We start from the raw sequence: 120,256 nt of genomic DNA, 5'->3' as shown, positions 1-120,256 counted from the left end.
TAAGACGACATCTGGGAGATTATGAGGAAACGATCAGAAGATAGGAGTTACATAGTTCAGAATACATAATAACCGTTGAATTTTTTACATTTTGAAAGTCAACTTTCATTGACAAGCTATAAAATAATTATTGATGACTAGAGCTGGAAACACAGATGGCTTCCACAGCATGTGAACAATATCATACAAAAATGGGATTGATAACAACTAGAAATTGGCAGATGTTTAAGTAAGTGATGTCAGGTGTCGTCACGGGACGTTTCCAAGTGTCCCTAGAACTTTCCAAAGTGGCATATGTCTGTAAATTAGATCATTAAAGTGCCATTACATATTTGTAATCCCTAAATGTCATTTGTTCAGTATAAAAACACAATTTCTAACATATCAGCCTCACTAACACATTGTGGTGGTGTTATGGAGGTATCCAGGGTACATTCAAGTGTCTTTTCAACCTCTCCAAAGTGTTCGAATGTGGTAATTGCACTGTTTTTGCACACTGGATGTAGCTAAAAGTTTTGTTCACCATTAAAAAAATAATACAACAGCAACCTCTCTGAAACATTGTGGTGTCAGGGGACATACAGGGGATATCCAAGTGTTCTTTCAACCTCTCCAAAGTGCCTGAACGTTTAGCCTCGGCATGTCCAATGTATTGGTCCCACATACAAATTAACTGTTTACAAAAACAATATAAAAGCAACAGACATACAATACATTAAAACATTTATAGAAATGTTTCAAACACAAACTTAGTTACACACGTGCCCTACACTAAAAGTGTGCAAAATTAGAAATAAGCTGAACAATTTGCAAATGGCATTCGTGTTCATATTACATCCCAGGTGTAGATGATTAGATTTCACTTTCACCATAGCTTGTATGTGTCATGATAGTCTTTGAAGCAGTCTCTCTGCTAGGAAACAAAAAGCGATCTGGCATTTCGGACAGAAGATCTGGCATTTCACAATTTTTGGGCCCCTGTGTTTTGTGCAATGCTTGCAGTTCTTTCTTTTGTCATGTGTGTTGGATAGTGGCACTCACCCACTCACCTTGAGTGGGGGGTCTTGTGATGGTTGTGAGGTTGCTTTGGGCCCCCAATTCAGCCATTTCCAAAACCAGCTGCTCTCGTAAGGCCAACTGTGAGAGGGGTTTGACTTTTTTGCTTTGGCTATCTGCTTATGCAGAATGAAAGCATTTACTGTATAAATGTCCACAAAGTGGTAAAAAAAGGTCTTATACCACATCCTGGTCTAGTGGAGGACCTGGTGGTAGCCTATCAGAGCAACATAGGTTGACACCCTCCATGCTGGAATTGTAGTCATTCACAGAAACAGGGACATTCTTCCTCAAACCATGCCCCGTTATTGAATGCCTTATGCTGTGTGGGGAGCTTGGTTACTTCCCTAGTGTCCTTCCATTTCACAAAAAGCAGCGTGTTAGTCCTGATCCAACGTGCGGTCCCCTTCTCCACTCTCTTTGCCATGTCGTTTACCTTGGTCTTGGGGAAACCTATTCTGTTAGGACGAATTGTCATGTTTTGTCTTATATTGTCTTGTCATTTTGCTTTTCCTTCTGTTCGTTTTCCCCCTGCTGGTCTTTTTAGGTTCGTTCCCCTTTTTCTCTCTCCCTCTCTCTCTCTCTTCTCTCTATCGTTCCGTTCCTGCTCCCAGCTGTTCCTATTCCCCTAATCAATCATTTAGTCTTCCCACACCTGTTCCCTATCTTTTCCCCTGATTAGAGTCCCTATTTCTCCCCTTGTTTTCCGTTTCTGTCCTGTCGGATCCTTGTATATTGTTCACCGTGCTGTGTCTTTGTATCGCCCTGTCGTGTCGTGTTTCCCTCAGATGCTGCGTGGTGAGCAGGTGTCTGAGTCTGCTACGGTCAAGTGCCTTCCCGAGGCAACCTGCAGTTTATGATCGAGTCTCCAGTCTGTTCTCGTCATTACGAGTGGAATTGTTCTTTATGCTTTATTTACCGCTCCGATTTGTCTAGGAGTATTGAAGATTTACTTTACTGGATTAAAGACTCTGTTTTCGCCAAGTCGCTTTTGGGTCCTCATTCACCTGCATAACAGAAGGATCCGACCAGAGAATGGACCCAGCGACTACAGACGCTCGTAACACTGCCGTCGAGATCCAAGGAGCCATGCTCGGCAGACACGAGCAGGAATTGTCTGCTGCTCGTCATGCCGTGGAGAACCTGGCCGCTCAGGTTTCCGACCTCTCTGGACAGTTCCAGAGTCTTCGTCTCGTGCCACCTGTTACTTCCTGGTCTGCCGAGCCTCCGGAACCTAGGGTTAATAACCCACCTTGCTACTCCGGGCAGCCCACGGAGTGCCGCTCCTTTCTCACCCAGTGTGATATTGTGTTCTCTCTCCAACCCAACACATACTCTAGAGAGAGAGCTCGGGTTGCTTACGTCATTTCACTCCTTACTGGCCGGGCTCGAGAGTGGGGCACAGCTATCTGGGAGGCAAGGGCTGATTGTTCTAACAATTACCAGAACTTTAAAGAGGAGATGATTCGGGTTTTTGACCGTTCAGTTTTTGGTAGGGAGGCTTCTAGGGCCCTGGCTTCCCTATGCCAAGGTGATCGATCCATAACGGATTACTCTATAGAGTTTCGCACTCTTGCTGCCTCTAGTGACTGGAACGAGCCGGCGCTGCTCGCTCGTTTTCTGGAGGGACTCCACGCAGTGGTTAAAGATGAGATTCTCTCCCGGGAGGTTCCTTCCAGTGTGGACTCTTTGATTGCTCTCGCCATCCGCATAGAACGACGGGTAGATCTTCGTCACCAAGCTCGTGGAAGAGAGCTCGCGTCAACGGTGTTTCCCTGCTCCGCATCGCAACCATCTCCCTCCTCCGGCTCAGAGACTGAGCCCATGCAGCTGGGAGGTATTCGCATCTCGACTAAGGAGAGGGAACGGAGGATCACCAACCGCCTGTGCCTCTATTGCGGACTTGCTGGACATTTTGTCAATTCATGTCCAGTAAAAGCCAGAGCTCATCAGTAAGCGGAGGGCTACTGGTGAGCGCTACTACTCAGGTCTCTCCATCTAGATCCTGTACTACTATGTCGGTCCATCTACGCTGGACCGGTTCGGGTGCTACATGCAGTGCCTTGATAGACTCTGGGGCTGAGGGTTGTTTCATGGACGAAGCATGGGCTCGGAAACATGACATTCCTTTCAGATAGTTAGACAAGCCTACGCCCATGTTCGCCTTAGATGGTAGTCATCTTCCCAGTATCAGATTTGAGACACTACCTTTAACCCTCACAGTATCTGGTAACCACAGTGAGACTATTTCTTTTTTGATTTTTCGTTCACCTTTTACACCTGTTGTTTTGGGTCATCCCTGGCTAGTATGTCATAATCCTTCTATTAATTGGTCTAGTAATTCTATCCTATCCTGGAACGTTTCTTGTCATGTGAAGTGTTTAATGTCTGCCATCCCTCCCGTTTCTTCTGTCCCCACTTCTCAGGAGGAACCTGGCGATTTGACAGGAGTGCCGGAGGAATATCATGATCTGCGCACGGTCTTCAGTCGGTCCCGAGCCAACTCCCTTCCTCCTCACCGGTCGTATGATTGTAGTATTGATCTCCTTCCGGGGACCACTCCTCCTCGGGGTAGACTATACTCTCTGTCGGCTCCCGAACGTAAGGCTCTCGAGGATTATTTGTCTGTGTCTCTTGACGCCGGTACCATAGTGCCTTCTTCCTCTCCGGCCGGGGTGGGGTTTTTTTTTGTTAAGAAAAAGGACGGTACTCTGCGCCCCTGCGTGGATTATCGAGGGCTGAATGACATAACGGTTAAGAATCGTTATCCGCTTCCCCTTATGTCATCAGCCTTCGAGATTCTGCAGGGAGCCAGGTGCTTTACTAAGTTGGACCTTCGTAACGCTTACCATCTCGTGCGCATCAGAGAGGGGGACGAGTGGAAAACGGCGTTTAACACTCCGTTAGGGCATTTTGAGTACCGGGTTCTGCCGTTTGGTCTCGCCAATGCGCCAGCTGTTTTTCAGGCATTAGTTAATGATGTTCTGAGAGACATGCTGAACATCTTTGTTTTTGTCTACCTTGACGATATCCTGATTTTTTCACCGTCACTCGAGATTCATGTTCAGCACGTTCGACGTGTTCTCCAGCGCCTTTTAGAGAATTGTCTCTACATGAAGGCTGAGAAGTGCTCTTTTCATGTCTCCTCCGTTACTTTTCTCGGTTCCGTTATTTCCGCTGAAGGCATTCAGATGGATTCCGCTAAGGTCCAAGCTGTCAGTGAGTGGCCCGTTCCAAGGTCACGTGTCGAGTTGCAGCGCTTTCTAGGTTTCGCTAATTTCTATCGGGCGTTTCATTCGTAATTTCGGTCAAGTTGCTGCCCCTCTCACAGCTCTTACTTCTGTCAAGACGTGTTTTAAGTGGTCCGGTTCCGCCCAGGGAGCTTTTGATCTTCTAAAAGAACGTTTTACTTCCGCTCCTATCCTCGTTACTCCTGACGTCACTAGACAATTCATTGTCGAGGTTGACGCTTCAGAGGTAGGCGTGGGAGCCATTCTATCCCAGCGCTTCCAGTCTGACGATAAGGTTCATCCTTGCGCTTATTTTTCTCATCGCCTGTCGCCATCTGAACGCAACTATGATGTGGGTAACCGCGAACTGCTCGCCATCCGCTTAGCCCTAGGCGAATGGCGACAGTGGTTGGAGGGGCGACCGTTCCTTTTGTCGTTTGGACAGACCATAAGAACCTTGAGTACATCCGTTCTGCCAAACGACTTAATGCTCGTCAAGCTCGTTGGGCGTTGTTTTTCGCTCGTTTCGAGTCTGTGATTTCTTACCGTCCGGGTAGCAAGAACACCAAGCCTGATGCCTTATCCCGTCTTTTTAGTTCTTCTGTGGCTTCTACTGATCCCGAGGGGATTCTTCCTTATGGGCGTGTTGTCGGGTTGACAGTCTGGGGAATTGAAAGACAGGTTAAGCAAGCACTCACGCACACTGCGTCGCCGCGCGCTTGTCCTAGTAACCTTCTTTTCGTTCCTGTTTCCACTCGTCTGGCTGTTCTTCAGTGGGCTCACTCTGCCAAGTTAGCTGGTCATCCCGGTGTTCGAGGCACTCTTGCTTCTATTCGCCAGCGCTTTTGGTGGCCGACTCAGGAGCGTGACACGCGCCGTTTCGTGGCTGCTTGTTCGGACTGCGCGCAGACTAAGTCAGGTAACTCTCCTCCTGCCGGTCGTCTCAGACCGCTCCCCATTCCTTCTCGACCATGGTCTCACATCGCCCTAGACTTCATTACCGGTCTGCCTTTGTCTGCGGGGAAGACTGTGATTCTTACGGTTGTCGATAGGTTCTCTAAGGCGGCACATTTCATTCCCCTCGCTAAACTTCCTTCCGCTAAGGAGACGGCACAAATCATCATCGAGAATGTGTTCAGAATTCATGGCCTCCCGTTAGACGCCGTTTCAGACAGAGGCCCGCAATTCACGTCACAGTTTTGGAGGGAGTTCTGTCGTTTGATTGGTGCGTCCGTCAGTCTCTCTTCCGGGTTTCATCCCCAGTCTAACGGTCAAGCAGAGAGGGCCAATCAGACGATTGGTCGCATACTACGCAGCCTTTCTTTCAGAAACCCTGCGTCTTGGGCAGAACAGCTCCCCTGGGCAGAATACGCTCACAACTCGCTTCCTTCGTCTGCTACCGGGTTATCTCCGTTTCAGAGTAGTCTGGGTTACCAGCCTCCTCTGTTCTCATCCCAGCTTGCCGAGTCCAGCGTTCCCTCCGCTCAAGCGTTTGTCCAACGTTGTGAGCGCACCTGGAGGAGGGTGAGGTCTGCACTTTGCCGTTACAGGGCACAGACTGTGAGAGCCGCCAATAAACGTAGGATTAAGAGTCCAAGGTATTGTTGCGGCCAGAGAGTGTGGCTTTCCACTCGCAACCTTCCTCTTACGACAGCTTCTCGTAAGTTGACTCCGCGGTTCATTGGTCCGTTCCGTGTCTCCCAGGTCGTCAATCCTGTCGCTGTGCGACTGCTTCTTCCGCGACATCTTCGTCGCGTCCATCCTGTCTTCCATGTCTCCTGTGTCAAGCCCTTTCTTCGCACCCCGTTCGTCTTCCCTCCCCCCTCCCGTCCTTGTCGAGAGCGCACCTATTTACAAGGTACGTAGGATCATGGACATGCATTCTCGGGGACGGGGTCACCAATACTTAGTGGATTGGGAGGGTTACGGTCCTGAGGAGAGGAGTTGGGTTCCGTCTCGGGACGTGCTGGACCGTTCACTGATTGATGATTTCCTCCGTTGCCGCCAGGATTCCTCCTCGAGTGCGCCAGGAGGAGCTCGGTGAGTGGGGGGGTACTGTCATGTTTTGTCTTATATTGTCTTGTCATTTTGCTTTTCCTTCTGTTCGTTTTCCCCCTGCTGGTCTTTTTAGGTTCGTTCCCCTTTTTCTCTCTCCCTCTCTCTCTCTCCTCTCTCTATCGTTCCGTTGCTGCTCCCAGCTGTTCCTATTCCCCTAATCAATCATTTAGTCTTCCCACACCTGTTCCCTATCTTTTCCCCTGATTAGAGTCCCTATTTCTCCCCTTGTTTTCCGTTTCTGTCCTGTCGGATCCTTGTATATTGTTCACCGTGCTGTGTCTTTGTATCGCCCTGTCGTGTCGTGTTTCCCTCAGATGCTGCGTGGTGAGCAGGTGTCTGAGTCTGCTACGGTCAAGTGCCTTCCCGAGGCAACCTGCAGTTTATGATCGAGTCTCCAGTCTGTTCTCGTCATTACGAGTGGAATTGTTCTTTATGCTTTATTTACCGCTCCGATTTGTCTAGGAGTATTGAAGATTTACTTTACTGGATTAAAGACTCTTTTTTCGCCAAGTCGCTTTTGGGTCCTCATTCACCTGCATAACACGAATGATACCACAAGCCCTCATTTTTTTTTCCAAGTCTATGAAAAGCATGGGACGAGTATAAAAATGGTCCCCAAAGAGCTTGTACCCACTGCCAAGTAAGGTGAAGTCCATCAGCTGCATGACAGAGTCATAACTAAGGCCCTTCCCAGTGGGTGTGATCCCCTTGCCTTCATAGATGAAAAGTTCCACGTGTAGGCATAGGCTGAATCGGCTAGCACAAAGAGCTTGTTGCCCCATTTGGTCTGCTTATTTTTCATATATTGCTTCAAGACAATTCAAGCCTTTGAAGCAACCATGCGCTCATCTATAGATTCATTTTGAGCAGGCTGGAAGTACGTTTTGCATGCCCACCATGACTCTTGCAATACAATCATACCCTGCAGTGCCCTTCTTCGGGTCATTCTCCTGATCATTTTGTGGATCACTCATGTGAAGAGTACAGTTGATGGCCAAGAATCAGTTTTCACTAATGATGGAGGTGGGGAACTGGCACCAATAATGGGGACTTGCTCCAGTGGTCAACTAGTCTTGATACCTTTACCAGTCCAATGTAAATCACCAAGGAAATGTAGCTGAACATGACAACCATGGTGACAGGTTTCTAGGACATCTTCCTTCCCCCCTGCTGCAACTGTGGGCCTTCCGGTCTTTAGGGTTTAAACCTAAATTGTTCTGGCTCCTCATCATCCTCAAGGATGGGGGGGGGGTTGAAGAGGAGTGGGGTCTTTGTCGAGTGGTGGTTGTAGAACCATCAGACGGGTGATTGACATTGCAGTGGGAGTGAAGACCTTGACTGGTGGCAGCACTTGCTGGGGAGGGGTCTCTCCCTAACGTCGTCATCCAAATCCTCACAGAATTACAGCTAACTAAATATACAAAATGACATTATGGTAAAGTAAAAACACCAAGCATAAACTTCACCTGTACAGTGACTCACATAGAAGGTGAAGGACACACAATGCAAACAGTAACACTTTGGAGACAAAGGCAGAGGTGAGAACCACAAATAAACAATGGCCATGAGAGAGTAGTGGCCTCTACAAAGTTACAATAATGGAACTTAGAACAGGAAACAGTGAACTAATATGAAACAGCCAATAACTACTTTGGAATTATATAACATTAAAATGACTTGTTACATAGGCTTATGTAAACTAAATCCAAAGCACAGAAAGCAGACAACTTATAAAAAACTAAATACATATAGTAAATTAGATATATAATGTCATGAAAATAAGTGTGGATCGCCACTTTTATTAGAAAGCAATCTTCGTCGGCCGAGTCGAAATCCTTATTGTCCAAATCGCTCCCCTGATCCGAGTCTGACTCTAGGTTTTTATTCAAAACTTCTATGTCGGTATTCTTATTCATAGCTGCCTTCTTTTAAGGTTCCGGTTCAATATTCTTAGTTTTTAACTTCTCCCATTTAAGAAGCCATCTTTCATGCTAAAGCAATTCAATTAAAGAGATTAAATCTGTTTACAATGTAAACAATGTATGTCAATGTAGCGTGCTCAGTGCGTCTCGTCTCTGAGCCAGGTATCAATAGTTCGCATTAGGAATACAGGTTCTAAGCTTTGCTTTGTCCCACCCAGGTCAACTATATATCCCTGGAAAGCTTATCTCATTGGCTACAAGACTGTCAATGTGCCATAGTAGCCAATCCCCTGTGTAATGGATACCTACAGCGCGTAAGCAGACAACATCATTTTTGATGCGCATTAAGTCATACATAATCAGATAACACTGGCAATAGCCTAGATTTGTTCCTACCAACCTAAGGATTAAGTTGATACCCCCCGTGTAGCTATAGCTGAAACACAGAGCAAATCGAAGCTTACCTTGCAAGATGTTTGCTGTTTGGTGAAAATGTTGTGTAAAATAAACATTTTGATTCTCGGGGCTGGTGATCAATAACGGTAGGTCACAGGCAGACAAATAAGATATCCTCATGATATGGGTAGTCCCGGCTTTCAGTGTTTATCAACGTATTTTGTGTTTATTTAGTTTGTTCTTCACAACGCTAACCTGAATGTAGTTAGCAACCATCTTGAAACTAGGTCATTGGTTTGGCCTGCCTTTATACAGTTGCATGCCCATATATGGTAGTAAGTCACCATATATGGGCATGCAGATAGGGGTTACCGTTCTCATACCAGACTGAGTTGAATAAAACAAATACAATCAAATAAGGTATTTTATATTTAAGAGGTTAAAACCTTCCTCCTAGAATACACCATAAAGCAAGACTTGGCCACAGACATCCTAAACCCGCTTATCAGAGACCAATCTTCCACAACTCCCACAGCTTCTTGCATCTTCCTCATTGCATACTTCCCTTCCCACCTCTCTCCCATTTATCCCCATCATGACATTCAAGGCCACACCCACTCCCTGTTCCACCTCCTTAAATATGTAATATATATTAAATATGTAATATATAATCAGGGAGAACATAATCAGACGAACCACACTTCCCTGAGGAGTAATGTTGTCCATTTCAAACCCCCATTGACAATCCTTCCCTCCACATGGTATAGTAAGCTTTCTCAATGTAGAAGAAAAATACCATACTCATTACCTCTGTTATTTTCAGGGCCTTGGCGAGATCTCTGTACTAACTGTCACCAGGGCATCCATGGCAGACCTCCCTCTACTGAACCCACTCTGTGCTACGCTCATCAAACCCCTGACTTCCAAGAGATACATCATCCTACTCACTATAATCTTTTCCATCAATTTACACATGTTCGATGTCAGCGCTATAGGCCTATAGCTGCCCACCCTAGCGGGATCTTTACCTGGTTTTACAAACGGCAACACAACCGCACGTTTCCACCCAGAAGGTATCAATTCAATTCAAGGGGTTTATTGGCATGGGAAACATATGTTATATTGCTAAAAAAAATGTTAAATAAACAATCAAAAGTTAACAGTAAATATTACATTCACATTAGTTCCAAAATAATAAAGACATTTCAAATGTCATATTATGTCTATATACAGTGTTGTAACGATGTGCAAATAGTTTAAGTACAAAAGGGAAAATAAATCAACATAAATTTGGTTTGTATTTACAACGGTGTTTGTTCTTCACTGGTTGCCCCTTTCTTTTGGCTTTAAGTCACAAATCTTGCTGCTGTGATTGCACACTGTGGTATTTCACCCAATAGATATGGGAGTTTATCAAAATTGGATCTGTAATCCAGGATCTTCTTTGTGGATCTGTAATCTGAGGGAAATATGTGTTTCTATTATGGTCAAACATTTGGCAGGAGGTTAGGAAGTGCAGCTCAGTTTACACCTCATTTTGAGGGCAGTGTGCACATAGCCTGTCTTCTCTTGAGAGCCAGGTCTGCCTACAGCGACCTTTCTCAATAGCAAGGATATGCTCACTGAGTCTGTACATAGTCAAAGATTTCCTTAATTTTGGGTCAGTGACGGTGGTCAGGTATTCTGCCACTGTGTACACTCTGTTTAGGGCCAAATAGCATTACAGTTTGCTCCATTTTTTTGTTAATTCTTTCCAATGTGTCAGGTAATTCTCTTTTTGTTTTCTCATGATGTGGTTAAGTCTAATTGTGTTGCTGTCCTGGGGCTGTGTGTGTATCATCACCCTAGTCCTCCACTGTCCGGTGCATGCTTAAACATCACATAACACACTATCTTCTCCGGGAGCAGTACGCCCGCAGGTTACAACGCCCTTGTCATCTCAAACATATAGAACGACCACTGAGTTATTGAACGTGGCAATAGATATGTGAGGAAGAAAAACTAGTATGGCGAAGCTGCTGGAAGTTGCAACATTGAGTGCGTTCGAGCAGATCACTTTGTCAAAGTCGCCTTTCAGAGGGTATTGCATTATGGGGGATAAAAAAAGTGTGACTTTGGCCTACATGTACTACATGTATATCGACTGCTGCCGATAGTGAAAGTGTCTGCCGACGGACTGATGTACAAAGAACCTTGCATCATAATAACTACTCATTATTATTATTTGCAGGGGTGAAAGTAGAATTCAACTCTTCCCAGTACAGGTCCTCCTATATCTGCATGTACTTAACGTGTGCCCCAACATTATTTATGGGTGTAACGCTCGAAGAGTGATGGGTGTGGAGTCAGGCACAGAGAGCAGAGGATTCAGGAAAAACACTTTAATGTCCAACAGAAAAACATACAATGGGTGACGCCAAACACAGGCGTAAATACACATACCCAACTATAAACTGGTACCTCACCGGACAGCGGAAAAACCCAACAATCATCAATAACACCTCTTGACACCTCTTGACATAAACGATAACAAGCCCGCACAAACACAGACGGGCTAACCGAACTAACCCCAACCCCAAAACCCCAACAAGGAACAGGTGAAACCATTTAGAGAAAAAAGGGAAAAAAGGGATCGGTGGGAAGGGGAGCGCAGGGCGATCCAGATGGAGGCGATGGAAATCCCTCAGCATAGATGGATCCAATATGTCCCCCACCGGGATCCAGCACCTCTCCTCCGGCCCGTACCCCTCCCAGTCCACGAGGTACTGCATGCCCCTCACCCGGCATGTCGAGTCCAGAATGGCCCGTGTCGTGTACGCCGGGGACCCCTCGATGTCCAGAGGGGGCGGAGGGACCTCCGGAACCTCACCTTCCTGCAGGGGACCAGCTACTACCGGCCTGAGAAGAGACACATGAAACGAGGGGTTAATACGATAATACGAGGGAAGTAATAATCGATAACACACCTCGTTTATTCTCCTCAGAACTTTGAATGGCCCCACACACTGCGGACCCAGCTTTCCGGCAGGGCAGGCGGAGGGGCAGGTTTCGGGTCGAGAACCAGACCCTGTCCCTCGGTGCGAACACGGGGGCCTCACTGCGGTGACGGTCAGCGCTCCTCTTCTGCCGTCCACTCGCCTGACGCTATGATTACTGGACGGCCCTCCAGGTCTCCTTAGAGCGCTGCACCCACTCCTCCACCGCAGGAGCCTCGGTCTGGCTCTGATTCCATGGTGCCAGGACCGGCTGGTACCCCAAAACGCACTGAAACGGTGAAATGTTGGTAGAGGAGTGGCGTAGTGAGTTCTGGGCCATTTCAGCCCAGGGGACGTATCTCGCCCATTCCCCCAGCCGGTCCTGACAATACGACCTCAGAAACCTACCCACATTCTGGTTCACTCTCTCCACCTGCCCATTACGCTCCGGGTGATACCCCGAAGTCAGGCTGACCGAGACCCCCAGACGTTTCATAAACGCCTTCCACACTCGGGATGTAAACTGGGGACCCCGATCAGAAACGATGTCCTCGGGCACCCCGTAGTGCCAGTAGACATGGGTGAACAGAGCCTCCGCAGTCTGTAGGGCCGTAGGGAGATCGGGCAACGGGATAAGACGGCAGGACTTAGATAACCGATCCACAACAACCAGGATCATCGTGTTTCCCTGAGACGGGGGAAGATCAGTGAGAAAGTCCACCGATAGATGGGACCACAGCCATTGTGGAACGGGGAGGGGTTGTAACTTCCCTTGTGGCAAGTGCCTAGGAGCCTTGCTCTGGGTGCACACCGAACAGGAGGAGACATAGAATCGCACGTCCTTAACTAAGGTGGGCCACTAGTACTTCCTCCTAAGTCCCCGCCCTGTCCTCGAAATCCCCGGGTGAACCGATGAGGGTAGACTATGAGCCCACCGAATCAATTGATCACGAACAGCGAGCGGCATGTACCTACAACCCTCCGGTTACTGTGGAGGTGCAGGTTCCTCCCTTAGTGCCCGCTCGATGTCCGCGTCCACCTCCCATCTAAGAATCTAAATCTGGTGAAATACATGGCCCACCTTGCCTGACGAGAATTCAGTCTCCTAGCTGCTCAGATATTCTCCAGGTTACGGTGGTCAGTCCAGATGAGGAAAGGGTGCTTAGCCCCCTTGAGCTAGTGTCTCCACACCTTCAGGGCCTTAACCACAGCCAACAACTCCCTGTCCCCCACATCATAGTTGTGCACCGCCGGCCCGAGCTTCTTCAGAAAAAAAAGCACAGGGGCGGAGCTTCGATGGCGTACCCGAGTGCTGTGAGAGCACGGCTCCAACCCCAGCCTTGGATGCGTCCAACTCCACTATGAAAGCCAAAGAGGGGTCCGGATGCACCAACACTGGCGCGTCGGTGAACAGCGCCTTCAAATGACGGAAAACTCCATCCTCCTCTGCCGACCACTGCAAACGCACAGGCCCCCCTTTCAGCAGTGAGGTAATGGGAGCCGCAACCTGACCAAAACCCCAGATAAACCTCCTGTAGTAATTGGCAAACCCTAAGAACCGCTGCACCTCCTTTACCGTGGTCGGAGTCAGCCAATTACACACGGCCTTGACGCGGTCACACTCCATCACAACCCCCGAGGTGGAAATGCGATAACCCAGGAAAGAAACGGCTCGTTTGGAAAACTCACATTTCTCCGCCTTCACGTACAGGTCATGCTCCAGCAGTCGCCCAAGAACCTTGCGCACCAGAGACACATGCGTGGTGCGTGTGGCGGAGTAGATCAAGATATCTTCAATATACACCACCAAACCCTGTCCGTGCAGGTCCCTGAGAATCTCATTGACGAAGGATTGAAAGATGGCTGGAGCATTCTTTAACCTGTACGGCATGACGAGGTACTCATAATGGCCAGATGTGGTACTAAACGCGGTTTTCCACTCATCTCCCTCCCGAATACGCACCAGATTATACGTGCTCCTGAGGTCCAGTCTTGTGAAGAACTGCGCCCCGTGACATGATTCCACCGCCGTAGTGATGAGAGGTAGTGGGTAACTAAAACCCACCGTGATGGAATTGAGACCTCGATAATCAATGCACAGAAGCAAACCACCCTCTTTTTTCTTCATAAAAAAGAAACTCGAGGAGACGGGTGACATGGAGGGCCGAATGTACCCCTGTCCCAGAGATTCCGTGACATATGTCTCCATAGCCAACGTCTCCTCCTGGGACAAAGGATACACGTGACGCCTGGGCAGTGCAGCATTTACCTGAGGTTTATCACGCAATCCCCCTGTCGATGGGATGGTAATTGGGTCGCCTTCTTTTTACTGAAGGCGATAGCCAAATCTGCATACTCAGTGGGAATGCGCACGGTGGAAACCTGGTCTGGACTCTCCACCGTCATCGCACCGATGGAAACTCCTACACACCTGCCTGAACACTCATCAGACCACCCCTGGAGAGCTCCCTGTCTCCACGAAATCCTAGGATTGTGAATAGCCAGCCAGGGGATCCCCAACACCACTGGAAACGCAGGTGAATCGATAAGGAACAGACTAATCCGCTCCTTATGACCCCCCCCCCCCCGCCGTAATCATCTCCAGAGGAACCGTGGCCTCCCTGACCAGCCCTGACCCTAATGGTCGACTATCTAAGGAGTGCACGGGGAAGGGGGGGTCTTCCTGTACTAAAGGAATCCTCAACCTCTGGGCGAGTCCGCGATCTATAAAGTTCCCAGCTACGCCTGAATTGACTAGCGCCTTATGCTGGAGAGAAGGAGAAAACTTAAGGGATCAAATTAATAAAAAACAACTGGAAGCATGTGACCAACTAGAAGCTCTGGGTGAGTGTGGTGCTGACTCACCTGGGGTGATCGAGAAGTGTTCTGCCTGCCCTCTCGACTCCCAGATGGACTCCTCCAGCACCGACTGGAAGTGTGCCCTCTCCGGCCACAGCTGGTACAGGAGGAGCCTCCTCCTCCGGTCTCCCTAGATGCAGCCCCATAGGTATGGGAGCGGGAGGGCAGACAGGACCCTTTCAGAACGTCCGCGAGCAGCCAGCAGATTGTCTAGCCGGATTGACAGGAATATGAGCTCGTCCCGGGGGAGCGTAGTGTCCCGACAAGCCAGCTCCCTGCGGACGTCCTCTCTCAGGCTACATCTGTAATGGTCTATCAGGGCCCTGTCGTTCCACCCCTCTCCAGCGGCCAAGGTCCGGAACTCCAGAGCGAAGTCCTGCACGCTCCTCGTCCCCTGCCTGAGATGGAACAATCTCTCACCCGCCGCTCGGCCTTCCGGAGGGGGATCGAACACGGACCGAAAACGGCGGGTGAACTCCAGGTAGTGACCCCTCGCCGAGTCGGGCCCGTTCCAGACGGCATTGGCCCACTCCAGGACTCTACCCGTCAAGCAAGAGACGAGGACACTCATGCTCTCCTCGCCCGAGGGAGCCGTGGCACCCCGCCGCTACATCGTACTCCCTCGGAGGTGCAATACGCAGGGCGCTGGTACCGGATACCGCTGGAGGAGATGGTGCAGGTGGGAGGGTTGGAGGGGAAGTAGGGAGACCACTCCTCTCCCAGCGGTCCATCCTCTCCATCATCAAATCCATCACTGATTCGATGCGATGGAGGATGGACGTGTGATGAAGGACACGCTCCTCCATCGTAGGGAGAGGGGTGGTCGCTGCTCCTGCTGACTCCGTACTTTTGTTGGTGCGGGCTTCTGTAACGCTGGAAGAGTGATGGGTGTGAAGTAAGGTGCAGAGAGCAGAGGATTTGGGAAAAAAGCTTTAATGTCCAACAGAAAAATGTACAATGAGTGACGCCGAACACAGCGTAAATACACATACCCAAGTACAAACTGGTACCTCACCGGACAGCGGAAAAACCCAACAATCATCAATAACACCTCTTGACATAAACGGTAACAAGCCCACACAAACACAGGCGGGCTAACCGAACTTAAATAACCCCAACCCAAAAACCCCAACAAGGAACAGGTGAAACCAATTAGACAAAACCAAACGAAAAGGGAAAAAGGGATCGGTGGCAGCTAGTAGACCAGCAACGATGACCACCGAGCGCCACCCGAACGGGAAGGGGAGCCAACTTCGGTGATATTCGTGACAATGGGCCTAATCATAGAATTACAAATAGAATCCCTATGAATTCAATAGGATCTCTGTAGGCCTAGTCAAGTAACTGTATTCAATCAATCAAATGTATTTATAAAGCCCTTTTTACATTAGCAGATTACCTTTTATTGTTGCATGAACACAAATAGTTTTGTTTTCATCAGCTTGTCAAACAATCACTTCAGAGGTCTCCTTTAATAGCGTACCCCGTACATTCATCCACTCGCAACATATTTCCAGCTTCCAAACCTTGGTGAATGGAAAGTGACATCTGTTACACAAGACACCAAAAAGTGTAATGACATTTGGCGATTGTCATTAGGGCAGAATTTATGTGTCCACTGCAGTTTGTGTGTGTCTCTGTGTAGGCCACTCATCTCTGCCACTCATCTCTGCCTTCTCAAAATGTCAGTGTTGAACCACATTGCATTTTTGAGTGTAGGCTGTACCACCCGTTTCCAAGTCCATTCGCTAATTTTTCATGCTTCTGACATGCGGTAATGATAGAAAGTGGTGTAATAGTTTAAAGTTTTCTTGACATTTTGTTTGAATTATTGTGAGAGGCTCATGTTTTACTGGACCGTACCGCCTTACTTTGACCTCTGATTATTTGTAGTCAGTCAGTCACAATTTACTCATGATACATTACAGTTTTGATCCTCTTGAACACAGCCAATGACTGCATAAACTTGACGTAAATCATGTGATCAAGGGTCATGAAGTTTTGACTGCAGTTGACTGCAAGTTTCTGCAGTTGCTCTTCACCAGCTTAATCCTGCATCCATTGCCTGCATTGTGGGAGCAGTATTGTCAACCAATCATTAAGGTGTTTTTGTTTGACCCACGCGAATGTGACCAAAGACATGACTGAAACAGCAACCAACTTTGCCATGATTCATGCATACAATGGATGAATAAAAATGTATGTGATATTTTAGGCTCTTTCTCTCACTCTCTCAATTGACTGTATAATGTACACAGATACAGATTAATAAATCATAGGCCCTGGGTCCGGAGAATAATGGCCTTTTAACTGCCAAAAGAAAAGGAAACACTTGAGTAAATGAGGGATATAAATCATATGTTATGGGGTGGGTGCATTTTCCTGCCATGGTTTAGGTCATTCAGTATATTTACCTTTGTGACATATATAATGTGAAACATGAACTGCTGTATGCTTTGTCAAAATATATGTGATGTTTTTTTTTCTTTTCATTTTCACAAACACGTTCAGGGCAAGTGAGCTGATGATACTTGAAAATAGCTACATGTCCAGTTGAAGTTGGAAGTTTACATACACTTAGTTTGGAGTCATTAAAACTCGTTTTTCAACCACTACACAAATTTATTGTAAACAAACTATAGTTTTGGCAAGTCGGTTAGGACATCTACTGTGGTCCTTCTGTAGCTCAGTTGGTAGAGCATGGCGCTTGTAACGCCAGGGTAGTGGGTTTGATCCCCGGGACCACCCATTCGTAGAATGTATGCACACATGACTGTAAGTCGCTTTGGATAAAAGCGTCTGCTAAATGGCATATATTATTATTATTATTATTATTATTATATTAGGTCCACTTGTAAAATCTTGGCCAAGGCGCATTGAAGCTGTTCTGGCAGCTCGTGGTGGCCAAACACCATTTTAAGACACTAAATTGGTGTTTCCTTTATTGTGACAGTTACCTGTATGCGCTTGTGATCCAATTTAATCCACAGTAATGTAGAAACAATGGATCCTCTGTGACTAAATATTACTCTCTGGTGTATTTTGAGGCTGTTCTGAGGGCAAAGGGGGGGGGGCTGCAACTAAATATTAGGAAGGTATTCCTAATATTTGGTATACTCAGTGTATATACCCTTGCAAATATCCAGCAAACACTCTGCACCAAAACTCTAAAGGACAGACAGGCTATCCTCAGTCTGTTGCAACATTATTGTGGAAAGGATCATAAATAAGCGCTTGGTATTCAACGGTTTTGTCAAGAAGAGCTTTTGTCAAAATTTTCATAGTAGGAGAACTTTAGCAGCAGGTTAGGAGAATTAACGTAGCAGGTTAGAATAATTAGGTTTAGGTTAGAAAAAGGTTTTGGTTGGCTAAAATGCAAAAACACATTTGATGTCAATTTGACAAAAGCTGTATTCCATCTAGGCATTATTATAGGGTAAGCATTAGAATAAGCCGCCTCAATATTTGCAGCCATGGGTGATAATATCTTTCTAGAAGCTGGACCGTCATCCGTATTGTGGAATAATTCTACTGTTAAGGTAAGATTTGAATGGAGAAAGCTGATCCGAGAGCAGCCTTGCCTTTCTTTCGATCCTATCAGTATTTACACATGCCTCAACGATGCACTTAGCTCTGCGTGGTGTTTTGGGAAATGTTACATCTTTCGGCCATTGTAGAAAAGATGCATTGTTAAAACACTCATAAACTTAAGTTCCATCGCTATCGGAAACTGAGCCCATGCCAATTTATTTTGTATTAGCCAAATTCTTATACACAAATGTGGATTTTTCAAGACTACCCACTTATTATTGATTTTTGAAAGAGAGCTTCATATTTTTATGCAGTCATTAAGATTTGTTAAAAATAAACATGCCCTGAAACTCATTGCTGCCTTTGAAACGTACAACCTATTATACCATTGTCACGAACCTTGCCGTGGTGCCTCTTCCCGTTCGGGCGGTGCTCGGCGGTCGTGTTGCCGACACCTGTTTTGTATTAGGGTTTGTTTGTAGGGTATTTAAGGGCACTAGGCCCGCTGGGTATTTGTGCGGGCTTGTTTGTGTTACTCTGGGTTTTGATGGTGTGAGTTATTCATGTATTTATTCTCCGGACTATTTTGTCCTGTTAGGACTGGCAACTTATACGCCCTGTGTGTTGGCGTGATTGTTTTTGTTGCGCTGGGGAATAAATGTGAAAGAAAGACTGAACCCTGCACTCTGCGCCTGATTCCACCCACCACTCCTAGTTGATCGTAACAACCATGGCATTGTTGAATACTCATTTCTGACTGGCTTGAAGGGCATTCTAGAGCTGTGCATTATTTCACTATAATGCATGGTTTATTGGCACAGTAGAATTCAATGGCTATTGAATTCTATGATGAATTCAAAAGAACACAAAAAAAAACGTTGATTTTAAAGAAAAATATAGCTAACAGTAGCTGGTACGGTGGAGGATTTTGATATATCTTTTGATTTATTTTGCGAGGATGATGATCATCCTTTAACCAAGAGACATTAAACTGTCAGTGACCAGGAAGTTGATTATTATTATTAGATAGAGGATTGAAGACATGACAACAACACAACAAACAATACAACATGGGCAATCGGTGCCCTAAAATACTGGCTGCAGAAGAATCAACAAAACGTCACTTTGCCTGCCGAAGCAGAACAGCAATCAGATTCCCTGTGCATTTTGGCAAATGTCCAGTCACTCGAGAATAGATGGATGAGCTTGTTGAAAAGCTGCTATATTATATGCCTTGCAGAGGATGTGGCTGGATGACTGTCTACAGTATGTAGACAGTCGGTAGCAGCGGTACAATCGGACGAAAGCGGCCCCGGGCAAGTCCAAGGGGGGAGGAGTGTGCAACTTCATGAACAACAACTGGTGCGCTGCTTCCAATGTGATGGAAATCTCTAGCTTTTGCTCACCTGATATAGAACACCTCATGGAAAGCTGCGCATCCTTTTATCTACCAAGAGTTATCATCTGTAATTATCACGGCTGTCTACATCCCTCCACAAACCAACACCACTTTAGCACTCAACAAACTGAATGGGGCCATAAACATACAAAGGCAGCGTTTTACCAACACAACGTTCTACCAGCACATCTCCTACGCCGCTATGGGCGCTAAAACTCTAGAACACTTTAATTCTACCCACAGAAACACATTCAAGGCCCTCCCTCATCCTCCCTTTGGCAAATCTGACCACGGATCTATTCTCCCCCCCACTCGTCGTATGTGGCAGGGCTTGCAGACGATAACGAATGACAAATGGAAACCCAGCTGTGAGATGCCAAGTGAATCAGAACTCCCAAACGAGCTAAATGCCTTATATGCTCGCTTCGTGGAATACAAAGGGTCTTACAGCTGAAGTCAGAAGTTTACATACACCTGAGCCAAATACATTTAATCCTAGTAAAAATTCCCTGTCTTAGGTCAGTTAGGATCACCACTTTATTTTAAGAATGTGAAATGTCAGAATAAGTAGAGAGAATGATTTATTATTTCAGCTTTTATTTATTTTATCACATTCCCAGTGGGTCAGAAGTTTACATACACTCAATTAGTATTGGGTAGCATTGCCTTTAAATTGTTTAACTTGGGTCAAACGTTTTGTGTTGTCTTCCACAATAAGTTGGGTGAATTTTGGCCCATTCCTCCTGACAGAGCTGGTGTAACTGAGTCAGGTATGTAGGCCTCCTTGCTCGCACAAACTTTTTCAATTCTTCCCACAAATTTTCTATAGGATAGAGGTCAGGGCTTTGTGATGGCCACTCCAATACCTTGACTTTTTGTCCTTAAGCCATTTTGCCATAACTTTGGAAGTATGCTTGGGGTCATTGTCCATTTGGAAGACCCATTTGCGACCAAGCTTTAACTTCATGACTGATTTTTCGAGATGTTGCTTCAATATATCCACATAATTTTCCATCCTCATGACGCCATCTACTTTGTGATGTGCACCAGTCCCTCCTGCAGCAAAGCACCCACTTAGCACTTTGCTGCCACCCCCCTGCTTAACGGTTGGGATGAGTTCTTTGGCTTGCAAGCCTCCCCCTTTATCTTCCAAACATAACGATGGTCATTATGGCCAAACAGTTCTATTTTTTCTTCATCAGACCAGAGGACATTTATCCAAAAAGTAACATATTTGTCCCCATGTGCAGTTGCAAACCGTAGTCTGGCTTTTTTTATGGCAGTTTTGGAGCAATGGCTTCTTCCTTGCTGAGCGGCCTTTCAGGTTATGTCAATATAAGACTCATTTTTACTGTGGATATAGATACGTTGTACCTGTTTCCTCCAGAATCTTCAGAAGGTCCTTTGCTGTTGTTCTGGGATTGATTTGCACTTTTCGCACTAAAGTACATTCATCTCTAGGCGACAGAATGCGTCTCCTTCCTGAGCGGTATGATCAGCTGCGTGGTCCCATGGTGTTTAAACTTGCGTACTATTGTTTGTACAGATGAACATGGCGTTTGGAAATTGCTACCAAGGATGAACCAGACTTGTGGAGGTCTACAATTTTTGAGGGCTGATTTCTTTTGATTTTCCCATGATGTCAAGCAAAGAGACACCGAGTTGGCCTTGAAATACATCCACAAGTACGGCTCCAAATGACTCAAATGATGTCAATTAGCCTATCAGAAGCTTCTAAAGCCACGACATCATTTTCTGGAATTTTCCAAGTGGTTTAAAGGCACAGTCAACTTAGTGTATGTAAACTTCTGACACACTGGAATTGTGATACAGTGAATTATAAGTGAAATAATCTGTATGTCAACAATTGTTGGAAAGTAGATGTCCTAACTGACTTGCCAAAACTATAGTTTGTTAAAACTTCTCTGGGATATGTGGGATGGTAGCGCCCCACCTCGCCAACAGCCAGTGAAATTGCAGGGTGCCAAATTCAAAACAACAGAAATCTCATAATTAAAATTCCTCAAACATACAAGTATTATACAACATTTTAAAGATAAACTTCTTGTTAATCCAGCCACCGTGTCTGAGTTCAAAAAGGCTTTACGGCAAAAGCCCACCTTGCGATTTCCGGTGAAAGTGCAGAGAGCCACATCAAATTACAGAAATACTCATCATAAATATACAAGTGTTAAACACACAATTAAAGATAAACTTCTCCTTAATGCAACTGCTGTGTCTGATTTCAAAAAAGTTTTATTGTGAAAGCACACCATGCAATTATGTTAGGTCAGCGCCAAGCCACAGAAAAACACATGGCCATTTTTCAACCAAGGAGAGGTGTCACAAAACTCAGAAATAGCGTTATACATTATTCCTTATCCTTTGATGTTCTTCATCGGAATGCACTCCCAGGAATTCCAGTTCCACAATAAATGTTTGTTTTGTTTGATAAAGTCCATAATTTATGTCCAAATACCTCCTTTTTGTTCGCGCGCTTAGTTCACAAATCCAAATTCACAAGACGCGGGCACTTAGTCCAGCCGAAAATTCAAAAAAGTTACATTACAGTTCGTAGAAACATGTCAAACGATGTAATAATCAATCTTTAGGATGTTTTTAATCATAAATCTTCAATAATATTCCAACCGGACAATTCCTTTGTCTTTAGAAATGAAAAGGAACGGAGCTCGCTCTCACAGCCGCACGCGTGACTTAGCTCATGGCATTCTGCCAGACCCCTGATTCAAACAGCTCTTATTCGTTCCTCCTTCATAGTAGAAGCCTGAAACAAAGTTCTAAAGAATGTTGACATCTAGTGGAAGCCTTAGCAAGTGAAATATGACCCCATACACACTGTATATTGCATAGGCAATCACTTGAAAAACTTCAAACCTCAGATTTCCCACTACCTGGTTGGATTTTCTCTCAGGTTTTCGCCTGCCATATGAGTTCTGTTACACTCACAGACATCATTCAAACAGTTTTAGAAACTTCAGAGTGTTTTCTATCCAATTCTACTAATTATATACCTGAATAGCAGGCAGTTTACTCTGGGCACCTTATTCATCCAAGATACTCAATACTGCCCCCCAGTCCCAAAGAAGTTTAACAAGAAATGTGTGGAGTGGTTGAAAAATGAGTTTTAATGACTCCAGCCTAAGTGTATGTAAACTTCTGACTTCAACTCTGCATCCTGTTTGCAACAAGGCACTAAAGTAATGCTGCAAAAAATCTGGCAAAGCAATTAACTTTTTGTCCTGAATACAAATCCAATACAACATATGAAATCAAATAAAATAAAATGTATTTATATAGCCCTACTTACATCAGCTGATATATCAAAGTGCTGTACAGAAACCCAGCCTAAAACCACAAACAGCAAGCAATTCAGGTGTAGAAGCACAGTGGCTAGGAAAAACTCCCTAGAAAGGCCAAAACCTAGGAAGAAACCTAGAGAGGATCCAGGCTATGAGGGGTGGCCAGTCCTCTTCTGGCTGTGCCGGGTGGAGATTATAACAGAACATGGCCAAGATGTTCAAATGTTCATAAATGACCAGCATGGTCAAATAATAGTAATCACAGTGAACAGGTCAGGGTTCCATAGCCGCAGGCAGAACAGTTGAAACTGGAGCAGCAGCAGGGCCAGGTGGACTGGGGACAACAAGGAGTCATCATGTCAGGTAGTCCTGAGGCATGGTCCTAGGGCTCAGGTCCTCTGAGAGAGAGAGAGAGAGAGAGAGAGAGAGAGAGAGAGAGAGAGAGAGAGAGAGAGAGAGAGAGAGAGAGAGAGAGAGAAGAGAAAGAAAGAAAGAAAGAAAGAAAGAAAGAAAGAAAGAAAGAAAGAAAGAAAGAAAGAAAGAAAGAAAGAAAGAAAGAAAGAAAGAAAGAAAGAATGAAAGAAAGAAAGAAAGAAAGAAAGAGATAAATAAAGAGAGAATTAGAGAGAGCATACTTAAATTCACACAGGACACTGGATCAGACAGGAGAAATACTCCAAAAATATAACAGACTGACCCTAGCCCCCCACACATAAAACTACTGCAGCTTAAATACTGGAGACTGAGACAGGAGAGGTCAGGAGACACTGTGGCCCCATCCTACGAAACCCCTTGACAGGGCCAAACAGGCAGGATGTAACACCACCCACTTTGAAAAAAGCACAGCCCCCACACCACTAGAGGGATCATTTCAACCACCAACTTACCATCCTGAGACAAGGCCGAGTATAGCCCACAAAGATCTCCGCCACGGCATAACCCAAGGGGGAGGGGGGGGGGCGCCAACCCAGACAGGAAGATCACGTCAGGGACTCAACCCACTCAAGTGACGTACCCCTCCTAGGGACGGCACGGAAGAGCACCAGTAAGCCAGTGACTCAGCCCCTGTAATAGGGTTAGGGGCAGAGAATCCCAGTGGCGGGAGGGGAACCGGCCAGGCAGAGACAGCAAGGGCGGTTCATTGTTCCAGAGCCTTTCCGTTCACCTTCACACTCCTGGACCAGACTACACTCAATCATATGACCTACTGAATAGATGAGTCTTCAGTAAAGAATTAAAGGTTGAGACCAAGTCTGCGTCTCTCACATGGGTAGGCAGACCATTCCATAACAACGGAGCTCTATAGGAGAAATTCCTGCCTCCAGCTGTTTGCTTAGAAATTCTAGGTACAATTAGGAGGCCTGCGTCTTGTAACCATAGCGTACATGTTGGTATGTACGGCAGGACCAAATCAGAAAGATAGGTAGGAGCGACCCATGTAATGCTTTGTGGGTTAGTAGTAAAACCTTGAAATCACCCCTTGCCTTAACAGGAAGCCAGTGTAGAGAGGCTAGCACTGGAGTAATATGATCATATTTTTGGCTTCTAGTCAAGATTCTAGCAGCCGTGTTTAGCACTAACTGAAGGTTATTTTGTGTTTTATCTGGGTACCCGGAAAGTAGAGCATTTCAGTAGTCTAACCTAGAAGTGACAAAAGCATGGATTAATTTTTCTGCATCATTTTTGGACAGAAAGTTTCTGATTTTTGCAATGTTACGTAGATGGAAAAAAGCTGTCCTTGAAACAGTCTTGATATGTTCGTCAAAAGAGAGATCAGGGTCCAGAGTAACGGCGAGAGTTTTATTTATCCTTCACAGTTTTATTTGAGACGACTGTACAACATCAAGATTAATTGTCAGATTCAACAGAAGATCTCTTTGTTTCTTGGGACCTAGAACAAGCATCTCTGTTTTGTTTAAAAGTAGAATGTTTGCAGCCATCCACTTCCTTATGTCTGAAACACAGGCTTCTAGCGAGGGCAATTTGGGGGCTTCACCATGTTTCATTGAAGTGTACAACTGTGTGTCATCCGAATAGCAGTGAAAGTTAACATTATGTTTTCGAATGACTTCCCCAAAAGGTAAAATATATATAGTGAAAACAATAGTTGTCCTAAAACGGAACCTTGGGGAACACCGAAATGTACAGTTGACAAACCATGCACAGAGACAAACTGATATCTTTCTGACAGATAAGATCTAAACCAGATCTAAAGCTCTAAACATTACTGTGTGCCACTCTCCTTTTTTCAAGCATGGTGGTGGCTGCATCATGTTATGGGCATGCTTGTATTTGTTATGGAATGGGGAGTTTTTCAGGATAGAAAGGGAAAGGAATGGAGCTAAGCACAGGCTAGACGAAAACCTGGTTCAGTTGGCTTTCCACAAGACACTGGGAGATGAATTCACTATGAATTCACTATTGAATTATTAGATGAATTAATCTAACTGCACTGTCCGATTTACACTAGCCATTACAGCGAGAGTATGCCATGCAATTGTTTGACGACGGTGCCCCACATCAAATATTTTTCCACCGGCACAGGTTTCATAAATTCACAAATAGCGATTAAATATTATCTTACTTTTTAAAAATCTACCTCTGATTTGTCATCCACAAGGTCCCTGCTATAACATGAAGTTTCATTCTGTTTGATAAAATCCTTCTTTATATCCCAAACAATTTCATTATTTCCTTATACTTCCCATTGTAAGAGCATGGGATTTCTCAAACAAAAATTCTGGTTGGTTTTTCTTTGGATTTTCTCCGACCATATCTGTTGTGTTATAGTCTCCTCCATTATTTTAACATTTCTACAAACTTCAAAACGTTGTATTTCAAGTGGTACCAATTCTATGCATGTCTTGGCTTCAGGGCCTGAGCAACAGGCAGTTTACTTTGGGCACGTCCGTCAGGCGGGAATTGAGAAAAACGACCCTAGCCTTCTGAAGTTAAACAATTTAAAAGCAATGCTACCAAATACTAATTGAGTGTATGTATGTAAACTTCTGACCCACTGGGAATGTGACAAAAGAAATAAAAGCTGAAATAAATCATTCTCTCTACTATTATTCTGATATTTCATATTCTTAAAATAAAGTGGTGAGCCTAACTGACCTAAGAAAGGGAGTTTGTACTAGGATTAAATGTCAGGAATTGTGAAAAACTGAGTTTAAATGTATTTGGCTAAGGTGTATGGAAACTTCAGACTTCAACTGTATGTTTTGGAATATTTTTTATTGTGTACAGGCTTCCTTCTTTTCACTTAGTCAATGAGGTTAGTTTTGTGGAGAAACGACAATGTTGTTGATCAATCCTCAGTTTTCTCCTATCACAGACATTTACTCTGTGACTGTTTTAGTCACCACTGGCCTCATTTTTTATTTTATTTTAATTATTTTGTTTACCTTTATTTAACTAGGCAAGTCAGTTAAGAACAAATTCTTATTTTCAATGACGGCCTAGGAACAGGGGCAGAACGACAGATGTGTACCTTGTCAGCTCGGGGATTTGAACTGGTGAAATCCCTGAGCAGATTCACAGTTAGGAAGGAGACCTTTATCTTTGGTGACTGGGTGTATTAGGTGTATTTATACACCTTTCAAATTGTAATTAATAACTTCACCATGCTCAAATGGATATTCAATGTCTGCTTTTTAAATGTTTACCCATCCAGCAAAAGGTGCCCTTCTTTGCGAGGCATTGGTCTTTGTGATTGAATCTGTGCTTGAAATTCACTGCTCGACTAAGGGACCTTACAGATAATTATATGCGTGGGGAGATGAGGTAGTCCTTTAAAAATCATGTTTGAGTCAATGCAACTAATTTTGGGAATTTTTACTTACCATAACAAAGGGGTTGAACATTTATTGTCTCACTGAGTGAGGCAGTGGTCTAAGGCACTGCATCTCAGCACTAGAGGTGTCACTGCAGTCCCTGGTTCAAATTCAACCTGCATCATACCTGGCTGTGTTTGGGAGTCCCAATTGGCACAGTGTTGGCCAGGGAAGGCTCTCATTGTAAATAAGAATTGGTTCTTAAACTTGCCTAGTTTATGCAGTATTGTGTGTAGGCCAGTGACAACAAAACTCAATTTAATCTATTTTAAATTTACGCTGTAGCACAACAAAATGTGGAAAAAGTCAAGGGGTGTGAATTCTTTCTGAAGGCACTATATGTTTTGTTTTTATGAGGTCTGTGTTGCACCACCTGCTGCTGGCTTTTTACCCCAACCCTTCCATTGCCTCCAACCAATGTTGCAGTCAAGAAAAAAATGTACTTTCATTCCCAGCCAAAGGGGGATGGAATACTCAGCAGGGTCTCTGCTCTACTAACTAAATATTTTGTTTTTGACGGGAACTGTATCATTTTTACTCTGCCCCCTGCTCCAATGCAATAGAGAGCAATAGTTATGTCATTCATTGTTATATGAGAAAATCTCATCAGCTAACATCACTTTTTGTGAGATTTGAAGAATTTATGTAATTTTAAAAAACACATAAAGGCTTTATTTTTCATAAAGTTCACGTTAACAAACTGTATAAGATCTCCTCAACCTAAATTAACCTTAGAGTTTATACTCAGCATTTATTCCAAAACTCTATTATTTTTCCATTCATTTTCCTAATAGGAATGGCTGAATAAACCAGAGGTAACAAATTTCAGTTTTGTAGGACTACAAAGCTGGGTCCTTGCTATCAGAGCTCCTTGGAACCTGACCCCATTGAAGTTGAAATGTAAAATGGTTACATAAGGGTTAAGGTTCGGGTATGGGTTAAGTCTTGGGTTAGCGTTTAGGGTAGGAACGTCCCAAGCCCAAGGATATGTGATAGCACTAACCCCCCCCAAAAAAAACGTACTACTTGTCTCAAGCTAAAGTGTAAAGGTCAAGTTTATATTTCTATGGCCCCTGTTTTCTATGCCTCTGATATAAAAACATAAAGAAGATTAAGTAGCAGATGTGTTTATTAAAAAAAAGATTTGTATGTTAAATGCAGAGGGCTTGTCACCTCTGAGTTGTCATGGAGATAATTTCCGCTCGCAATTTGCCGCCCAGTAGGGCATTCTGGGATTACGGGGTCCCCCAAACTGTCATGGCGTCCTAGGAAGATGGCGACTGCCATACAACAGGCTTTCCTGGAGTATCTAATAATTTAAATTCAAGGCATTGGAGATATAGCTAGGTAAGAAAACGGTGTAAATGTGTGTTATACAACAACTATTGGTTGTCTATAGATATATATATTTTTTCAGATGAATCAAGACAAATAATCTATAGACGGCTAGCAATCTGGCTAACGTTTGTCGAGTGAGGCCGGGTGCTGATTACGGCGTGTCTTTGTTAGCTAACCTGAATTGGCTAGCCAGATTGCATTTAAATTTTCACACAATTATAAAAAGTAGTTAAGCTAAAGCTAGCTAACTTGTTGTTGGACCCTCGTTGATAACTAGAATGTATTAGCGAGCTACGTTAGCTATATGAAGTTAACTTGATCGCACTAGCGAGCTGACGTTACTTAACTACTTTGGTTGCTATGTAGTTAGCTAAGCTAAATCGTAGCCAGTGATCTGCCTGGTTAACTATCAAGTGTTATTGCCAGTTGAGATGGGCGATTACAAAACGGTTGCCTGGCTCTGTAAGTGGGCCATTGGTTATGTAATGCTCTGCAGAGAGTGTGTTTTTATTTTTGTTCTGTACCTATACTTAATGTAACCCTGTGGACACTCAACAGTTTTTTTTAACGGTAACGTTAGTATTTCATGTAATTAATCTGTATTGTCTTGACATTCGGGAAACAAACTGTTGAGTGCCCTGGAGTAACTGCTTTGTTTTTCCCAATAGTGACAGAGGGCCAAGGGAACGGTGGACTGACTGCCAGGGGCCAGCGATTTTTTAGGCCATCAATCACCCCACAGAGCTGATAAAATGGAGTGTGCAGTTGACACACAGCCAGGTTTGTGATCATGATTTGCAGAAATATCCCTGTAATGTGAGGGATAGTTATTCTCATGTAGATGGTTATACCTAATTTTGGAAAATTCATGGACTGAGAAATTTTCAGCTAACCTTTACTTGGCGATACTTAATTAATGATCATTTGGAAGGTACCAGTGAATTATAAAATGATGTTTGTGGTCGCTGGTGGAACTCTGAAAAACAAGGAAATATTCAGAAACATATTAACTAAGAAGATATCCTCTTTCTGTGGAGTCAATATTTTTCAGAGTATTCTTGACAATTAGCATACTTCCAAATTGAGAATTAAGGAAGTATGCACAAGTAAAGGTTTGTTGGAGGTTTCTTTACCATCCTTTCAATAGACCATCGGCTCAAACATAAACTAGCTATGTTGCTGGGAAGTTCATGCTGGATTGGCTAGATCATGATATGCCAATGACACACACACCAGAGATTGCCATGCCTCTGCCTGGCCACTCTTTCATTAGGAATTGCTTTCACATGTTGTCCATGTGAACTCCCCATATTCCGAATCTAGCATAACAAAGAAATGTGATTGTTTAATTTGTGACTAAAGAATATGGTTGGCTAATCTTTAAATGAGGAATGTAATTTATTAATCCTTGCAGGCGGGGACGAGGCTGCAGAGCAAGAACACGCTCTGGAGGAAACATCTGCAAAGGAAGGAAGTGAGACGCCGCAGAAGAAGAACAAGAAGCACAAAAAACACAAGAGCAAGAAGAAGAAGAAGAAACGTGGCAAGGGAGAGAGAGAGACGAGCTCAGAGTCGGCCCCAGAGTCCGACGTAGAAAAGCCGCCAATCAGAACCAGAGCAGGGTGAGGCTCCTCCCATTAGAACCAGAACTTGGTTTGACTCATCCAATGAGAACCATAACTTTGCTAGATTCTGCCCATAACAACCAGACCAGGGCTGCGTTCAGTTTGCGTGAACATTTGCTACTTTTCGGAAAGGCTTGTACTGAACGACACATTTCCCCAAAACTTTGTATGTTCTTGAACAGACTCTGATACGTTTGCTCCATTTGGAGGGTGTGCCGGGGTGTGGCTTGGCGCAATGATTTATGTGTTTAAAGGGAAAGGTGAATTTTGAAGCTACAACCCAGCCCATCCCTGTTTTTTAACGGACTTCAGTACAGCATCGTTTCTGTTCAATTAAACGTTCTATTACGTTTTTATGTACTGAATGCAGCCAAGTGTGTTGCCTGGTCACCTCTAGATGGTTTCCACACTGGAATATAGGAGGTAAAGCAGCAGAAATGTAAATCCAACAGGCTCTTGTTTGTTTGGCTCTAAACCATTGGGACAATTGTGATTATAGTATTCATTATATTTGCGGCTATAATCAATATATTTTCTGTTTTTAGCTTGAGGAGTGCTGGCCCAGTGGCCTCCGATGCAGGAGTAGACACGAAAGAGGAGGCAACAAAGGACTTGATCACAGGTAAGGAGTTTGGGCCAGGTGTCAGAAACAAACCGATGCAAAGTGATTTAAAAAACAAAACTGATTTTTGTTTACCTGTCCACACAGCTATACCTGAGGTAGAAGGTGACGCTAAAGCCAGAAAACACAAAAGACATGCTGGGAAAAAGAAGAGAAAAAGGAGGAGAAAAGGGGAAGAAAAGCAGGAGAAGAACTCTTCTTCACACTCCCTATCAGAGAGCGAATCTATGTCAGGAACAGATTCTGAGTCTGAGGGGAAGCCAGCTGGCATGGTAGTGCAGGCTGTTCCCATGCAGTCTAAGGCCAGGCAAGAGGAGCGAGTTCCCTCCCTATGCATCACTTTGGCCCAAAAAGAGGAATCTCTGAAAGTGATGTGTCAACCCTCAGATAATGAGTCCGCGGATGCAGGAGGAAAGACAGAAGAGAAGGTTTCCCCTGCTAACAGGGAGAACCAAACCATCTCTGTCACAAAGCCGGAAGATCCACGGAGCGGCGGGAGCTTCAGCCACACCCAGGAGCTTCCTGACATCATCCCCAAGCAGGATGGCCAGAAGGAGGAAACCAACCCAGAGCAGAGGTCAAAGGTGAAGAACCAGGCTCCCTCCAGGTCAAGGTCAGGGTCGCTGACAGAAACTAAGATGGCTAGATCGAGTCTTAGTCGTTCGCCAAGCCCTAAGCGGTCCAGATCAAGTCGCAGTCGTTCACGAAGCCCTGCGGGATTGTCTAGTCAGCCAGTGTCTGGCAGGGGCAGGTCTCGATCTGGCTCAAAAAGCATGACTCCCAAGAGGAAGCAGTCCAAGTCCCCCAAAAGGACAAGACGCAAGTCCCCATCTCTGTCCCCCAGGACAGGACTCAAGTCCCCGTCTCTGTCCCCCAGGACAGGACTCAAGTCCCCGTCTCTGTCCCCCAGGACAGGACGCAAGTCCCCGTCTCTGTCCCCCAGGACAGGACGCAAGTCCCCGTCTCTGTCCCCCAGGACAGGACGCAAGTCCCCGTCTCTGTCCCCCAGGACAGGACGCAAGTCCCCGTCTCTGTCCCCCAGGAGAGGACGCAAGTCCCCGTCTCTGTCCCCCAGGAGAGGACGCAAGTCCCCGTCTCTGTCCCCCAGGAGAGGACGCAAGTCCCCGTCTCTGTCCCCCAGGAGAGGACGCAAGTCCCCGTCTCTGTCCCCCAGGAGAGGACGCAAGTCCCCGTCTCTGTCCCCCAGGAGAGGACGCAAGTCCCCGTCTCTGTCCCCCAGGAGAGGACGCAAGTCCCCGTCTCTGTCCCCCAGGAGAGGACGCAAGTCCCCGTCTCTGTCCCCCAGGAGAGGACGCATGTCCCCGTCTCTGTCCCCCAAGAGAGGACGCATGTCTCCCAAGAGGGGACGCAAGTCCCCTTCTCTGTCCCCTAAGAGACGACGTATGTCTCCTCTGTCCCCCAGGAGAGGACGCAAGTCCTCTCCTCTGTCACCCTGGAGAGGACGCAAGTCTCCTTCTCTGTCCCCTAGACGAGGGCGCAAGTTGTCTCCTCTGTCCCCTAGACGGGGGCGCAAGATGTCTCCTCTGTCCCCTAGACGAGGGCGCAAGTTGTCTCCTCTGTCCCCTAGACGAGGGCGCAAGTTGTCTCCTCTGTCCCCTAGACGAGGGCGCAAGTTGTCTCCTCTGTCCCCTAGACGAGGGCGCAAGTTGTCTCCTCTATCCCCTAGACGAGGGCGCAAGTTGTCTCCTCTGTCCCCTAGACGAGGGCGCAAGATGTCTCCTCTGTCCCCTAGACGAGGGCGCAAGATGTCTCCTCTGTCCCCTAGAGAGGGCGCAAGATGTCCCCTTCTCTGTCCCCTAGGAGAGGGCGCAAGTTGTCCCCTTCTCTGTCCCCTAGGAGAGGGCGCAAGTTGTCCTCTTCTCTGTCCCCTAGAAGAGGACGCAAGTCTCTGTCTAAATCCCCTAGGAGAGGACGCAAACTGTCTCCATCTCCCAGACGAGGGCGGCGGTCTGAGTCCAGGTCACATGGCTGTGTCAGAAGGTCGAGGACCAGAACACCCCCCCCTCGTCGAGGTAGACGTCCATGGTCCCGCTCGCCTGTGAGGCAGACTCGCCGTTCACGCTCCAGATCTAGACGGCTCCATCGCTCCCGGTCAATGAGGAGAGGACGGCATTCCCAGAGCAGCTCCCCGTCTCGCAGAAAGAGGTCCCCCCCAAGGACACGACGGTCCCGGTCTCCGGTCAGGAGAGGTAGGCGGACTCGTTCCCGCTCCGTTGTGATCCTGAAGAGGAACAGGAAAGGTTCAAGGTCCAAATCCCCACGGGGCAAGGACAATAAGTCCCGCTCCCGGAGCCGCAGGATATCCAGGTCACCAGTTAAGAAAATATGTTCTCGATCACCGAAGCGGAGCAGGACAAAGTCCAGATCCCCAGGACGCAGTAAACCATCAACATCACGATCACTATCGCCGCATAACCAGTCCAAGTCTCATACTCCTAAATCCAAATCCCAGAAAATAAACAAGCGTTCAATGTCAAAATCACCCACCAGCGACAAATCCAAGTCTGTCTCAAGCGACAGGCAATCTGAGAGTGTATCCCCAGAACGCTCAAGATCCAGGTCTACTGCCAAGGGCCTAAAGTCTCCAAAAATGGCTGACAAGCATACTGCAGACACGACTGTGAATAATGAAGCGTCTACTAAGCCTGTTGGGGAAGCTGTAGCTGCAGCAGAGCCCTGGAAGCCCCTCGCTTTGGCTGCTGCCTCCAGATCTACCACACAGGGCAAGCCAATGGCTGGGCATGCTGAAGAGAGCACCTCTGAGATTCCATCTGAAGACCATGACTCTGCAGAAGAGCCAAAGGTGGCAAGAAGCCCAACAAGCTCATCTGAAGAAGAACCGGATGAGCATGCAACGTCCAGGTCTGTTTCACCAGAGACTGTTCCTGCTGATCGCCGCTCCAGGTCCTCACCTTCTAAATCTCCCATTAAGAAGACATTTTCAAAACAACGGCAGTCCTCAACTTCAGCGTCTCCTAGTAGGAAGTCCCGATCACCTGCTGGTAGGAAGATGTCCACCTCTCCCTCATGGAGGTGCTCCCGGTCCAAGTCCATCTCTCCCTCTCAGTCCAAGTCTGCCTCCAGAAGGAGACGTTCCAAGTCCCCAGCCAGGAAAAGGAAGTCTGTCTCCCCGCCTACCAGACGGAAGAAGAGGTCTAAGTCCAGAAGTCCGGCCCGGCGCAGGAGATCACGGTCTAAGTCACCGGTACGGCGCAGGAAGTCACGTTCCAAGTCCAGAGTCAGGACCAAGCGCTCTAAGTCCCGCTCCCCAGCCAGAAGGAAGAGGTCCAAGTCTGCAGACAGGAGCAAACGCTCCAAGTCTCGTTCTCCAGGCCGGAGGAGAAGGTCCCGCTCCGGGTCGCGGCGGCGTCGGCCCGTCATGCGGAATCGCTCGTTTGACCGACGCGACCGATGGAAACGGGAACCAAGCCACTCGCCAATCCTCATCCTCCGCAAACGCCGTTCCACATCTCGAGGCCGCCGCAGTGCCAGCAAGACCCCTCCTCGTCTCACTGAGCTGGGTAAGACTACACCTATATATAATCAGGGTTGGGCAGATTAATTGAAACTTGTAATCGGTTAGTGATTAGTTGCATGAAAAATAAAGTAATCGGTAAGGTAATCCTTTGTTACTATTTTGAGTAATCAATCGATTTACATTGATTACTTTTGGTTTACTTTAACTTCTAACACTTAGGTCCCTATAAAATAGTTTTAATTTTTTTTGTCCGATTTTGTTTCAGGATTTTCCAAAATTCAGTATTCTTCCTTTTGTTTTTCTCGGGTTTGTTTTGTAAAAAAAAAAAAGAATTATCGAAATTGTATGTTCTAAGTTCACAACAATGCTTAAACCACATCAGGAGACTAGATTTTTATTTATTTATTAATATATTAAAAAATTGTGGGTGTAGAAGCACTTTTATGCAAGTGCGCCAGCCAGAGACCATTGTTTGGTTAGCAGTGTTTCTGTAGAGCTCATGTGATTGTCGAGTTGCGCTAATTAAATGGTAACTCTGTTTATGCAAATAATCATATCATTCTGCCAGGTAGGTATTGTCTACTTTGTTGTTAACATTTAATTGAGAAGGTTTTTGGGAACGGCTTTTAATTTACCAGTAGACTCTCATTAGCATTATCGCTAACGGCTACACAGTGTAGACTACACATGCGAGCACAACACACACAGACAGTCATTCCTGTGCCGTTTCAGACTGTTTCAGGGTAATCATTTGTTGTTGGGCAAATTAATTAATTTTCTAATTAAGTTCAATACATATTTTATATTGTTGAATTCCATTTTAATGTCTGGATACCGTCCGCGTTTACCGCCATGCAGCTTAAATAGGGCCCCAAACACCCAGACATATTTTAAAACGTTACATTTTTATAAAATCTAATCTAGCATTTTTTTCATTTAGTAACATTATTATTTCCAAATTGGAACTAGTGTGGGAGCATGGCTTAAAAAACCTGTAATTCACATGTTCTATTTTATGTGCAAGAGCATAGTCACAGTACTCCGTGTAAAACGTTTGTTTCAATCGTCTTATAAAGTATTGCCTAAATCAGTGCTGGTCATGGATGTGTGGTTTGACAACTAGGAAATTATTATTTTATATCAAAATAGGATTCCAGATTCTATATTATTATTATTTTGTGTCTTAACATTTTAACATTTAAGTCATTTAGCAGACGCTCTTATCCAGAGCGACTTACAAATTGGTGCATTCACCTTATGACATCCAGTGGAACAACCACTTTACAATAGTGCATCTAAATATTTAAGGGGGGGGGGGGTGAGAAGGATTACTTTATCCTATCCTAGGTATTCCTTAAAGAGGTGGGGTTTCAGGTGTCTCCGGAAGGTGGTGATTGACTCCGCTGTCCTGGCGTCGTGAGGGAGTTTGTTCCACCATTGGGGAGCCAGAGCAGCGAACAGTTTTGACTGAGCTGAGCGGGAACTGTACTTCCTCAGTGGTAGGGAGGCGAGCAGGCCAGAGGTGGATGAACGCAGTGCCCTTATTTGGGTGTAGGGCCTGATCAGAGCCTGGAGGTACTGAGGTGCCGTTCCCCTCACAGCTCCGTAGGCAAGCACCATGGTCTTGTAGCGGATGCCTAAATCTAAATCTATGTCTAAATCTTTTGGGGCAGTAATATCACATGCCTGGTTATTCTTTTAAAGTGTTTTCCTCACCATCTTAAATAAGCATGCCCTGTTCAAAAAATGCAGAACTAAGAACAGATATAGCCCTTGGTTCACCTCAGACTTGACTGCCCTTGACCAGCACAAAAACATCCTGTGGCGTTCTGCATTAGCATTGAATAGCCCCTGCGATATGAAACTTTTCATCCGGTAGCACTAATTCCAAAAATGTTTGACACTGTAAAGTCCATGGAGAGTAAGAGCACCTCCTCCCAACTGTCCACTGCACTGAGGCTAAGAAACACTGTCACCACTGATAAATCTACGATAATCGATCATTTCAATAAGCATTTTTCTACAGATGGCCATGCTTTCCACCTGGCTACCTCCACCCCGGCCAACAGCTTTGCACCCCCTGCAGCAATTTGCCCAAGCCCCCCTTGCTTCTCCTTAACCCAAATCCAGACAGCTGATGTTCTGAAAGAGCTGCAAAATCTGGATCCCTAAAAATGAGCTTGGCGAGACAATTGGCGAGACAACCTGGACCCTCTCTTTCTAAAATGATCTGCCAAAATTTGTTTCAACCCCTATTATTAGTATGTTCACCCTCTTTCGTATCGTCTGAGATCCCCAAAGATTGGAAAGGTGCCGCGGTCATCCCCCTCTTCAAAGGGGGAGACTCTAGACCCAAACTGTTATAGACCTACATCCATCCTGCCTTGCCTTTCTAAAACAGATCACCGACCATTTTGAATCCCACCGTACCTTCTCCGCTATGCAATCTGGTTCCGAGCTGGTCATGGGTGTACCTCAGCCACGCTCAAGGTCCAAATATATATCATAACCACCATCGATGAAATACCGTCTGTGCTGGCGTCTTCATCGACCTGGCCAAGGCTTTCGACTCCGTCAATCACTACATTCTTATCGGCAGAGTCAATATCCCTGGTTTCTCAAATGACCGCCTTGCCTGTTTCACCAACTACCTCTCAGACCGTTCAGTGTGCCAAATCGGAGGGCCTGTTCCGACCTCTGCCAGTCTCTATGGGGGTGCTACAGGGTTCTATTCTCAGGTTGATTTTTTTTCTCTGTATATATCAATGTCGCTCTTGCTGCTGGTGATCCACCTCTACGCAGACGACAACATTCTGTATACATCTGGCTCTTCAATGCCACACAGCACTCCTTCCGTGGCCTCCAACTGCATTTAAATGCTAGTAAAACTAAATGCATGCTCTTCAACCGACTGCGTCCCGCACCTGCCCGTCTAGCGTCACTAATCTGGACTGTTCCGACTTAGAGTATGTGGACATCTACAAATACCTAGGTTAGACTGTGAACTTTCCTTCCAGAAAAAAATTAGGTTGAGAATTGGCTCCTTCACTCATGCTGCCAAACATACCTTTGTAAAATGGACTATCCTAGCGACGTCATTTACAAAATAGCCTCCAACACTCTACTCAGCAAATTGGGTGGAGTCTCACAGTGCCATCCGTTTTGCCACCAAAGCCCAATATACTACCCACCACTGCGACCCGTATGCTCTCTTTGGCTGGCCCTCGCTACATATTTGTTGCCAAACCCACTGGCTCCAGGTCATCTATAAGTCTTTGCTAGGTAAAACCCTGCCTTATCTCAGCTCACTGGTCACCATAGCAACACCCACCTGTAGCATGTGCTCCAGCAGGTATATTTCACTGGTCATCCTCAAAGCCAACACTGTACCTGTACACAACCCATCTGTAAATAGCCCACCCAACTACCTCATTCCCATATTATTATTTATCTTGCTCTTTTGCACCCCAGTATCTCTACTTGCACATCATCATCTGCACATCTGTCACGCCAGTGTTAATGCTAAATTGTAACTATTTTGCCTGTATGGCCTATTTATTGCCTTACCATCGTAATCTTCTACATTTGCACACACTGTATACAGATTTTTCTATTGTGTTATTGACTACTTTTGTTTATGTGTAACTCTGTTGTTTTTGTCGCACTGCTTTGCTTTATCTTGGCCAGGTCGCAGTTGTATATGAGAACTTGTTCTCAACTGGCCTACCTGGTTAAATAAAGGTGAAATAAAATAATATGCAGTCCCTTAAGAAATATACACTTCTTGACTGTTTCCACATTTTGTTGTTACAGCCTAAATTTAAAATGGATTCAATTTAGATTTTTAGTCACTGCCCTACACACAAATACCACCTAATGTCAAAGTGGAATTATGTTTTTAGAATTTTTTTACTTAAACAAATAATACAAGCTGAAATGTCTTGAGTCAATAAGTATTGAACCTAAATACGTTCAGAAGGAAAAATGTTGTTCTCTAGTTGCGTGGACTCCTTCTGTGTGCAATAGGGTGTAACATGATTTTTGATTGACTACCTCGTATTTTTATCACACTCATACAATTATCTGTAAGGTCGTTGAGCAGTAAATTTCAAACAAAGATTCAACCACAAAGACCACGGAGGTTTTCCAATGCTTTACAAAGATGTTCATATGGGTTAAATGGACTTTTTACAACCCAGGTGTGCAAAACTCTTAGACTTGCCCGGAAAGACTCACAGCTTTAATCTATGCCAAAGGTGATTCTAAAATGTGTTGACACAGGGGGTTGAATACTTACCTAATAAAGAAATATTAGTGTTTTATTTTTCATACATTTATTTTTATTTTTTAATTATTTTTTTATACAAATGTTCAAATTTTCTGTGTATTTTGTGTAGATTGTTGACAAAAATTGACAATGAAATCAATTTTAATCGTACTTTGTAACACAACAAAATGTGGAGAAAGTTGAGTTGTATATTCTTTCTGAAGGCACTATATAACAGTACATTTTATGTATAGGTTTATGCACCCACCTTCTATGTGCTAGAGCAAAAACCAAAACGTGCCCCCAGGGGGGGGGGGCTCCAGGACCGGGTTTGGGAAACGGGTCCAGATGAGTGTGATTGACCAGTGGGCCAGTTGTAAATGTTTTGGAAGCCTTATCTATTAATTCAATCACAAAAGAAGCTGTCCACCCTTGATGGTCGATCAGTAGAAACTCTGAGGGCATGTGAGAAGTCTTGATGGTGGCTGTTCTAGAAACCTTTACAACAGATTAGGTAGTCTGAAATTCCGCTGTTGACAGATGTCTGTTCCCTCCTCTCTCTTTCCTCTCCCCTTTCTCTATTCCCAGACAAAGACCAGCTCCTGGAGATAGCGAAGGCCAATGCAGCAGCCATGTGTGCTAAAGCAGGTGTGCCCATCCCAGAGAGTCTGAGACCCAAGGCCATCCTCCAGCTGCCCCTGCCCAACCCAGCCCCAACCCCCCTGAATCTGCCTCTCCCCCTGCCGTTGCCTCTCAACATGCCCGGCATGGGCATGCCCAATATGCCCAATATGCCCAACATGAACATGCACATGTCCAACATGCACATGCCCAACATGCACATGCCCAACATGCACATGTCCAACATGCCCAACATGCACATGCCCAACATGAACATGCCCAACATGAACATGCCCAACATGAACATGCCCAACATGAACATGCCCAACATGAACATGCCCAACATGAACATGCCCAACATGAATATGAATATGCCCAATATGAATATGCCTAATATGGGCAATATGTCCAATATGGCCATGAGTGCTGCCATGGCCAGTATGACAGCTGCCACCATGACTGCAGCCCTCACCAACATGGCCCAGATGTCAAACATGCCCCAGATGGCCCCCCTCCCCACTATCACCAACAAGCCCCAGATGGCCCCCCTCCCCACCATCACCAACAAGCCCCCTCCTAGCCAGGTTCCCCAAACAACCCTTCCCCCCCTCAACCTGGACCACATAGAGGAAGTGAAGAGGAAGGTGACTCAGCAGGCCAACATATACAGCATCAAGGAGCTCACTGAGGTAAGACTTATAAGAGGCTTCACTTGCAATGTATGTTTTAACAAAGATCTACTTAATGCATTGTCTATGTAGACTCCCCATATGGATTACAGCAAGCATTCAACTTTAGTTCAAACTCCTAGTCTTTGGTTTATGTAGTTGGGTATTTGAGGTTAGAAACAGAAGACTAGACTGTTTTTTGGGGTTCTATTGTACTATGGACTGTTCACATCACAATGATTTTGTTTTTGTTTTAAAATCAATCTGTGTCTATGTGTTTAGAAATGTAAGATGATAGCGGCGAGTAAAGAGGAGATGGCCATAGCGAAGCCACACGTGTCTGATGATGAAGATGAGGACAGGAAGCCACGCGGCAAGAGCTTCCTCAGTGTAAGAACTCCCATCCTTCATCCTAACATTCATCCAACATTCACACATATTAGATGCATAATGAGCAGAGTGATGACATTTTAACTTAGACTTTTCTCTTTATTCCGCAGTAACTTTTATTTTGGGCGGATCACATGAGGCGAAAGGCTCCCCATGGAAACATCACCGGGCGGACAGAAATGCGGGTTGTTGTGGTTACAGAGAAGGAACAGTGTCAGATACTGCCAGCCCCTTTTCCCTGGACAATCATTCCCTCCCCCAGCCCCTCCCATCATGCTCTAGTTGTCTGGGTTTCCACATGCTTCCAAAGCCACGGTTGGATTCCAAAGCTACAAAGTAAAAATTGGCTACAAAAATTAGCCTTTTGGTCTTCATTTAGGATTAGGCATTAAGTTAGGAGTATGTTTCAAATCAAATTTGAAGAAGAAATTGTACAAATGCGTGGGGTTTAGCCATAATTATGACTTCGTGGCTATGGAAGCTAGTGACGACCCATTGGACAGATTGGAGTGTACAGTGTGCTTACTCCTAGCTTCTACACATTGGTCAGACAGCTGTCTGAACAATGACTGAAGATAAATGAAAGAAGGAACACACTTTCAAATTTTGTCGACTCTTTCTAATGTTAAACTTTTTGTGTTTAGTTTTTGTGTTCAGTGATTAAATTACCAGCTCACGGTTCCTTTAGTGACATTTTAACCTGTGAGTGAACTGCTAGGACTGCCCTCAGCGCGCGCACCCACAGACGTCAGTAATATGATGGTCAGCTGTTTTTGTAGTGATGGGCAGACTGACCAGGTGTCTCCATTGAGAAGACAAACTGATCAGGGCTTTGGAGGATCCACTCAATGTTTTGTCACTTCTAGTATTTCTCTATGGTGTTTTTCTGTTAAATACCTGATGTAATCTTTAGCTATTTTAATGACTTAAAATACATTTTAGGATTTCCTTGGTCAGTAGGGTATTATTTGGCTGGCTTTGTACATAATGTATTGATGATTATTAAAGGAAACCAGAAAATTACCTTTCTTGTGTTCTTTATGTAGGAGCTATTAAGGTCAGAAGTACTGATGTATATTATTTCATTCTAATCGGAGATTGGTTCAGACCTGGGACACCAGGTGAGACTTCTCTCTGACCTCTTACAGATATATGACTAACTGAGCCATGTGACTAAGTTTTTAAGCCCCCTCCCATTCATTCTACATGGACAGAACCCTATTGACCTCAGCCAGAGTTCTACTGGGTCCTGAGGCACTGGAGCTCCTGCCTGGCACTTTGCTGGGTCCTAAAGATCCCACTGTTGATTATTACTTACACTTATTTGGGCTTTTCAGACTGCACGTTCAGAGCTGTGCCTGCTATGATCATGTTGTTTGGACCATGGTGGCCCAAAGGCTCATCGAAGCTCTTTAGCATTGGAAATCAATGATGGGAGATCGATGGTGGAATGTTTTTGACAGCCGGACCATAGTGCTAGGAAAAGGGGTCATGCAATCGTTAGTCTGTCTGGTGAATTCTGGTGGAGAGATCAGAGCTGAACTGGTTTCAATTGAAAATCTGGAGGGGAGAAAATGCCAGACTTTTCTGAGGAAGGGCTGGACCACTACCTACTGAATCAAGTGAGGCTCATATGCTGCTACGTAGTGTGTGGGTGTTGTGGTTATCCTGTGTGTCGATTGTCGTGTATGTGTGTAATTGTGGTTGTGTGTGTGAGGTGGACCTGCGGCACCGTACAGTCAGCAGGCGTGTTGAGGAGGTTCTGACGGTGCTCAGAGATCTGACCACTGAGGTCAGCAAGAAAGACGGACGCTTCCAGTCCATCGCCCACGCTGGAGTCAACAACGAGAACATCAAGGTAACACAACGACTTTAATGTCTTACATAGATGGACATTCAGTATATCTGTCAATCTACAGAATTTTGGGATCTCAGTGTGTGTGTGTGTGTGTACAGGACCAGCCTGCCATGTTGTCTAAATGGGCAGCCCTCCTGAGAGGCAGATGTTCCTTCAACCCAGCCATCCAGGTAAGGCCCATTGTGCTCTGTGTATTAATATTCTGTGTGTGTCTGTGAGGGATCTAATGATTGTGTGTGTGTAGGTCCTGACTTCCAGCCTAGTTTTGGTCAGTGTTCCGGTGAGGGGGTTGATTGGATATCATCAGCATGTGGCTCGTCAGTGGAGGTACTATTCTCTGACTGGCTCCATTCTCCCCACTCCTGTCCGCGAGCCAGAGAAACTCCACCAATGGCTGGAGCTGGAGAGCTTCACAAGCCCCGCCCAGGACTGGCAGGTGGGATATCATAGAGCAGTGAAAATAGTTAGCCAGTTAAATGTCCTAAATATTCTTAAATAACACTATTTGGTGTGTATGTCTTTTACAGCAGTGGTCATTAGTCGATCTTCAAACATTTCTGTCGCCAACAACAAACTTGCACTCCTATTTATATACACAACTATTTATTGTGCAATTGGCAGTAGGTGCACTTGATTCAGAAGCCCTGCGTACTGGGTAGGCAAAGTGTTCCCATTTTGAACCATTTAATTTGTCAAGCTCCGCCTACCTGAATGACCAGGAGAGCTGTGGCTAAATCAAGTACTCCTACTGCGCCGGCCAATCGAATAGCTCAAATCACAGTGCTGACCGCTTCCCCCTACCCCACAGCAAAGTTTGATACTGGCCTATGTGAGATTTGGTAACTTTTAAAAACCATGACCAGAGAGACTGTCGAAGAATACATCAAAGAGCTGCTGTTTGAGTGAGTTAATGTTTTAAGTTTTTATTCAGCACGGTCAACATTGTTTTTATTCAACACTTACAAAACATAAAATCTGCTTCCCTCGACTTCCACTCACACTGCAGCTGCAATGAATGAGTAGCCAAGTGTATCGATAGGCCTGCATTTTTATTATTAGCAGCTCATGTCTATTTTAATATTGAGGATAGATTTTTTTTTCTGGTCATATAAACAACATTAATTTGTACATAAGCAGTGCGACTCGAGTTTCCCCATCAGGTGAAAGACTGTGTTCCAGGCCTCCCGGGTGGCGCAGTGGTTAAGGGTGCTGTACTGCAGCGCCAGCTCCCAGGCTCTGTCGTAACCGGCCGCGACCGGGAGGTCTGTGGGGCGACGCACAATTGGCCTAGCGTCGTCCGGGTTAGGGAGGGCTTGTTCGGTAGGGATGTTCTTGTCTCATCGCACACCAGCGACTCCTGTGGCGGGCCGGGCGCAGTGAGCGCTAACCAAGGTTGCCAGGTACACGGTGTTTCCTCCAGCACATTGGTGCAGCTGGCTTCCAGGTTGGATGTGCGCTGTGTTAAGAAGCAGTACGGCTGGCTGGGTTGTGTATCGGAGGACGCATGACTTTCAACCTTCGTCTCTCCCGAGCCCATATGGGAGTTGTAGCGATCAGACAAGATAGTAGCTACTACAACAATTGGATACCACGAAATTGGGGAGAAAAAGGGGTAAAAATCCACAACAAAAAAAAGAAAGACTGTGTTCCCCTCTCTCTGATCAGTCTCACTGGAGGAAAAGAGAGAGCAGGGACCTTATGAGGCAGACCCTGCTCTCTCCCTCCCTCTGCTGAGACTGACCATCAGACGCAGGTATCATCAGTCCAATCAAATAAAGAAGCTAATTATTAACATTTATGCTCAGTAGTTCCTCGAAAGTTCTACACCAATTGATATATTTTGTTATCAAAGGTTGCATTTTGAAACATAATATGGTCTGAGAAGAAAACAATTGTCAGGCCAAGCATATAGCCAACATGCTGTTGCTGTATTAGGCCTACTGCACAAACTTCATTCTTACAAAACTGTTTTTATAAGGGTAATGTTGTATAGGCTTGTTTAAAGTCATGTTTTTGACTGCGAACGTGATCTTCACTCCAAAGGTTGGTGACCACTGTTTTACAGGATGCCAAAGTGTGTGTTGAGGGAGACATTGTACCGGCCAAGGTGGTCAGTCTCTTCAGAGAACAACTAGAGACCGCCATACTGAGCTGCAGCTTCAGTGGTGAGTGTGTGGCAGGGCAGGACAGGCTGTGGATTTGACTGATCAGATTTCCCACACACTGGAAAAACTTTCTGTCACATTGAATACCTCTACAAGCAACCTACACACACTGGCCACAGTGTTGATAGGTGTTGGGCCAGAGTAAAATCTATAAACTGACCGGGCCAAAGGCTTCCCTCGTAGCAAAGGTGCAAACACGCACACATTCCAACCTGATCGTGTGTGTGTGTGTGTGTGTGTGTGTGTGTGTGTGTGTGTGTGTGTGTGTGTGTGTGTGTGTGTGTGTGTGTGTGTGTGTGTGTGTGTGTGAGCGAATGCAGGTAAGGTCAGCATCTTGGAGTCTGTGGGTTCGGTAGTGCGTGTTGCCATAGAGACGGTGGAGGGTGTGATGGAGGCAGAACTTGTTCCCACTGTGGAGCTGATCAACTATTGGCCGAAGAAGGCCCGCTGGCCCCGCCTTCTGCAGCGCTGGCCAACCACAGAGAGAGCTCGCTGCATCAAGGTCTCAGCTGGGGAAACATGCTTTCTAACCCTTATAACCTTCTACACCCTAACTAACTTTCTCTCTATCTCTCCCTCTCTCCAGTCGTTTGGGTTTAACCTCATGGCAACGTCTAATTACCACTGGCTGTTGTCGTTCTCACGGGCGGAGCAGGCATTGCTAGTGGCCGTTGATGAGGACGGTGGTTGCCGTAGGAAGTGTTACCGCGTTGTCAGACAGCTGAAGGAGGACACCTGGTGTCCCGGCACCAAGCCTGTCATCACAGCCTTCCACCTGCAGGTACCCAATCACAACGCAATGTCCCTGCCCAATGACTGCCCCCTTATCATACATCCTCAGTTAACCAATCAACTCTCACCCTTTCAGATGTTCAAGGTTATATTATATATTTCTGGTGTACATAGTCATCTCTCTCTGCGTTTATCCTTCTCACTCTCTGCAGACTCTGTTGTTCTGGTGCTGTGAGAAGTTTCCATGTGGGCGTGACTGGCGCTGTGTAAAGGAGTGTGTGCTGCGTGTAGCCAGGAAGCTGTTGAAGTGTGTGAGCCAGCGCTACCTGAGACACTATTTTGTCCGCTCCTACAACCTGCTGAAATATAGTAACACCACAGAGTTAGACCACACAGCCCAGAAGATCAATGACTTTATAGCCAACCCCAGCCTCTATGTCCACTAAACACTGATTATTAACACCAATTCTAGCATGATGTTTTTATTGCTACTATTCTTGTCTATCCTAATGTTGCAAACATAAAATGAATACAAGGTTGTGTTCAGTTGGGCACAGTCTACCAAAACATTTGTAGCAGTAGTTTTTTACTTAGTCAAATTCCTGTACATGCAAATATCTTTGGTGAATAAAGATGATTCTGATTCACAGCATAGTAAAACATTTTACATCAGGTAATGAACATCCTTATTGAACAAGTCAAATGTTTTTTTTTAAATTCTGTACCTAAATAATGTAGTTTTCTTATATTGCATGCATTGTTGCTTCTGTTGAAATGGTGTTTTCCAAAAAAAAAACAGTTAGAACTGCCTCTACGTTTATGATCCAGCAGAGGGCAGCATAGCTCCACTACCTGTTTGTGTGTCCTGCAGATGAGACGAGGGTTACTAAAAAGACCACAGGAGTTAGTCCTCACATTGCTTCACAGGTAGGGTTGCAAATGGAGGGTTTATTACTGTAAACTTTTTACATTTACCAGTAAACTACCTGAATTTTGGTCACTTAATGTTTTTTTTTTTTGGGGGGGGGGGGGGGGGGGGGGGGGTTTATCACGTGGCATCTAGTGGCCTTTTGGTTACTTCAGATTATCACAGGTGTCTATTGCTGGCCCCCTGTGTGGCCTTATCACATGTAAAATATATATATATGTTTTTAAGAACTTTTGGACAATATGGGCACAGATAAAAAATGAATACTATATGAATAGTTTTAAATACATTTGCCATAGATTAACTGAATTAACAAAATTACTAAATTCTGGTCATTTACCGGTAGCATTGCAGTCCTACTCCCAGAAGACACCTGATGCAGGCTTTATATTGGAAGACATACAGTATCTGACTGAATGGCAAGGGCGGCATGGTCCTCCTAGGCACCCGTTTTATGGATTTTATTAACTTGCCCTCATGCACTGAACTATATTGGGCTGATGTATACATACCCAGTTTGTTTTGTTTTCCTGAGAGGATGGATACAACATCTGAAGGAAAATAAATGTCTGTAGCCACCAGTTGATGTGATGAATGACTGCTGAGTAGGGGTCTTCATTGGTCCAATAACTGAATAACCGGGACTCGAGCGGGTCCTGTTTGATTGTCATCGGTTTTCGGGTCTATGTAACTACAGCTGATAGACCTGAATGGACCCGGCCACGGCTCTGAATAGCCTACAGCATATTTATTTTACGCTCATAAGGAATTTATTGACCTTTACAAAGCTTAGCCAACATATTTTGTATTTTATTAGGATCCCCATTAGCTATTGTAAAAGCAGCAGCTACTCTTCTTGGGGTCCACATGAAACATTACATAGTACAGAACATTAATAGACATGAACGGCTCAGTTTAAAAGGCACACTTAGCCTACATATCAATAGATACACACAAACTAACTAGGTCAAATACAGGGGAGGCGTTGTGTCGTTGCTTTATCTGTTTTTTGAAACCTGTGGAAACAAATGCTGTTCATTTGAGCAATATGAGATGGAACAGTGTTCCATGCAATACTAGCCCTATATAATACTGTACGCTTTCTTGAAGTTGTTCTGGATTTGGGGACTGTGGAAAGACCCCTGATGGCATGTCTGGTGGGGTAAGTGTGTGTGTGTGAGAGCTGTGTGTGTGTGAGAGCTGTGTGTGTAAGTTGACTATGCGAACAATTTGGAGTTTTCAACACAATATTTCATAAACAGAAGTGATGCAGTCAGTCTCTCCAACTCTTAGCAGAGAGAGATCGGCATGCATAATATTTATATCAGCCCTCTGATGACAAAGAGTAAGACATGCTGCTCTGTTCTGGGCCAGCTGCAGCTTAACTAGGTCTTTCCTTACAGCACTGGACCACACGACTGGACAATAATCAACATAAGACAAAACTAGTGCCTGCAGGACTTGATTTTTGTAGTGTGGTGTCAATAAAGCAAAGCATCTCTTTATTACGGACAGACCTCTCCCCATCTTCACCACGACAGTTTACAATCTAAGGTAACGCCAAGTAATTTAGTCTCAACTTGTTTAACAGCGACACCATTCATTACCAGACTCAGCTGAGGTATTTGTATTTATGGATCCCCATTAGCTTCCTGGGGCATGACAAAATTAAGGCAGTTATACGATTTTAAAAACATTACAATACATTCATTACAGAATTCTCAACACACTGTGTGCTCTCAGGCCCATACTCTACTACCACAAAATCCGTGTGTACAGTTGAAGTTTACATACACCTTAACCAAATACATTCCTGACATTTAATCCTAGTAAAGATTCCCTGTTTTAGGTCAGTTAGGATCACCACTTTATTTTAAGAAGGTGAAATGTCAGAATAATAGTAGAGATAATGATTTATTTCAGCTTTTATTTATTTTATCACATTCCCAGTGGATCAGAAGTTTACATACACTCAATTATTATTTGGTAACACCCACAATAAGTTGGGTGAATTTTGGCCCATTCCTCCTGACAGAGCTGGTGTAACAGAGTCAGGTTTGTAGGCCTCCTTGTTCGCACACACTTTTTCAGTTCTGCCCTCAAAATGTTCTATAGGATTGGGCTTTGATGGCCACTCCAATACCTTGACTTTGTTGTCCTTAAGCCAATTTGCCACAAATTTGGAAGTGTGCTTGGGGTCATTGTCCATTTGGAAGACCCATTTGTGACCAAGCTTTAACTTCCTGACTGATGTCTTGAGATGTTGCTTCAATATATCCACATAATGTTTCTCTGATGCCATCTATTTTGTGAAGTGCACCAGTCCCTTCTGCAGTAAAGCACCCCCACAACATGATGCTGCCATCCCCGTGCTTCACGGTTGGGATGGTGTTCTTCAGCTTGCAAGCTGCCCCATTTTTCCTCCAAACATTACAATGGTCACTATGGCCAAACAGTTCTATTTGAGTTTTTATCAGATCAGAGGACATTTCTCCAAAAAGTACGATCTTTGTCCCCATGTGCAGTTGCAAACCGTACTCTGGCTTTTTTATGGTGATTTTGAAGCAGTGGCTTCTTCCTTGCTGAGCGGCCTTTCAGGTTATGTCGATATAAGACTTGTTTTACTGTGGATATGGATACTTTTGTACCAGTTTCCTCCAGCATCTTCACAAGGTCCTTTTCAGTTGTTCTGGGGTGGATTTGCACTTTTCGCACCAAAGTACGTTCATCTCTAGGAGACAGAATGCGTCTCCTTCCTGAGCGGTATGATGGCTGCATGGTCCCATGGTGTTTATTCTTGCATACTATTGTTTTTACAGATGGACATGGTACCTTCAAGCATTTGGAAAGGATGAACCAGACTTGTGGAGGTCTACAATTGTTTTTCTGAGGACTTGGCTTATTTCTTTTGATTTTCCCATGATGTCAAGCAAAGAGGCACTGAGTTTGAATGTAAGGCCTTGAAATACATCCACAGGTACACCTCCAATTGACCCAAATGATGTCAATTAGCCTATCAGAAGCTTCTAAAGCCATCAAATCATTTTCTGGAATTTTCCAAGCTGTTTAAAGGCACAGTCAACTTAGTGTATGTAAACTTCTGACTCACTGGAATTGTGATACAGTGAATTCTCAGTGAAATAATCTGTAAACAATTGTTGGAAAAATGACTTGTGTCATGCACAAAGTAGGTGTCCTAACTGACTTGACAAAACTATAGTTGTTCACAAGAGATTTGTAGAGTGGTTGAAAAACAAGTTTTAATGACTCCAACCTCTGTGTATGTAAACTTCCGACTTCAACTGTACATGGGTATGTTATCATGTGTGTGTATGCATGTGTCTGGGCCTATGTTCGTGTTGCTTCACAGTCCCCACTGTTCCATAAGGTCTATTTTTAGTAGTCATGGCTCTATGTAGTACTGTACGCCTCCCATAGTCTATTCTGGATTTGGGGACTGTGAAGAGACCTCTGGTGGCATGTCTTGTGGGGTATGCATGGGTATTTGAGCTGTGTGCTAGTCGTTTAAACAGACAGCTTGGTGCATTCAACATACCTCCCACAAATACAAGAAGTGATGAAGTCAATTTCTCCTCTACTTTGAGCCAGCAGAGATTGACATGCATATCATTGTTAGATTGTTGCATATTATTGTTTCCTCTCTGTGTACATCCAAGGGCCAGCCATGCAGTCCTGTTCTGAGCCAATTGCAATTTTCCTAAGTCCCTCTTTGTGGCATCTGACCACATGACTGCACAGTAGTCCAAGTGCAACAAAACTAGAGCCTGTAGGACCTGCCTTATTGATAGTGTTGTTAAAACCTGTTGTGACGAGCAATCCCGTATCTGGGATCCTATTTATAGCCTCAAGCTCATTACCATAACGCAATGTTAACTATTAATGAAAATCGCAAATGAAATGAAATAAATATATTAGCTCTCAAGCTTAGCCTTTTGTTAACAACACTGTCATCTCAGATTTTCAAATTATGCTTTTGAACCATAGCTAAACAAGCATTGGTGTAAGAGTATTGATAGCTAGCATAGAATTAAGCCTAGCATTCAGCATGCAACATTTTCACAAAAACAAGAAAAGCATTCAAATAAAATAATTTACCTTTGAAGAACTTCAGATGTTTTCAATGAGGAGACTCTCAGTTCGATAGCAAATGTTCAGTTTTTCCCAAAATATTATTTGTGTAGGACAAATTGCTCCGTTTTGTTCATCACGTTTGGGTAAGAAAAAAACAGAAAATTAAGTCATTACAACGCAAACTTTTTTCCAAATTAACTCCATAATATCGACAGAAACATGGCAAACGTTGTTTAGAATCAATCCTCAAGGTGTTTTTCACATATCTATCGATGATAAATCATTCGTGGCAGTTGACTTTCTCCTCTGAAGAAAATGGAACGTGCATGGAGCTGGAGATTATGCAATAATTTCGATGGAGGACACCTGGTAAATGTAGTCTCTTATGGTCAATCTTCCAATTATATGCCTACAAATACATCACAATGCTGCAGACACCTTTGGGAAACGACAGAAAGTGCAGGCTCATTCCTGGCACATTCACAGCCATATAAGGAGACATTGGAACACAGGGCATTCAAAATCTGGACCATTTCATCTTGGTTTCGCCTGTAGCATTAGTTCTGAGGCACTCACAGATGATATCTTTGCAGTTTTTTTTCTTTCCAAAGCTGTCAATTACATGCATAGTCGAGTATCTTTTCGTGACAAAATATCCTGTTTAAAACGGGAACGTTTTTCATCCAAAAATTAAAAGAGCGCCCCCTATCTCGAAGAAGTTAAGAATGTAGAGCAGCGCTTTATTATGGACAGACTTCTCCCCATTTTAGCTACTGTTGTATCAATATGTTTTGACAATGACAGTTTACAATCCAGGGTTACTCCAAGCAGTTTAGTCACCTCAACTTGCTCAATTTCCATATTATTTATTACAATATTTAGTTGAGGTTTAGGGTGTAATGAATAATTTGTCCCAAATACAATGCTTTTAGTTTTTGAAATATTTAGGACTAACTTATTCCTTGCCACCCATTCTGAATCTAACTGAAGCTCTTTGTTAAGCGTTGCAGTCATTTCAGTTGCTGTAGTAGCTGACATGTATAGTGTTGAGTCATCCACATACATAGACACACCGGCTTTATTCAAAGTCAGTGGCGTGCCGTTAGTAAAGATTGAAAAAAGTAAAGGACCTAGACAGCTGCCCTGGGGAATACCTGATTCTACCTGGATTATGTTGGAACGGCTTCCATTAACCTGTTACTCCTACTGCCTACTTTTTCGAACATTCTGTTAAAAATCGCGCAACATTTCAGCGCCCTGCTGCTCATGCCAGGAATATAGTATATGCATATGATTATTATGTGTGGATAGAAAACACTCAGACGTTTATAAAACTGGTTAAATCACGGCTGTGACTATAACAGAACGTGCGTTTCATCGAAAAGCGCAGGAAAATCTGATCACTGAAAATGGGAATATATATCCATCCGCCACTTCAACCCATTGATAAAGGCGAACCACAATAAATGGGGCTGAGGTTGCAATACCTACAGCTTCCACACGATGTCAACAGTCTTGTCATTTGCCTAGGCTTTGTTACTTGGTCAAACGAAGAAGAGACAAGCCATTTCTTCAGGTCTCCGACCGGATATTTTGGTTGAGATTTATCCGGACATTTATTTCCAGACGGACAGCTAAAGAATATACATCGCCTCGTGATCAATTTGGTCGCTTATTAACATGTACTAATACCTAAAGTTGCATTACAAAAGTATTTCGAAGTGTTTTGTGAAAGTTTATCATCAACTTTTTTAATTAAAAAAAATGACGTTACGTTATAAGACGCTATTTTTTTTGTTTATCACACAGTCTTCATAGATCGATATCTAGGCTATATATGGACCGATTTAATCGAAAAAAAGACCCAATGGTGATTATGGGACATCTAGGAGTGCCAACAAATAAGATGGTCAAAGGTAATGAATGTTTTATATTTTATTTGTGCGGTTTGTGTAGCGACGACTATGCTAATTTTTTTTTTTACGTCCCCTGCGGGTCTTTTGGGGTGTTACATGCTATCAGATAATAGCTTCTCATGCTTTCGCTGAAAAGCATTTTAAAAATCTGACTTGTTGCCTGGATTCACAACGAGTGTAATTCAATACCCTGCATGTGTATTTTAATGAACGTTTGAGTTTTAACTAGTACTATTAGCATTTAGCATAGCGCATTTGCATTTCCAGATGTCTAGATGGGACGCCTGCGCGTCAGGTAGGAGCAAGAGGTTAAAGAACACCCTCTGTGTTCTGTTAGACAGGTAACTCTTTATCCACAATATAGCAGGGGGTGTAACAAAACAGCCGCCACAATCTTTTTATCATACATTTCTCTCAGCCAATCATCAGTCATTTGAGTAAGTTCTGTGCATGTTGCATGTCCTTCACTATAAGCATGCTGAAATGTTAACTTGTTTATTGTAAAATAGCATTGTATCTGATCAAACCCAATTTTTTCCAAAACTTTACTAAGGGTTGGTAACAAGCTGATTGGTCGGCTATTTGAGCCAGTAAAGAGGGCTTTACTATTCTTAAGTAGCGGAATGACTTTTGCTTCCCTCCAGGCCTGAGGTCTCACACATTCTAGTAGGCTTAAATTGAAGATATGGCAGAAGTGGCGCTATTATCCTCAGTAATTTTCCATCCAAGTTGTCAGACAACAATCATTTTTTCACCTCTTCCACACTCACTTTACGCAATTCAAAATTACTATTCTTGTCTTTCATAATTTGGTCAGATATACTTGGATGTGTAGTGTCAGTGTTTGTTGCTGGCACGACATGCCTAAGTTTGCTAATCTTGCCAATGAAAAAATCATTAAAGTACTTGGCAATATCAGTCGGTTTTGTTATGAATGAGCCATCTGATTCAATGAATGATGTAGCTGAGTTTGCCTTTTTCCCCAGAATTTCATTGAAGCTGAATGCTTTAAAAAAAATGTACCCCTTTTTCTCCCCAATTTCGTGGTGTCCAATTGTTGTAGTAGCTACTATCTTGTCTCATCGCTACAACTCCCGTACGGGCTCGGGAGAGACGAAGGTTGAAAGTCATGCGTCCTCCGATACACAACCCAACCAGCCGTACTGCTTCTTAACACAGCGCGCATCCAACCCGGAAGCCAGCCGCACCAATGTGTCGGAGGGTACACCGTGCACCTGGCAACCTTGGTTAGCACGCACTGCGCCCGGCCCGCCACAGGAGTTGCTGGTGCGCGATGAGACAAGGACATCCCTACCGACCAAGCCCTCACTAACCCGGACGACGCTAGGCCAATTGTGCGTTGCCCCACGGACCTCCAGGTCGCGGCCGGTTACGACAGAGCCTGGGCGCGAACCCAGGGATGACACCCGAGAGGCATCCAATGCTTTTTACTAGGAATATTTATGTCATATCTGTGTTTCATAGTGTAGTTTCTTCATGTTTTTCTTCAGTTTAATCACATGATTTCTCAATTTGCTGTACGTTTGCCAGTCGGTTGTGCAGCCAGACTTATTTTCCATTCCTTTTGCCTCATACCTCTCAACCATACAATTTTTCAATTCCTCATCAGTCCACAGGGATTGAATAGTTTTTAAAGTAATTTTCTTAAAGGGTGCATGCTTATTAGTAACTGGGATAAGCAATTTCATAAATGTGTCAAGTTCAACATCTGTTCGCTCCTCATTACACACCAACACATTTTATTTACATCAACAACATAGGAATCACTACAAAACTTATTGTATGACCCCTTATACATTATAAAGCATTACACACATGTTATCCAGATACTGACTGTTAGCACTTGGTGGTCTATAGCAGCTTCCCACAAGAATAGGCTTTAGATGATGCAGATGAACCTGTAGCCATATTACTTCAATTGTATTTAACATTTTTACAGGAATGTGGTTCTGAATATAAACAGCAACACCTCCACCATATTTTCTGTAAATGTTAAAACATTGTATTGCTACCACTGTATCATCAAAGGTATTATCTAAGTGAGTTTCAGACATATTCAGAATATGAATGTCATCTGTTACAAGCTATTTATTAATTTCATGAACCTTGTTTCTTAAGCTACATATGTTAACGTGGACTATATTTTGAGCACTTTTCATGGATGCTTGCTTGTTTTCATTGCTTCACTGGGAAGCTTAGCAGAAGTAGATATTCTCATGTTATTTATGTTAGTGCAGGGTGAGCTGCACACAGGGAACTTCCTACTAGGACACATCGCCTCAGTGCTAACAGCATAAATCTGGTTCATAGACACATAATTGCTGCATAGAATAGATGTAGGATCAGCAGAGGCATTTAGGGCAGTTAGAGGGATATCAATTAGGTGACTTACATTGTGTCTACCACTGCCCCTGGTATAATGTACATTTGCTAAAGCATTATGATGACTCAGCGACACAATGGTAGGGATTAACTGAGCTGGGGTCATTGATATGTCAGGTCTAGAACTTAGGGAATGATTTGTACCAAATACAGTGCTTTTAGTTTTAGAGATGTTCAGAACCAGTTTCTTACTGGCCACCCATTCCAAAATAGACTGCAACTTGATTAGCTGTGGTTTCTGGTGCGAATATGGTTGAATCATCACCATACATGGACACACATGCTTTGTTCAATGCCAGTGGCAGGTCATTGGTAAAAATAGAAAAGAGTAGAGGGCTTAGAAAGCTGCCCTGCGTTACACCATACTTACATTTGACATTACAGAAGCTTCCATTAAAGAAATCCCTTTGAGTTCTATGAGATAGATAGCTCTGAATCCACAATATGGCAGAGGTTGAAAAGCCATAACACATACGTTTTTTCAACAACACGTCAATAATATCAAAGGCTGCAGTGACATCTAACAGTACAGCTCCCACAATCTTATTATCAATTTCTTTTAACCAATCATCAGTTATTTGTGTCAATGCAGTACATGTTGAGTGCCCTTCTCTATAAGCACGCTGAAAGTCTGTTAATTTGTTTACAGAGAAATAGCATTGTATTTGGTCAAACACAATTTTTTCCAACTGTTTGCTAAGAGCTGGCAGCAAGCTAATATGTCTGCTGTTAGAAACAGTAAAGGCCTCTTTTACCACTCTTGGGTAGCGGAATTACTTTAGCTTCCCTCCAGGCCTGAGGACAAAGACGTTCCTCTAGGCTCAGATTAAAGATATGACAGATAGGAGTAGCTATAGTCAGCTACCATCCTCAGTAGCTTTCTATCTAGGTTATCAATGCCAGGGGGTTTGTCATTATTGATCGATAACAAAAATAATCCACCTCTTTCACACTAACTAATTTGTTTTTTGTATGCATGAATATGATGTCTCACTGTTCATTGTTGGCATTTCCTGCCTTATTTTGCCCACTTTGCAAATTAAGTAATCATTAAAATAATTGGCAACATCAAATGGTTTTGTGATGAATAAGCCATCCGATTAGATGAAATATGGAGTTGAATTTGTCTTTCTGCCCATAATTTCATTTAAAGTACTCCAAAGTCTTTATATCAGTGATCTTGGCTTTATAATACAGTTTCTACTCATTTTTGTTGAGTTTAGACACATCATTTCTACATTTGCAGTAAGTCAGCCAGTCAGATGCGTAGCCAGACTTAGTCACTCCTTTTGTCCCATCTCTTTCAACCATACAGTTTTTCAACTCATCAATCCATGGAGCCTTAACAGTTCTAACAGTCCGTTTCTTAACAGGTGCATGTTTATCAATAATTGGAAGAAGCAATTTCATAAATGAATCAAGTGCAGCATCTGGATGCTCCTTATTAATCACATCAGACCAACAAATATTTTTAACATCATGAAGAAGGAGTGGACCAAAGTGCAGCGTGGTACGTGTTCATGGTATTTATTTAAACTGAACACTGAAACAAAAGAACAAAGTGGAACAAAACGAAACAGTTCTGTCTGGTGCAGACACAAAACAACTACCCCAAAAAACAGGTGGGATAAAGCTGCTTAAGTATGATTCTCAATCAGAGACAACGATAGACAGCTGCCTCTGATTGAGAACCACACCCGGCCAAACACAGAGAAATAGAAAACATAGAACTAAAGAAACTAGAATGCCCACCCTAGTCACACCCTGGCCTAACCAAACCAGAGAATAAAACCCTCTCTATGGCCAGGGCGTGACAGTACGGATACAGCTTTAGAACAAAGTTCTACAGTATTAGTAAAAATTTGAGCGATACATGTGGACGATCTTGTTCCTGTAGTGTTTGTAAACACCCTGGTAAACTTATTAATAACCTGAACCAGATTACAGGCTCTGGTTACAGTGAGAAGCTTCCTTTTGAAGCAGACAGCTTGATGAAAACCAGTCAATATTCAGGTCCCCAAGAAAGTCTCTGTTTACATCACATACACTATCAAGCATTTCACACATATTATTTAAATACTGACTGTCAGCACTTGGTGGCCTATAGCAACACCCCAAAAGAAAAGGCTTTAGATGTGCCAAGTTAACCTACAACCACAACACTTCAATAACACTTGACATAAGATCTTCTGGATATGGCTCTGAATATATACAGCAACACGTCCCTCATAAGTATTTCTATCTTTTCTATGAATCTTATATCCTTGTATTGCTACTGCTGTATCATCAAATGAATTATCGGAGTCTCAGAAATGGCTAATATATGAATGTTATTTAATGTTTGCTCATTTTTGATTTCATGAACGTTATATCGAACGCTAGATATATTAATATGGGGTATTTTCAGCCCTTTCCTGTGTAGCTTATCAGAGATAGACATAATATGGAAAAGATCAAACAAGCAAGATACAAAAAATATATTCAGCAGTCCATTAATCAATTGGTGTGTGTGTGTTGTGGGGTTGAAGCTACGAACCCATAGACTTGGCTCTCTCATCCCTTCCAGGCTTCTGCTATAGTGGATGTAAGCAATGTATCTGCGCGCTGTCACACCCTGACCATAGTTTGCTTTGTATGTTTCTATGTTTTGGTTGGTCAGGGTGTGAGCTGAGTGGGCATTCTATGTTACATGTCTAGTTTGTCTAGTTCTATGTTTGGCCTGATATGGTTCTCAATCAGAGGCAGGTGTTCGTCATTGTCTCTGATTGGGAACCATATTTAGGTAGCCTGTTTGGTGTTGGGTTTTGTGGGTGATTGTCCTTGTTACGGTCTCTGTGTTACTTTGCACCAGTATGAGGCTGTTTCGGTTTTCGTGTTACGTTTATTGTTTTTGATTCGTGTTTACTTTGTTTCATTAAACATGGACCTCAATAGCCAAGCCACATTTTGGTCTGACTCTCCTTCACATACAGAAAACCGTTACACGCGCTCTGGCAGCTTTCATGGCTGGGATGAGTTATTTTGTCTTCTAGCTTACAGCTTCAGGATAGTCCTCGTTGATAAAGATATTGTAACAATGTGCGCTGAAGCAAGTCGAGAAGCAAGTTCAGGGAGTGAGTGTTTTAATAAAATAAATGGAACATAATACCAAACAAGAAACACGAACATCACACAGACATGAAACAGAAACAATGACGCCTGGGGGAGGAACCAAAGGGAGTGACATATATAGGGAAGGTAATCAGGGAAGTGATGGAGTCCAGGTGAATCTGACAAAGCCCAGGTGCGTGTAACGATGGTGACAGGTGTGCACGATAATGAGCAGCCTGCTGACCTAGAGGCCGGAGAGGGAGCACACGTGACAGATATACGTTCCTCTCAAGTTCTTTGCTCTTTCCACAACAGCTACCTTGTCCTTGAACCTCAGGAACTTGGACCTGTCACCTGGGCCGGTGGTGGGTTTTACAGTCCTGTGGGCGTGTTCCATCTCAATCTTCCTGTGGTCCATCTTCAATTTCTCAGAGATCATTTCCCTCACTTTATCATTAGAATCTGTCCTGGTCTCATGTGGAGATTCTGCAATTCCGTCCATGTTGTTCCACCTTGATTGTCCCTCGAGTCTGATTTAATCGTCATTGTTATCATGGATTCACACACAGAACTGATGTCCTCTCTCAATGACTTACAGATTGCTGTCATCTTGTCATTCTCCTGTTTCAACTTGAGCTGCCCCTGGGAAAACTGCAAACTGTTCATCAGGTCAAGGACCTCTCTGGTCAGGTTGCCCATTCTTTTATTAGTTGAATCCACCAGTATTTGGACAAAACACTTGTAGCTATTTTCTTGTTGTTGTAGCAACTGCTTGTGTAACAATTTTTGTTTGTTTAAAAGATCCTTCACCTGTGATAGAGAGACACTGTCACGTTGTATAAATGATTGGAGACAGGCGCAGGAATACGTAATAGGGGGTTTTAACCTGTCTGGGAACAGGGTTCCGCTAACAGCCAATGAAATTGCAGGGTGCCAAATACAAATCAACAGAAATCTCATAAATCAAATTTCTCAAACATACAAGTATTAGCCACCATTTTAAATATAAAATTCTCGTTAATCCAGCCACAGTGTCAGATTTACAGTGAAAGCTCCACAAACGTTATGTTAGGTCACCACCAAGTCACGGAAAACCCCAGCCATTTTTCCAGCCAAAGAGAGGAGTCACAAAAAGCACAAATAGAGATAAAATTAATCACTAACCTTTGATGATCTTCATCAGATGACACTCATAGGAATTCATGTATGTTTTTGTTAATAAAGTATGTATTTATTTCCAAAAATCTCATTTTACATTGGCGTGTTATGTTCAGTAGTTCCAAAACATGCAGTGCTTTTGCAGAGAGCCACATCAATTTAACTGTTATGCATGGAACTTTAGATAAACCTCTCCTTAATGCAACCGCTGTGTCAGATTACAAAACAACTCTAAGGAAAAAGCATACCATGCAATAATCTGAGTACGGAGCTCAGAGCCCAAATCAGCCAAAATAAATATCCGCCATGTTGCGCAGTCAACATTAGTCAGAAATAGCATTATAAATATTCACTTACCTTTGATGATCTTCATCAGAATGCACTCCCAGGAATCCCAGTTCCACAATGAATGTTTGATTTGTTCGAGAAAGTTCATAATTTATGTCCATATACCTCCTTTTGTTAGGGCGTTTGGTAAACAAATCGAAACGTGCGTGCAACTTCCAGCGGAAAGGTCGGAAGAAAATTCCAAAAAGTTATATTACTCGTCGTAGAAACATATCAAACGATGTATAGAATCAATCTTTAGGATGTTTTTATCATAAATGTTCAATAATGTTCCAACCGGAGAATTCCATCTATAGAAAAGCTACCTCTTATGTGAATGCTCGTGACTGCTGGCATACCTCTGACTCATTCCCCTCTCATTCAGCCCCCCTTCATAGTAGAAGCATAAAACAAAGTTCTAAAGACGGTTGACATCTAGTGGAAGCCTTAGGAAGTGCAATCCCACTGTATCTTCAATAGGGGATGAGTTGAAAAACCTCAGATTTCCCACATCCTGTTTGGATTTCTTCTCAGGGTTTTGCCTGCCATATGAGTTACGTTATATTCACAGACATCATTCAAACAGTTTTAGAAACTTCAGAGTGTTTTCTATCCAATACTTCTAATAATATTCATTAGCATCTGGGACTGAGTAGGAGGCAGTTTACTCTGGGCACGCTTTTCATCCAAAAGTGAAAATGCTGCCCCCTAGCCCAAACAGGTTTTATTAGTCCTCCCAAAAATACAACATGTCATGAAAAGGCACGGGACAATGCCCCCCACAAAAAACACATATATAAAAACACAGGGATGTAACCAAAACAAAAGAGAGAGGGATGAAAAAACACAGGATGAAACACGTAATAACAATACACGGGACAAGACCTGTAATAACAAGTGCACAACACCAGCAGCGGGACGACATCGGGCCTTGAGGACGACCACAAGGACGTGGTACGGGTCGGTCAGGGCCAGTTGCAGCTGCCAAAGTTGTGTCGTCGTCAGATGGACCAGTTGCAGCTGCCGAAGTTGCGGCGGCGTCGGACGGACCAATTGCAGCTGCCGAAGTTGCGGCGGACGTGCCAGTTGCAGCGGCGTCGGACGTGCCAGTTGCAGCTGCCGAAGTTGTGTCGGACGGGCCAGTTTCAGAGAGCCTATATAGCCATAGACCTCTGGACATGATGCACGGAATGAGCAGCAGTACCGGAGGAATCCGTGACAGACACCACTGTCCTCAATGGTACTCCCGCTGGCTTTGGTCTTTGTTATGGTAGCTAGCAACGTAGGTTACACTGTTACTACTCGCAATTCCAGACAGGGCAGGTCACAATGAAGATTGAAAACAACAAACAGCAGGGATCTAGGACCTATTTGTTAACCAGAAGAGCAACTAGGCTGACACACATTGTTTTGTCACTCAGGTCCAATCGGTCTGGATGTTGTCGTGTCTGGGTCTGATTGTTCTTGGGTCCGTTCGGGTCTGGGTCCCCCTTTTTCTTAAATGATCAGGTCCATTCTGGTCTGGTTCTGTTTGTCCTCGTGTCCAGGTCCAACTTTTTGGACCCGAAAATACCTTCATGGGCCATTTCACATATCCACTTTGGGGTGGCAAAGGGAGAATCGTCTTTGTTACGTGGCATCATTGGTACAGTTAGGGTTAAACTGAGCTGACATTGAGGGCTAAGGATTTGAGGTAATTGGGTGAGTCATGTGTCACAGTCCAGCTGGAATGGCCCCAGCAAAGAACACAGACATAGGTGGAGACAGAACACACTAATGTGATGTTATCTTGTGACTCAGTCATTTGATTGTTTTTTAAGGTTGTTTGTCATGAAGCTGTTTGTGTGATTTAAAAAACAACATTCATACAGTATGTATTTCACCATGGTGGTGCTATCGAGAAAATGTGTGGTTTTGGCGAAGGCTGCTTTATCCTTTTTGTATCAAATAGAAGAAAGGTATTATGAAGTTATCACATCCCATTTATGTTCCATCTTGCCTGAGACACAGTTCTCCCAACTTGGATCCAGAAGCTAAGATGAGCTGTGCTGTGATTACTGATAGCCTGACACGTGTGTGTGTGTGTGTGTGTGTGTGTGTGTGTGTGTGTGTGTGTGTGTGTGTGTGTGTGTGTGTGTGTGTGTGTGTGTGTGTGTGTGTGTGTGTGTGTGTGTGTGTGTGTGTGTGTGTGTGTGTGTGTGTGTTAGTGTGTGTGTTAGTGTGTCCAAGCTGATGAGGGTGCAGGAATCTATTGGCTGCAGGCTCAATTCAACACTTTCCATTAGCATCTTTTGAGAGGGAGAGACAGAGAAAGAAAGACAGAGAGGGGAAGGGAGAGGGAGATGTGAACATCGTGTTTTTGTTATTAATTAACAATAACCACGTCTAGTACCGTATTCAGTTGCGGGGTTCGGACAATAAATACATAGGCTATTCCCCGGAGCTCACGGCGGAATATACCCCAGGCACGTCGCTGGCGCACGAGGCTCTGCAGTCCAGTGACACACGGTCCCGGGATTTCTCTCACCGCTCCTGTTCTCTCTCTCCTTCTTGTCTTTTCTTCGCGGTGAAGGATGAAATGCTCTGCCAGCTGACATTTTTTTTTTACCGCAGCAGCCACATGAACAGACCAATGGAGCTATGACGTGTGTATCGGTGAGTCTCATTTATCACCCTGTTCTTCTGTGTGTGTGTGTTTGGTGTCCTGTAGGGAGTAACACTCATTACTATTCATCGGATGTTGCGCTTCACAGTGAAAATGTTGTGACTAAAACCCGCTATAAAATGTATTTCACTATAGGCTGTACATAGATAATATAGCTGGATAGCAGATGGATAAGGTTTCTTTTTTTAAAGATATGTCCGGAGTCAAAGCGTCATGATCTAAGCTGCACAACCTGTGTCATGGCCACTGTAGCACCTGGAGGGTGTCACTGCAGCGAATGGAGAGGAATGGGCTCTGATTAAAATATACAGCCATATGCAGCTGATACAGGCCCAGACATAGGACGTTGCAGCTGCAGTAGGCCTATCAGTCACAGCTAAGAGATACATTTAGATGTTATTTGTTGGACACAAATATTTACCCCCCCCCCCAAAAAAAAAAAATCAGTTCAAATGGCATGTTTTGTCATGAATGGAAAAACCAATACAATATCACTACAATAAGAAAAATGACTTGTCCTACACATTTTAATGCGAATGGGGGGGGGGGGGTTAGAAACCAATAATTTAGAAAAACCAATAATTACAATCAGGAAATAGCTAAGGAGTAACATTGGCATATTTTGTATCTGTTTTTCCCACCTTAATTTATGACAGGTTGTTGTCACATACTATGCTGCCAGCTCTATGATTGTTGTCATGTTGATTTTGAATATAGGCAGAAAAGATTATTCCTCTGAAACAATAACGTAATTACACCATGCTATTGCCATGTTATTACCAGTTTATTCTATGCTGTAGCCTGTAGTCCAATGTAAAATGCTACCAAGATTACTCTCGTTTACTTTGTAGTTGGGGCATGAGAGGAGAGCATGTCTCTCAGTTTCTATCATTCTGCACCCTGAAAGGTTGTACAGCTTGTTCTCTCTGGCCAGTGATGTTTTTTAAATTATGTCTTCATATCTATACTTTAAAGTCTGCCTTTATTTGCACTATGGGCTTTGTCAAAACGTGCATGCATTTTTTTTCAACGCAGTAGAAGAGGGAATTTGCCCAGTTCAGCCCACATGCTAAGTAAGAGGAGTCTCAATGTACAGTTGAAGTCGGAAGTTTACATACACTTAGGTTGGAGTCATTAAAACTAATTTTTCAACCACTCCACAAATGTCTTGTTAACAAAGTTTTGGCAAGTTGGTTAGGACATCTACTTTGTGCATGACACAAGTCATTTTTCCAACAATTGTTTACAGAAAAATTATTTCACTTATAATTCACTGTATCACAATTCCAGTGGGTCATTAGTTTACATACACTAAGTTGACTGTGCCTTTAAACAGCTTGGGAAATTCCAGAAAATGATGTCATGGCTTTAGAAGGCTAAAGCCATATAGGCTAATTGACATAATTCGAGTCAATTGGAGGTGTACCTGTGGATGTATTTCAAGGCCAACCTTCAAACTCAGTGCCTCTTTGCTTGACAACATGGGAAAATCAAAAGAAATAAGCCAAGACCGCAGGAAAAGAATTGTAGACCTCCACAAGTCTGGTTCATCCTTGGGAGAATTTTCCAAATGCCTGAAGGTACCATGTTCATCTGTACAAACAATAATATGCAAGAATAAACACCATGGGACCACGCAGCTGTCATACCGCTCAGGAAGGAGATGTGTGCTGTCTCCTAGAGATGAATGTACTTTGGTGAGAAATGTGCAAATCAATCCCAGAACAACAGCAAAGGAACTTGTGAAGACGCTGGACGAAACGGTACAAAGGTATCTATATCCACAGTAAAAGTCTTATATCGACATAACCTGAAAGGCCGCTAGGCAAGGAAGAAGCCACTGATTCAAAACCTCCATAAAAAAGCCCGACTACAGTTTGCAGCTGCGCATGCAGAGGGAACACCCCCCTATCCACATCGATGGAACAGTATTGGAGAGGGTAGTAAGTTTTAAGTTCCTCGGCATACACATCACAGACAAACTGAATTGGTCCACTCACACAGACAGCATCGTGAAGAAGGCGCAGCAGCGCCTCTTCAACCTCAGGAGGCTGAAGAAATTCGGCTTGTCACCAAAAGCACTCACAAACTTCTACAGATGCACAATCGAGAGCATCCTGGCAGGCTGTATCACCGCCTGGTACGCCAACTACTCCGCCCTCAACCGTAAGGCTCTCCAGAGGGTAGTGAGGTCTGCATAACGCATCACCGGGGGCAAACTACCTGCCCTCCAGGACACCTACACCACCCGATGTTACAGGAAGGTCATAAAGATCATCAAGGACAACAACCACCCGAGCCACTGCCTGTTCACCCCGCTATCATCTAGAAGGCGAGGTCAGTACAGGTGCATCAAAGCTGGGACCGAGAGACTGAAAAACAGCTTCTATCTCAAGGCCATCAGACTGTTAAACAGCCACCACTAACATTGAGTGGCTGCTGCCAACACACTGACACTGACTCAACTCCAGCCACTTTAATAATGGGAATTGATGGGAAATGATGTGAAATATATCACTAGCCACTTTAAACACTGCTACCTAATATAATGTTACATACCCTACATTATTCATCTCATATGCATACGTATATACTGTACTCTATATCATCTACTGCATCTTTATGTAATACATGTATCACTAGCCACTTTAACTATGCCACTTTGTTTACATACTCATCTCATATGTATATACTGTACTCGATACCATCTACTGTATCTTGCCTATGCTGCTCTGTACCATCACTCATTCATATATCTTTATGTACATATTCTTTATCCCCTTACACTGTGTATAAGACAGTAGACAGTAGTTTTGGAATTGTTAGTTAGATTACTTGTTGGTTATTACTGTATTGTCGGAACTAGAAGCACAAGCATTTCGCTACACTCACATTAACATCTGCTGACAAATACAATTTGATTTGATTTGATGAGGACAAAGATCATACTTTTTGGAGAAATGTCCTCTGGTCTGATGAAACGAAAATAGAACTGTTTGGCCATAGTGACCATAGTGACCATCTTTATGTTTGGAGGAAAAAAGGGGAGGCTTGTAAACCGAAGAACACCATCCCAACCCTGAAGCACGGGGGATGGCAGCATCATGTTGTGGGGGTGCTTTGCTGCTGAAGGGACTGGTGCACTTCACAAAATAGATGGCATCGTGAGGATGGAAAATTCTGTGGCTATATCGAAGCAACATCTCAAGACCTCAGTTAGGGAGTTAAAGATTGGTCGCAAATGGGTCTTCCAAATGGACAATGACCCCAAGCATACTTCCAAAGTTATGGCAAAATGGCTTAAGAACAACAAAGTCAAGGTATTGGAGTGGCCATCACAAAGCCTTAACCTCTATCCTATAGAAAATCTGTGGGCGGAAATGAGCAAGGAGGCCTACAAACCTGACTCAGTTACACCAGCTCTGTCAGGAGGAATGGGCCAAAATTCACCCAACTTATTGTGGGAAGCTTGTGGAAGGCAACCCAAACGTTTGACCCAAGTTAAACAATTTAAAGGCAATGCTACCAAATAGTAATTGAGTGTATGTAAACTTCTGACCCACTGGTAATGTGAATAAATAAATAAAAGCTGAAATAAATCATTCTCTCTACTATTATTTTGACATTTCACATTCTTAAAATAAAGTGGTGATCCTAACTGACCTAAGACACAGAATTTTTACTTGGATTAAATGTCAGGAATTGTGAAAAACGGAGTATAATGTATTTTGCTAAGGTGTATGTAAACTTCAGACTTCAACTGTATATATTCAGTGGGGCAAAAAAGTATTTGGTCAGCCACCAATTGTGCAAGTTCTCCCACTTAAAGAGATGAGAGAGGCCTGTAATATTCATCATAGCTACACTTCAACTATGACAGACAAATTGAGAGAAAAAAATCCAGAAAATTACATTGTAGGATTTTTAATGAATTTATTTGCAAATGATGGTGGAAAATAAGCATTTGGTCAATAACAAAAGTTTATCTCAATACTTTGTTATATATACCCTTTGTTGGCAATGACAGAGGTCAAACGTTTTCTGTAAGTCTTCACAAAGTTTTCACACACTGTTGCTGGTATTTTGGCCCATTCCTCCATGCAGATCTCCTCTAGAGCAGTGATGTTTTGGGGCTGTTGCTGGGCAACACGGACTTTCAACTCCCTCCAAAGATTTTCTATGGGGTTGAGATCTGGAGACTGGCTAGGCCACTCCAGGACCTTGAAATGCTTCTTACGAAGCCACTTCTTCGTTGCCCGGGCGGTGTGTTTGGGATCATTGTCATGCTGAAAGACCCAGCCACGTTTCATCTTCAATGCCCTTGCTGATGGAACAAGGTTTTCACTCAAAATCTCACAGTACATGGCCCCATTCATTCTTTCCTTTACACGGATCAGTCGTCCTGGTCCCTTTGCAGAAAAACAGCCCCAAAGCATGATTTTTCCACCCCCATGCTTCACAGTAGGTATGGTGTACTTTGGATGCAACTCACCATTCTTTGTCCTCTAAACACGACGAGTTGAGTTTTTACCAAAAAGTTATATTTTGGTTTCATCTGACCATATGACATTCTTCCAATCTTCTTTTGGATCATCCAAATGCTCTCTAGCAAACTTCAGACGGGCCTGGACATGTACTGGCTTAAGCAGGGAGACACGTCTGGTACTGCATGATTTGAGTCCCTGGCAGCGGATTGTGTTACTGATGGTAGGCTTTGTTACTTTGGTCCCAGCTCTCTGCAGGTCATTCCCTAGGTCCCCCCGTGTGGTTCTGGGATTTTTGCTCACCGTTCTTGTGATCATTTTGACCCCACGGGGTGAGATCTTGCGTGGAGACCCAGATCGAGGGAGATTATCAGTGGCCTTGTATATCTTCCATTTCCTAATAATTGCTCCCACAGTTGATTTCTTCAAACCAAGCTGCTTACCTATTGCAGATTCAATCTTTCCAGCCTGGTGCAGGTCTACAATTTTGTTTCTGGTGTCCTTTGACAGCTCTTTGGTCTGGGCCATAGTGGAGTTTGGAGTGTGACTGTTTGAGGTTGTGGACAGGTGTCTTTTATACTGATAACAAGTTCAAACAGGTGCCATAAATACAGGTAACGAGTGGAGGACAGAGGAGCCTCTTAAAGAAGAAGTTACAGGTCTGTGAGAGCCAGAAATCTTGCTTGTTTGTAGGTGACTAAATACTTGTTTTCCACCATAATTTGCAAATAAATTCATAAAAATCCTACAATGTGATTTTCTGGATTTCTTTTCTCATTTTGTCTGTCATAGTTGAAGTGTACCTATGATGAAAATTACAGGCCTCTCTCGTTTTTTTAAAATGGGAGAACTTGCACAATTGGTGGCTGACTAAATACTTTTTTTGCCCCACTGTAATTCAAGGTTTGTCTTTCCATCTTTGTCTGTCTCTATCTCTCTCCCTCCAGGCAGAGCAGTGTGACTGTGCGGAGAGAACTGGGAGGTGAGTGGCAGACCCAGGGAGGAGAAAGACATATTCTGAGACCATCGCTGTTTGAGTGTGTGCTAGACTCACAGTCGGAGTCCTGATCTAAACCAAACACCAACGCTCCCACCGTCCTTCCCACATGTCTCCCCCGACTCCCCCCATCCCTCTCCTCTTTCTCCCCTCCTCTCTACTGTGTGTCCTCTCCATGCTCCTGTCCCTGTCCAAACTGAGGGGCATCCTCCTCCCTCTCCTCTCCCTTATCCTGTCCCTCCCCCCTGCTGCTAGCCAGTCAGTCATCACCACGTCCCAGGGCAGACTGAGGGGTCAGTTGACCCCCATGCCCTCTGACCTGCTGGGCCCTGTGGTCCAGTACTTGGGGGTCCCCTATGCCCGCCCCCCACCGGGGAGAGACGCTTCCAGCCCCCCGAGCCCCCCCTGTCCTGGCCGGGGGTGAGAAACGCCACCCAGTTCTCCCCCGTCTGCCCCCAGCCTGTAGAGGAACACAGCCTGTTGACAGAGATGTTACCTGTCTGGTACTCTGCCAACCTGGACATAGCCAGCACATACCTGGCACAGCAGAGTGAAGACTGCCTCTACCTCAATATATACGTCCCTACTGAGGAAGGTATGTAGTATGTACAAACACACACACACCAATGCACTGCATCTACCTCAACTCATATTATGCATGCACCCACATGTTTCTTTGCTATCTGCAAGAGCTGTTTAGCGCTCTGGAAATATCGCTTGTGTGTGTGTTTCCAGACATCCATGATGAGGGCGGTCTGCGGCCGGTGATGGTGTATGTCCACGGAGGTTCCTACTCAGAGGGGAGCGGCAGCATGATGGACGGCAGTGTCCTGGCTAGCTATGGAAATGTCATCGTCATCACAATCAACTACAGACTGGGAGTACTGGGTTAGTCACTTTCATCATCATCATCATTGTTGTCATCATCACCATCATCACGTCGTTGTCATCATCATCATCATCAACATCGTTAAATTCTGCCTAATCACCTTTCTGTTACTCTCTCACTGGTTGAAATGTCACATTTCTGTGTTAACACTGGAAATCTAGCAGCCTGTACACAGCCAGATTCATCTCGTGTGTGTGTGTGTGTGTGTGTGTGTGTGTGTGTGTGTGTGTGTGTGTGTGTGTGTGTGTGTGTGTGTGTGTGTGTGTGTGTGTGTGTGTGTGTGTGTGTGTGTGTGTGTGTGTGTGTGTGTGTGTGTGTACGCCTGGTTAGAGGGGAGACATCAGCTCTGTGTTTATGGCTCACAGTAGGTGGAGTTCAATTAAACTTATGAGAGAAGGATGAGAGAGGAGAAGTAGGGGTGAGAGAGTAGAGGAGAGAGAGAAGAGAGGCAGGGTGAGAGGCAAGAAGGTGAAGGGAATGGGAGAGAGGGTGAGGGAATGGGGAGAGAGGAGTGGAGAGGAAAGTATAAACTGAAAGAGGTAGTGAGGGAGTGGAGGAGGAGGAAAAGAGGGGCGGAGGAAAAGAGGGGAGGGGTGGGGTGGGGTGGGGAAGAGGTGGAGGAGGAGGAAAAGAGGGGCAGAAGAGGAAAAGAGGGGGAGGGGAGGAGGAGGAAAAAAGGGGCGGAGGAAAAGAGGGGAGAGGGGGAAGGAAAAGAGGGGGAGGAGGAAAAATAGGGGGAGGAGGAGGAAAAGAGGGGAGGGGAGGAGGCGGAAAAGAGGGGGAGGGGAGGAGGAGGAAAAGAGGGGGGAGGAGGAAAAGAGGGGGGGCAGAGGGGGGAAGGAAAAGAGGGGGAGGAGGAGGAGGAAGGAAAGGGGGAGGAGGAGGAGGAAAAGAGGGGAGGGGAGGAGGAGGAAAAGAGGGGAGGGAGGAGGAGGAAAAGAGGGGGAGGGGGAGGAGGAGGAAAAGAGGGGCAGAGGAAAAGAGGGGGAGGGAGGAGGAGGAAAAAGGGGGAGGGGAAGATGAGGAAATGAGGGTAGGGGAGGTGGAGGGAAAGAGGGGGAGGAGGAGGAAAAGAGGGGAGGGGAGGAGGAGGAAAAGAGGGAGTGGAGGAGGAGGAGGAAAGAGGGGAGTGAAAAAAGAGGGAGTGGAGGAGGAAAAAGAGGAGGAGTGGAGGAGGAGGAAAAGAGAGGGGATGGAGGAGGAGGAAAAGAGGGGAGGGAGTGGAGGAAAGAGGGGGAGGAAAGGAAAAGATGGGGAGGAGGAGGAAAAGGGGGATGGAGGAGGAGGAAAAGAGAGGGAGTGGAGGAGGAGGAAAAAGATGGGGGAGGGGAGGGGGAGAGAGGAAAAGAAAAGGGGGGAGTGGAGGAGGAGGGGAAAGGAGAGGGGGAGTGGAGGAGGAGGAAAAGAGAGGAGTGGAGGAGGAGGAAAGAGGGGGGGAGGAGGGGAGGAGGAAAAAGATGGGAGTGGAGGAGGAGGAAAAGGGGATGAGAGGAGGAGGAAAAGAGGGGAGTGGAGTAGGAGGAAAGAGGGGGGAGGGGAGGAGGAGGAAAAGATGGGAGTGGAGGAGGAGGAAAAGGGGATGAGAGGAGGAGGAAAAGAGGGGAGATGGGAGTAGGAGGAAAGAGGGGAGGAGGGGAGGAGGAGGAAAAGATGGGAGTGGAGGAGGAGGAAAAGGGGATGAGAGGAGGAGGAAAAGAGGGGAGTGGAGTAGGAGGAAAGAGGGGAGTGGAGGAGGAGGAAAAGAGGGGAGTGGAGGAGGAGGAAAAGAGAGGAGTGGAGGAGGAGGAAAGAGGGGGAGGGGAGGAGGAGGAAAAGATGGGAGTGGAGGAGGAGGAAAAGGGGATGAGAGGAGGAGGAAAAGAGGGGAGTGGAGTAGGAGGAAAGAGGGGGAGTGGAGGAGGAGGAAAAGATGGGAGTGGAGGAGGAGGAAAAGGGGGAGGGGAGGAGGAGGAAAGTGGAGGAGGGGAAAAGATGGGAGTGGGAGGAAGTAGGAGGAGGAGAGGGAGGGGAGGAGGAGGAAAAGATGGGAGTGGAGGAGGAGGAAAAGGGGGAGGGGAGGAGGAGGAAAAGGGGAGGGGAGGAGGAGGAAGAAAGGGGAAGAGGAAGGTGGGGAGAGGAGGGTTGAAGTGATCTGACATGATCATTTAAGGTCACATGTATCTTGTGGCACAGCCCTCAGTGACACCCACACGCTCCAGCTCATCATGTATATGTCTGTTAGTGACACACTCATGTCCCTAGTGTGGTGTGTGAATTAGTGACACACTCATTTTGCGTCTGTGCATGTGTTCAGTGACACGCAGATGTTCTGGTGTCCCAGGTCTACCCCAGGTCTGACTGAGGGTGGTGAGCCACGGTCACATGACATCATTAGTCACTGAGTCCTCAGGGTTTGGCTACACTGCAAAACATGTCTGTCAATCTCACCAAGTTTTTTCTTGTGTTAAGACAATTAATATTGTCTACAGCAAGGCTTCACAACTGCAGCCACATACTGGGTCAGCGTTAGGCTTAGGTTGTAACAGCATACTGTAATACTTGTTATTATTGATTTATTAAAATCATTAATGAGAGATTTATAAGTATCTGCCTTAGTAGCCAATCCCTAGTGAGCCGACTACATGTAGTCCCCGTAAGGAATAAAACCTAGTGTTTCCGTTTAGTTCCTAGCCCATATTTACATCCTGCTGTTCATATCATTGATGAAAAGTATTTTTAAACATGATATTCCTGTTTGATGTGTTATTTTTAAATATAATTTTACTTTTGATATTTACTAGACTTTCCTTTTATATTTTTGTGTATTTCTATGTGTTATTTCTTCAGGTTTCCTCAGTACGGGTGACCAGGCAGCTAAAGGCAACTATGGTCTGTTGGACCAGATCCAGGCTCTGCGCTGGGTGAAGGAGAACATTGCTGCATTCAGCGGAGACCCAGACAGAGTCACTGTGTTTGGCTCTGGGGCTGGAGCCTCCTGTGTCAGCCTGCTAACTCTGTCCCACTACTCTGAGGGTAAGTAACCTCTTACCCCTGAACCCAACCTCTGAACCCTTACCCTTGACCTCTTAACTTCTGTCAGCCTGGTCACACTTCTTCAAAGAGTCATCTCCAATTCTTGACCTATAACCTCTGAACTCTAACCTCTGTCAGCATGCTGTGTATCAGATCTGTTCCAGAAGGCAATCATCCAGAGTGGGACAGCCCTGTCCAGCTGGGCGGTCAACTACCAGCCAGGGAAGTATGCAAAGCTGCTGGGGGACAAGGTGGGCTGCAGCCTGGAGGACTCATCAGAGCTGATCGTCTGTCTGCAGGGGAAGACCTACCAGGAGCTGCTGGAACAGAACATCACCCCAGCTAAATACCACACCGCCTTCGGACCTGTCATCGACGGTGATGTCATCCCTGATGACCCCCAGATACTCATGGAGCAGGTGAGAAAATATAAAACACTATGGTTTATATACACTGTGTATACCAAACATTAAGAACACCTTCCTAATACTGAGTTGCATCTTGATACACACTTGATACATATCTTGATACACACTTGATACACACACACAAACCGGTGCGCCTGGCACCTACTACCATACCTTGTTCAAAGGCATCTTTTGTCTTGCCCATTCCCCCTTTGAATGGCACTCATACACATCTACACTGATTGAGGTGGATTTAAGTGATATCAATAAGGGATCATAGCTGTCACCTGGATTCACCTGGTCAGTCTATGTCTTGTAAAGAGAAGTTGTTTTTAATGTTTTGTATATTACTCAGTGTAGATTATATATGTATTACAAGTTATATGGTTTATTTGTTTTGGCAAGATTTCATTTTGGGTTCTGAGATGAGGGTTAAGGGTGCATTATATATATATATATTATATATATATATACACAGTGGGGAGAACAAGTATTTGATACACTGCTGATTCTGCAGGTTTTCCTACTTACAAAGCATGTAGAGGTCTGTCATTTTTATCATAGGTACACTTAATATATGCCATTTAGCAGACGCTTTTATCCAAAGCGACTTACAGTCATGTGTGCATACATTCTACATTCTACGTATGGGTGGTCCCGGGGATCGAACCCACTACCCTGGCGTTACAAGCGCCATGCTCTACCAACTGAGCTACAGAAGGACCACGAGAGACGGAATCTAAAACAAAAATCCAGAAAATCACATTGTATGATTTTTAAGTAATTAATATGCATTTTGATTAAAGGACATAACTCTACCATTCCAATTTACAATATCATTTAAGAACAAAATACCCTTTTCAAATATCTTTCCCATAAATACAGGTATTTTATCAACCAGCACATTTGAGTTCAGCCATAATATTTGTTATATCTTTTCAGGGGGATGAAATTGAAATTGTAGCCAGCTCTGCAATGATTGTTTGAAAAAGAGAGATACTTTGAAAAAAGTATTATTTTCAATTAATCGAAAATGAGACATGGCAATCTGCACAAAGGCAAAATGGATGAGCTTTTCTTAGTAATCTACTTGAGAACCATTTAGGGTTCAAATAAAACTTTTGAATGAATAAACTTTTGAGTGAAGCTTTTAGAGAGATGTTTAGTGCTTTTGTCACGATTGTTGTTGTATGAATCGGACCAAAATGCAGCGTGGTATGGTTCCATCATCTTTTATTAGAAGTGAAACACACAGAAAACAGTTAAGCGCAAAAACGAAACGTGAAGCTAATGTAGTGCTCACAGGCAACTATACATAGACCAGATCCCACAAAGCACAATGGGGAAATGGCTGCCTAAATATGATCCCCAATCTGAGACAAAGCTAAACAGCTGCCTCTGATTGGGAACCATACCATGCCAACATAGATATATAATAACCTAGATAACCCACCCTAACCCTGACCTAACCAACATAGAGAATAAAAGCTCTCTATGGTCAGGGTGTGACAGCTTTTATATTTTATAATCTCAACCCACCCAATTCATATTCATTATATAGATAGGCACGTTATATTTGATCTGGTTTAGCATTCCAGATAAAGCAAAATAGTTTTCGCGCATATGATTTGAAAAACGAATCCTCAGGAGTAGGCCGCGCCATAAGTAAGTGATTAAACTGAGATATGACTATGGAGTTAATCAGGGCAATTTTTCCATAAATAGACAGGTATATATACAGGAGCTTGTCTATTTTCTTTACAAGTTTTCTATTGAAATTCATTGTGGAGAGCTTATTTATATATTTTGTGATATGAATACCGAGTATGTCTACTTCACCATCAGGCCATTGTATAGGTAAACTGCAGGGTAATGTAAAAGTTATATTTTTTAAGGATCCAATACGTAATATTGCACACTTGTCATAATTAGGTTTTAGTCCAGAGAGTACAGAAAAGTTATCTTCAATGAGACATTGTAGGGATCTAGCTTGCGGACTTAATATAAAACTTGAGTCATCAGCATACATGAACACCTTTGTTTTTAAGCCTTGGATTTCGAATACTCTAATGTTGTTATTGGATCTGCTTTTAATAGCTGGCATTTCGATGGCCACAACGAATAGATATGGTGACAGCGGACACCCTTGTTTAACTCCTCTTGGCAATTCAAAACTCTCTGAGAAGTAGCCGTTATAAATCAAATCCAGTCCTGCTTTATCAAATGCCTTTTCAAAATCCACTATAAATACCATTCCTGGCTTCTTATATGTTTCAAGATGTTCTATTATTTCTAGTAGTTGTTGTATATTATCGTCAATGTATCGTCCATGTAAAAAACCTGTCTGATCAGGATGAACAATACCTGTTAAAACCGTTTTTAATTCTGAGTGCTATGCATTTTGCTAGTATTTTTGCATTACAACATTGAAGTGTTAGGGGCCTCCAGTTTTTTAGATAGACTGGAAAAGACCCATATCCGCCATCTGGGTCTTGTTTTAATAATAGAGAAATGAGACCTTCCTGCTGAGTACCTGACAGACTACCATTTCTATAGGAGTAGTTAAAACAATCTAACAATGGAGCTTTTAGTATATCAAAAAATACTTGATTATACCTCTACCGGTATGCCATCAAGCCCTGAGGTTTTTCCAGACTGAAAGGATTTAATAGCCTCAAAAAGTTATTTCTCTGTAATTTGGTCTTCTCACTGATCTTTCTGTACATTTGTTAATTTTCAATTTTTTATGTTATTTGGGAAGAATCCCTTACCATAATCTTCATTCAGTGGGAGAGGATGAGACGGAAAAGAGAACATCTGCCTAAAATAATTATCTTCCTCTTTTAAAATATCATTCGGAGAATCATAGATGACTCTGTCTTCAGTAACGAGTTTCTGCAAATGATTTTTTGTTAGCGTCCCTGTATTGGAGATTCAGGAAGAATTTTGTCCATATTCCATCCAAGTTTGCTTTATTTTTGTAATAGATTACATTAGATCGTTCTTGAATAAGTTCTTTTAGTTTTTCCTCTAACTTATTTTGTATCTCTGTATCGTTTTTATTGCTATCTACCTGTACTATTGGTTCATGGATTTCCCTTGTTAGTCTTGGGTCTTTAGCCAGAAACTGCTTTTTATTATTGATGAATATTGAATTGAATGACCCCTGAAGGTACATTTAAAGGTATCCCAAACAATAAGGGGATTTGCTGAACCTATATTATAGGTTCAGTTATAAATTATTTTGTCTTAGTTAAAAATAAGTTGTTCTCCAGTAAACTTTGATTAAATTTCCAATATCCCCATCCACGTTGAAAATCTATAAGAGTTATGTGAATGCCAATTAGATGATGATCCGATTGCATTCTGTCTCCTATTAAAACTATTTTAACCTTTGATGCAAGAGAGAAAGAGACAAGAAAGTAGTCCAGACGACTAGCTTGATTAAGTCTCCTCCATGTATATCTCACTAGGTCTGGGTTTTTTAGTCTCCAAATATCCACTATTTCTAATGTGTCCATAATATTTGTGATTTCCTTAAAGGCCCTGTGATGGTAGTTTGTAGAGTGATTACCTTTACGGTCCATTGAGGTACTTAACACTGTGTTATAGTGTCCTACCATAATGATTAGATCATTTGTTGCCTGTAAGTTCAATAAATTGGTATAAATGTTTTCGAAGAAGTGTGGATCATCCTGGTTTGGATCATATAGATTAATGAGCCAAATCTCTTTTTCATCCACTTGCGAATCATGACTATTTGAACATTCAATTTTTGTTAATTAATATCATCACACCTTTTGAGTTCCTTTGTCCATGACAGAAAATTATTTCACCACCCCATTCCTTTTTCCATGCAACTTCATCTCAGGATGTAGAGTGAGTTTCCTGTAAACAGTACAGTATATGTTATATTCCTTTTCTTTTAGTCATGTAAAGACTGATCTTCTTTTTTTATAATCTGCTAAACCGTTACAATTATAACTGGCTATACTTATTTCTCCCCTTACCATAACTAGATACTATTCTCAGTCTAAATTGACCATAATTAGTGCTTGTAAAGTTACTGCCATCAGAGGTATTATGAAGGTCAAAACTAGAGCTTTCAAATGTCTGATATTTAGAATTCAAGAAATAGGTTCTAGCAATATTTGTTTGATTCCCTTGCCTGTTTGCCTGTGAGCCAATGCCACAGATGTTAGAACATTGTGACAATATATTATGTGTGTAGCAAATCTGAATCTGATGTGTATGATATTGGATGTGATATAGGGAGAGTGTGTACGATGTCTGTATAAGTGTAAGACTATAATGTGTGATTTCCAAATAAATAATAACTAATAATAGCCAATTTGCATGGTTGAGTGTCTATGTGTGTAACATGTAGTGCGTAGAGCCTTAATATTCATGATGATAATTGTAATCCATATCGTATCACCATCATAGTTGCATCATAATTATCTTTAACATAATTGAAAAACACATCCTAGCATTTCCATAGCAATTGACGTTTCACATGATCATGAAAGAGACCTTGCATTACTCTAGAGACGGCTTCACTACAGTACAAATGTGTTCCGTACAATATATTATTATTCCCCAATGCCCCTATTCTGATATCTTCCCCTTGCTTGTTGTAAACAAATAAACTTGTAGACAAATACATAAAAAAGATAGACAAACAATAAACATATTAATGGGGCGGCAGGGTAGCCTAGTGCTTAGAGCGTTGGACTAGTAACCGAAAGGTTGCAAGTTCAAATCCCCGAGCTCACAAGGTTCAAATCCCCGAGCTGAAAAGGTACAAATCTGTCATTCTGAACAGGCAGTTAACCCACTGTTCCTAGGCTGTCATTGAAAATAAGAATTTGTTCTTAACTGACTTGCCTAGTTAAAAAAAAATAGAGGAGAGAAAGGGAGAGCGAGATCAGGTGAGTGTGTGTATGTATAAGTCCCTATGTGTAAGCAATCAGGTAATTGAGTATGTGTGTGTTCATATCCACTTCATAATGTTCTGGTATTTTTACAGTTTCCATTCCTTCTTTTTTTCGTAACCTGAAGTCCCTGTAGAATTTAGTACAGCCACGGTGTTATGGAGCTGTCTGGGAATAGCTGTACATCTATAAAGAGTTTGTTCACAATGATAAGGCATGCCTACCATCCTCCCTTTGTTGTCTTTGTACCGGATACAGTCTCTTATGAAGTTCATTTATCTCCCTTGGAAATTGGTAATTGAGACCGAATTTGGTCCCTTTAAGGTCCCTTCCCCTGCTTTTGAGCAGCTCCTTTTGTAGGTAGTGTTCAAATGATCGGTTGGGGACCCCTGGTCTTGTCGCTCTGAGCTCCAAATCTGTGTACTCGGTGGAAAGCCACCTTGTTTACAGTCTCTGTAGGAAGTTTCAAGTCGGATTGCATGAATGTTCTGATCGCGCCAGGATTATTGGATGCGTCCTCAGGAATCCCAGAAAAAAAGATTTTCATGCATGCCATGACTTTGTATGTATTCTCCAAGATGGCGTAGCAGTAAGTCGTCCTGTCGTGTTGTGTCCCCTGTATATATCGTATATATCGTTTCTTTTTCGTTTTTTACATATTTTCCTTCGCATATCTCTTTAAAAACTTTTTGCTAAACCTAAGCTTCCAAATACTCTCCTGCAACCCGCCTCACCCAACGTAGCTATTTTTCCTAAAGTATTTATATTTACTTCGGAACCGGAACACCTCAACTGAAGCTAGCCAGCTAACCACCAGCTATGCTAGCGGTCTTCAGCTAACCGGTCATCAGCTAACCTTCAGCCCTGAAAGCTCTCGCCAGTTCAAACAACGCGACTCTAACCAGAGCATAACGGACCTATTTATTCTTCATCCCCGGATTCCCACCGCAAACGGAACATTTTTCAGCTGGATCTTCACAACTAGCTATCTAGCTATCTACGAACTGTTAGCTTGCTAGCACAGGCCTGCTAACCGTCTGAATTTCCGCGTCCCAAACACCCATATTTACTTCCTATCTCTTTTTGATTTTTAATTTGTTTATACCTTCCGGAAACCTGCCTCACCCAATGTGATACGGAATCGCTATTATTATTATTTTTTTTAGAACACACTCAAGAACCTCCAAAAGCTAACCAGCTAACTAGCTACAAGCTATTTAGTCATTGTTAGTTTTTAAAAACCTGGATAACACTCGCCAGTCCAGCTTCCCTGCCCCATCCACCGCTGCCCCCTGGACACTGATCTCTTGGCCACATAGCTGATGCACGCTGGACTGTCCATTAATCACGGTACTCCATTCTACTTGTTTGTTTTATCTGTTGGCTCCGTTGCCTAGTCAACGCCATTTTACCTGCTGTTGTCGTGTTAGCTGATTAGCTGTTGTTATCTCACCTACTGTTAGCTAGCTTTCCCAATTCAACACCTGTGATTACTGTATGCCACGCTGTATGTCTCTTTCAAATGTCAATATGCCTTGTATACTGTTGTTCAGGTTAGTTATCATTGTTTTAGTTCACAATGGAGCCCCTAGTTCCACTCTACATACCCCTGATAACTCCTTTGCCACACCTCCCACACATGCAGTGACCTCACCCATTACAACCAGCATGTCCAGAGATACAACCTCTCTCATCATCACCCAGGGCCTGGGCTTACCTCCGCTGTACCCGCACCCCACCATACCCCTGTCTGTGCATTATGCCCTGAATATATTCTACCATGCCCAGAAACCTGCTCCTCTTATTCTCTGTCCCCAACGCTCTAGGCGACCAGTTTTGATAGCCTTTAGCCGCACTCTCATACTACTCCTTCTCTGTTCCGCGGGTGATGTGGAGGTAAACCCAGGCCCTGCATGTCCCCAGGCACCCTCATTTGTTGACTTCTGTGATCGAAAAAGCCTTGGTTTCATGCATGTCAACATCAGAAGCCTCCTCCCTAAGTTTGTTTTACTCACTGCTTTAGCACACTCTGCTAACCCTGATGTCCTTGCTGTGTCTGAATCCTGGCTCAGGAAGGCCACCAAAAATTCAGAGATTTCCATACCCAACTATAACATCTTCCGTCAAGATAGAACTGCCAAAGTGGGAGGAGTTGCAGTCTTCTGCAGAGATAGCCTGCAAAGTAATATCATACTTTCCAGGTCCATACCCAAACAGTTCGAACTACTAATTTTGAAAATTACTCTCTCCAGAAATAAGTCTCTCACTGTTGCCGCCTGCTACCGACCCCCCTCAGCTCCCAGCTGTGCCCTGGACACCATTTGTGAATTGATCGCCCCCCATCTAGCTTCAGAGTTTGTTCTGTTAGGTGACCTAAACTGGGATATGATTAACACCCCGGCAGTCCTACAATCTAAGCTAGATGCCCTCAATCTCACACAAATCATCAAGGAACCCACCAGGTACAACCCTAACTCTGTAAACAAGGGCACCCTCATAGACGTCATCCTGACCAACTGGCCCTCCAAATACACCTCCGCTGTCTTCAACCAGGATCTCAGCGATCACTGCCTCATTGCCTGTATCCGCTACGGAGCCGCAGTCAAACGACCACCCCTCATCACTGTCAAACGCTCCCTAAAACACTTCTGTGAGCAGGCCTTCCTAATCGACCTGGCCCGGGTATCCTGGAAGGACATTGACCTCATCCCGTCAGTTGAGGATGCCTGGTCATTCTTTAAAAGTAACTTCCTCTCCATTTTAGATAAGCATGCTCTGTTCAAAAAATGCAGAACCAAGAACAGATACAGCCCTTGGTTCACTCCAGACCTGACTGCCCTCGACCAGCACAAAAACATCCTGTGGCGGACTGCAATAGCATCAAATAGTCCCCGTAATATGCAACTGTTCAGGGAAGTCAGGAACCAATACACGCAGTCAGTCAGGAAAGCTAAGGCCAGCTTCTTCAGGCAGAAGTTTGCATCCTGTAGCTCCAACTCCAAAAAGTTCTGGGACACTGTGATGTCCATGGAGAACAAGAGCACCTCCTCCCAGCTGCCCACTGCACTGAGGCTAGGTAACACCACCGATAAATCCATGATTATCGAAAACTTCAATAAGCATTTCTCAACGGCTGGCCATGCCTTCCGCCTGGCTACTCCAACCTCGGCCAACAGCTCCGCCCCCCCGCAGCTCCTCGCCCAAGCCTCTCCAGGTTCTCCTTTACTCAAATCCAGATAGCAGATGTTCTGAAAGAGCTCCAAAACCTGGACCCGTACAAATCAGCGGGGCTTGACAATCTGGACCCTCTATTTCTGAAACTATCCGCCGCCATTGTCGCAACCCCTATTACCAGCCTGTTCAACCTCTCTTTCATATCGTCCGAGATCCCCAAGGATTGGAAAGCTGCCGCAGTCATCCCCCTCTTCAAAGGGGGAGACATCCTGGACCCAAACTGTTACAGACCTATATCCATCCTGCCCTGCCTATCTAAGGTCTTCGAAAGCCAAGTCAACAAACAGGTCACTGACCATCTCGAATCCTACCGTACCTTCTCCGCTGTGCAATCTGGTTTCCGAGCCGGTCACGAGTGCACCTCAGCCACACTCAAGGTACTAAACGATATCATAACCGCCATCGATAAAAGACAGTACTGTGAAGCCATCTTCATCGACCTTGCCAAGGCCTTCGACTCTGTCAATCACCATATTCTTATCGGCAGACTCAGTAGCCTCGGTTTTTCGGATGACTGCCTTGCCTGGTTCACCAATTACTTTGCAGACAGAGTTCAGTGTGTCAAATCGGAGGGCATGCTGTCCGGTCCTCTGGCAGTCTCTATGGGGGTGCCACAGGGTTCAATTCTCGGGCCGACTCTTTTCTCTCTATATATCAATGATGTTGCTCTTGCTGCGGGCGATTCCATGATCCACCTCTACGCAGACGACACCATTCTATATACTTTCGGCCCGTCATTGGACACTGTGCTATCTAACCTCCAAACGAGCTTCAATGCCATATAACACTCCTTCTGTGGCCTTCAACTGCTCTTAAACGCTAGTAAAACCAAATGCATGCCTTTCAACCGATCGCTGCCTGCACCCGCATGCCCGACTAGCATCACCACCCTGGATGGTTCCGACCTTGAATATGTGGACATCTATAAGTACCTAGGTGTCTGGCTAGACTGCAAACTCTCCTTCCAGACTCATATCAAACATCTCCAATCGAAAATCAAATCAAGAGTCGGCTTTCTATTCCGCAACAAAGCCTCCTTCACTCACGCCGCCAAGTTTACCCTAGTAAAACTGTCTATCCTACCGATCCTCGACTTCGGCGATGTCATCTACAAAATGGCTTCCAACACTCTACTCAGCAAACTGGATGCAGTCTATCACAGTGCCATCCGTTTTGTCACTAAAGCACCTTATACCACCCACCACTGCGACTTGTATGCTCTAGTCGGCTGGCCCTCGCTACATATTCGTCGCCAGACCCACTGGCTCCAGGTCATCTACAAGTCCATGCTAGGTAAAGCTCCGCCTTATCTCAGTTCACTGGTCACGATGGCAACACCCATCTGTAGCACGCGCTCCAGCAGGTGTATCTCACTGATCATCCCTAAAGCCAACACCTCATTCGAATTGCAAAATTCGCTGAAGTTGGAGATTTTTATCTCCCTCACCAACTTCAAGCATCTGCTATCTGAGCAGCTAACCGATCGCTGCAGCTGTACATAGTCTATTGGTAAATAGCCCACCCATTTTCACCTACCTCATCCCCATACTGTTTTTATTTATTCACTTTTCTGCTCTTTTGCACACCAATATCTCTACCTGTACATGACCATCTGATCATTTATCACTCTAGTGTTAATCTGCAAAATTGTAATTATTCGCCTACCTCATGCCTTTTGCACACATTGTATATAGACTCCCCCCTTTTTTTTCTACTGTGCTATTGACTTGTTAATTGTTTACTCCATGTGTAACTCTGTGTTGTCTGTTCACACTGCTATGCTTTATCTTGGCCAGGTCACAGTTGCAAATGAGAACTTGTTCTCAACTAGCCTACCTGGTTAAATAAAGGTGAAAAAAAATACCAGTGACTCCTTCTTCACCCTGTTTTCCCTGAGTAGACAATCCATGTCGGAATCCTGTATTTTTACCTTGGCTGTGAGTGTCTTGTTTTCTCTCTTTGGAGCGTGAGAATTTCACTCTGTCTGAACTCCTAACTCCCCCTCAGCCCTGCTACCTCCTCACACAACATTTCCAGTGTTGCATGGATTCCAGCCCTGCTACCTCCTCACAAAACTTCTCCAGTGTTGCATGGATTCCAGCCCTGCTACCTCCTCACACAACATTTCCAGTGTTGCATGGATTCCAGCCCTGCTACCTCCTCACACAACTTTTCCAGTGTTGCATTCCAGCCCTGCTATTCACACAACAGTGTTGCATGGATTCCAGCCCTGCTACCTCCTCACACAACTTTTCCAGTGTTGCATGTATTCCAGCCCTGCTACCTGCTTACACAACCTTTCCAGTGTTGCATGGATTCCAGCTCTGCTACCTGCCACACAACTTTTCCAGTGTTGCATGGATTCCAGCCCTGCTACCTCCTCACACAACTTTTCCAGTGTTGCATGGTTTCCAGCCCTGCTACCTGCTCACACAACTTTTCCAGTGTTGCATGGATTCCAGCCAGAGCACTAGCCTCTACCTCAATGGTAAATCGTCCGTGTCTGTAGATTAATCTGTTTTTCCTTTTTGTCTGGTTAAAGTTATTTTGTGAGGTGGTCTTCCATGATGGAGTATGTTGTTCCTCCATAGCGTAAAGCTGTTGGTACCTGTCGACTTCCCTCAGGATCTGCTTGGTATCCAGATTGGCTCTTTACTGCAACCAGTTGTTTTACGAAAAGATAACAATGAGTCTTTCCCACGACAACGACAGGTGTCTGTAGTACAGCCATCTAGCACTCGCGGAATCCACACAAAAAAATGAACACAAACTTGCAGTCCCAGCCGTAAAGGTTAACCGTGTCGTGGAATCCTTAGCAACAAAACTTTAGTTTGGATTAAAATCGATTTAATGAAAATGTTTTAATATAAACAACAAACCAAGTGTAGACAGTACAATGTTCTGTTGCGCATAATATTGCATAATATTGTTATTGACAACCCTGTTCTTCACACACAGGGGGAGTTCCTCAACTATGACATCATGCTGGGTGTGAACCAGGGGGAGGGGCTTAAGTTTGTTGACGGGATGGTCAATGGGGAGGATGGCGTCTCCGGCGACGATTTTGACTTTGCAGTGTCAGACTTCGTGGACAGTCTCTACGGCTACCCGGAGGGGAAGGTAGGCTGCAGGAAAATGTCTATCCACATCCAGTGCTTCTATGCAGTTCCTGGAGGGCAAAGAATATGTTCAGCAAAAAGTAAAAATAGACTCTACCTACTGCAATCCATCTATGCTCCCATGTGCTTTATTGACAAGGTATTTTTTATCCTTGCGGTAGGACACGTTGAGAGAGAGCATCAAGTTCATGTACACAGACTGGGCCGACCGGGAGAACCCTGAAACCCGGCGGAAGACGCTAGTCGCTCTGTTCACTGATCACCAGTGGGTGGCGCCGGCGGTGGCCACAGCAGACCTCCACGCCCAGTATGGATCGCCAACATACTTCTACTCCTTCTACCACCACTGTCAGAGTGACGCGTCGCCCTCCTGGGCTGACTCCGCCCATGGAGATGAGGTGCCGTATGTGTTTGGTCTGCCGCTGATCGGACCCACGGACCTCTTCAACTGTAACTTCTCTAAAAACGACGTGATGCTCAGCGCCGTGGTCATGACATACTGGACCAACTTCGCCAAGACAGGGTGAGATAAATGTCTTGTATAACTCTTTCTCTAAGAAACATCTCTTACTTTCCTCTAATGAATGGTAAAGTAACTATGATTAACCTTTAAGATAACTTTTCCTGACTGTGTTTTTCTTCTCGTCTCAGAGATCCTAACCAGCCAGTGCCCCAGGACACCAAGTTCATCCACACCAAACCCAACCGCTTTGAGGAGGTGGCCTGGGCCAAGTATACCCCCAAGGAACAGCTTTACCTGCACATCGGCCTGAAGCCACGCGTCAGAGACCACTACAGGTAGATACAATTATCACAGACCACTACAGGTAGATCAAATTATCATAGACCACTAATAATAATAATAATAATATATGCCATTTAGCAGACGCTTTTATCCAAAGCGACTTACAGTCATGTGTGCATACATTCTACGTACAGCTAGATCAGATCATCACAGATCACCACAGACCATTACAGACCACTACATGTAGATCAGATCATCACAGACCATTACAGACAACTACATGTAGATCAGATCATCACAGACCACTACAGGTATATCAGATCATCACAGACCATTACAGACCACTACAGATAGATCAGATAATCACAAACCACTACAGGTAGATGTTTCCCTGCCTGCTTTTCTTGATGCTGCCATAACTTGTTGAATAATGTATAATGAACCACTTTGCACTATTAGCACTTCATGCTAGCAGCACTTGCCACTTTCCCCTTCTATCTGTTTAATGTATAATAACTATAATTTATAATGTATGATGTTATCTTATGTTATTGGGTATATTTTGTCAGATTCCTTGTGAAATGTAGTTTTTCTTTTTACCGATGATGATTCTGCTGCAAAACAAAATACTTTTCTCTACCTCCAGAGCCACCAAGACAGCGTTCTGGCTGCAGCTGGTTCCCCACCTCCACAACATCAACGAGTTGCTGCAATACGTGTCCTCAGCAACCCACAGTCCTCCCCAGGACACAACTCCTCACTCCTACACCAAGCGGCTGTCTAAAGGCCTGGGCTTGGGAAGCACGCGCCACCCCAACCCCCCGTCCACACCCCAGGCTCCGGCACTGCAGGGGGAGGAGCTGCAGGTCCCCCACCCTGTCATGGAGGACTACTCCACTGAGCTGAGCGTTACCATCGCAGTGGGAGCCTCACTCCTCTTCCTCAACATCCTGGCCTTCGCTGCTCTGCTCTACAAGAAAGACAAGCGCAAGATGGAACATCGCAGGCCGCCACGCCCACCTCCACGCCATGATATCATCAATGCTGACATCACACACCAGCTGCAGGGGGAGGGGCTTCTGAAGCAGCTGGAGGCTGAGGCTCTGCATCAACACAACACCCTGGAGATACACGACACACACAACATACACCACACGCTGGAGGCTCTTGACACGCTGGACACACAGGACATCTACAACACTCTGGACACCCTGCGACTGACCTGTCCACCAGACTACACCCTGACCCTGAGACGCTCCCCTGATGATGTGCCCCTGATGACTCCCAGGTCTCTGCCTATGACCCCTGGCTCTCACCCCGCCACCCCCATGACCCCCATGACCCCCATGACACCTGGATCTGTTGTGGGGATGCAGCCCATGCAGGGCTTTAGTCCTTACAGTAACACACACTTGCCCCATACGCACACGCACACACACCCCAACACACACACACACTCCACCACACGCGTATAACCACAGACAGAGATGGAGCAGGACAGTTTCTCCAGTCCAACTAAGACGACGATCCAGTCTGCCGTGTTGCATGTGTAGAACACTGAGGGAGTGGAAGTGATGAACTCTGAGAGAGGGAGTAATGTGCATCAGTAAATGGAACATTATAAATGGGAACATCCAAAATGGCTGCCAATATGGTCCATACATCATGGAAACATTGCTTGTCTATAAGCTGCATCAAAAATGGTCTGGGTTGCCGTGTGACTTGCTCTGGAGTGGTGCTTCTGGGTTGTGCAGCTCAGATCAGACTACTGACTGAACCACTCTGGGAAAAACCAGTGAAATTTGAATGTAGAATTTTTCAATTGCAATGAAATCCTTCAGAGGCTCAACGTTCCCTGCAGCTCTGTGCTCAGCCTGGCCATAGATGTGGTCTGAAGGATAGGAAAAGACAGACAGTGTGAACAACAGACAGACGGGGAAAGATTCAGACTCTATTCCTGGCCTTTAGGTCAAAGGCCTCTGAAGGGTTCAACAATAACAACTTCAACAGTCCAAAGGTCACATCTACCAACCAGCAGTCTGTTCAAATATGTAAATAACTTGTAAACATGATGGAGAAAAGATTGTAAGATTTAAAGGTTTTACTGTTTTATCACATCAAAATATGTTATTTAAGGCTTTAATTTGAGTTGATTATAAATGTATAGGTCCTCAGAACAAGATGTCATTTTACGCTTACTTCTGACATCTTAACCCTGACCCTAATCCTAACCCTGATTATATCTATGCCCACCCTCTTCTCTGATCCGAGACTTGTACTTGGACATGGAACTGGGTCTGTCCTTGGCCCTCTCTCTGTCATGGTCCCTTACCTTTGTCCTTATGCTAAAGGCGTCAGCATGCTTTAGTTCGAATGAGGGTGCTCGCATAATCCCTTAAAATACCTTTGTTTGAAAAATAAAAAATAAGCGGCAATAGTACTGTTTGTCCATTTTGAGATGCCGTAGCCACTTCCCCAAAATAGTCAAGAAATCTTTCATTAATTTTGACGTTTTTTGTCAAGGAGATCTAATTCACGCAATTTGACACCTAACTAAGATGTATGGTGCAGTATTTCTCAAGTGAAAAAATCTGCATCAGAACGAGTCGTTTCGAGTTGAATGACAACAGGCACTTCATTGAACAATTCCGACGAGGGGACGTAGACTTCGGCTTGCCTCGCGAAAAACATTTAGTGTGCCTGAACAGTTGAAAAAACCCTTACCAAAGTTCAAAACAAACAAAAACATTGCAAAGTGTTGTTATAATATATGTACAAACTGTTCTGAACTGTTCTGGAAGCATGCGGACGCCTTAACCCCTGACCTGTAACCACGGACCCTGACTTCTAACCCTGATCCACATTCTAACCTCGACCCTCATCCTAACCTCAACCTGTCTATGAACCCTTATTTCAGTCCCATACCCTAGACCCCTTACCCGAAACGCTGACTTCTAACCCAGAAACTTAACTGATCAGTTGACCTGAAACCGGAATTCAATCATGCTGAAGTCTAAAACTTTACGATTGAATTCCATCCCGACACATATTCTGCATTTGTGAGCTTTTTGAACCACAAACGTAACCTAAGTAATATCATATACTGTATTGTATTTAAAGAAAGCTGAAACAGTGGATCTGAAACGAGGAATCTTATTTGAAATGCTAGATAGGCTAGATTAGAAGATGTCTTTTTATATAATTATTTTCAGTTTCTGCGTAAACGGATGGAAGGAGTCTTTGCTGTATGAGAACTTTCTGCTGCATTTTGTTAAATAAAATATACCTGTATCTGACCATTTATATGCTTCTCATATACAGTGCCTTCAGAAAGAATTCACACCCCTTGACTGTTTCAATTTTTTTGGTGTTACAGCCTGAATTTAAAATAGATTAAATTGAGATGTTGTGTCACTGGCCTACACATAATACCCCATAATGTCAAAGTGGAATTATGTTTTTAGAAATGTTTACAAAATAATTAAAAATGAAAAGCTGAAATGTCTTGAGTCAATAACTATTCAACCTCTTTGTTATGGCAAGCCTAAATAAGTTCAAGATTGAAATTGTGCTTTACAAGTCACATAATAAGTTGCATGGACTCACTCTGTGTGCAATAATAGTGCTTAACATGATCTTTGAATGACTACCTCATCTCTGTACCCCACACATACAGGGGCTTCTGAAGCAGCTGGAGGCTGAGGCCCTGCATCAACACAACACCCTGGAGATACACGACACACACAAAATACACCACACGCTGGAGGCTCTTGACATGCTGGACACACAGGACATCCACAACACTCTGGACACCCTGCGACTGACCTGTCCAAAAGACTACACCCTGACCCTGAGACGCTCCCCTGATGATGTGCCCCTGATGACTCCCAGGTCTCTGCCCATGACCCCTGGCTCTCACCCTGCCACCCCCATGAACCCATGACACCTGGATCTGTTGTGGGCGTGCATCCCAACTAAGACGACGATCCAGTCTGCCGTGTTGCATGTGTAGAACACTGAGGGAGTGGAAGTGATGAACTCTGAGAGAGGGAGTAATGTGCATCAGTAAATGGAACATTTTAAATGGGAACATCCAGAATGGCTGCCAATATGGTCCATACATCATGGAAACATTGCTTGTCTATAAGCTGCATCAAAAATGGTCTGGGTTGCCGTGTGACTTGCTCTGGAGTGGTGCTTCTGGGTTGTGCAGATCAGATCAGACTACTGACTGAACCACTCTGGGAAAAACTTGAAGAACCAGTGAAGTTTGAATGTAGACATTTTCAATTGCAATGAAATCCTCCAGAGAATCAATGTTCCCTGCAGCTCTGTGCGCAGCCTGGCCATAGATGTGGTCTGCAGGATAGGAAAAGACAGACAGTGTGAAGAGTGTGAACAACTTCAACAGTCCAAAGGTCACATCTACCAACCAGCAGTCTGTTAAAATATGTAAATAACTTGTAAACATGATGGAGAAAAGATTGTAAGATTGAAAGGTTTTACTGTTTTATCGCATCAAAATATGTTATTTAAGGCTTTAATTTGAGTTGATTATAAATGTATAGGTCCTCAGAACAAGATGTCATTTTACGCTTACTTCTGACATCTTAACCCTGACCCTAATCCTAACCCTGATTATATCTATGCCCACCCTCTTCTCTGATCCGAGACTTGTACTTGGACATGGAACTGGGTCTGTCCTTGGCCCTCTCTCTGTCATGGTCCCTTACCTTTGTCCTTATGCTAAAGGCGTCAGCATGCTTTAGTTCAAATGAGGGTGCTCGCACAATCCCTTAAAATACCTTTGCTTGAAAAATAAATTGAGATGCCGTAGCCACTTCCCCAAAATAGTCCATTTTGAATGACTACCTCATCTCTGTACCCCACACATACAAAATCTGTGGATTTCAAACACAGATTCAACCACAAAGACCAGGGAGGTTTTCCAATGCCTCGCAAAGAAGGGCACCTATTGGTAAATGTGTAAAAATGTCAAAAGCAGACATCGACTTTGAGCATGGTGAAGTTATTCATTACACTTTGGATGGTGAATCAATACACCCAGTCACTACACAGATGCAGGCGCCCTTCTTAACTCAGTCACCACAAGGCCAATGGTGACTTTAAACATTGTAGTTACTCCACAATACTAACATAAATGACAGAGTGAAAAGAAGGAAGCCTGTACATCATACAAATATTCCAAAACATGCATATTGTTTCCAAAAAGGCACGAAAGTAAAATGTAACTTTATGTCCTGAATACAAGGCATTATGTTTGTGGCAAATCCAACACATCACTGAGTACCACTCTTCATATTTTCAAGCATGGTAGTGACGGCATAATATTGTGTGCTTATATTCGGCAAGGACGAGGGAGTTTTTTGGATTTTAAAAATCAGAATAGAATTAAGCACAGGAAAATCTGTTGCTCAAGGTGATTCTAACATGTATTCAAATCAAAATCAAATCAAATGTATTTATATAGCCCTTCGTACATCAGCTGATATCTCAAAGTGCTGTACAGAAACCCAGCCTAAAACCCCAAACAGCAAGCAATGCAGGTGTAGAAGCACATGTATTGACTCAGGGGTGTGAATACTTATTAAAACAGGATATTTCTGAATTTAATATTCAATAAATTTGCAAACATGTCAAAAAAACATGTTTTCACTTTGTCATTCTTATGTGTAGGTGAGACTTGAAAAAAAATCAATTTTGAATTCCGATCTGTTTCACCTGTCCTTGTGCTTGTCTCCATCCCCTCCTCCCCTCCCATCTTCCCCACTTATCCTCTGGGTATTTATACCTGTGTTTTCTGTCTGTCTGGGCCAGTTTGTCTTGTTTGTTCAAGTCAACCAGCGTTTTGTGTTTTTCAGCTCAGCCCTTGCCTGTCTTGACCCTGTATCCACCCGCCTGACCACTCTGCCTGTCCCTGACCCTGCCTGCCTGCAGTCCTGTGCCTTTGCTCCACCTCTGGATTACCGACCTCTGCCAGACCTGACTCTGAGCTTGCCTGTCGTCCTGTACCTTGGCCTCTACTCTGGATTATCGACCCCTTCCTGCCTTGACCTGTTGTTTGCCTGTCCCTGTTGTTACAATAAACATTGTTACCTCACACAGTCTGCACTTGGGTCTTACCTTGATTCCTGATAGTACGAACTGGCCATGATTGACCCAGCAGACTTGGACCAGCTCCGCAATATCATCTGCTCCCAAGGAGCCACCATTGGTAGCCACGAGGAGTTGCTTTGCAATCTGATGGAAGGGTTCCAGGACATGGCCGAACGTCACGACGTAGCCTTGGACGCATTGTGGGAACAATTCCGTTGGTTGCTTAAGACACAGCCTACCACGATGGTAACATTCCAACCCCTCAGTTACCCAGCTGGTAGCGGCGCCATCACCCCGGTTTCCCGGGAAACCCGCTTACCTCCCCCGGAGCGCTACGATGGAGATTCCAGAACCTGACGGGCCTTTCTCTCCCAGTGCTAACTCGTTTTTGAGCTGGAGCCTTTTTCGTTCCCCTCGGACTGCTTGAAGATAGTGTACATTATTATGCTGATGTCCGGGAGGGCACTCGCCTGAGCCACGGTGGTGTGGGAGCAACAGTCTGCCTCAGTCTGGAGGTATTCGTGGCGGAGATGAGAAGTTTTCGAGGCTCCGGTGTCCGGGAGAGAGGCTGCCTGGAAGTTACTCCCGCTTCGGCAGGAGGCCCTCAGTGCGGCAGACTATGTGGTGGAGTTCCGCACGCTAGCAGCAGAGGGTACCTGGAATCCGGAAACGCTGTTCAACATGTTCCTGTACAGATTATCGGAGGAGGTAAAGGATGAGCTGGCAGCCCGAGAACTAACGACGGATCTCGACTCACTCATCGCTTTAACCATCCGGATCGGTGGTCGGCTATTGGAACATAGGAGGGAGAAGAGGACCGATTGCGGTCCCAATCGCTCACTCAGGGATCCCACCTTGCATCTGATGAACCCAGGCGTCTATGTCCCCGCGAGAATCCAAGCTTACCCGAGTCCCTCCAAGAGCCTCCGGAGACTGCTGATTCACCTCATCCCGAGCCGATGCAGCTAGGCTATCTCCATTCAACCGTGTACGCAGACATGAGACCCAGAGTTGCCTGTATTGCTGTACTGCCAGTCATTTTGTATCTACCTGTCCATTCAAGAAACCTAGCTCATTCGTTGGAGTAGTACACTGGTGGGTCTTAAAGATAATTGTTATTCTCCCCTTACTCGCCCCTCTCTCCATGCCACCTTGCTGTGGGGCGACCAGTCCAAGTCTCTCCAGGTACTGATTGACTCGTGGGCCGATGTGAGTCTCATGGATGTTACCCTTGCGTCCGACCTGGGCATTCCTACTCAACCCCTCTCCATCCCCATTGGTGTTAGAGCGCTATAGGCCAGGTCACCCACCAGACCACCCCCGTCGACCTACGAGTGTCAGAGAAACACAGCAAGACAATCCAATTCCTGCTGGTTGAGTCTCTGCAGGTTCCTGTGGTATTGAGGTTGTCATGGCTCCAGCGATACAATCCCTCCATTGACTGGGCTACTTGTGCCATCGTGGGCTGGAACCCATCCTGCCACACTCACTGCCTGAAGTCAGCTCTGCCTGCCCAGGGACGTCTTCCTGGGGGCTTGGAAATTGCCCCGGACCTGTCCGCCAGCTCCGCAGAGTACCATGACCACCGGGAGTAGTTCAGTAAGGCCCTGGCCACTTCGCTTCAACACCACCGACCAGTATTCAAGAAGGTCAAGCCTGAGGTGCTGGCACGCCGCTATAGTGCCGCGGCTACACCCACGGAAGTCGAGTCCTTCACTCCCCGCTCCAAGATCATTAGCCCCTCTACTGTTCGTCCTCTTTTGCCAAAACCTTCCGTATTCCTCCAACTTTTTCTGTGTCTAGAGTCAAAACCATGTCTGACTGCCCATTGTCTTCTGTTTCTAGGCCCACCCCCCCTTATCATCGATGGCCAGCCAGCGTACACGGTGAGACACCTCCTGGGGGTTCGACCACGGGGCAGGGGTTTCCAGTACCTGGTTGACTGGGAGGGTTATGGCCCAGAGGAGAGGTGCTGGGTGTCCCCTAAAGACATCCTGGACCTGGCCCTCATTGCCGGCACCCCAGTCAACCAGGTATTTGCCCAGGCGTCCTTTTAAGGGAGGAGTGTGATTTCTGTCTGTCTGGGCCAGTTCTTCTTGTTTGTTCAAGTCAACCAGTGTTTTGTGTCTCAGCTCCTGTTTTTACAGTCTCTCTTTTCTCGCCCTCCTGGTTTTGACCTTTGCCCGTCCTGACCCTGTACCTGCCCGCCTGACCACTCTGCCTATCCCTGAGCCTACCTGCCGTTCTGTACCTTTGGTCCACCTCTGGATTTACCGACCACTGCCTGACCTGACCCCGAGCCTGCCTGTCATCCTGTACCTTGGCCTCTACACTGGATTATCTACCCCTGCCTGCCTTGACCTGTCATTTGCCTGCCCCTGTTACAATAAACATTGTTACTTCACACATTCTGTACTTGGGTCTTACCTTGATTACTTATAGTTCACTTTAGATCCTCATGGGGAGTTGAGAAGAAAATCATCAGTGCTCTTTCTGGTGGAAATTAAATTGTCGTTCTGGAGAGGAATTTTGAGGGAAAATGTGAAGCTGGAGATTAAGTGATTAAGCATTCGCTCTACATCCAACGAACAATAGCTCACAAGGGCTGAATTACAATGACTCTCTTCTCTTCCTCATTCATCACTAGCCACCCCACCCCCCTTTTTGCATCGCTATTTTCGGATTGTGCCCTCCTTTGAATGGGAGCATGATGCTGTAACCTTGCAGAATAATACCTTATTTTCCTTCTGACACACTAAAGGGGAGTTTTTCTATTTACAGAGATGAAATAATAGGAGGCTTTTCACAATGCACATTTTCCTGCTTAGGCCAGATCTAAAAGCTAAGCTGCCCTGGTCTGGAGCAGGGTCACTGTCTGTTTGGTGTTAGCCCCAGAAATCTCCCCAAATTTCCAGTGTGAAATGTAAAAATATTTAGTAGGCATCAACATTTATTTAGTTTCTCGTGGACGTAACTGGTACCGTAGAATCTGTTAATTATGGAATGGAATGCGTGGGATAACAAGCAGCAGTAATTCTTGTGTATGGGTTTTTCTTCACTGGTTATTTGGACAAATCATAATTTCGCAGGTGTTAGCATCTTTTGAATTTCTGAAGGGGAGGGGATATTCACCCGTAAGTTGCAAAGAGAGATGGTGAAGCTCCTCATTCTGGTTCCGGTCCTTGTTCTAGCATTTCTTGATCCCCTCTCTTAACATGTATAGAGCCACAACTTAATTGAGGAGCTGACCAATTACGTGAGACTTTAGTTCTGGGTTAACCCGAGATTAACATTTATTCTCCAATTACACTGCATCACCATTACTACATTTGGATATTTTCTCTAACTAATTTGTTTGTTCTGGTGCCTAGAAAGGCTGGAGTTATCACAAAATACTCAAAAACCCAATATAGAGTTCTTGAAACTTCACGATTTATACTTCTTTCTTTCTCTCTATCCATCTCTTCCTTCTCTCACATCCTGGCAACAGTAACTACACTAAGGGACCTGAACAGAATGCCTTTTCCCATGGAGCCCTTCTCTGCCCTAGATAGATACTGTTGCCCATGCCACGCACGCACACACACACACACACACACACACACACACACACACACACACACACACGCACGCACGCACGCACACACACACGCACACACGCACACACGCACACACACACACACACACACACACACACACACACACACACACACACACACACACACACACACACACACACACACACACACACACACACACACACACACACACACACACACACACACACACACACACACACACACACAACTATATATACATACAGGTCGGGTGAAGGTGCTGAATGTTTTCTGAGAACCGAAGTGAAACTCGTAAATACGTTATTATATCTGAGATTACATTTTCATTATGTATGAAACAGTAATAGAGTAATTCCATGTTAAATCCTTTAAGGAGCCTTATTCCCTTATTCTGAGTTTGTGTTTAATTGTTGCCTGAGGCTTAGTGACCAAGCTGTGCTTTGATGCTGGAGTTTGTTTATCTTTAAAACTGCATCTCTGTTCTATTTCTGTTCTGCTGCCGCAGCTGATACAAGAACTAAACAGATTTTTTAAAGATGAAATGAAACTGCAGCCAAAGCTCTTGGTGCTGTGCATCCGGCTTATAGGGCCTTTATTGAGATACTCAATAGTCCATCAGGTCTACAGACAATTTTATTAATATAGCCATTAGTCCTTCAAAGCTAACTCAGTAGTTATGACATTTATGAACCATTAGGCCATCAGAAATAATCTTTCTGCAGGGATAATGTAGTTTATTAGTCCATTAGAGACAAATCCACCAAATAGAAATACACAAAGACAGAAAACGTAGGTCTGAAATAAAATCCTTATACAGCGACTGCCTTTAAAAAGCAACCAATCCCTTTGAAAACGGCCTATGTGGCATTGACATGAGTTAGAAAACACTTATTCCAGTGGCAAAATTGACTACAAAGTGTAAATAGGATAATTTTGGTCATAAAGTCAGTCTCGCCTAAAACTGAGTTTGGAGCTTCTGTGAGTCACGACAAATAAATAAAGGCTGGGTTTTGATTCGAAGATGTTCATTTGCCCACTAATATGGGGTGAACAGCTGCAAGATTGCCTTTTTTAGTTGAGAAATACTACACCAATGATAGATAGATGTAGAACTGCACAGCTAAAATGTCCAAATTAATTACAGATTGCTTGAGTTATCTTAGAGTCATTCTGGGGATTTTGAGGAAGTGAAATAGGCTTCCTCGTGCGTCTACAGTGTCTCATGGGGGACAAACATCATTAACCAAACATGGAATAGGTCAAGAAACACTCCTCCAAGACTGAAATCTCATTTTTCAAATAAGCAACAGAAAAACACACGTGACAATTGGCGTGTTCAGTGGCTCTTTAACTGTACTGTACATAACAATCCCCAACTCTCATACATTGAGAAAAAGCTCCATAGTCCAAATATGTAGGGCTAAAGTATACTCTATTGTATTAACAATGTATGAGGGGACACTATGATCTAACTGCTATATGTTTGGACTTCGGAGTCAAAATGAATGAATAAACCATTCAAGTGGTTGTCCAACTATCTGTGTGCTTCTAATATCAACAAATGCCACTAGGTGTCCATCTTGCTTCATAATCCCAAGAGGATAATAATAAAGCAGGTGAAATGTAGCCTGATGACTCACACTAAATTATTCTGTTGCTCTGTCTGAGACTGCCATCATTGGTCGTTTGTGGTGACCAGGGGCATTGTACAAAACAAAGTCATCAGCGATTGGATCGGCTCGAACCAATCAGAGTATTAAAGCCAATGATGAATTTTAAAACTACCGCATTACCCAACTTTGTTCTGGCTCTTGACCAACCCATCGTTTTGTGGACCAATCAGACGGCCCTGAATGTGTTCGTATTTGGTGAAGGGTCAGGAAGGTACTCAGATCCAGACTCATTGCAGAGAAGAAACTAATGTTTGCGGGTGTGGCGTAGCATTTGACCGGAGCAAGGAGTCTGGGTAGCCAGGCAAAGTGAAATGTTGAATAAACGGACAATTGCACAAGAGTACAATATAAAAAATCTGTGAAAATATATTTTTTTAAATTATTCTACCCTAAATCTTTCCAGCTGAGCCTAAATGTTTGATAACTATTCAGTAACAGGTCACACTTTATACAAATGAGCCCAAAAGGGTTTATATATAAAAAAGTACAGTAGGATTTACTGCTTCACAGATCATGTGTGTCTATGTTCAGTTCACAGGGCCCTGTGTGGGTGTGACTGATGTGTGTGTGTGTGTTCTGGCTGGTGTACATGTGTACCATTCACATTGCCTGTCCTCTGGTGGATGAGTGTGTGTGTGTGTGTGTGTGTGTGTGTGTGTGTGTGTGTGTGTGTGTGTGTGTGTGTGTGTGTGTGTGTGTGTGTGTGTGTGTGTGTGTGTGTGTGTGTGTGTGTGTGTGTGTGTGTGTGTGTGTGTGTGTGTGTGTGTGTGTGTGTGTGTCATTCAGGCCTGAAGGAAGTTTGGCTTTAAAAGCTTTTACTGTTCTCAAGGCAAACACACACTGTCCAAGTGAAGAAACACACACTTCCCATCTGAATAAAGAGAGTGGACCTCTACAGCAGTGGGGAAACTGTCAGTGAGGAAGATAGAGTAACTGGGTTTACAGAGATCAGAGGTGATGACCTCTAGACAGACAGAGTAACTCCACCCACTGAGGTCAGCCTCTATAACTTCCACCTCTTTGATGTCTCAGCTACGTGTGTCCGGGTGTGTGGGTGTTTGTGTGTGTTTGTGTGTGTCAGTCAGTCAAGTCAGTCAGTCAGTCCTCTTCTCCTAGGGCCTCTTGGTTTAGTGGGCTGCTCACCCACTCTGGAGGGGCTGTGGCATTAGGGGTAGTTTTAGTGTTAGGGGTCCTGGAAAGTGGTCAGCTCTAATGTGGGGCATCATTCAGATGGTGTGTGTTGCAACTTTACTAAACAGCTGTAAACAGAGTAACTGTAAGTGATTATAGACTCTGAGGTGGTTTCACTCACTAAATCACCACGCACAGTCTTGTGTGTACAGTAATCTTCTAGGGTCAGGACTCAGGAGAGGAGAGAATCACTCTCCTTGCTCCAAAGACATACGACAGCTGTAGCAGTAGAGAGAGTCGGTGTGTGACATGTGCTGACAGGTCCTGCAAAGCCTCTGGTTGTTTTTATCTTTTTACCCTCAGTGACCAGCAGCCCTGCTTTCTCCTGCACACACCCTCCTCTTTCTCATGCATACACCCTTTTCTTTCTCCTGCAGAAACCCTCCTCTTTCTCCTGCAGAAACCCTCCTCTTTCTCCTGCACACACCCTCCTCTTTCTCCTGCAGACACCCTCCTCTTTCTCCTGCAGAAACCCTCCTCTTTCTCCTGCAGACACCCTCCTCTTTCTCCTGCAGACACCCTCCTCTTTCTCCTGCAGGCACCCTACTTGTTCTACTGCTGACACCCGCCTCTTACTCCTGCAGACACCCAGCTCTTTCTCCTGCAGACACTCCCCTCTTTCTCTTGCAGACACCCTCCTCTTTCTCCTGCAGACACTCTCCTCTTTTTCCTGCAGAAACCCTTCGCTTTCTCCTGCAGACACCCTCATATTTCTCCTGCAGACACCCTTCTCTTTCTCCTGCAGACACCATCCTCTTTCCCCTGCAGAAACCCTCCTCTTTCCCCTGCAGACACCCTTCTCTTTCTCCTGCAGAAACCCTCCTCTTTCTCCTGCAGAAACCCTCCTCTTTCTCCTGCAGAAACCCTCCTCCTTCTCCTGCAGACACCCTCCTCTTTCTCCTGCAGACACCCTACTTGTTCTATTGCTGAGACGCGCCTCTTACTCCTGCAGAAACCCTTTTCTTTCTCCTGCAGAAACCCTCCTCTTTCTCCTGCAGAAACCCTCCTCTTTCTCCTGCAGACACTCTCCTCTTTCTCCTGCAGACAACCTCTTTTTTCTCCTGCAGACACTCCCCTCTTTCTCCTGCAAACACCCTCATATTTCTCTTCCAGAAACCCTACTCTTTCTCCTGCAGACACCCTTCTCTTTCTCCTGCAGAAACCCTCCTCTTTCACCTGCAGAAACCCTCCTCTTTCTCCTGCAGACACCCTCCTCCTTCTCCTGCAGACACCCTCCTCTTTCTCCTGCAGACACCCTCCTCCTTCTCCTGCAGACACCCTCCTCTTTCTCCTGCAGAAACCCTCCTCTTTCTCCTGCAGACACCCTCCTCTTTCTCCTGCAGAAACCCTCCTCTGTCTCCTGCACACACCCTCCTCTTTCTCCTGCAGAAACCCTCCTCTTTCTCCTGCAGACAACCTCCTCTTTCTCCTGCAGACACCCTCATATTTATCCTGCAGACACCCTTCTCTTTCTCCTGCAGAAACCCTCCTCTTTCTCCTGCAGACACCCTCCTCTTTCTCCTGCAGACACTCCCCTCTTTCTCCTGAAGAAACCCTCCTCTTTCTCCTGCAGAAACCCTGTGCTTTTCCCTCAGACACCATCGTCTTTCCCCTGCAGAAACCCTCCTCTTTCTCCTGCAGACACTCTCCTCTTCCTCCTGCAGACACCCTCCTCTTTCTACTGCGGACACTCCCCTCTTACTCCTGCAGACGCCCTTCTCTTTCCCCTGCAGAAACCCTCCTCTTTCTCCTGCAGACACCCTCCTCTTTCTCCTGCAGACACTCTCCTCTTTCTCCTGCAGAAACCCTCCTCTTTCTCCTGCAGACAACCTCTTCTTTCTCCTGCAAACACTCCCCTCTTTCTCCTGCAGACACCCTCATATTTCTCATCCAGAAGCCCTCCTCTTTCTCCTGCAGACACCCTTCTCTTTCTCCTGCAGAAACCCTCCTCTTTCTCCTGCAGACACCCTCCTCCTCCTGCAGACACCCTCCTCTTTCTCCTGCAGACACCCTACTTGTTCTACTGCTGACACCCGCCTCTTAACTCCTACAGAAACCCTTTTCTTTCTCCTGCAGAAACCCTCCTCTTTCTCCTGCAGAAACCCTCCTCTTTCTCCTGCAGAAACCCTCCTCTTTCTCCTGCACACACCCTCCTCTTTCTCCTGCAGACAACCACCTCTTTCTCCTGCAGACACTCCCCTCTTTCTCCTGCAGACACCCTCATATTTATCCTGCAGACACCCTTTTCTTTCTCCTGCAGAAGCCCTCCTCTTTCTCCTGAAGAAACCCTCCTCTTTCTCCTGCAGAAACCCTGTGCTTTTCCCTCAGACACCATCCTCTTTCCCCTGCAGAAACCCTCCTCTTTCTCCTGCAGAAACCCTCCTCTTTCTCATGCAGACACCCTCCTCTTTCTCCTGCAGACACCATTCTCTTTCTCCTGAAGAAACCCTCCTCTTTCGTCTGCAGAATCCCTGTGCTTTTTCCTGCAGAAACCCTCTTCTTTCTCCTGCAGACACCCTCCTCTTTCTCCTGCAGACACTCCCCTCTTTCTCCTGCAGACACTCCCCTCTTTCTCCTGCAAACACCCTCATATTTCTCTTCCAGAAACCCTACTCTTTCTCCTGCAGACACCCTTCTCTTTCTCCTGCAGAAACCCTCCTCTTTCACCTGCAGAAACCCTCCTCTTTCTCCTGCAGACACCCTCCTCCTTCTCCTGCAGACACCCTCCTCTTTCTCCTGCAGACACCCTCCTCCTTCTCCTGCAGACACCCTCCTCTTTCTCCTGCAGAAACCCTCCTCTTTCTCCTGCAGACACCCTCCTCTTTCTCCTGCAGAAACCCTCCTCTGTCTCCTGCAGACACCCTCCTCTTTCTCCTGCAGAAACCCTCCTCTTTCTCCTGCAGACAACCTCCTCTTTCTCCTGCAGACACCCTCATATTTATCCTGCAGACACCCTTCTCTTTCTCCTGCAGAAACCCTCCTCTTTCTCCTGCAGACACCCTCCTCTTTCTCCTGCAGACACTCCCCTCTTTTCTCTGAAGAAACCCTCCTCTTTCTCCTGCAGAAACCCTGTGCTTTTCCCTCAGACACCATCGTCTTTCCCCTGCAGAAACCCTCCTCTTTCTCCTGCAGACACTCTCCTCTTCCTCCTGCAGACACCCTCCTCTTTCTACTGCGGACACTCCCCTCTTACTCCTGCAGACGCCCTTCTCTTTCCCCTGCAGAAACCCTCCTCTTTCTCCTGCAGACACCCTCCTCTTTCTCCTGCAGACACTCTCCTCTTTCTCCTGCAGAAACCCTCCTCTTTCTCCTGCAGACAACCTCTTCTTTCTCCTGCAAACACTCCCTCTTTCTCCTGCAGACACCCTCATATTTCTCATCCAGAAGCCCTCCTCTTTCTCCTGCAGACACCCTTCTCTTTCTCCTGCAGAAACCCTCCTCTTTCTCCTGCAGACACCCTCCTCCTCCTGCAGACACCCTCCTCTTTCTCCTGCAGACACCCTACTTGTTCTACTGCTGACACCCGCCTCTTAACTCCTACAGAAACCCTTTTCTTTCTCCTGCAGAAACCCTCCTCTTTCTCCTGCAGAAACCCTCCTCTTTCTCCTGCAGAAACCCTCCTCTTTCTCCTGCACACACCCTCCTCTTTCTCCTGCAGACAACCACCTCTTTCTCCTGCAGACACTCCCCTCTTTCTCCTGCAGACACCCTCATATTTATCCTGCAGACACCCTTTTCTTTCTCCTGCAGAAGCCCTCCTCTTTCTCCTGAAGAAACCCTCCTCTTTCTCCTGCAGAAACCCTGTGCTTTTCCCTCAGACACCATCCTCTTTCCCCTGCAGAAACCCTCCTCTTTCTCCTGCAGAAACCCTCCTCTTTCTCATGCAGACACCCTCCTCTTTCTCCTGCAGACACCATTCTCTTTCTCCTGAAGAAACCCTCCTCTTTCGTCTGCAGAATCCCTGTGCTTTTTCCTGCAGAAACCCTCTTCTTTCTCCTGCAGACACCCTCCTCTTTCTCCTGCAGACACTCCCCTCTTTCTCCTGCAGACACCCTCCTCTTTCTCCTGCAGACACTCCTCTTTTTCCTGCAGAAACCCTTCGCTTTCTCCTGCAGACACCCTCATATTTCTTCTGCAGACACCCTTCTCTTTCTCCTGCAGACACCATCCTCTTTCCCCTGCAGACACTCTCCTCTTTCTCCTGCAGAAACCCTCCTCTTTCTCCTGCAGAAACCCTCCTCTTTCTCCTGCAGACAACCTCTTTTTTCTCCTGCAGACACTCCCCTCTTTCTCCTGCAAACACCCTCATATTTCTCCTCCAGAAACCCTACTCTTTCTCCTGCAGACACCCTTCTCTTTCTCCTGCAGAAACCCTCCTCTTTCTCCTGCAGAAACCCTCCTCTTTCTCCTGCAGACACCCTCCTCCTTCTCCTGGAGACACCCTCCTCTTTCTCCTGCAGACACCCTACTTGTTCTATTGCTGAGACGCGCCTCTTACTCCTGCAGAAACCCTTTTCTTTCTCCTGCAGAAACCCTCCTCTTTCTCCTGCAGAAACCCTCCTCTTTCTCCTGCAGACACTCTCCTCTTTCTCCTGCAGACAACCTCTTTTTTCTCCTGCAGACACTCCCCTCTTTCTCCTGCAAACACCCTCATATTTCTCTTCCAGAAACCCTACTCTTTCTCCTGCAGACACCCTTCTCTTTCTCCTGCAGAAACCCTCCTCTTTCACCTGCAGAAACCCTCCTCTTTCTCCTGCAGACACCCTCCTCCTTCTCCTGCAGACACCCTCCTCTTTCTCCTGCAGACACCCTCCTCCTTCTACTGCAGACACCCTCCTCCTTCTCCTGCAGACACCCTCCTCTTTCTCCTGCAGAAACCCTCTTCTTTCTCCTGCAGACACCCTCCTCCTTCTCCTGCAGACACCCTCCTCTTTCTCCTGCAGACACCCTCCTCCTTCTCCTGCAGACACCCTCCTCTTTCTCCTGCAGAAACCCTCTTCTTTCTCCTGCAGACACCCTCCTCTTTCTCCTGCAGAAACCCTCCTCTTTCTCCTGCACACACCCTCCTCTTTCTCCTGCAGAAACCCTCTTCTTTCTCCTGCAGACACCCTCCTCCTTCTCCTGCAGACACCCTCCTCCTTCTCCTGCAGACACCCTCCTCTTTCTCCTGCAGACACCCTCCTCCTTCTCCTGCAGACACCCTCCTCTTTCTCCTGCAGAAACCCTCTTCTTTCTCCTGCAGACACCCTCCTCTTTCTCCTGCAGAAACCCTCCTCTTTCTCCTGCACACACCCTCCTCTTTCTCCTGCAGAAACCCTCCTCTTTCTCCTGCAGACAACCTCCTCTTTCTCCTGCAGACACCCTCATATTTATCCTGCAGACACCCTTCTCTTTCTCCTGCAGAAACCCTCCTCTTTCTCCTGCAGACACCCTCCTCTTTCTCCTGCAGACACTCCCCTCTTTCTCCTGAAGAAACCCTCCTCTTTCTCCTGCAGAAACCCTGTGCTTTTCCCTCAGACACCATCCTCTTTCCCCTGCAGAAACCCTCCTCTTTCTCCTGCAGACACTCTCCTCTTCCTCCTGCAGACACCCTCCTCTTTCTACTGCGGACACTCCCCTCTTACTCCTGCAGACGCCCTTCTCTTTCCCCTGCAGAAACCCTCCTCTTTCTCCTGCAGACACCCTCCTCTTTCTCCTGCAGACACTCTCCTCTTTCTCCTGCAGAAACCCTCCTCTTTCTCCTGCAGACAACCTCTTCTTTCTCCTGCAAACACTCCCCTCTTTCTCCTGCAGACACCCTCATATTTCTCCTCCAGAAACCCTCCTCTTTCTCCTGCAGACACCCTTCTCTTTCTCCTGCAGAAACCCTCCTCTTTCTCCTGCAGACACCCTCCTCTTTCTCCTGCAGACACCCTCCTCTTTCTCCTGCAGACACCCTACTTGTTCTACTGCTGACACCCGCCTCTTACTCCTGCAGAAACCCTTTTCTTTCTCCTGCAGAAACCCTCCTCTTTCTCCTGCAGAAACCCTCCTCTTTCTCCTGCAGAAACCCTCCTCTTTCTCCTGCACACACCCTCCTCTTTCTCCTGCAGACAACCTCCTATTTCTCCTGCAGACACTCCCCTCTTTCTCCTGCAGACACCCTCATATTTATCCTGCAGACACCCTTTTCTTTCTCCTGCAGAAGCCCTCCTCTTTCTCCTGAAGAAACCCTCCTCTTTCTCCTGCAGAAACCCTGTGCTTTTCCCTCAGACACCATCCTCTTTCCCCTGCAGAAACCCTCCTCTTTCTCCTGCAGACACTCTCCTCTTCCTCCTGCAGACACCCTCCTCTTTCTACTGCGGACACTCCCCTCTTACTCCTGCAGACACCCTTCTCTTTCTCCTGCAGAAACCCTCCTCTTTCTCATGCAGACACCCTCCTCTTTCTCCTGCAGACACCATTCTCTTTCTCCTGAAGAAACCCTCCTCTTTCTTCTGCAGAATCCCTGTGCTTTTTCCTGCAGAAACCCTCCTCTTTCTCCTGCAGACACCCTCCTCTTTCTCCTGCAGACACTCCCCTCTTTCTCCTGCAGACACCCTCCTCTTTCTCCTGCAGACACTCCTCTTTTTCCTGCAGAAACCCTTCGCTTTCTCCTGCAGACACCCTCATATTTCTCCTGCAGACACCATCCTCTTTCCCCTGCAAACACCATCCTCTTTCCCCTGCAGACACTCTCCTCTTTCTCCTGCAGACAACCTCTTTTTTTCTCCGGCAGACACTCCCCTCTTTCTCCTGCAAACACCCTCATATTTCTCCTCCAGAAACCCTTCTCTTTCTCCTGCAGACACCCTTCTCTTTCTCCTGCAGACACCCTCCTCTTTCTCCTGCAGACACCCTCCTCCGTCTCCTGCAGACACCCTCCTCTTTCTCCTGCAGACACCCTACTTGTTCTACTGGTGACACCCTACTTGTTCTACTGCTAAGACCCGCCTCTTACTCCTGCAGAAACCCTTTTCTTTCTCCTGCAGAAACCCTCCTCTTTCTCCAGCAGAAACCCTCCTCTTTCTCCTGCACACACCCTCCTCTTTCTCCTGCAGACAACCTCCTCTTTCTCCTGCAGACACCCTCATATTTATCCTGCAGACACTCCCCTCTTTCTCCTACAGACACTCTCCGCTTTCTCCTGGAGACACGCTCCTCTTTCTCCTGGAGACACCCTCCTCTTTCTCCTGCAGACACCCTCCTCTTTCTCCTGCAGACACTCCCCTCTTTCTCCTGCAGACACTCCCCTCTTTCTCCTGCAGACCTCCTCCTCTTTCTCCTGCAGAAACCCTCCTCTTTCTCCTGCACACACCCTCCTCTTTCTCCTGCAGACACCCTCCTCTTTCTCCTGCAGACACCCTCCTCTTTCCCTCTGCAGACACTCCCCTCTTTCTCCTGCAGACACCCTCCTCTTTCTCCTGGAGACACCATCCTCTTTCCCCTGCAGAAACCCTCCTCTTTCTCCTGCAGACACCATTCTCTTTCTCCTGAAGAAACCCTCCTCTTTCTTCTGCAGAATCCCTGTGCTTTTTCCTGCAGAAACCCTCCTCTTTCTCCTGCAGACACCCTCCTCTTTCTCCTGCAGACACTCCCCTCTTTCTCCTGCAGACACCCTCCTCTTTCTCCTGCAGACACTCCTCTTTTTCCTGCAGAAACCCTTCGCTTTCTCCTGCAGACACCCTCATATTTCTCCTGCAGACACCATCCTCTTTCCCCTGCAAACACCATCCTCTTTCCCCTGCAGACACTCTCCTCTTTCTCCTGCAGACAACCTCTTTTTTTCTCCGGCAGACACTCCCCTCTTTCTCCTGCAAACACCCTCATATTTCTCCTCCAGAAACCCTCCTCTTCCTCCTGCAGACACCCTTCTCTTTCTCCTGCAGACACCCTCCTCTTTCTCCTGCAGACACCCTCCTCCGTCTCCTGCAGACACCCTCCTCTTTCTCCTGCAGACACCCTACTTGTTCTACTGGTGACACCCTACTTGTTCTACTGCTAAGACCCGCCTCTTACTCCTGCAGAAACCCTTTTCTTTCTCCTGCAGAAACCCTCCTCTTTCTCCAGCAGAAACCCTCCTCTTTCTCCTGCACACACCCTCCTCTTTCTCCTGCAGACAACCTCCTCTTTCTCCTGCAGACACCCTCATATTTATCCTGCAGACACTCCCCTCTTTCTCCTACAGACACTCTCCGCTTTCTCCTGGAGACACGCTCCTCTTTCTCCTGGAGACACCCTCCTCTTTCTCCTGCAGACACCCTCCTCTTTCTCCTGCAGACACCCTCCTCTTTCTCCTGCAGACACTCCCCTCTTTCTCCTGCAGACCTCCTCCTCTTTCTCCTGCAGAAACCCTCCTCTTTCTCCTGCACACACCCTCCTCTTTCTCCTGCAGACACCCTCCTCTTTCTCCTGCAGACACCCTCCTCTTTCCCTCTGCAGACACTCCCCTCTTTCTCCTGCAGACACCCTCCTCTTTCTCCTGGAGACACCATCCTCTTTCCCCTGCAGAAACCCTCCTCTTTCTCCTGCAGACACCATTCTCTTTCTCCTGAAGAAACCCTCCTCTTTCTCCTGCAGAAACCCTGTGCTTTTTCCTGCAGACACCCTCCTCTTTCTCCTGCAGACACCCTTCTCTTTCTCCTGCAGACACCCTTCTCTTTCTCCTGAAGAAACCCTCTACTTTCTCCTATAGAACCACCCCACTTTCTCCTGCAGACACCCTCATATTTCTCCTGTAGACACCCTCCTCTTTCTCCTGTAGACACCCTCCTCTTTCTCCTGCAGAAACCCTCCTCTTTCTCCTGCAGACACCCTCCTCTTTCTCCTGCAGAAACCCTTTTCTTTCTCCTGCAGAAACCCTCCTCTTCCTCCTGCAGAAACCATTCTCTTTCTCCTGAAGAAACCCTCCTCTTTCTCCTGCAGACACTCCCCTCTTACTCCTGCAGACACCCTTCTCTTTCTCCTGAAGAAACCCTCTACTTTCTCCTATAGAACCATCCCACTTTCTCCTGCAGACACCCTCATATTTCTCCTGTAGACACCCTCCTCTTTCTCCTGTAGACACCCTCCTCTTTCCCCTGCAGAAACCCTCCTCTTTCTCCTGCAGACACCCTCCTCTTTCTCCTGTAGACACTCTCCTCTTTTTCCGGCAGAGACCCTTCACTTTCTCCTGCAGACACCCTCATATTTCTCCTGTAGACACCCTCCTCTTTCTCCTGTAGACACCCTCCTCTTTCTCCTGCAGAAACCCTCCTCTTTCTCCTGCAGACACCCTCCTCTTTCTCCTGCAGAAACCATTTTCTTTCTCCTGCAGAAACCCTCCTCTTCCTCCTGCAGAAACCCTCCTCTTTCTCCTGCACACACCCTCCTCTTTCTCCTGCAGGCACTCCCCTCTTTCTCCTGCAGACACCCTCCTCTTTCTCCTGCAGACACCATTCTCTTTCTCCTGAAGAAACCCTCCTCTTTCTCCTGCAGACACTCCCCTCTTACTCCTGCAGACACCCTTCTCTTTCTCCTGAAGAAACCCTCTACTTTCTCCTATAGAACCACCCCACTTTCTCCTGCAGACACCCTCATATTTCTCCTGTAGACACCCTCCTCTTTCTCCTGTAGACACCCTCCTCTTTCCCCTGCAGAAACCCTCCTCTTTCTCCTGCAGACACCCTCCTCATTCTCCTGTAGACACTCTCCTCTTTTTCCGGCAGAGACCCTTCACTTTCTCCTGCAGACACCCTCATATTTCTCCTGCAGACACTCCCCTCTTTCTCCTGAAGAAACCCTCCTCTTTCTCCTGCAGAAACCCTGTGCTTTTCCCTCAGACACCATCCTCTTTCCCCTGCAGAAACCCTCCTCTTTCTCCTGCAGACACTCTCCTCTTCCTCCTGCAGACACCCTCCTCTTTCTACTGCGGACACTCCCCTCTTACTCCTGCAGACGCCCTTCTCTTTCCCCTGCACACACCCTCCTCTTTCTCCTGCAGACAACCTCCTATTTCTCCTGCAGACACTCCCCTCTTTCTCCTGCAGACACCCTCATATTTATCCTGCAGACACCCTTTTCTTTCTCCTGCAGACACCCTCATATTTCTCCTGTAGACACCCTCCTCTTTCTCCTGTAGACACCCTCCTCTTTCCCCTGCAGAAACCCTCCTATTTCTCCTGCAGACACCCTCCTCTTTCTCCTGTAGACACTCTCCTCTTTTTCCGGCAGAGACCCTTCACTTTCTCCTGCAGACACCCTCATATTTCTCCTGTAGACACCCTCCTCTTTCTCCTGTAGACACCCTCCTCTTTCTCCTGCAGAAACCCTCCTCTTTCTCCTGCAGACACCCTCCTCTTTCTCCTGCAGAAACCCTTTTCTTTCTCCTGCAGAAACCCTCCTCTTCCTCCTGCAGAAACCCTCCTCTTTCTCCTGCACACACCCTCCTCTTTCTCCTGCAGGCACTCCCCTCTTTCTCCTGCAGACACCCTCCTCTTTCTCCTGCAGACACCATTCTCTTTCTCCTGAAGAAACCCTCCTCTTTCTCCTGCAGACACTCCCCTCTTACTCCTGCAGACACCCTTCTCTTTCTCCTGAAGAAACCCTCTACTTTCTCCTATAGAACCACCCCACTTTCTCCTGCAGACACCCTCATATTTCTCCTGTAGACACCCTCCTCTTTCTCCTGTAGACACCCTCCTCTTTCCCCTGCAGAAACCCTCCTCTTTCTCCTGCAGACACCCTCCTCATTCTCCTGTAGACACTCTCCTCTTTTTCCGGCAGAGACCCTTCACTTTCCCCTGCAGACACCCTCATATTTCTCCTGCAGACACTCCCCTCTTTCTCCTGAAGAAACCCTCCTCTTTCTCCTGCAGAAACCCTGTGCTTTTCCCTCAGACACCATCCTCTTTCCCCTGCAGAAACCCTCCTCTTTCTCCTGCAGACACTCTCCTCTTCCTCCTGCAGACACCCTCCTCTTTCTACTGCGGACACTCCCCTCTTACTCCTGCAGACGCCCTTCTCTTTCCCCTGCACACACCCTCCTCTTTCTCCTGCAGACAACCTCCTATTTCTCCTGCAGACACTCCCCTCTTTCTCCTGCAGACACCCTCATATTTATCCTGCAGACACCCTTTTCTTTCTCCTGCAGAAGCCCTCCTCTTTCTCCTGAAGAAACCCTGTGCTTTTCCCTCAGACACCATCCTCTTTCCCCTGCAGAAACCCTCCTCTTTCTCCTGCAGACACTCTCCTCTTCCTCCTGCAGACACCCTCCTCTTTCTACTGCGGACACTCCCCTCTTACTCCTGCAGACACCCTTCTCTTTCTCCTGCAGAAACCCTCCTCTTTCTCATGCAGACACCCTCCTCTTTCTCCTGCAGACACCATTCTCTTTCTCCTGAAGAAACCCTCCTCTTTCGTCTGCAGAATCCCTGTGCTTTTTCCTGCAGAAACCCTCCTCTTTCTCCTGCAGACACTCCCCTCTTTCTCCTGCAGACACCCTCCTCTTTCTCCTGCAGACACTCCTCTTTTTCCTGCAGAAACCCTTCGCTTTCTCCTGCAGACACCCTCATATTTCTCCTGCAGACACCATCCTCTTTCCCCTGCAGACACTCTCCTCTTTCTCCTGCAGACAACCTCTTTTTTTCTCCGGCAGACACTCCCCTCTTTCTCCTGCAAACACCCTCATATTTCTCCTCCAGAAACCCTCCTCTTTCTCCTGCAGACACCCTTCTCTTTCTCCTGCAGACACCCTCCTCTTTCTCCTGCAGACACCCTCCTCTTTCCCTCTGCAGACACTCCCCTCTTTCTCCTGCAGACACCCTCCTCTTTCTCCTGGAGACACCATCCTCTTTCCCCTGCAGAAACCCTCCTCTTTCTCCTGCAGACACCATTCTCTTTCTCCTGAAGAAACCCTCCTCTTTCTCCTGCAGAAACCCTGTGCTTTTTCCTCCTGCAGAAACCCTCCTCTTTCTCCTGCAGACACCCTTTCTTTCTCCTGCAGACACCCTTCTCTTTCTCCTGAAGAAACCCTCTCTTTCTCCTATAGAACCACCCCACTTTCTCCTGCAGACACCCTCATATTTCTCCTGCAGACACCCTCCTCTTTCTCCTGCAGACACCCTCCTCTTTCTCCTGCAGACACCCTCCTCTTTCTCCTGCAGACACCCTCCTCTTTCTCCTGCAGACACCCTCTTTCTCCTGCAGAAACCCTTCTTCCTCCTGCAGAAACATTCTCTTTCTCCTGCAAGAAACCCTCCTCTTTCTCCTGCAGACACTCCCCTCTTTCTCCTGCAGACACCCTTCTCTTTCTCCTGAAGAAACCCTCCTTTTCTCCTATAGAACCATCCCACTTTCTCCTGCAGACACCCTCATATTTCTCCTGCAGACACCCTCCTTTTCTCCTGTGACACCCTCCTCTTTCCCCTCTCCTGTACTCCAGCAGAAACCCTCCTCTTTCTCCTGCAGACACCCTCCTCTTTCTCCTGTAGACACTCTCCTCTTTTTCCGGCAGAGACCCTTCACTTTCTCCTGCAGACACCCTCATATTTCTCCTGTAGACACCCTCCTCTTTCTCCTGGACACCCTCCTCTTTCTCCTGCAGAAACCCTCCTCTTTCTCCTGCAGACACCCTCCTCTTTCTCCTGCAGAAACCCTTTTCTTTCTCCTGCAGAAACCCTCCTCTTCCTCCTGCAGAAACCCTCCTCTTTCTCCTGCACACACCCTCCTCTTTCTCCTGCAGGCACTCCCCTCTTTCTCCTGCAGACACCCTCCTCTTTCTCCTGCAGACACCCTCCTCTTTCTCCTGCAGAAACCCTCCTCTTTCTCCTGCAGACACCCTCCTCTTTCTCCTGCAGACACCCTTTTCTTTCTCCTGCAGAAACCCTCTACTTTCTCCTATAGAACCACCCCACTTTCTCCTGCAGACACCCTCATATTTCTCCTGTAGACACCCTCCTCTTTCTCCTGTAGACACCCTCCTCTTTCCCCTGCAGAAACCCTCCTCTTTCTCCTGCAGACACCCTCCTCATTCTCCTGTAGACACTCTCCTCTTTTTCCGGCAGAGACCCTTCACTTTCTCCTGCAGACACCCTCATATTTCTCCTGCAGACACTCCCCTCTTTCTCCTGAAGAAACCCTCCTCTTTCTCCTGCAGAAACCCTGTGCTTTTCCCTCAGACACCATCCTCTTTCCCCTGCAGAAACCCTCCTCTTTCTCCTGCAGACACTCTCCTCTTCCTCCTGCAGACACCCTCCTCTTTCTACTGCGGACACTCCCTCTTACTCCTGCAGACGCCCTTCTCTTTCCCCTGCACACACCCTCCTCTTTCTCCTGCAGACAACCTCCTATTTCTCCTGCAGACACTCCCCTCTTTCTCCTGCAGACACCCTCATATTTATCCTGCAGACACCCTTTTCTTTCTCCTGCAGACACCCTCCTCTTTCTCCTGAAGACACCCTCCTCTTTCTCCTGTAGACACCCCCCTCTTTCTCCTGCAGAAACCCTCCTCTTTCTCCTGCAGACACCCTCCTCTTTCTCCTGCAGACACCCTCCTCTTTCTCCTGTAGACACTCCTCTTTTTCCGGCAGAGACCCTTCACTTTCTCCTGCAGACACCCTCATATTTCTCCTGTAGACACCCTCCTCTTTCTCCTGTAGACACCCTCCTCTTTCTCCTGCAGAAACCCTCCTCTTTCTCCTGCAGACACCCTCCTCTTTCTCCTGCAGAAACCCTTTTCTTTCTCCTGCAGAAACCCTCCTCTTCCTCCTGCAGAAACCCTCCTCTTTCTCCTGCACACACCCTCCTCTTTCTCCTGCAGGCACTCCCCTCTTTCTCCTGCAGACACCCTCCTCTTTCTCCTGCAGACACCATTCTCTTTCTCCTGAAGAAACCCTCCTCTTTCTCCTGCAGACACTCCCTCTTACTCCTGCAGACACCCTTCTCTTTCTCCTGAAGAAACCCTCTTTTTTCTCCTATAGAACCACCCCACTTTCTCCTGCAGACACCCTCATATTTCTCCTGTAGACACCCTCCTCTTTCTCCTGCAGACACCCTCCTCTTTCCCCTGCAGAAACCCTCCTCTTTCTCCTGCAGACACCCTCCTCATTCTCCTGTAGACACTCTCCTCTTTTCCTGAAGAGAGACCCTTCACTTTCCCCTGCAGACACCCTCATATTTCTCCTGCAGACACTCCTCTTTCTCCTGAAGAAACCCTCCTCTTTCTCCTGCAGAAACCCTGTGCTTTTCCCCCTGCAGACACCATCCTCTTTCCCCTGCAGAAACCCTCCTCTTTCTCCTGCAGACACTCTCCTCTTCTCCTGCAGACACCCTCCTCTTTCTCATGCAGACACTCCTCCTCTTTCTCCTGCAGACACCCTTCTCTTTCCCTGCAGACCCCTCCTCTTTCTCCTGCAGACAACCTCCTCTTTCTCCTGCAGACACTCCCCTCTTTCTCCTGCAGACACCCTCCTCTTTCTCCTGCAGACACCCTTTTCTTTCTCCTGCAGAAACCCTCCTCTTTCTCCTGCAGAAACCCTCCTGCTTTTCCCTCAGACACCATCCTCTTTCCCCTGCAGAAACCCTCCTCTTTCTCCTGCAGACACTCTCCTTTCCTCCTGCAGACACCCTCCTCTTTCTCCTGCAGACACCCCCTCTTACTCCTGCAGACACCCTTCTCTTTCTCCTGCAGAAACCCTCCTCTTTCTCCTGCAGACACCCTCCTCTTTCTCCTGCAGACACCATTCTCTTTCTCCTGAAGAAACCCTCCTCTTTCTCTGCAGAATCCCTGTGCTTTTCCTGCAGAAACCCTCCTCTTTCTCCTGCAGACACTCCCCTCTTTCTCCTGCAGACACCCTCCTCTTTCTCCTGCAGACACTCCTCTTTTCTCCTGCAGAAACCCTCATTTTATCCTGCTTTCTTTCTCCTGCAGACACCCTCCTATTTCTCCTGCAGACACCATCCTCTTTCCCCTGCAGACACTCTCCTCTTTCTCCTGCAGACAACCTCTTTTTTCTCCTGCAGACACTCCCCTCTTTCTCCTGCAGACACCCTCCTCTTTCTCCTGCAGACACCCTCCTCTTTCTCCTGCAGAAACCCTCCTCTTTCTCCTGCAGACACCCTTCTCTTTCTCCTGCAGACACCCTCCTCTTTCTCCTGACACCCTCCTCTTTCTCCTGCAGACACCCTCCTCTTTCCCTCTGCAGACACGCCCTCTTTCTCCTGCAGACACCCTCCTCTTTCTCCTGGAGACACCATCCTCTTTCCCCTGCAGAAACCCTCCTCTTTCTCCTGCAGACACCATTCTCTTTCTCCTGAAGAAACCCTCCTCTTTCTCCTGCAGAAACCCTGTGCTTTTTCCTGCAGACACCCTCCTCTTTCTCCTGCAGACACCCTTCTCTTTCTCCTGCAGACACCCTTCTCTTTCTCCTGAAGAAACCCTCTACTTTCTCCTATAGAACCACCCCACTTTCTCCTGCAGACACCCTCATATTTCTCCTGTAGACACCCTCCTCTTTCTCCTGCAGACACCCTCCTTCTTTCTCCTGCAGACACCCTCCTCTTTCTCCTGCAGACACCCTCCTCTTTCTCCTGCAGAAACCCTTTTCTTTCTCCTGCAGAAACCCTCCTCTTCCTCCTGCAGAAACCATTCTCTTTCTCCTGAAGAAACCCTCCTCTTTCTCCTGCAGACACTCCCCTCTTACTCCTGCAGACACCCTTCTCTTTCTCCTGAAGAAACCCTCTACTTTCTCCTATAGAACCATCCCACTTTCTCCTGCAGACACCCTCATATTTCTCCTGTAGACACCCTCCTCTTTCTCCTGTAGACACCCTCCTCTTTCCCCTGCAGAAACCCTCCTCTTTCTCCTGCAGACACCCTCCTCTTTCTCCTGTAGACACTCCCTCTTTTCCGGCAGAGACCCTTCACTTTCTCCTGCAGACACCCTCATATTTCTCCTGTAGACACCCTCCTCTTTCTCCTGTAGACACCCTCCTCTTTCTCCTGCAGAAACCCTCCTCTTTCTCCTGCAGACACCCTCCTCTTTCTCCTGCAGAAACCCTTTTCTTTCTCCTGCAGAAACCCTCCTCTTCCTCCTGCAGAAACCCTCCTCTTTCTCCTGCACACGCCCTCCCTCCTCTTTCTCCTGCAGGCACTCCCCTCTTTCTCCTGCAGACACCCTCCTCTTTCTCCTGCAGACACCATCCTCTTTCTCCTGCAGAAACCCTCCTCTTTCTCCTGCAGACACCCTCTTACTCCTGCAGACACCCTTTCTCTCCTGCAGAAACCCTCTTTTTCTCCTTTTCTCCTGCAGACACCCTCCCTGTAGACACCCTCTTCCTCCTGCAGACACCCTCCTCTTTCCCCTGCAGACAACCCTCCTCTTTCTCCTGCAGACACCCTCCTCATTCTCCTGTAGACACTCTCCTCTTTCTCCTGCAGACACCCTCCTTCACTTTCTCCTGCAGACACCCTCATATTTCTCCTGCAGACACTCCCCTCTTTCTCCTGAAGAAACCCTCCTCTTTCTCCTGCAGAAACCCTCCTCTTTTCCCTGCAGACACCATCCTCTTTCTCCCTGCAGAAACCCTCCTCTTTCTCCTGCAGACACTCTCCTCTTCCTCCTGCAGACACCCTCCTCTTTCTCTGCTAGACACTCCCCTCTTTCTCCTGCAGACGACACACCCTCCTCTTTCTCCTGCAGACACCTCCTCTTTCTCCTGCAGACACTCCTCCTCTTTCTCCTGCAGACACCATTCTCTTTCTCCTGAAGAAACCCTCCTCTTTCTCCTGCAGAAACCCTGTGCTTTTTCCTGCAGACACCCTCATATTTCTCCTGTAGACACCCTCCTCTTTCTCCTGTAGACACCCTCCTCTTTCCCCTGCAGAAACCCTCCTCTTTCTCCTGCAGACACCCTCCTCATTCTCCTGTAGACACTCTCCTCTTTTTCCGGCAGAGACCCTTCACTTTCCCCTGCAGACACCCTCATATTTTTCCTGCAGACACTCCCCTCTTTCTCCTGAAGAAACCCTCCTCTTTCTCCTGCAGAAACCCTGTGCTTTTCCCTCAGACACCATCCTCTTTCCCCTGCAGAAACCCTCCTCTTTCTCCTGCAGACACTCTCCTCTTCCTCCTGCAGACACCCTCCTCTTTCTACTGCGGACACTCCCCTCTTACTCCTGCAGACGCCCTTCTCTTTCCCCTGCACACACCCTCCTCTTTCTCCTGCAGACAACCTCCTATTTCTCCTGCAGACACTCCCCTCTTTCTCCTGCAGACACCCTCATATTTATCCTGCAGACACCCTTTTCTTTCTCCTGCAGAAGCCCTCCTCTTTCTCCTGAAGAAACCCTCCTCTTTCTCCTGCAGAAACCCTGTGCTTTTCCCTCAGACACCATCCTCTTTCCCCTGCAGAAACCCTCCTCTTTCTCCTGCAGACACTCTCCTCTTCCTCCTGCAGACACCCTCCTCTTTCTACTGCGGACACTCCCCTCTTACTCCTGCAGACACCCTTCTCTTTCTCCTGCAGAAACCCTCCTCTTTCTCATGCAGACACCCTCCTCTTTCTCCTGCAGACACCATTCTCTTTCTCCTGAAGAAACCCTCCTCTTTCTTCTGCAGAATCCCTGTGCTTTTTCCTGCAGAAACCCTCCTCTTTCTCCTGCAGACACTCCCCTCTTTCTCCTGCAGACACCCTCCTCTTTCTCCTGCAGACACTCCTCTTTTTCCTGCAGAAACCCTTCGCTTTCTCCTGCAGACACCCTCATATTTCTCCTGCAGACACCATCCTCTTTCCCCTGCAGACACTCTCCTCTTTCTCCTGCAGACAACCTCTTTTTTTCTCCGGCAGACACTCCCCTCTTTCTCCTGCAAACACCCTCATATTTCTCCTCCAGAAACCCTCCTCTTTCTCCTGCAGACACCCTTCTCTTTCTCCTGCAGACACCCTCCTCTTTCTCCTGCAGACACCCTTTTCTTTCTCCTGCAGAAGCCCTCCTCTTTCTCCTGAAGAAACCCTACTCTTTCTCCTGCAGAAACCCTGTGCTTTTCCCTCAGACACCATCCTCTTTCCCCTGCAGAAACCCTCCTCTTTCTCCTGCAGACACTCTCCTCTTCCTCCTGCAGACACCCTCCTCTTTCTACTGCGGACACTCCCCTCTTACTCCTGCAGACACCCTTCTCTTTCTCCTGCAGAAACCCTCCTCTTTCTCATGCAGACACCCTCCTCTTTCTCCTGCAGACACCATTCTCTTTCTCCTGAAGAAACCCTCCTCTTTCTTCTGCAGAATCCCTGTGCTTTTTCCTGCAGAAACCCTCCTCTTTCTCCTGCAGACACTCCCCTCTTTCTCCTGCAGACACCCTCCTCTTTCTCCTGCAGACACTCCTCTTTTTCCTGCAGAAACCCTTCGCTTTCTCCTGCAGACACCCTCATATTTCTCCTGCAGACACCATCCTCTTTCCCCTGCAGACACTCTCCTCTTTCTCCTGCAGACAACCTCTTTTTTTCTCCGGCAGACACTCCCCTCTTTCTCCTGCAAACACCCTCATATTTCTCCTCCAGAAACCCTCCTCTTTCTCCTGCAGACACCCTTCTCTTTCTCCTGCAGACACCCTCCTCTTTCTCCTGCAGACACCCTCCTCCTTCTCCTGCAGACACCCTCCTCTTTCTCCTGCAGACACCCTACTTGTTCTACTGGTGACACCCTACTTGTTCTACTGCTAAGACCCGCCTCTTACTCCAGCAGAAACCCTCCTCTTTCTCCTGCACACACCCTCCTCTTTCTCCTGCAGACAACCTCCTCTTTCTCCTTCAGACACCCTCATATTTATCCTGCAGACACTCCCCTCTTTCTCCTACAGACACTCTCCGCTTTCTCCTGGAGACACGCTCCTCTTTCTCCTGGAGACACCCTCCTCTTTCTCCTGCAGACACCCTCCTCTTTCTCCTGCAGACACTCCCCTCTTTCTCCTGCAGACCTCCTCCTCTTTCTCCTGCAGAAACCCTCCTCTTTCTCCTGCACACACCGTCCTCTTTCTCCTGCAGACACCCTCCTCTTTCTCCTGCAGACACCCTCCTCTTTCCCTCTGCAGACACTCCCCTCTTTCTCCTGCAGACACCCTCCTCTTTCTCCTGGAGACACCATCCTCTTTCCCCTGCAGAAACCCTCCTCTTTCTCCTGCAGACACCATTCTCTTTCTCCTGAAGAAACCCTCCTCTTTCTCCTGCAGAAACCCTGTGCTTTTTCCTGCAGACACCCTCATATTTCTCCTGCAGACACCCTTCTCTTTCTCCTGCAGACACCCTTCTCTTTCTCCTGAAGAAACCCTCTACTTTCTCCTATAGAACCACCCCACTTTCTCCTGCAGACACCCTCATATTTCTCCTGTAGACACCCTCCTCTTTCTCCTGCAGAAACCCTCCTCTTTCTCCTGCAGACACCCTCCTCTTTCTCCTGCAGAAACCCTTTTCTTTCTCCTGCAGAAACCCTCCTCTTCCTCCTGCAGAAACCATTCTCTTTCTCCTGAAGAAACCCTCCTCTTTCTCCTGCAGACACTCCCCTCTTACTCCTGCAGACATCCTTCTCTTTCTCCTGAAGAAACCCTCTACTTTCTCCTATAGAACCATCCCACTTTCTCCTGCAGACACCCTCATATTTCTCCTGTAGACACCCTCCTCTTTCTCCTGTAGACACCCTCCTCTTTCCCCTGCAGAAACCCTCCTCTTTCTCCTGCAGACACCCTCCTCTTTCTCCTGTAGACACTCTCCTCTTTTTCCGGCAGAGACCCTTCACTTTCTCCTGCAGACACCCTCATATTTCTCCTGTAGACACCCTCCTCTTTCTCCTGTAGACACCCTCCTCTTTCTCCTGCAGAAACCCTCCTCTTTCTCCTGCAGACACCCTCCTCTTTCTCCTGCAGAAACCCTTTTCTTTCTCCTGCAGAAACCCTCCTCTTCCTCCTGCAGAAACCCTCCTCTTTCTCCTGCACACACCCTCCTCTTTCTCCTGCAGGCACTCCCCTCTTTCTCCTGCAGACACCCTCCTCTTTCTCCTGCAGACACCATTCTCTTTCTCCTGAAGAAACCCTCCTCTTTCTCCTGCAGACACTCCCCTCTTACTCCTGCGACACCCTTCTCTTTCTCCTGCAGGCACTCCCCTCTTTCTCCTGCAGACACCCTCATATTTCTCCTGCAGACACCCTCCTCTTTCTCCTGAAGAAACCCTCCTCTTTCTCCTGCAGAAACCCTGTGCTTTTTCCTGCAGACACCCTCTTCTTCTCCTGCAGACACTATCCTCTTTCCCCTGCAGAAACCCTCCTCTTTCTCCTGCAGACACTCTCCTCTACCTCCTGCAAACACCCTCAACTTTCTCCTGCAGACACCCTTCTCTTTCTCCTGCAGAAACCCTCCTCTTTCTCCTACATAAACCCTCAGCTTAATCTTGCAGACTCCTCCTCTTTCTCCTGCAGACACCCTTCTCTTTCTCCTGAAGAAACCCTCTACTTTCTCCTATAGAACCACCCCACTTTCTCCTGCAGACACCCTCATATTTCTCGGGTAGACACCCTCCTCTTTCTCCTGTAGAAACCCTCCTCTTTCTCCTGCAGAAACCCTCCTCTTTCTCCTGCAGACACCCTCCTCTTTCTCCTGCAGAAACCCTTTTCTTTCTCCTGCAGAAACCCTCATCTTCCTCCTGCAGAAACCCTCCTCTTTCTCCTGCACACACCCTCCTCTTTCTCCTGCAGACACTCTCCTCTACCTCCTGCAAACACCCTCAACTTTCTCCTGCAGACACCCTTTTCTCTTTCTCCTGCAGAAACCCTCCTCTTTCTCCTACATTAACCCTCAGCTTAATCTTGCAGACTCCTCCTCTTTCTCCTGCAGACACCCTTCTCTTTCTCCTGAAGAAACCCTCTACTTTCTCCTATAGAACCACCCCACTTTCTCCTGCAGACACCCTCATATTTCTCCTGGTAGACACCCTCCTCTTTCTCCTGTAGAAACCCTCCTCTTTCTCCTGCAGAAACCCTCCTCTTTCTCCTGCAGACACCCTCCTCTTTCTCCTGCAGAAACCCTTTTCTTTCCCTGCAGAAACCCTCCTCTTCCTCCTGCAGAAACCCTCCTCTTTCTCCTGCACACACCCTCCTCTTTCTCCTGCAGACACTCCCTCCTCTTTCTCCTGCAGACACCCTCCTCTTTCTCCTGCAGACACCATTCTCTTTCTCCTGAAGAAACCCTCCTCCTGCTTTCTCCTTCAGAAACCCTCCTCTTTCTCCTGCAACCACTCCCCTCTTACTCCTGCAGACACCCTTCTCTTTCTCCCTGCAGAAACCCTCCTCTTTCTCCTGCAGACACCCTCCTCTTTCACCTGCAGACACTCCCCTCTTACTCCTGCAGACACCCTTCTCTTTCTCCTGAAGAAACCCTCTACTTTCTCCTATAGAACCACCCCACTTTCTCCTGCAGACACCCTCATATTTCTCCTGTAGACACCCTCCTCTTTCTCCTGTAGACACCCTCATCTTCCTCCTGCAGAAACCCTCCTCTTTCTCCTGCAGACACCCTCCTCTTTCTCCTGCAGACACTCTCCTCTTTTCCTGCAGAAACCCTTTCTCGCTTTCTCCTGTCAGACACCCTCATATTTCTCCTGCAGAAACCCTCCTCTTTCTCCTGCAGACACCCTTCTCTTTCTCCTGTAGAACCCTCCTCTTTCTCCTGCAGACATCCTCCTCTTTCTCCTGCAGACACCCCTCTTTCTCCTGCAGACACCCTCCTCTTTCTCCTGCAGACACCCTAGACTTTTTTCTCCTGCTGACACCCACCTCTTACTCCTCCAGACACCCAGCTCTTTCTTCTACAGGAACCCTCCTCTTTCTCCTGCAGACACTCCCCTCTTACTCCTGCAGACACCCTCCTCTTTCTCCTGCAGACACCCTTCTCTTTCTCATGCAGAACCCTCCTCTTTGTCCTACAGAAACCCTTAGCTTAATCCTGCAGACACCCTCCTCTTTCTCCTGCAGACACCCTCATATTTCTCCTGCAGACACCCTCCTCTTTCTCCTGTAGAAACCCTCCTCTTTCTCCTGCACACACCCTCTTTCTCCTGCAGAAACCCTCCTCTTTCTCCTGCACACACCCTTCTCTTTTCTCCTGTAGAAACCCTCCTCTTTCTCCTGCAGACACCCTTCTCTTTCTCCTGTAGAAACCCTCCTCTTTCTCCTGCAGACACCCTCCTCTTTCTCCTGCAGACACTCCCCTCTTTCTCCTGCAGACACCATCCTCTTTCTCCTGCAGACACCCTCCTCTTTCTCCTGCAGACACCCTACTTGTTCTCCTGCTGACACCCGCCTCTTACTCCTCCAGACCCCAGCTCTTCTACAGAAACCCTCGTCTTTCTCCTGCAAACACTCCCCTCTTACTCCTGCAGACACCCTCCTCTTTCTCCTGCAGACACCCTTCTCTTTGTCCTGCAGAAACCCTCCTCTTTCTCCTGCAGAAACCCTCAGCTCCTGCAGACACCCTCCTCTTTTTTCCTGCAGACACCCTCATATTTCTCCTGCAGACACCCTCCTCTTTCTCCTGTAGAAACCCTCCTCTTTCTCCTGCAGACACCCTCTTTCTCCTGCAGACACCCTCCTCTTTCTCCTGCAGACACCCTCCTCTTTTTCCTGCAGAAACCCTCCTCTTTCTCCTGCAGAAACCCTCCCTGCAGAACTCCTTCTCCTGCAGACACCCTCCTCTTTCTCCTGCAGGCACTCCTCCTCTTTCTTCTGCAGACACCCTCCTCTTTCTCCTGCAGACACCCTACTTTTCTCCTGCTGACACCCGCCTCTTACTCCTCCAGACACCCAACTCTTTCTCCTGCAGAAACCCTCCTCTTTCTCCTGCAGACACCCTTCTCTTTCTCCTGTAGAAACCCTCTTTCTCCTGTAGAAACCCTCCTCTTTCTCCTGCAGACATCCTCCTCTTACTCCTGCAGACACCCTCCTCTTTATCCTGCAGACACCCTTCTCTTTTCTTTCTCCTGCAGAAACCCTCCTCTTTCTCCCACAGAAACCCTCAGCTTAATCCTGCAGACACCCTCCTCTTTCTCCTGCAGACATCCTCATATTTCTCCTGTAGAAACCCTCTTCTTTCTCCTGCAGAAACCCTCCTCTTTCTCCTGGAGAAACCCTCCGCTTTCTCTTGCAGAAACCCTCCTCTTTCTCCTGCAGACACCCTCCTCTTTCTCCTGCAGACACCCTCCTCTTTCTCCTGCAGACACTCCCCTCTGTCTCCTGCAGACACCCTCCTCTTTCTCCTGCAGACACTCTCCTCTTTTTCCCTGCAGACACCCTCCTTTTTCCTGCAGACACCCTCCTCTTTTTCCTGCAGAAACCCTCCTCTTTCTCCTGCAGACACCCTCCTATTTTTCGTGCAGAACCCCTCCTCTTTCTCCTGCAGACACTCCCCTCTTTCTTCTGCAGACACCCTCCTCTTTCTCCTGCAGACACCCTACTTGTTCTCCTGCTGACACCCGCCTCTTACTCCTCCAGACACCCAACTCTTTCTCCTGCAGAAACCCTCCTCTTTCTCCTGCAGACACCCTTCTCTTTCTCCTGTAGAAACCCTCTTTCTCCTGTAGAAACCCTCCTCTTTCTCCTGCAGACATCCTCCTCTTACTTTCCTGCAGACACCCTCCTCTTTATCCTGCAGACACCCTTCTCTTTCTCCTGCAGAAACCCTCCTCTTTCTCCCACAGAAACCCTTTCAGCTTAATCCTGCAGACACCCTCCTCTTTCTCCTGCAGACATCCCTCATATTTCTCCTGTAGAAACCCTCTTCTTTCTCCTGCAGAAACCCTCCTTTCTCTTGCAGAAACCCTCCTCTTTCTCCTGCACACACCCTCCTCTTTCTCCTGCAGACACCCTCCTCTTTCTCCTGCAGACACTCCTCTGTCTCCTGCAGACACCCCCTTTCTCCTCTCTCCTGCAGACACTCTCCTCTTTTTCCTGCAGACACCCTCCTCTTTCTCCTGCAGACACCCTCCTCTTTTTCCTGCAGAAACCCTCCTCTTTCTCCTGCAGACACCCTCCTATTTTTCTCCTGCAGAAACCCTCCTCTTTCTCCTGCAGAACCCTCCTCTTTCTCCTGCAGACACTCTCATTTTTCTCCTGCAGACACCCTCCTCTTTCTCCTGCAGACACCCTTTTCTTTTTTCCTGTATAAACCCTCCTCTTTCTCCTGCAGACACCCTCCTATTTTTCGTGCAGAACCCCTCCTCTTTTTCCTGCAGAAACCCTCCTCTTTCTCCTACAGACACCCTCCTCTTTCTCCTGCAGACACCCTCCTCTTTCTCCTGCAGAAACCCTTTTCTTTCTCCTGCAGAAACCCTCATCTTCCTCCTGCAGAAACCCTCCTCTTTCTCCTGCACACACCCTCCTCTTTCTCCTGCAGACACTCTCCTCTACCTCCTGCAAACACCCTCAACTTTCTCCTGCAGACACCCTTCTCTTTCTCCTGCAGAAACCCTCCTCTTTCTCCTACATTAACCCTCAGCTTAATCTTGCAGACTCCTCCTCTTTCTCCTGCAGACACCCTTCTCTTTCTCCTGAAGAAACCCTCTACTTTCTCCTATAGAACCACCCCACTTTCTCCTGCAGACACCCTCATATTTCTCGGGTAGACACCCTCCTCTTTCTCCTGTAGAAACCCTCCTCTTTCTCCTGCAGAAACCCTCCTCTTTCTCCTGCAGACACCCTCCTCTTTCTCCTGCAGAAACCCTTTTCTTTCTCCTGCAGAAACCCTCCTCTTCCTCCTGCAGAAACCCTCCTCTTTCTCCTGCACACACCCTCCTCTTTCTCCTGCAGACACTCCCCTCTTTCTCCTGCAGACACCCTCCTCTTTCTCCTGCAGACACCATTCTCTTTCTCCTGAAGAAACCCTCCGCTTTCTCCT

At 46.0% G+C, this 120,256-nt stretch overlaps 3 protein-coding genes and 1 pseudogene across 3 annotated transcripts; all 4 read left to right on the top strand.

Moving 5' to 3' along the window:
* Positions 1-27,781: 27,781 nt before the first annotated feature.
* Positions 27,782-31,920, top strand: LOC123989693 (peptidyl-prolyl cis-trans isomerase CYP95-like). Its single transcript, XM_046290743.1, has 7 exons — positions 27,782-27,929; positions 28,589-28,700; positions 29,335-29,542; positions 30,091-30,167; positions 30,255-31,568; positions 31,789-31,796; positions 31,888-31,920. Exons 2-7 carry the CDS (start codon positions 28,673-28,675, stop codon positions 31,918-31,920), a joined length of 1,668 nt encoding a protein of 555 aa, XP_046146699.1. The 5' UTR covers positions 27,782-27,929; positions 28,589-28,672.
* Positions 31,921-31,952: 32 nt separating this feature from the next.
* Positions 31,953-40,635, top strand: LOC124046528 (serine/arginine repetitive matrix protein 2-like). Its single transcript, XM_046366985.1, has 4 exons — positions 31,953-33,709; positions 38,522-39,243; positions 39,505-39,612; positions 39,723-40,635. The coding sequence occupies exons 1-4, from the start codon at positions 31,966-31,968 to the stop codon at positions 39,723-39,725; spliced, it is 2,577 nt and encodes an 858-aa protein (XP_046222941.1). The 5' UTR covers positions 31,953-31,965; the 3' UTR covers positions 39,726-40,635.
* Positions 40,636-41,126: 491 nt separating this feature from the next.
* Positions 41,127-45,344, top strand: mab21l3 (mab-21-like 3). Its single transcript, XM_046340043.1, has 8 exons — positions 41,127-41,234; positions 41,330-41,470; positions 41,569-41,640; positions 41,715-41,906; positions 43,536-43,635; positions 43,956-44,137; positions 44,222-44,416; positions 44,580-45,344. The coding sequence occupies exons 1-8, from the start codon at positions 41,187-41,189 to the stop codon at positions 44,811-44,813; spliced, it is 1,164 nt and encodes a 387-aa protein (XP_046195999.1). The 5' UTR covers positions 41,127-41,186; the 3' UTR covers positions 44,814-45,344.
* Positions 45,345-60,584: 15,240 nt separating this feature from the next.
* LOC124046522 lies at positions 60,585-86,189 on the top strand (annotated as a pseudogene).
* The last annotated feature ends 34,067 nt before the right edge of the window (positions 86,190-120,256 follow it).

Source organism: Oncorhynchus gorbuscha, linkage group LG01, assembly GCF_021184085.1.
Source record: "Oncorhynchus gorbuscha isolate QuinsamMale2020 ecotype Even-year linkage group LG01, OgorEven_v1.0, whole genome shotgun sequence".
NCBI classification, from domain to species: Eukaryota; Metazoa; Chordata; class Actinopteri; order Salmoniformes; family Salmonidae; genus Oncorhynchus; species Oncorhynchus gorbuscha.
Note: the sequence above shows the minus strand (reverse complement) of the source record. Positions and strands in the feature narration are given on the sequence as shown.

Coding starts and splice junctions, on each gene's coding strand:
- LOC123989693 (XM_046290743.1), top strand. CDS start 28,673: ATGGAGTGTGCAGTTGACACACAGCCAG. Junction 28,701..29,334: donor TGCAGTTGACACACAGCCAG/GTTTGTGATCAT, acceptor TAATCCTTGCAG/GCGGGGACGAGGCTGCAGAG. Junction 30,168..30,254: donor AACAAAGGACTTGATCACAG/GTAAGGAGTTTG, acceptor CTGTCCACACAG/CTATACCTGAGGTAGAAGGT.
- LOC124046528 (XM_046366985.1), top strand. CDS start 31,966: ATGTCCCCTTCTCTGTCCCCTAGGAGAGGGCGCAAGTTGTCCCCTTCT. Junction 33,710..38,521: donor TCCTCGTCTCACTGAGCTGG/GTAAGACTACAC, acceptor CTCTATTCCCAG/ACAAAGACCAGCTCCTGGAG. Junction 39,244..39,504: donor GCATCAAGGAGCTCACTGAG/GTAAGACTTATA, acceptor CTATGTGTTTAG/AAATGTAAGATGATAGCGGC.
- mab21l3 (XM_046340043.1), top strand. CDS start 41,187: ATGCCAGACTTTTCTGAGGAAGGGCTGGACCACTACCTACTGAATCAA. Junction 41,235..41,329: donor ACCACTACCTACTGAATCAA/GTGAGGCTCATA, acceptor TGTGTGTGTGAG/GTGGACCTGCGGCACCGTAC. Junction 41,471..41,568: donor TCAACAACGAGAACATCAAG/GTAACACAACGA, acceptor GTGTGTGTACAG/GACCAGCCTGCCATGTTGTC.